Genomic DNA, 126452 nt, shown 5'->3' on the forward strand with positions numbered 1-126452 from the left:
GAACTCCTGCGAGTGTGTGCTTGACATGGACATGGACATGGACACACTTTCACAAACTTGGTATGGACTTTACTGAATGGGTTTTTGAAAAGTGTCCACCGCTTGACAGGCACAGCCCACGCATTTACACCTGCTCCAGGGAAGGTGGCTGTTAGGAGTCATGCCAAGGGACTTTTATTGTTGTAGCGTGGTAGGGGAGGGGAGTGTTTGAGTGACTGGGTGAGTGTTTGAAACCGTCCATAGGTGTTGTTGAGCAACAGAGTGAGTGTGAAGATGCTTTCCTGACGAGTGTGAAAGTTGCTAATGATAATGCAGCAAAATGGGAAACGTACAAATATAACATTTCTCGCCTTCACTGCTCATTTCAGTTGCTGCAAAATGTGTGTGTGGAGTTGTATTTCATTCGGAGTGTGTGTGATATAAAGGAGTGTAATCAGCCCCAGCACAGAAATCAACATGATGCTTCATAAATAACTAACACTTGACCTTGTCTTGGAGCTAAATTACACTGCGGTCTGTCTATCCATCCATCCATCCATTATCTGTAACCGCTTATCCAATTTAGGGTCGCGGGGGGTCCAGAGCCTACGTGGAATCATTGGGCGCAAGGCGGGAATACACCCTGGAGGGGACGCCAGTCCTTCACAGGGCAACACAGACACACACACATTCACTCACACCTACGGACACTTTCGAGTCGCCAATCCACCTGCAACGTGTGTTTTTGGACTGTGGGAGGAAACCGGAGCACCCAGAGGAAACCCACGCGGACACGGGGAGAACACACCAACTCCTCACAGACAGTCACCCGGAGCTGGAATTGAACCCACAACCTCCAGGCCCCTGGAGCTGTGTGACTGCGACACTACCTGCTGCGCCACCGTGCCGCCCGCGGTCTGTCTACCCTGTGATTAATCTATTTCCGACAATGATAGAATTCCCACCTTGATTTGGCTGAACACACCAAAACTTTCAGTACACCGCTTTGCAGCTTTGACTTCTACAGAGCATTTTCATATAGAATAGGACACGCTGAAGCAGCTGCACATGAACATAATGGTACTTTTCCACTGCAGCGTACCTTCTCTAATCAACTCTGATTTTTGGACTATGGTCGGCGGTATGGCTACGGCGGTGGTAACGCTAAGCATTATTTACTCATTGTGGATTGGCGTTTTCATGTTGTTGTTGTTTAGGCACAGCTCCATCATCAGTTCAGACAGATCAGTAGAGTTTGTTCCTTCAAAGTTGGAGCGTCCAGTTCTCGCTGGATTCTTTAGTCAGCCACCGATCCAAGGAGCGTTTGAACCTCTTCAAAAGACCACAGCGTAATTTTACGAACTGCCGTTGTGAGTCGAATAAAAACAAATACGGCTGTAGCTGGAGATTTTACAGATGGAGAGTTTGTGCAGGACGTCTGCATTGATTGATGTAGACTGTTGAAAGATTTTGTTCTCTACACTGAGCCCCGCCTCCCGAACCCACACCACTACAGGATTGGCTTTGTTGTTTCTCCCTAACATGTGAGAGGCTGAGGCTGTAATGAGGCAAAGCGCTGTAAACCACAGCTGCGTGAGAGACGTCGTCAACTTCAGGTCTCGTATTGATTAAGGAATAGTGCCCCCAGCTCCAAAGGTGTTTTAGGGCCACTTCAACTCAACTGTTTTGGAAATTCAATGTTTGCGCTTTTCAGTGAGTTTTCCCTGTGCACTCACACCCATGTGCCTTAAAAGTCAATGTAGATGTGCAAGCGGAACAAATTTCTGTCCCGTACTCAAGTGACTTTATATTATCGAATTATTATGACTTTAATCTCAAAATAAATAAAAAAATTCATTGTCTGTAACTGTTCATCCAGTGCAGGGTCGTGGTGGGTCCAGAGCCTACCTAGAAACACTGGGTGCATGGCAGGTACACACTGTAGGGGGCGCCAGTCCTTCACAGGGCAACACACACTCACACATTCACTCACAAACTCACACCTATAGACACTTTTGAGTTGCCAATCCACCTACTAACGTGTGTTTTTGGACCATGGGAGGAAACCGGAGCACCCGGAGGAAACCCACGCAGACCCAGGGAGAACACACCAAACTCCTCACAGACAGTCACCCGGAGGAAACCCACGCAGACACAGGGAGAACACACCAAACTCCTCACAGACAGTCACCCGGAGTGGGACTCCAACCCACAACCTCCAGGTTCCTGGAGCTGTGTGACTGCGACACTACCTGCTGCACCACCCTGCGATACACTTTGTGTATCAGTAATAATTAAAAGTATATTTAAGACGGTAATGGTTTTAAGGTGGTACCTGAAATTTAATTAATATTCACAGCAGAACCAATTTTTTAAACCAAAAATGATCTCCACAGGTTTAAGTCTTGCATTTGTCTGGCTGTGTGTCAAACTTAACTGCACTAATGGTTGCCATCAAATCTTCACAGCAATGTTCCAAACGGAGAACAAAAACCTGAAGTTTGGGTTTAGACTTCTGAGACAGTAGCAGGTCCCTTAAATTCCTTAATCGTCCTGTTTTAGGGTGGTCACTGACTTCTGCACAGCTCTGTGTTTATTTACCTGTTGTACCAGGGTAAGAATTTCTTTCAACGTTTAAAATGCAATAGGTCTTCTTCAATTGCAGACAAAAACAAACAAATAAACAAGACAAGGAAGGCATAATTAATGTAAGACCTCGAAGTTAAGAAATAATAAAGAACGGCTGTTAAATGAATGCAGCAGTTTATTTCCAGAGGAAGGCTTTCTTTCAGACAGGTTATCTTAATTCTGTGTATAATTACTGCTGGATATGCATTGAGTGCTGTCATTATAATGTGCTTTGTCATACTTCTCAAATTTACTGCGGCAGGCAATTATGCGCATTATAATTACAGCACCTGAACAATTTCTAATGTGTGTGAAATGAATAAATGCGAGATTTATTTCTGCTTATGAATACGCTTCAGCAAATGTACTCCTGAGTAGTGGCATTTAGTCAAATAAAGCTAGTCCTTGAGGAGCTGGACAGACCAGAGTCGATGATTGAGGATGTCAATATTAACATGAAATTAATGGAAGTTTTATGACTAAGTCCTGTGAGTTCATTAATTCACATATAGGCCAGATCTCCAGGGGCTGGTTTTCGACTCTATTAAAGCTGTCTAGTTGGGAAAACCTGAACCTAGTTTTTCAAAATTGCTACATTATTTGATCCTGAAGATTTAATTCTGGAATCTGTAATTACCTTTAACCCGGATTAAATGCTACATCTGGGATTTATAAAACGTGAAGCAGAAATCTTGGTTACTTTTGATACCAAACGCTAGCATAGTTTTTAATCCCACATTGAGAGGAGGATTAAAGCTGAATTAACAAATTCTGAGAACACAATTGGGCAGCAGGTAGTGTCACAGTCCCGCTCCGGGTGACTGTCTGTGAGGAGTGTGGTGTGTTCTTCCTGTGTCTGCGTGGGTTTCCTCCGGGTGACTGTCTGTGAGGAGTTTGGTGTGTTCTTCCTGTGTCTGCGTGGGTTTCCTCCGGGTGACTGTCTGTGAGGAGTGTGGTGTGTTCTTCCTGTGTCTGCGTGGGTTTCCTCCGGGTGACTATCTGTGAGGAGTTTGGTGTGTTCTTCCTGTGTCTGCGTGGGTTTCCTCCGGGTGACTGTCTGTGAGGAGTTTGGTGTGTTCTTCCTGTGTCTGCGTGGGTTTCCTCCGGGTGACTGTCTGTGAGGAGTTTGGTGTGTTCTTCCTGTGTCTGCGTGGGTTTCCACCGGGTGACTATCTGTGAGGAGTTTGGTGTGTTCTTCCTGTGTCTGCGTGGGTTTCCTCTGGGTGACTATCTGTGAGGAGTTTGGTGTGTTCTTCCTGTGTCTGCGTGGGTTTCCTCCGGGTGACTATCTGTGAGGAGTTTGGTGTGTTCTTCCTGTGTCTGCGTGGGTTTCCTCCAGGTGCTACGGTTTCCTCCCAAAAACACACGTTGGTAGGTGGATTGGCAACTCAAAAGTGTCCATAGGTGTGAATGTATGAGTGTCTGTGTTGCCCTGTGAAGGACTGGCGCCCCCTCCAGGGTGTATTCCCGCCTTGCACCTAATGATTCCAGGTAGGCTCTGGACCCACCGTGACCCTGAACTGGATAAGGGTTACAGATAATGAATGAATGAGAACACACTTTGTACAGAATTTTTTTTAAACAAACCTGTATTTGGGAAAAATAATTAAAAACAGTCACACAAATAAAATATTTAAATAAAATATTTAAAGTTACATTGTAAAAAACTTGTTTAAAACATATTCTAGGTAATAGCATACTTAATCACAGGAAACCAGAGCACCTGGAGGAAACCCAAGCAGATACAGGGAGAACACACCAAACTCCTCACATACAGTGACCCAGAGCGGGGCTTGCACCCACAACCTCCAGGTCCCTGGAACTGTGTGACTGCAACACTACCTGCTGCACCACCGTGCAACACACTGTGTGTATCGGTAATAATTAATGGTATATTTAAGACGGTAATGGTTTTAAGGTGGTAACTGAATTTTAATTAAAGTTCACACAATTTTTTAAACAAAAAGTGATCTCCGCAGGTTTCAATCTTGCCTTTGACTGGCTCTCTGAGTTAGAGCAGATCTGAAGAGTGCTATCACCTGGGATTTGCAGAGAGGACAATTTGGCCTCTGTACCAGCCCCTGTCTGCTGAAGGACTGTCCATGAAGATGATGGCAACATTAGCGCGAGGCCGACGACTTTAATGCTTGCCTTCTCCTCATTTAAAATCAAATTGGGTGACCCACAGCGTCGACCCTTTCAGCTGTGCGTCAGAAACTCTTGGAGACATGTCAGGAATCCATTTCCTCTTGCCGTTTGTTCTTCTCTCTCTGCATCTCCAGACCAGCTCTGGTCGAGTGCAGCACGGCTGAAGCGATGATAATCAACAAGCATGAGGCGGAATACTGATGCTTTAAAAAGCCTGACCAGCACCAGAGCTGCTGACATTAGCCCTCCCTTCAGGAATAAGGGAGGACGATTGACTTTCTCAGAGTATAACTTTGAAAATGTCTGGGTGAGTGTGAGGGTGAGTATGTGAATCTGTCCACAGGTGCGAGTGTGTGAGTGACTTTGTGAGTGTGTGAAACTGTCCACAGGTGCGAGTGTGTGAGTGACTGGGTGAGTATGTGAATCTGTCCACAGGTGCGAGTGTGTGAGTGACTGGGTGAGTATGTGAATCTGTCCACAGGTGTGAGTGGGAGAGTGACTGGGTGAGAATGTGAATCTGTCCACAGGTGCGAGTGTGTGAGTGACTGGGTGAGTGTGTGAAACTGTCCACAGGTGTGAGTGAATGGGTGAGTGTGTAAAACTCTCCACAGGTGTGTGTGTGTGGGTGACTGGCTGAGTGTGTGAAACTGTCCACAATTGTGAGTGTGTGAGTGACTGGGTGAGTATGTGAATCTGTCCACAGGTGCGAGTGTGTGAGTGACTTTGTGAGTGTGTGAAACTGTCCACAGGTGTGAGTGACAGGGTGAGTGTGTGAAACTGTCCACAGGTGTGAGTGAATGGGTGAGTGTGTGAAACTGTCCACAGGTGTGAGTGTGTGAGTGACTGGGTGAGTGTGTGAAACTGTCCACAGGTGTGTGTGTGAGTGACTGGGTGAGTGTGTGAAACTGTCCACAGGTGTGAGTGTGTGAGTGACTGGGTGAGTGTGTGAAACTGTCCACAGGTGTGTGTGTGAGTGACTGGGTGAGTGTGTGAAACTGTCCACAGGATGAAGTAGCTACAGACGAACGAATGAACTGTAAAACTTTTCAAACACAACTTTTAATCTGACCATATCAACTGCACATTTGCAATTTATTAAGCACCTGAACCTGTTCTCAACCTGGTCCTTGCAAGTTTCTCACCAAAACAAGAGATTTATCAGCAGGAGGTCACAGAGCTCCTTCCTTCCGCTCAGTAAAGCACAATTCCAGGTAAAATCCTGGAGCCAGACGGCCCTGTTCCCATCCAAACCAGAGTTGGATTCCTCTGGGATCTGGAGAAGCACGTCCAGGCACTCAATACATGCCTGGGGACTGGCACCGAGCTTGTTGTTTTCCTGTGGATAATGAAAACCTTCCTTTAAACCCGTAAAACGTCTAGTCCCTGCTCTTGGGTCCAGCTTCCAACTGGCCACTTGTATTACTCATGGGTAGTTGGAGCTGTAGTCAGTGTAATTACTGAGTAATAAGCCCTGGGATTTAATAAGCTGGAGATGAGTGGGTTAAAACTGATTGCTCTCTTCTGTAGTTGAGCAAAATCAGAGGCTCTTAGAAACTTGGCTGGAACCTGGTTCTCTTGCCCATTCATTCAGCAATAATCATCTTTTTCAGTTATACATAGTTTTAATAAACAAAAATTGAAAAGTGCAGCAGGGTGCAGAACACATGGTCCTCTCTGTAGTGTGTGAGTGAGTGGGTGAATGTGTGAAACTGTCCACAGGTGAGAGTGAGTGAATGGGTGAGTGTGTGTAACAGTCCAAAGTTTGTGTGAGTGAAAGAATGACTGTAAAATTGTCCAAAGGTTTGTATGTGTTACTGAGTGAGTGTATAACATTATCCACAGGTGTGTGTGTGTGTGTGTGTGTGTGTGTGTGTGTGTGTGAGTGTGAGTGTGTGTAACAGTCCAAAGTTTGTGTGAGTGAAAGAATGACTGTAAAATTGTCCAAAGGTTTGTATGTGTGACTGAGTGAGTGTATAACATTATCCACAGGTGTGTGTTTGTGTGTGTGTGTGAGTGACTGGGTGAGTGTGTGGTGCCCTCTGGACTGGTGCTCTGTTCAGGGTGTGTTCCTAGTGTCCAAAGATTCCAGGGAGACTTTGGAACCAATGCATGGATGAAGCTTCTACAGCATGTGATTGAATGAATGAATTAATGAACAAACTAACGAACGAACGAACGAACGAACGAACGAACGAATGAATGAAAAACCAGGCAAAATTCCTAAAGAGCTGATATCTGTTTTTTAATTGCCATTTTCTAACCCAGTTCTCTCACAGGTCCACCCCCATTACTGCTTCCAAAACATCACTGCAGCTCTACACACTTGGAGGAGAACACTACCTGCTCAATTCTGTCATGCTGCTTTCTTTTGAGTGTCCCATTTTTGCTGCAGTTGAGCATCTAATCTCTTTAGGAGTTTGAAAATGTGTGAAGGAGAATGTTTAGCAAGAGCTCTAGAAAATAACTTTTCCAGCATTCCATAACAATGCACAGTCATGGGTCCCTCATCTTAATCCCAGGATGTGTCCTTCCGGATGAACAGCTGTTAAAACCCTGCTGAGAAATATCAAGTTGTCTAAAAATGAGAGGAACGGTAAGTACACTAAGTACAATCCAGTCCTTGAGTAAACACTGCGTCAGAGAGAGGCGGCAGGGCTTCACCTTTTGTTGATTTATACTGTGTTTGGAGTGGAACGCTGTTCCGAGATTAGTCATTAAGTTCAGCCTCAGAGTTTGAAAAGAGGGAGTGCAGGAAAAACAAAATGATGGACTCAAAAGAGGTCAAGCAACAGGAGAGTAGTCTGATCACCTGCTGGGCTGCATGTCCCTGCTGTAGAAGGTGTGTTCAGTCAGCGTCAGAGTACATGAGGGCTGGTTCTCCAGAACAAGAACACCAAGAACGGACTTGAGTTCCACTGAGGAACGTTCTTATGGAGTCAATTGGCAAGAAACGTTTTTCTGACACTACAATAAAAGGTGGGATTTTGAGCTCAGTCTAAATTTGTCAAATCATGATCCAATGTGTTAAGTTCAAAACCTGGCACTGGACCGTTAGGGTCTAATGCAAATATGTTGAGCTTTGGGTGGCACTGGCAGAAGCTGTATTTTTCATTGTAATTATGTGTGGAACTGACATTGGGGAGGAAACTGGGCTAAAATCATCATCACCATCAACAACAACAACAACTTTCTCTCTTGCTCTCGTGGGAGGCAGTCACATTTTCTTCCTCTCCGCTCCTTATCTTTCCTGCTTGGCTTCTCTGGTCTTGTCTTGTCTTCCCTCAGAGACTCTCTAGCACCGCTCTTCAAATTAGAGTTCGAATTAGAAATGGAATTGATCAACTGGTCTCTCAATGCTATTGACACCATCTTCTCGGGGGAGCCCACCTGCCCTGATGGAATGATGCCAGGTGGATATGCCATGGATGGATGGGAGAGATGGCGCGTGGTATGTCTGGCGCCTCTTTCCATCGAGGACATTGAAGATGTATACTTATTCGGACCTACAATCGTGGGCTTTCTGCTGATTGGATTAGGCGTCGCGCTGGAATATTGTGAAATTAAAAGAGGTGGGTCAGTTGTAAACAGTCCAAGGAAACTGCCCAAAATGATTGATGAGATGGGCAGAGCCATTGGTGCACAGACTGGGACTGTGAGTAGAAGCTTGGATTCCATCATGGAGCAACTAACGGCTTTGAACTCTAATTTCGAGTGTTTGGAAGACCAGAGCAAAAATCAAACTTTGAATCAGAGGGACTATAGGTCTCTGATCTCAACAAACTGAATTTATCTGTTTTGGCTGCCCCAGCTATCAGCGGCCTCGAGCTGCTGATAGTCAATCTCCCCCACAGGAATGGTTGCTATGCACTCCCCCCACACCGCCATGAACACGCCTCCTAACTGCTTTTGTCCACGTTACTGAACTATCTGTGTGTGTATTGCTTGTGTGCTACAGGTGTTGTTTTTTCAAGATCACACACCGTGCTTCCTTTAAGGCACAGCCTGGAACCTTTTTTGTTACCAACACTTTTCCTGATGTAATCCAGCTCTTTCTTCTAACTGTAAGATGGCGCGGGGAACCTGCTGCCGTCGTGTCTGTTGCACATACCTAACCCCTGTTAATGTGAGTGGACAGATGGAAGGTATTTCGCTGCAATGTTGTACTTGTATAACTTTGTATGTGACAATATAAAAGCTATTCTATTGTATTCTAACAACAACAGCAAAAACAGATAAAGAGATGTGGTGAAGATCTCACTGAACCTTAAAGATGCTGAGTGTCCGGGTCTCCTGACCCCTTGGTCTCAGCTGATAAACACAGAAGTGATTAGTGGGGATGCCGTAATGAGGACGAATAGCTTTAGAGCTGGATTCAACAAATTTGCTACATTCCAGTCTGGTTTCAACTACAGATGGCCCCTACAGACGAACAAAGGGACTGAAAGAGCTGTAATAGATGCGCTCTTCCTGCTGCTTTGGGAAGTAGAGGCTGTAGATTCTGCAGCAGTGTCCACCCTGCTCGTGCAACCTTTCTGCAGCTATCCCCTGGGGGAGACGTTCAGGCAATCCCCTAATGTCTCCCCCAGGTGCCGGGATGGCTGACCAGGGCTCTGTGTGACTGTGTGTTCATTGGGTTAAATTCAGAGTCTCAATTTCCTCAGAGTTAACTATGTATTCTTCTCTTCCTTCATCTACTTCTTTGTGCTTTACTTTTCTTCTTCTTTATCTTCTTCTACATCTTCTACTACAGCTTCTTGTTTTTGTTCTTTGTTCATATATTGTCAGATGAAACCTCCCCAGTCTGGAAGCTGCACACTGTTTTTAATGCTTAGGGTCTTAAAGCACAGGCTCTTCCTGCGGTTGTTTTTGTTGTTTTTGCACAGCTCCCGCTGTGAGTGGTGCCGTGTATAGGTTTTGCTTACAGTGCAGATACAGACGTCATAAAACAATGGGGCGTTTTGCGTTGGGAAGCAGGTTTATCTTGAAATATTGTTTCCTCGTACTTTTTATATTTAGCCAATTTATCTTATGCACCAGGGTGACATCATAACTATGGAAGCAGTGTATCTGGGGGGTGGGGGGTGGGGGGTGGTGGGGGATTAAGAACCCTCTGTGAGCACTGGAAAACTGAAATACTCCATATACACTGTTCACCTAAGAATGTGTCAAAACCCTGAAGTGAAAAGGTACATTCAGAATATAATGATCTGCGAAATCTGCTGAATGCCTCTTTTTCCTCTGTTTAGAATTTAAAATGGTTCAGTCATTGAGGTCAGTAAGAACCACACACTGCCAGGTCTACAGCGTTTTATATCTCTCCACAAACAGCAGTGAACTGCACAATTCTTCTGAGATTTTATAGGGAATGATGATGATATAATAAAGGGATATATCTCTCTACAATGAACATGGTTTGATAAATAACTTTGAGGCTAAATTTTATTAAAGAATGTGTCCGTAACATATTTGTGGTGCATTCATTTGTCTTACCAATATATTTTTAATAAGTATATAGCATGTGTAGTAAACATAAAATAATAATTTGTGAAATACCAATAGTCAATATGTAAACTAATAAAGTAATAGTTCAATTGCAAGTGAAGCAACTGTGTAACTATATTTCGTATTAAATATGCTTTACTCTGTAGTTATTGTGTAATAATAAATTAATAATTTGTTATAATCGTTGTATGGTAACCAAATAATTAAGGGATTAATTGTGAAAAAAAGTATTTATTGTGATATTATTCTATTCAAAAAGATAGGCAAAATGTCCTCCAGGAATGTGTGTGTGTGTGTCTGTCTGTCTAGCCGTCTATGTTCTGTACACAATTGAAGTTCACAGGGGTCAGCAGAGCTATTAAACTAAATTCATTCTTTTATATTCTAGGAAATCTTTTAGTTCTTCTCTAATACACTCTAACACACACTAAACATTAATTTCATTGTTGCAGAAGACCCCATTTAAAGAAAGAGTCTCTGAAATCACAGGCTTGATTGGAGCTCTTCTCTAATGGACATGATTTTCTTAGAAATTAAAAACCACTCATTTTCAGAGAATGAGAGCGGTCATCTTTTCAGAAACCCTGAAATGAATGGACGCCAAGAGACAGCTTGCTCTTCAAAATAAACAATATACACAGCGAGGATACAGTCACTGGGCAATTGGGACTTAAATTAGGAAAATGACCCACAAAAAAAAAGACTAATCCCAGAGTTTTTTTTTCATATAAAAATGAAATATAGTATCTATAAGTAATAATAATATAACACATAGTGCTTAGAGTGTTTAAACTCCTCAGTGTCACTGCTGGACTATGAATAGTCCACAATCAAAGATATGCAGCTAAAATTGTCCTGTGTCCACTGATGAAGGACTAGAGGGCGACCAGCACCAACTGTGCAGTGACAGATGAGCTACTGTCTCTGATTTTACATTTACAAGGTGGACCAACAAGGTAGGAGTGTCTAACAGAGTGGATAGTGAGTGGACACAGTGTTTTTTAAAACTCCAGCAGCAACTGCTGTGTCTGATCCACTCACACCAGCACAGCGCACACTAACACACCACCACCACATCAGTGTTGCTGCAGCTCTGAGACTGACCTACCACAGGAGTCCAGAGCATTTAATAATGGGGTTAAAGGGAGCTACATCTGGACTACATCCCATGCTCAGTGTGTAAGTGTAGAATGACAAATAAAGAAAAGACAAGAGTTTGGACTTCTTTAAACAGTTTAAGTACTGTTTGGGAGCACATTGTTTCACATGGCTGTTACCACTCCCACTTTTTTCCTAGTTTTAGAAAACTCTCGCAATATATTCCTGGAGCCTGAAGTTTTCCGTTTTAAAGAGAAATGAAGAGAATGTGGATTCTGGCTTTTCCAAAGCTGTGAATGGTAGTTTGCTGCCACCTCTGCCCTGTCCACTGCACACATTGTGTAAAGCAAAGAGAAACAAAGGAAAACCCAGTGAAATGTGGATGTAACAGACTGAGAGGTTCCTAGGACTGAAAGGTTTACTAGGGCTCCTTTCTGTGACTCATCCCAGCTCTCATTAATGCCGGGATGAATTGCCTTCCAAGAAACAAGCTCCACATTTTCTGTAATACAAGCCATTTAGTTGATTAGGCCCATCTTGTGGCACACAAACAAGTGTGAGATGAAACACATTCACCCTGCCTTGTACCTCACACATTAACACACAAACACACACAAAGGATATGTTTATGGTGGAAACCCCATCAAAAAACCCTACTCCATAGCATTTATCAGTGCTTTTTGTTTTAATGTTTACAGAAAATTGTATTCATCTCCTCTATTTACACCATGCTTCACACAAAAAGTAGTCGAGCACAAACAAATAAAAATGAATCCATGAGCTGAACTAGCCAAACCATTACGCTCTTCAAAACAAAATTACCAAGAAGGGTTCTTTGGAGCAACATCATAAAAGTGCTGAAAGCTAACTGAATCCATTCATGTGAAATAAATCCGTTTAAAATGTTTGAGAATACTGCCACAGAAACATTTTGTGCTGAAGAAAATAGTTTTAAATTGTTTTACAATCTGCTTTGGTCAAACATCTAACATCTATATCTGAACCACTCATGGATTTGTTTAAACTCACTCAGTCATGTTTAGCAGGTTTTACAATTTCCAGAAGAGGGCGACAATAGCAGTGTAATCAATTTATTTTTTTGTTTTTTAAGTGCTTCACAACTTTAAAAAGTGCATTACTAGTGGAGGCACAGTCTACAACAAATCTGTTCCAATCAAGTCTCCTATCTTGTTCCAGCTACAGGTGGACCAACAGATGGACTGATATTTATGAACTGCTTAAAACCTCCTTAAAACATTGTGTAATATTCTAAGACATTGTACAGTCCCATAATACCACTCAAGGGACATTTTTCTTTTTTTCTTTACAGTGTTTTAGCTAACCAACATAGGACCACCTACATTGATCCATTTACCTCCCCTGAATGTCATAATGTTTTTCCAATAGACATACTCTAAATCTCATAATGTAACATTACACAGTAGATGAAACTGGGGCATCAGGGAACATTAAGGGGACATGGCTTTGTGTTTGATTACATACCATTATAATAGTTTGACAAATATTTAATAATACTAATAAAAAACACTGTATATAATAGGTGATTAAAAAAACACTCTTTTTAGCCTTGTGGTATGATCTTCTTGACAAACATATTTTCTTTTTTTAGCCAGTCTCAGCTATACACTGACCAAAACTAATTTAACCGTTCAGATTCAGACCTTCAGATAGATTCAGATAGATTCAGATAGATAATTGATGGTCCATGTTATTTGCACATGAAAGTATGTTACACCGACATGACTCTTTCAGTTTAATTATTACTGGTCATGTTTAGTCTTTGATGGGGGAAATACTCACATTTTAAACAAGAAAACCAAGGTTTTCTTTCTTCTGGGGCCAACATCCATTAAAAGGCATCATTTCAAGAGAACCCTTCTTTAAGACCTTTATTTTGAAGTGCATAATAACCTCTCGACAGTTTCAATAGTAGATGATTGCACCAGTTTAGCTCATATTAGCAGTAGCCCTTGTTTACCTAACTGTCAGATTTTTTGTTTTGTTTTGTTTTTAATGTTTCTGTAAAAACTCTGAAGATTGTCAGAAAGTACTTGAGTAGGAAACTGTACATTTGTTTACAAACCCTGTTTCCAGAAAAGTTGAGACATTAAATAAAATGAAATAAAAACAATTATCTTTAACTGACAAAATCACAAAGACTAGATTAAAATGTTTTCCATTGAACAACTTGATTATATTTTGTAAATATAAACCCATTAGACATCTGCAACACACTCCAAATAAAGTTCAGACAGCAGGCTGTTTACCACTACGTAACATCGTCTTTCCTTTTAATTACTATGTGTAATCATTTGGGAACTGAAGATACTAATTGTAAAGTTTGTAAATCAAATTTTTTCTCATTTTGGCAATGCCCTCATCTGCTCAATAGTTCATGGTAGCCATTGCCTGATTCTCCTCTACATGATGACCACAGGAGACTGATCTGGACTGTACTCTTGCTGAAATAACCATGGACTTTCCAGGAAGATAAGTTGTCTTGATGGCATACATCTCTGATTTAAATAATCCAATGTTCACATTCACATCAACGAAAAAATCTTCATAGAGTGAAGTCACCCATGTTGTGGTCACTAATGTATCCTCCATACCATAAGATATGTTGGCTTTTGCACCTGACAGTTTGGATGGTCACTTTCATCTGAGATGAGCTTGGGCCCAGAGAATGTGTTAGCAGTTTTGCACTGTATCGATGGTAGAGATTCGCATTGCATTTCTTGATGCAGTGGTGGACTCTAAGTGACAACACATTTTTGAAGTCTTTCCAAGTCCATGTGGCTATATCCATCCTAACATTCTAATGCTGTGCCATCTGAGGGCGTAAATGTCATGGTCATTCCACAATGTTATCCAGCATTACCCTGATATTGACTGGTACTTCTCCAAATTTCCAGAAGCATTTCACAATATTAGAAATAGCAGATGATAAAAGACCTAAATGCTTTGCAAACCTCAACTGAAAAAAATTCTGTTTGACAGTCTCATGATATTTGGCATAAAGTGGTCAGCATCAATATATATGTATTAACAGCTGAGCCTTTTGTGAATGATCTTTAACATCTTTTATATTCACCTGCTTAATGCCTCAAAACAGATTTTTCTCACTTTTTTTTGCCCCATCCCATTTTTATGTTTTTGGAGTGCTGTGGCAAGTGCCAAATTAATAACTTCATATTGGTTACTAAAAACCAGCAAACATATATATATATATATATATATATATATATATATATATATATATATATATATATATATATATATATATATATATATTTGTTCTGTAGTCAACAATATTTAGATTCAAGAAAATGATAAATATTACTCAATATTGTTTTAATTGTATTGTAAAAAGTGCCCCAACTTTTCTGGAAATTGTTTGTATAATCCAGGATTTGAATTATTTACAAAATGCAAATATGTGTCTCCAAAACACTAGACACCTCTGGAACTGAGGCTCTGTCCTGTTCAGTTGATATGCAGTTAGTCTGGTATTATGAAGGCATCTGGAACGTTATCACAGAAGATGATGAATTGTTCAAATCTCCACTTCCAGGTAAAATATAGCAGCCCTTTGTAGCGCTACACTTTTGTGCAGAAGAACTGAACATTTAATGTTCTCCTCCAAGCATGTTGAGGCCAACTGTTCAAAAAGGCCCAAGAGGAAATATAAAAAGACAAAACAGAAGAGCTTCTTGAATGTGTCTGGACCAGTTCAGAGTCTAACAAATGTCCACTAATGCGTTCCGGAAAACACTTCTTTTCATTTCCATAGCTTCAAAAACACTTAAGATGGGAATCCACATGCAAAATCTACCATTCAAATTTAATATCAATGGCCTCCTGGGATTAGGACATGATCATGAACACTAACATTATTCTTTGTGACTAATACAAACACAGGACCTTCAAATCATGCAGAATTAACCCTTAAAATTCATAGTTATGGCAGATGATAACAGCAGCATGGTGAAATCCAAAAGGAAATGTTATGTACTCATAACACACCAAACAGAAAAGTTTGAAAAAGAAAAACATGCTAATTTTATGCTTTTCATTTCCACCATACGTGTGTTTGTAGGAGAGATTTTTTTAATTAATTAATTTTAAAGACAATATTTAGATGTTTGCCTGTTTTTGCATTTGCCATTTTCCTGACAATTAAAGAAATGGGATAAAGAAAAAAAAAATCTCTTACGAGGGGACATACTCTATTACTTTTACAAAAGGGAACATGCCTCTTGGTCTTAATGAATCAGCTGTGATCAGCTTTGTTCAAAACCCCACAAGTCCCATAGCAGCATTCTCCCCATCCCTTTTTAATGCTTTCAATGTTTACCTCCACTTAAGTGCACAGCAGTGAGGAGCAAAACTTAATGCAACGTAATTGCAATTTGTAAATTTGTAACTATGTAATTACTATGTAGAGCAAGTAAAAAAAAGTCATAATAATAAATAATAATAAAAATCAAGTACAGACTTAGGGTATAACCAATTTAGAAATTTTGTAATTACTTGTGGTATTACATCATCAAATATCAACATTAATGTAACGTCTTGTCTTATATATACTTCTTAATTCCTGCTACAATTTAGAAATACTTCTGCAACATCTTCATGAACTTAGTTAATTCTTTCCTTTATCAAGTTTCTCAAAAACCTCTTTACTAAAAGAACCCACTGAAGTTTAGCAGAATCACAACAAAAAAACATCACAGATTTTCCTACAAGGGTCCAAGCCCTGGTTCGTCCATCTTGGTCCAGATGCTTCCATCTTTTTCAGGCTCTTCAGGAACTGCCAACAGACACAAGATCAGAAGGGCACCATCATGATCTACAGAGTCTCCTCCTCATCCTCCGGTCCACTGCTCGTCAGTGCAGGCAGGGACTCTTTCAGCAGGATGTCGTCCACCTGCTTGGCACTCTCCTCCGATTCCTCAGGTATCGAAGGCGGCAGACTGTCTGCATCTGAGTTACTGATGACGTAGCCTGGGAGAGATGCGTGAGCATTGATAGAGTGCGCCCCCGAGCTGCGGTAAACCCGGCTGGAGAACAGCGTAGTGGACCGAGTTGAGGGTCCTCCAGCCGCCAGCTGGGATTGGCTGCTGGTGCTGTTGTTGAGGCCGGTCAGTACTGAGCCGTATCGGTAACTTCCACATACCACTGGCCCCTTCCAGTTAAAGGCCAGGTTCCAGCGGGTCCAGGTCTTCTTGACCTCCGTCTGGACCTGAGTTGGAGACACAGGAAATATGAACTTCTGACCTGACAATAATGCAATTTAAGAAAAAGGTTCTACGGCTCAAAGCATTCTGAATGCAAATTGTGTGATATTTTTAAACAACATATAACATACTTTTTGTTGGGTCACTTCATTTGAAAATAGGTAACATTAGACATACCACTACTTCACTGAAGATGACCACAATCAATCAAAACCAGCTCTTAACTTCCCAAGTAGATGCTACCTTCAGATGAAATGAGACTGGAGCTTTGCAATCCAGCTTCTTGCTCTTTAAACTCACCTCACCATTGCAGTAACAGTAGATTATGGACACGAAAAAACCCTGGGAGAAGAGAGAGAGAGAATGAATTTCCAGATTAGATTTGAGCATTAGAGATAGTAACCCAGCCAACACATCCACATGGGCAGGAAAGCTGGGTACTAACAAATTTCGTCCATTGGATGTCCACCAGTTTCAGTGATGAGACAAGTATGGGTTTAATACTGGAACATTAAGACAATCCACTATGAACCCATGTGGACACCATATATGGCACAAGAGAACAGGGACTAAAAAAGAACCAGGTTCTAGGGACCAGGACCAAATTTTCCTGATGTAAAAATATCAAATCAAGTAGAGCTGAGTAGGTACCATGCAGTGGTAAAGCACTATTAGAAAGAGTTACTTTTCCACCCATGCAGGCCCCTCTAAACTGTGTAGATCCACGTCTTCTGAGAAAATATGTTGTAATGAGCTCACAAAACAACTTCACATCTCCTGTCTCCATTTAATCATCGTGGACTATTTTTATTGGTCACCACTCATAATGGAAAGCTGGTACAGTATGTTTTAAGATCCTGTGCTCCACTGCTGGTCATTGAGACCAGGGATTTTTTACAACAGCATATCTTCCACCAGCCTGTAGTTTTCCTTTGACTCCTCAGGCATTGAAGGTGGCAGTGACATGCTCAAGAATCGCAGCTGAAGTACTGGATGAGTACTGGACAAGAGGGGAACTCTGAACACGGAGAGTGGAGGAGATTAAAGGTGGAACCAGACAGGAAACAGCACCATTCAAGATCCAAGGGCTTTTCAGTTTGACTTCTTTCATATGAACAGAGGCCTGGTCTCTCATCTTCATTCCCCTGCTGCAGAGGGAACAGGCAATAGAGAAGGTGTGAGAGTGTGTGTGGATGTTAACAGCATGGGTGCATAGCCTATCACCTGCCAGTGTCTGAGTAATGCAATACAACGTAACACGTTTCACACATTATTTTCCCCATAACAATGAGGACTGGAATCTAAGGCTGGACATTCAAAAGTGCACAACCTTGATTTTTCTGTGGTAAAGAATGGCCCTCCCTCTCCACAATGCCAGCCAGCCTGGGCATCTGCTAGGTGACATACATTACACTGTCAAAAGTATTCAGTCAGCTGCCTTTGCACGCATCCGAACTTGAGCGACATCCCAATGTTAATCCATAGGGTTTAACAGGAAGTCGTCCCAGCCTTTGCAGCTATAACAGAATTAATTATTCTGGGAAGGCTTTCCACAAGTCTGTGTTTATAGGATTTCTTCTAGAAGTGTATTTGTGAGGTCAGATATTGATGTTGGATGAAGCCTGGCTCTAATTCATCCAAAAGGTGTTCTAACAGGTGTTCAGCCAGTCAAGTTCTTCCACACCAACTTTGCTCATCGATGTCTTTATGGACCTTGCTTTGTGCACTGGTGCACAGTCATGTTGGAACAGAAAGGAGGCAAAATTGGGTCCAAAAAAAGTTGGAAGAAAAACTGAACAGAAGACACTATAATTAAAGCAGGGACTCATCAAACAAACTAAAGAACTCTTTCACATTTCATGTAAACAAACAATGCTTAGATCTCAGCTTATTTACATTTGCATTGCTGTAAATCACTGGTGTTAACCACTATTTTGTTGGAGATTAGCAGGAAGCGGTGGCTTCAGTAGAAAGCCAGACCCAGAGGAAAGTAAATAAAGCCCAGAGAATCCAACACTGCAGTTTCCTCACAACTTCAGCCCTTTCATCTGTACCTCCAGCTCTTAGTGTCTGCATTCCTAAGCATGCCACGTTTTTAGTTGGAATATTTTATTAAACACATTTCATTACACGTTCAGGAAGTACTTAACAGTAGCAACAACAAACTAGTGAACGCTCTGAATGCCAATGATACTGAAACTCAAGAGAGTTGCCTCAAAAGACAGCTTTATAGGGATTTTTGAATTATGGAAAACACACAAAAATGTGAGTGAAGATCTAAAAAGTTATACCAGCATCCACAATTATTTAGAATTTAGGTTTATTGTACTATTATCATGCTGTAATAATGTGGACATGCTGAATTGTGTTGAAACAGTCTTATTGTGTTGATGTTGTGTGGTATAGTACTATTACAGTATAATCATTGTGTAATCCAAAGTGTACAATATGTATAACACTAAACCAATTTCAGTACAATAGTAATAATGCAGTCATTTTTGTAATAATAAAATGTATAGTGTTATCATGCTGTAATAAGAAATTTTGTTGAAATATGCTTAGTGTTGTACTGTGTTATAATAATAATGTACATTTATCTGTATATAATGTTAATAATATTGTAACGTTGTCATGCTGTAACAGTGTAATTAAGCTGTAATTAGCAATTATGCTAAATACTTTTATTGTGTTGTATAATGTTATTAAATAATACAACATCCAGAGGTGATGTGCCCCAAACCCCAAATATTACTATAATATTATTATAATATAATAATAATAATATTATTACTAGTATTGTTTTGTGTGTGTATGTGTGTGTTTGTGTGTGTGAGTGAGAGTGTGTGCTTGTGTCCTCTCCCACTAATGAGTTAAATGCAGATTCCAGACTACTGCTGCGCTAATATGTACATTTCATTAAAATGATTTTTTGTTTTTACTGAAGACTTGTTGAAAGTTATTATTATCTGAATGGTGCTGATGATTGACAGCAGATTAGCTCCAAAATTCAATAAATGTACCCACAACATCAGAAGCTGAATAAACAAATCCATGCTTGAATGAAATTACTCTGCTACATTGGTGCTGGAGGGCAAAGGTTAGTTTGTGGCTGTGTTAGAATCTCATTGGCAGAGTAGACTCTTTCCAAAGAGAGTGTGAGTGCACAATTCTCCCTTTTCCCAAGGGATTCTGCTGTGGGAGCCAGGTTTCCCAAGTTGCTTCCCTGAGTTTGTTCAGATGGATACAGTGTGAATTTGGCTCTGAGTTTCAGTCTCGGCTCACGACTGTGATCTGAGGAGATGGAGAAATGACAGAAGGATGTGCCAGAAGTAGTTGGACGTCCCAACTCTTCAGCTTGTAGATTTCCAGGCTGAAGCTGCACCTGTCACTCTGCATTTTTCACAGAGTCTGATCGGCCAAGAGCCAGGTCCACAACTCTATTTCTACAGCATTTCTTTCTCAGTATCAATTCCTGATTTATCCTTCATCTTCGGCCAACATGATTCTTTACTTTCTTATTTATTTTATTTGTTCTTTATTTAGATCTAATTGTGCAAGGAGATATTTCATTAGAGCCAAAGGGAAGCATGAAATACTCTGGCATATCTGCACATAGAATCATACATGCATATACGCAATCACAACAAAAAAACTCAATTACTGAGGTAGTAGAGAGCCATAAACAATCACAGAGAGATGAAATTTGGTGGAAAGTTTCACAAAACAAAGGTAAAAATGGGGAAATAAGACTTTAAGGCATGCTGTTGTTCTAAGCCAAAATATTGCCAAAGATATCTTGAAAAATACTGTTTTGTTACATATACCCATTAAAGAACATTATATATATATATATATATATATATATATATATATATATTTGTGCTTTGCAATAATAGTTGGGTCTCCATTGTTATTGTTTGTAATTCAAAAGCCTCTCAATTTCTTAAGCTTCAAAATAAGCCCAAGGCCACCTTCCTGCATTGAAAATGAAGCTTGCAGTGGCTAAATGTACCACATTGAAGAGTATGAAAACACAACTATCAGCTCTGCCTGCCAAGAAGGCAGCCCTTTGGAGTCCCCAGGAGAACATTTTGTACATTTGTACATTTAAGAAGCTTGGAAAACTGTCAGGCAGATGGTAAATATTTCTGCACAATATTATATTAGTATTCCACTCACTCTGTATACAGTGAGCGGAAAATAAAAGACCACACATTGTAACACTCTCCCAATTATTCACACATAAATATGCTCAGTGCTATTTTTGAATGCAAGCATCATAACAGGAAATGTTTTTCATTTGCCCAGTCGAAGTGGGACCATGAGGATTTGATTGGATTCACACACAAAAATATGAATAAAATGGGTGGCTAGTTAGAATGCGACTCGTCGCTAAGGAACTGAAAGGTGTTTCCTCATTCAACAGAGCAGTTTCTCTTCTCCTCAAATCTGGGAGGCTTTATGTCTTTCTAGCCAATGTTTATCATTGACTTTGGTCAGTGCTTTAGATCCTTAGGTTTTACACACTAAACACTCATTTCAGTCATGGAAGCACCAGAAAGGTGATGTTCATTTTTTTATTAAAAAACAAAAGAACCCATAAAATTCAGAGGATATTTCCTCACAATTTGTTACATCACCAGTAAATTTGCACACTGGAAATACCTGCGATATAGTTACACGGCTGTTCTTTGCTGCTATAAAACTAAACAGCTCGAGTTACAAGAGTTTCTGTGTTAATTCAAAGTGTGAATACAAACTTACTTGTACTTGCCATGTACAAACATTTTTTAAACACACCATCCCACCTTAATAGATTTGAGCTTCTGACCAAGGAGCAGTTCCCCAGAATCATCAATTCTGCCTTTAAAGCAGCAGAATACATCAAATGCAAATGGTATCTGAACATATTTTAATGTGGTATTGATGATAAAAATATGTTTAATTCTAATGTTGCTACTGCACTGATAACACTGGTACAGAACCAATATCCACAGACGCAGCTCATCTCTGAGTACAATTCACCCAATCAATGACATGTGATTACATTATGCATGCAGCTCCTGATGTGTAATCAACTCCTACCTGAAAGGAGTTGAAAAAGAGCTCGAAGTACATGCGGACCTCCCAGCCGAGACCCTCGAAAGTGTGTGGCATCCCCACAAACACGATATAGTGCACGCCAAACACCAACACCAGCACCAGCGTGGACTTGGCCAACTTCCTGCAAATGAGTTTCAACAATTTCACACTGTTAAAAGGAACACTAGTAAAAGACAGTGTAATATTATAATGCTTTAGTAGGCAAGTCAGTTTTAAGATATATTTATATTATATATATTTAGATATATTTATAAATATTAAGATATATTTATAATAATAATAATAATAATGATAGAAAAATAGAACACAAAAATAAATTGAATTATTATGCATCACCCTTGAATTACAACAAGATCTACAAGAATCTGAACATACAGACAAACACGAACAGCCAATATTTGCACAATTTTAACATCATGATTTGTTGTGATTCCTAGTTATTTTACGATTCTTAAACCAGCTCCTGTTCACTGATGGCATTTCTCTCTAAATCCACACAAACCTTGTTCTGTAGCTGAAGAAGTATGAGTGTGGAGGCATAGGATTATGGTCACGATTTAGACTTGGTAACGTTACACGCTGCCAGAAATGAACATGTGCATTCACAAAGGATAAAATATATATGAACTTACACAGAAAGACATTAAACAATGTGCTGTTTATCAGTTTTTAATATTTCAATCCACAGTTCAAGGCAAGTTCATGCAGATTAAACAGCTTTTGAGACTCTGAACAGAGATCTGTTTCTCAGTGAAGTACACTGTGAGTGAAATCAACAACTTACATTTCCCTCTTCATATGGGAATGTAGCTCTGCGGACAGTGAGTCATACCCAGACCCATATTTTGTTATCATATATATGGCTCAAATTCTCATTGGATCTAAATGAATAATTGCAGAGCTCCACCCACACACTTCCTCAGAGAATGGCTGAGCTATGTTCCACATTCTCAAGCTCAATAACCAGAAACCGGAGGATCCTGTGGGGATGTATTTAAGCAGGAAAGTAATAAATGAAGGTTAAAAGTGGGGATATTAGTGGGTTTTCAGTGGGATTCTATAAATGTGGCTTTCTATTAAGCACAGAAAATAATACATACTGTACGTTTACATTAATGTCCTATAGTTGTATTTAATGGCAAACTACTACAGTATTCTGCAACAATCAGAGACCACTCATTCTCACAGCATTAGAATTTGATTATTATTCTTTTTTTTAATGGACTAAGTTAAGCAGGTCACTCTGACTCAAAAATCAAAAGTAAACCACTACTAATATGTAATTTAAAGCACGTGTTACAGTAGTCATATGTTCTTTTTGTCACTCTTCTAATACAGCTGAAATATATTTCTCTGAGCTGTCGACTGAACTCTAAAACACATTCAAATGAGCGCTTAAGTTATTAATAAAATATAAAATAAAAGTCATTAATATAAACAAACCATGTCAAGATATTCACTAATACAAATTACGCAGTAGAACAAATAAAACCAATATATAGTATATATATATATATATATATATATATATATATATATATATATATATATATATATAATACACATTTACAATTTAGACACAATACAATTTAGTAGTTATAAAATAGTACAGTTTAAGTACACTCTCTTTTTCCACAAGGAAAGGCAAACAATGTAAATCTAGCAGTGAAATGATTTGATGACAACAACTCACTCCCATTAAAAAAAAAAAACAAGAAAACAACTACACAGAGAAAGTAAACATACAAATAATTCAAAAGACAAATTGACTTATACCCAATAACAAACAACTAAGAAGACGACTAACCAATAAAATAAAATAATAATAATAATAATAATAATAATAATAATAATAAGAAGAAGAAGAAGAAGAAGAAGAAGAAGAAGAAGAAGAAGAAGAAGTAGTACAACGTATATAGCGCCTTTCCCTCAAGGATGCTTTACATATTGCTTATATACATTGAAAGAAAAAAAAATTGAGAATTAAGTTACTGGGGAATAGGGTAAATAGGGACATAAGTAAGCAAATAAACCTAGGGCTGCCCACCGCTCTAGGGCATGTGTGCTCACTGCCCCCTAGTGTTCACTAGTGTGTATAAATTTGTGTTTCACTGCACAGATTGGGTTAAATGCAGAGAATTCTAATTCAAAAATGGGAAAACATGTGAACCACACTAACCTACAATCCTCAGCAGGAACAAAAGACAACACTGAGACTGGGGACAGGGCTTTTAAACAAATAAGAAACACCTGGGTGCGTCACATGAGAGGAATGAGGTGTGGCTAGGGAAACATGGTCATGAGCAAAGAAGCACAAAGGGAAAACATGTAATCTCTGAGATAAAAAGATTACAAATAAGATATAAACATGTAAAACAAATCAGAGATCTCAAATTAACATAAAATAGGATATATTCAGAGATAATACTATAATAAAACTAAGGAGAATGTCCAGGGAACTGGGCATCTCTGTCTGTATGTGTTCCTGGTATGTTCCTGGTTTGAACTTTCCTGGAGAGTGTAGTAGGGTGAGTTTGCACTGTTTTAATTTGCCAGTGTTTTCTGTATAGTGTAATGTCTCTTGTATGCAGCAGACTAGGGTTCAGTTCCCTGCTCAGGTAACCACACTCTGTGACATGGGCAAAGCTTGTGACTCTAATGTTGCTTCTGGAACACTATCAGGTTCTGAATGCCGTAAAATATATGTTTATTTTACGCTTCACTTTCTTTCCAGGATTAGATGTTTGTACATATTTTGAAAACAGAACAGATCTGGATTTAGTCGGCGGCTCTGTTTACGTCGCTAACGCTAAGCCACTGATCCGATGTGACTCATCGAGACTGACGTGTTTCCACACACCTCTGTGAACTGCTTCCTATTCTGACTGAGGGCTGTCAGCTGAACAGAGTGACACCTGGAGACCATCCACTGATTACTGTTATTACACCCACAAAATGACACGCCTTCAGTGCTGCACAAGCTCCCGAACCCTCACTGTCCTAGCAGAGACCCTCAGCCTTTTATCCTCCCTGAAGCGCAAGCCTGTAATTATCAGCGCTTTCTGTTGTGTGATCTGTGCTTCGTTATTTTTGTGTTTGCTCTCCTTTCTATCTGGATCAAACAGGTGGTTAAACCAGGCTAACGCGGCTCTATTTTCAGTGTTGACTGCTGTGGCTAACATGTAATGTAGGTGGACATTCATAAGGCTACAGAAGTAACAGCTTATTCCTTTGGGTATTCCTGACCACAACTGGCTTTACGACAACTGACAACTGGAATAAATTTTAATTGATGCCTGTGTTATAGAAGTCAGTGGCGGTGAAAGTCTTTCTTGCAGACATCATGCTTACCTGAGCAGGGAAATGAACCCCAGTCTTAGGTATAAGACTATAGTGGTGTCCACTACTCTGTACTAACAACATCCAACCCACCACAACTATCAACTATACACAACTATAATAGATGGGTCTCCTGAGTGGCCCAGTGGTCTATGCATTGGCCCTATCATCGGGAGATCACTGGCTTGATACCCAGCCAAGAGCATCTGTCAGTTGGTGTGACCTGGGCAGTTGGTGCTCTCCTCCAAGACATCGGACTGTTCATTGCCATTGCATTAGCTGAGGTTTGAAAAGAGACAGATGTTCACATCTGGTGGCATCATGTGTGATGAGGTTAGCTAACAGCTTATGGACATTCAGTCAGTAAACACTCAGGGGTGGTTTCACTGGGCTGTCCATTGCCATTGCATTAGGTGCAGTTTGAAAAGAGACAGTGGTTCACGTCATGTCTCAAAGGAAGCATGTGCTTGTCCTTAGCAAATGTCTATTAAATCCTACGTGGATCTCTCTGCTTTCTCCTGCTTTTTTAAATACAGCCAGTTTTGCCCAAGGCTAACACTCTTGGGTCTTCTTTCTCATTTCATGACACTGAAAGCCAATTCTACCTCAGTGTTATGCCTCATTGAGGACAAGTCATTGAGAGCAACATTCCATGTATACGGTGCTAAAGCCATTAGCTACAAGGCCACATGAACATGAATCAAGCAGTTTTAAACAACAATACTTTATTAAAGTCAGAGTTGTGTAGTCCTGTGTCATGTCCATGTTAGGAATTTTGGGTCTAAGCTGCATTTCTGAAAGACCAAATGAGTAAGATTTTCAGAAATTGCTGCCTGCCGTAAATAACTCCAAACCAGATATGATTTGTCCTATGCACAATTTTCCTGAAACACTATCATCTCACAGAGGTTAGAAGTTACCTAATCTGTCCCTTTTGTGTTTCCCTCTGTGCTGAAAGAAACTATAAATAACTAGTAATGGCTAGCTCAGTATAATTTTTACCATCAGCTACTCAGTACAGTGGACATGAAGTGTGATTATTCAGACACTGAACATGGCACATTGTATTCACTTCCTGTTCAATTTCTGCAAACTTTCACCAGTGACAAAAACTCACCCACCAATCAACTGTTGTCTCTGGAATTGGCATAGCAACAGTCAGCTAATAAGCTTATTGTATTTGTGTTCTGACAGAACTGCGCAGAGTGGACTGGTATCAAGGTGAAAAGGTTTACTAAAATTTGACTAAAAGAATATTGCAAGGAATTATCAAATTTTGTATGGAATTTATGTGAATATCTGGCAACCCAGCCTGAATAACAGCCCTAAAAATGTATTTACCCTAAATCTATCCCAAAACGTAAACAAAGACATGACAATAAAATGTGAAATGTAAGAAATGCAGGATTTGTTCTATTGCTAACAGAAAGCTACGCTAATTTATAACTCTTCTTTAGGACAATTACAGAGACTCTGAGTGTGTTTAGTGATACAGTACCACCAGGGGATGGAGGCTTCGTTAGTGAACGTACAACAACTAAATAATTAAGAACTCAATATATAAATAACTATGTTTTGGGAGGTAGTGTCTTTTCTGTGAACGGTTTATGTTTTGCACAGTTTGGTAGAAAAACACTCACCGGGGCAGGACTGAACACACCGGCCTAACAAGCTCTACAGAGGGTCAGCTCTCACTATGCTTCTTTCGTTTTTCTTTTTTTGAATGTACTCAATATCAGTGTCAGTGGAAAAAACTTTCACCAGAGAAAGAAAATCCTCATCATGTACTGCTATCACAAGTATTAGCATGGTTAGAACAACATTCAGCCAATCAGATTCCGTGGTTTAACTGTTGTATAATGTGTAATGTATGTGCACAAACCTGTACTGTTTTCTCGTGTCGTATCTGCCGGCATTTGTCTCGCGGATTTTGGTCGCCAGCACTCGCACGATATTCACGAACAAGATGAAGTTCAGCTGTGGAGGAGGAAATGGAGGAATAAAGAAATCAGTGGGCTGGGAAATTGCTTACAGCAGCTGGGTGTGATATCTAATCTGCAAAGGAGACGCAGCGTCTTATCTGGTTTCTTCTCACAGTGCTCCATTCCTTTATCTCTGCACTAGACGCCTTGTATCTCTGTCAGTGTGGAACAGATTACATGGTGATGGTTGGTATTATTATTGAATGGGAAGCTGAAAGGATATCAATAGTTCCCTCACATCTGAGAGTCTTTTTACAGTTGTAGCAATTAAGCGATCTGCTGACCAGTGGATTACTACACAATGGGTATTTAGTGCTTCAGATAATAGACACTTTTGGTCTGTCCCAAAACCTAGTGAGCTGCCTAGGTAGGCACTGACTACATTGAGCGCTGTTTAAGGAGACAGTATTCTAACGATCGTCTGTCCTCATGGGTCAGATTACTGGGACTCAACCGGTGTTTTTTATATTTACCTCAGCAGCTAGCTTCGCCTCTGCGTTTCAGCGCGGTGGATTCTAATCTTCCAATTATTATCTCAATCTTTGCTCTGGGAGAAGAACGAAATGGATGGGAGTTTTTGTGTTGCATCCAGAGATTGCCTTCGCAGCTGAGGATGGGTTCGATGCTGCCTTAAAATTCAGCCAAATTAAGATATCTTTGGAGAATTATGTTTTATCGCAACTGTCTGCTTAATCTGAATTGGCTTAAAGTTGAATAAAGTATTTTAGTAAGTAGTTCTCCCAGGCTGAAAATGAGTATGATTCACGAGAGGTTGAATCCTCTGTGTCTCTCTACACCCTTCGTAGGGCAACATCTAGGCAAAAAATGTATGTTTTTCTGTACTCATGTACATTCCCTGTTTCTAATTACTAGGTGCAATATTTTTAGATCTATTATCTGGGATGTACACTATGTAGGGAGTATGGTTCTACTTTGAGACGTTTTAGGATGTTTACAAATGTGATAGGTCAGCGATTCATACTTAGATTGAGGACTAAAACTGATGAAGGAATCAATAAAACTATTAAAACACAGTTTCTATTTGTGTCTGAGTAGTGAGTAGTTCCCCAACATGGCCGCTGCTCTACACAGTGACAATTTTATTTCTAACCTTGAGAGGGTGCTATTGCTCATAATTAGCTTCAAGTTATTTACCATCTGCTTTATCTAGAAAAGAATAAGAGCTTAGTCTCACATTTACTGCAGTTACATAGATATATACACACCCCAAGCCATAAGCTGTGGTATCCAAATGGCATCTGAACAGGAATTGCAGTTGGTAATGATCAAGGTAATTGCAAATACAATGGGTCTACAGAGTTTAAGACCATTCAAAGGGCTTTGAGAGTTCAGCCTCTAATCTGTTCAGTTAATTAGGGTCAAATCCCATTCATTCACTCCTTCCTCATTCATTCATTCTAGTCTAATGATAAAAGCTTCTATGCCTGGGTTCATGCCAAATGTAAGTGTTTGCTTCAACAGTTCAGAATGGCATGAATGACTTTAGTCACACAGGAGAAGTGATTAGACAATTTGCCCAATGCATAAATGCAGTTCTGGCGTTCCTGAGAAAAACAAGTTTTAATGGCTTTGAAACATACCATTGAGTTTCATTCTTTCACGCACAAAGGAGCTATGATAAAAAACAAAATGGACTGAATAATAGGGTGAGCATTCATTGGGGGTGACACAGAGATTCTGGACGTTTTGCTGAAAATTAAAGAGTCCGAATGTTCTTTTAGATTTAAATAGAATTTAATAAATATATATTATTTAATTGTTGTAAAATGCTAATTTGTCCCTGTAATATGTCCTTGGCAAATGTGGACAACTCATTTTCAGGGTGTGCTTGCACCAATTTGACTAAAAGTCCATTCCCAACATTCATATAATGTATACTAACTGTATACTAAATGTATTTCACCTCTCATGGATGTACACACATTTCTGAAGGCTACTCAGTGTAGCCAGTAAAGGCAATGGTAGATATTTTAATACACTTTTAATAAAATTCAGAGCATGTTTCCTCACCTTTTGCACACTGCTCTCGAGTGTGTTTGTGCTGGAAAAAAAGTTTTGTGATTGTACCCAGCCCTGGCTTGGTAAATGGGAAAGAAACTAAGCATCTCAATCTAAAATGCCTCTGGCTTTTCTTTGCATTGCTGGGTGAGCCACAGCCAAGAAACGGGGGCCTTAGAATGGTGAAGAGACCTCTGCATGTTGAAAAACATGAGAAGACATGAGGATATTGCTCTATTCTAACTCTATAGGTGGGTAACACTACTTATTTTGTTTGTGGTTTTATATGTAATAATTAGTTTAAGGTGGAACTTACTCAAACCGCTAACGTTCCATGAAAGTAAACACAGAGGAAAAGTGCTACAAAACTAAACAGCTTGAGTTACAAATGAGTATCTGTGATAATTCAAACAGTGAACTTCAACCATCATCAGGCTGCAGTCACTTCTTACTCAAACACACAGTTCCACCTTAAAAGATGTGCAGTTCTTGAACAAAAACAAACATGAAGGGCAGTTTGTTTGAGAACAGCAGTTGTCCAATAAACCTATAAGGTCCAGAGGGAGCAGGGTCTTTTCCTAACCTCCTCCAAAAGTTACATAGTGCTGAGCCCAGAGCGGCAAAGAAAATGGCTCAATTCTCCCTATTAAAGCTCATTGGAGCATCACAATGTTTTTGAAACTGTAATTTTAAGGTCAAAATTCTACCCGGAGTTCCTTTAATCTCAAATCCACTGAGTGACTGAGGTTTGGGCTCTGGGGTGGCCAGTCCATGAGACTCAGACTCAGCTTTATTGTCATTCAAACCATGTGATACAGTTACCCATGCTTAGTGTATAATTTACAAAGATAAATATAAAATAAAATACATTTTTATAACTGAAAAAAAACATTAATATAAAAATGGTTAAAAAATAAAATATCGCACATCTGTCTGATTTACACATGATTTAAATATTCCAGATGTTTATGTAAGCTCTGGATTTGTTGTAATAATCAGATCAGGCTGTTTTTACATTTAATATTTGCCCTGAAGCTTTTACTAAATTTCATGTGAATAATTAGCCCATAAAAGCAGAAGGTCAGTGGGGTCAAAACTACAGGACGGAGCTCTAATTTAACACAGCATCACAGCAACAGAACACAAATGTCTACTGACACTTTACACCTGACATCAAAACGACATCCACACTGAAACCAGAGGAAGTCAACAAACAGCAGGGAGTGGACAACACATGAATGGTAATGGTATAAAGGGCTGCAGCTGGCCATTTTGATGGATTCAGTTAACTGAATGCGGCCTCAATATACATTTGACAGAACAAACACAGCAACTGTACCCACCTTTAATAACTCCTCACTTCTATGGCATTTCATTCCTCTCATAACTTCATAACATTCATTTCAAATCCATCATCACGTGTACTGTACGGGAGCCCCTGAGATGAATTTAGCCACCATTTGTGTTGGGGTATCATGTGTGGTCTCCTACCCTCCTCCAAAATGTGCCTAGTGCAGTTTCTGCCATGCTGAGCACTGAGTAGCAATGACAGAGACCAGAGACACTACTCTTCTTATTACAACTCAGTGGAACATCACAGTGATTTGAAGCTGTAACTTAGAGGTAAAAACATAACTACGTAATGTTACTTTAAGATATAATTAAGACATTTTCCAACAATCACTTCAGAAAACAAGCACAAAAATTATGATTCACCCCTGTTTTGTGGCTGATTTTTCCATTTTCCCAGTGCATCTTCTCAACCTGCCACTAACTGATATTAATCCTCATGTGACGGAGAACATCAGCTCACTTTCGCTCACATCAAGACGCACTTTGAAAAATCTTGTAAGCTCTAGACCTAGCCCTGCATTAATGTATGCATGAACTGTTATGAAACACGAGGGACATTAGGGACAGGACATGGGTCTAAAATTACTGATGTCAAGATAAAAAGAGCAGCTCATAAACAGCCTCCTCTTCATCTTCCTCAGAACAGACAGAGCTGGGTCGGTATCCTGCTCAGTGTCAAGGGTTTTGCATTTAAATGACCCTCCACATCAGACAGCCCTCTCCACTCTGGAGCACCCATCTCGGACCGGTGGGAGCAGAATGTAGACAGCAGGGGCTAAAGGCCTCGTGGGCATGGTCTGTGTCCATTTACACAGCTCTCTGAAAAAAACGTTAATTACCTTAATAGGTAAACATGCACAGTACGTCCAGCTTCATCTCCATAATCAAGTATGTGTCTCAATGAAACACTTTGGAGCAGCTGCATATGAGCCTAAGGGTGTTATAAACCACCCAGGATTGGAATGGAAGGTAATGGAAGCCCATACTGTGATCCAGAGGTAATCATCCAACATCAGTACCTGACCCCAGCTGAGTTGTGATGGCTGATTGCCATCAAATATACACTGAAATGTTCTAGTATCCACTGCAAAGAATTTCTAGAGAAGCAGAAGTGCTAAATGTTCCCATACAGCCTTCCAAACTCGTTGAAATATAGCTGTAAATATAAGCGTTTCATCCACATCGCACACTCTAGAGCATCCGAGGCTGTTTCATGATGAAATGTTCATAATCAGTTTGGGATGTTCTTGAGAAAAAAGCCATTGCTAGCTGTGTCTCAAATGAAGATAGCATCCCACCTTTATCCCAGCTCTTAATTTCACTCCTGAATGGTTTGGAAAGAGGAATAGCATCTCTGTGTGACGCCACTGTGAGCGATTCACTGTAAGGGTCTTATTCGTGTTGGGGGTGGTGGGGTGGGATAAATCCATCTGCTCTAAAGCTTGCATGCCTCGCGGCTACAGATGTAGCCCAATTAGTCACATGATTAGTCACACAGCCCTATCTGTACCTCCGCAATTAAACACCATCACCATATTAATACTCTACCCGCAGACTAAGGGGGTTTGGGGGGGTGTATATGGTTTACACTCCACATCCCAACTGAGCTGTGTCTGAATACTGTTACTCCAATTAATATAATTTAACTACGAACATCAACATTCAACTGAACATCAAACGTATTTCTTGTTCTGCTATATATATTTTGGCTGCTGCCACTAGGGGTCGCAACAGGGGATTATTACAGTGCAGTGCAAATATCAGCAACCGCCATTCATTCATTTGATTTCCGCTAGAATAACAAACAGAGTGTGGTCTCCTCTCTTCCCCTGCACTCACCGCCAGGGTTTGCGCTTTTAGGTAGCTTTGTTCTGATCTCTGCCTCTGTTTTGAAATTCACACCGGCTGTGTTTACTCGTCCTAAACACTCCTAATGAAGTGTGGAGGACAAAAGGAGTATGGGTTCCCCCACTGTGTGGGCTGAGTGTTTACACGATCGCGACAAATCCCGGCCATCCAGAGTGTAAACATTAGAGGGGGAAGGTGGAGTGGGGGGTCTAACAAAATGAAACACTTTCCCTGAATGCACAGCAATTAGAGAGGGACTGGAGAGTGAGATTGGAGTCTCACACAAAACAGAGAACTGCAGAGTGTTGACTAGTAAACAGGAAAACATAAACAAACACAGACATCTAAATAAAAAATGTGTTTCCTGAAGAAACAGCAGAGATTATGAAGATAACTACAAATCCCAGGTTGTTGCTATAATGCTGCTAGGCTTTAGATGATTGCTATACTATTCCAGGTAGTTTGCTAAGAGATTGCTTTAGTAATTCCGGTGGCTGAAAGGGTTTCTGTAGTGAGCAACTATGGGATTTTGAGAGTTTATAAGGGGCTTGTTAGTATGTTAGTATTATTTTTTTTGTGGTTGCTAGGAGTAGCTCTATGTGTTGAGCAGAGGCAATTGCTCTAAGACTGCAAGGGAAGCTCAGCTTCCCCCCAAAAATGTAAAAAAATAAGTGATCAAATATATACTGTTGTGTGTACATGTCATTGAATAAATATTCACTACAACACACTCAACTTTTGTTCAGAATCAGCTTCTTATCACTGGTAAAGACGCGGCTTTCCTGCATTTTCACGGTGCTTTAAACAGTGAGAACGCTGAGCATCCACAGAGTTTAATAGCGAAGCAGCGAAATGAGACAAGCCATTAGATAAATGCTGGGCTTTGTCCCGCCCATCGGACGCTCAGCGTCTCTGGGGGTCTATGGGGCAGTGGGCTGCATGATGATTGGATGATCTGTCTGAGGCTGAATCCCTTTTTGATTGACAGCGAAATGAGCGAATCAGCGATCCTTTGGTGTAGAGATCCGTGGGAGCATTAAATTTTCATTCTGTTCTGAGTTGAACTGGAGACTGTCTTAATCCTCTTAGCAGCATTTTCTTTGTTAAAAACGCTCCTTGAAAGACCAGCATCCGCCACTGGTGTTGAGGTATCCCAGGTTGTTGTTAGGTGTTGCTGGAGTCCGTGTATCATGATTAGATCAGTGTTCAAAATTTTTAAGTAGCTCTCAAAACTCAGCTATTCATTGCAAGCAGGAAGAAAGCACACGCTGCAGCAGGAACTGTGTAGATATCTCAAAAAAGTTAGCTGTAATTTGGCTTTTAGTAAAAAGGCAACAGCAATTTATTTGGCTCAATTTGGGCACATTGTTTTTCCTTACGTTTCACTATATTCAGACTCTGTAATGTGCTTTCACTCGTTCGGTTTCCTAAGCTCTTCGCTCGGCCTTTTACGAGCTTGACACAGTATATGTGATGTATATTTATTTATATATTTAAAACACCCACTTACCCCGATGGCTGTCAGAATAGGGACCTGGTAAATCCATTTGATGTTTCCTGCACTCAGCTCCCAGCATCTGAACGACAGAACAAACAAAAGAGAGAGAGAGAGAGAGAGAGAGAGAGAGAGAGAGAGAGAGAGAGAGAGAAGGCAAACAGAGAGACAGAAATAAGCAAGGAATACTTATATATATTATTGAAAAGTATGAATATCTTTCCCTCCCTCTCAGAAATCATTCACTCACCCAGTCTCACATTTATGCACCTATAGGTGCATTCTACACTAGGGGTGTTTTTCAGATGCTGTGCATCTCAGTGTTGTTGTTTTTTTTATTAGAGATTTCTTGTCTCTCCTTGTCCCCCCTCCCTCAGCGTCAGAGCTGTTTTCAATATTCTCCAGCTCCCATTTGTGTTCATTTTCCCCTCACTTTGTTCCAGCGTCAGTAATCCTGTTAGTGTTGTTTACTGTCACTCTCTGGAGCTCTGAGGATAAGTGTCCAGTCACAGATGATCACGCCGCTCATTAGTGAGATATTTCTGAGGAGCTTTTAATAGACAGTCAGACAAAGACGTCTCATTGGACACTCAAATGTGCTGATTAGGATAGAAGAGCCAGGTCTAATCCCTCAGTGTGCCCACCTTTTGCCCACCCTTCGTTACAGCTTGTACTATTTCCAGGAGATGTGCTTTGAGTTGGTTGCATTTTCTGCTCTTTGCCACACAGGTTTTGGAGCTCTGGACACTGAAGTGGTCAGTGCATTGTTCTGTGAACACAAGCTGCCTTTTTTTTCATGTTTTCAATAGATATTTTTTAAGAGTCCATCTCTTGTGTTATGTGTACAAATTTGTAAAGTGTTTCAGGCTGGTAAAAGTGTTTTGGTTGTTTGTAAAAGTGTTTCAGGCTGGTAAGAGTGTTTTGGTTGTTTGTAAATTTGTTTCAGGCCCGTAAAAGTGTTTTGGTTGTTTGTAAAAGTGTTTCAGGCCGGTAAAAGTGTTTTGGCAGTTTGTAAAATTGTTTCAGGCTGGTAAGAGTGTTTTGGTTGATTGTAAATTTGTTTCAGGCCGGTAAGAGTGTTTTGGTTGTTTGTAAAAGTGTTTCAGGCCGGTAAAAGTGTTTTGGCCGTTTGTAAAAGTGTTTCAGGCCGGTAAAAGTGTTTTGGTTGTTTGTAAAAGTGTTTCAGGCCGGTAAAAGTGTTTTGGTTGTTTGTAAAAGTGTTTCAGGCCAGTAAAAGTATTTTGGTTGTTTGTAAAAGTGTTTCAGGCCGGTAAAAGTGTTTTAGTTGTTTGTAAAAGTGTTTCAGGCCGGTAAAAGTGTTTTGGTTGTTTGTAAAAGTGTTTCAGGCCGGTAAGAGTGTTTTGGTTGTTTGTAAAAGTGTTTCAGGCCGGTAAAAGTGTTTTGGCAGTTTGTAAAATTGTTTCAGGCCAGTAAGAGTGTTTTGGTTGTTTGTAAAAGTGTTTCAGGCCGGTAAAAGTGTTTTGGCCGTTTGTAAAATTGTTTCAGGCCAGTAAGAGTGTTTTGGTTGTTTGTAAAAGTGTTTCAGGCCGGTAAAAGTGTTTTGGCCGTTTGTAAAAGTGTTTCAGGCCGGTAAAAGTGTTTTGGCCGTTTGTAAAAGTGTTTCAGGCCGGTAAAAGTGTTTTGGTTGTTTGTAAAAGTGTTTCAGGCCAGTAAAAGTATTTTGGTTGTTTGTAAAAGTGTTTCAGGCCGGTAAAAGTGTTTTGGCAGTTTGTAAAATTGTTTCAGGCTGGTAAAAGTGTTTTGGCCGTTTGTAAAAGTGTTTCAGGCCGGTAAAAGTATTTTGGTTGTTTGTAAAAGTGTTTCAGGCCGGTAAGAGTGTTTTGGTTGTTTGTAAAATTGTTTCAGGCCGGTAAGAGTGTTTTGGTTGTTTGTAAAAGTGTTTCAGGCCGGTAAGAGTGTTTTGGTTGTTTGTAAAAGTGTTTCAGGCTGGTAAAAGTATTTTGGTTGTTTGTAAAAGTGTTTCAGGCCGGTAAGAGTGTTTTGGTTGTTTGTAAAAGTGTTTCAGGCCGGTAAGAGTGTTTTGGTTGTTTGTAAAATTGTTTCAGGCCGGTAAAAGTGTTTTGGTTGTTTGTAAAAGTGTTTCAGGCCGGTAAGAGTGTTTTGGTTGTTTGTAAAAGTGTTTCAGGTCGGTAAGAGTGTTTTGGTTGTTTGTAAAAGTGTTTCAGGAAGGTAAGAGTGTTTTGGTTGTTTGTAAAATTGTTTCAGGCCGGTAAGAGTGTTTTGGTTGTTTGTAAAAGTGTTTCAGGCTGGTAAAAGTGTTTTGGTCATTTGTAAAAGTGTTTCAGGCCGGTAAGAGTGTTTTGGTTGTTTGTAAAAGTGTTTCAGGCTGGTAAAAGTGTTTTGGTCATTTGTAAAAGTGTTTCAGGCCGGTAAGAGTGTTTTGGTTGTTTGTAAAAGTGTTTCAGGCTGGTAAAAGTGTTTTGGTCATTTGTAAAAGTGTTTCAGGCCGGTAAGAGTGTTTTGGTTGTTTGTAAAATTGTTTCAGGCCGGTAAGAGTGTTTTGGTTGTTTGTAAAAGTGTTTCAGGCTGGTAAAAGTGGTTTGGTCATTTGTAAAAGTGTTTCAGGCCGGTAAGAGTGTTTTGGTTGTTTGTAAAAGTGTTTCAGGCCGGTAAAAGTGTTTTGGTTGTTTGTAAAAGTGTTTCAGGCCGGTAAGAGTGTTTTGGTTGTTTGTAAAAGTGTTTCAGGCCGGTAAGAGTGTTTTGGTTGTTTGTAAAATTGTTTCAGGCCGGTAAAAGTATTTTGGTTGTTTGTAAAAGTGTTTCAGGCCGGTAAGAGTGTTTTGGTTGTTTGTAAAAGTGTTTCAGGCCGGTAAGAGTGTTTTGGTTGTTTGTAAAAGTGTTTCAGGCCGGTAAGAGTGTTTTGGTTGTTTGTAAAAGTGTTTCAGGCCGGTAAGAGTGTTTTGGTTGTTTGTAAAAGTGTTTCAGGCCGGTAAAAGTGTTTTGGTCATTTGTAAAAGTGTTTCAGGCCGGTAAGAGTGTTTTGGTTGTTTGTAAAAGTGTTTCAGGCCGGTAAAAGTGTTTTGGTTGTTTGTAAAAGTGTTTCAGGCCGGTAAGAGTGTTTTGGTTGTTTGTAAAAGTGTTTCAGGCTGATAAAAGTGTTTTGGTTGTTTGTAAAAGTGTTTCAGGCCGGTAAGAGTGTTTTGGTTGTTTGTAAAAGTGTTTCAGGCTGATAAAAGTGTTTTGGTTGTTTGTAAAAGTGTTTCAGGCTGATAAAAGTGTTTTGGTTGTTTGTAAAAGTGTTTCAGGCCGGTAAAAGTGTTTTAGTTGTTTGTAAATGTGTTTCAGCCTGGTAAGAGTGTTTTGGTTGTTTATAAAAGTGTTTCAGGCCGGTAAGAGTGTTTTGGTTGTTTGTAAAAGTGTTTCAGGCCGGTAAAAGTGTTTTGGCCATTTGTATTCACAAGCTCCATTATTGTATCCAAAAGTAAGTGTGAGTGTTGGTTTAGACGATTTAAAGATGGATCAATGTTTGCCATTGTGAAACTATCGTATTAATTCTTAATTTTTAGGTTATTTCTTGTTGAATAAAACAACAATTGTCATTTTTTTAAAATTATGCAACAGTTGCCATAAAAAAAGACAAAAGTGCAGATGAGATTTAAATTTTGAATTACAATTATGCACTACACAAATGTGCTTTGTAGCCTTAATGCATGAAGCATTTGAAAGTAATGTACAATTAGAAGGGTCATTTAATCAAGGAAAGGCGGTCTCTGACTTTTGCACTGTTCGGGACACTATGAAAGCATCACCTTCATTGCAATGCAATGGGCAAGTTTCGAGCTGCTGGTTGTTAACAACAATATCCCATTAGATCTGCCATCACTGACAGCGACAAAGCTGTAATAGGTTACACTGACACCTGACACACACACACACACGTGACAGAGCGTGAACCAGACTAATATGACACTCAGGTGGTAAATAAGCTTAACAAGAGGCTTGAGAACAAGAGCATGATTACAGAGAATCTTTTTAAAGGCAGGGGAGCTTCACAAACGACCAGCGGCCGATGCAGCTGCAGGTGCTAATGGACACAGTGTGACCAGGCTTGGACACGTTTGGGGTACGAGGGATTAAAAATAAAAAATAAGCATGCTGAAAGAACAGATGAAGCCATAAAAATTAGCCACAACATTAAAACTCTCTCAGCTCCACTGACTACACAGGAGCACTTTGTTCTTCTACAATCACAGACAGTAGTCCACCTGTTGCTCAGCATACTTTTGTTTTACCTGCTTTCACCCTGCTCTTAATTGGTCAGAACCCCCATTGGACGCCCACAGAGCAGGTATGATTTGGGGGTTGTGTCATGGAACACAACTTGTGTGGGTCGTCCTCTAGTCCTTCATCAGTGGATAGAGGAAGCTGGATATCTTTGGTTGGTGGACTACTTTTAGTCCAGTGGTTTAAAAGTTCCAGCAGCACTGCTGTGTCTGATCCATTTGTACCAGTACAGCACACACAATAACGCAGCTCCACCACCACCTCAGTGTCACTGCAGCACTACGAAAGGTCAACCACCCACACCCTGCCTGCTCTGTGGGGGTCCTGAGTGTTAAAGAACCGGATGAAATTTATGCAGGCAAACAAAGTATGCAGAGCAACAGATGGCAACAAAGTGCACCTGGGTTCCATCAGATAACCAGTCCAAACAGCACTTTTACTTCAGATCTGAAGCAACCACAGCTGATATTCCACTGGAGTTTATTTACTTTGTATTAACATAATTAGTAATGATCATATTTATTTTCATGTCCGTTTACACTTCATCAGTCACCAGTGGTCAGCAAATATAATGCTGCAAGAATGAATACCAACAGATCTCTCTCTCTCTCTCTCTCTCTCTCTCTCTCTCTCTCTCTCAAGGCTGTGATTCAATTAACAGAGTACCCTTTGATGTGCGGCTCTTATTGTGTCAAATATGCAAATGAGGGGCGGTCTCCGGCTCATTACAAAGGAACAAATCTGTAATCTAATGGCCGCCTTTCTGCTCCAATCCTCTTGGAAAGTGACAGACACTGAGAGCATGTGTTTTTCCGAGCTGGTAGAGTGTTGGGAAATTGTTTGAGGCGAGAAGTGTGGATAACAAGCTGTGATGCAATATGTTTATTAATATGAATGTTTGGGAATGCTTTTTATATCATTGCAGCCGTATCTGTAGGGAATTTATAATCATGGGATAATTCAGCGTAACGTACTGGTATAAGGCTTAATTTGTTTGACAAATTCTGGACATTTATATTTAATTCTGTCCAATAAATTGTGACACAGTGTAAACACCGATTCACTCTATAACCACTTCATTTTGATCAGGGCCCAGGGTCACAGTGGGTCCAGAAAACACTGGGCGCAGAGACATGCCATGGACTGCATTCCACTGCAATATTAAACACCACACACTCACACCTGTGACACAAGTGAAGAAACCCATGCAGACACTGGGAGAACACCCCACTCTCCTCACAGAGTTGTCTCCGGCTGGTGTCATATGTTACCCATTATATTTTCACATGTAAAGATACACATAGAGAGCGTAGGAACAGTGCTGTCACCTCCCTCAACATCCACAAGTGAGGCACCCTTGTGCAAACAGCTATAGGTGCAAACATGAGACACAAGCCGGAGCATCTGTGAGTCCTTGTTCTCCAAGGAACCCAAGACTCCCATGTGTGGAGCTGAGCTGGAGCAGGAAAACAAAACAGAAACCATGTGGAAACAGAAACATGAGACTGAGGTGCGTGAGGACAAGGACAACAACAACAAACAGAGACGGAACAGTTGGAGTTTAGGTGCCTTGCTCAAGGGCACTTCAGTTGTAAATGTTCAGGGAGGAAAAAACACTGTCCCCTATCCCTCATTGACACACATAACACTCCACTACACCACCATTCTTAAAATTAAATGTTCTTTGAGTGATGCCATAGAAGAACCACCGTTGGTTCCATAAAGATACGTTTAAATGGGTAAAAAACCTTAACATCCTTTTAAAGGTTCTTAAAGAAAATCCTTCACTCACACTTCATGGTTCTTTATGGAACCAGAAGTAGTCCTTCAATGGTATTTCCCAATGGACCCTTGTTAGCACCTTTATTTTTAAGAGTGCACACTCAAAAACTAGTAAATATTAGTGTTGAACCTATAGGCTACTAGTTAATGTCATTCTTTGGTCCAAGACTTATCCTAAAATGGGCCCAAGTTATATTTCTCTATGATATAAATGAGAGGAATTTTTGAAAGTCACCACTATGGTGCCCTGTGGTGTACAACGGAAAATCCCAGCTGTTTCTGTAAATGAGAAATTCAGCTTACAACTGGAATTCCTACTAAGGGCATGATGTTGATTCCTGACTAACATCCGTACATATCCATGCAGAAAGAGTTCACAATGACTGGGGTGCTGACATGAAGCTCACCTGGAGTCTGCGAGCGTTGCCCTGACGATGGCCCAGGCGGAGACAAAGAGCGCAGGAACACCTGAAATCAGAGGCATTTGTAAGATGTTAAGCACAGCGTTTGTGCTCTTTTCCATCACTAATGGCTCTTTTTGTGCATTTTGCTTTGTCCCAAATAAACCTCCTGTGCTAATTGATCACTGGATACATTTTTTAAACTATGGAGAGGCATCAGGTGTAACAAGCTGGAGCCGGAGGAGGTGGGGGCTAATTGCGAGTTCTTTTATTTCAATGTTTTGATGTAATCAAGGTCAGCGCACATGCAAACGAGGGCAACAGAGAGAAAGGCGTAATGGCCATTCAGAGAGAGGACCACTTGTTCAAACCTGCTGGAACAGTGTAAAGACAAAGAGCTGGGAGCAGGGATCATGAGAAATATGGGACCATGACTTATGCAGCGTATGGTGCTAAGGTCTCTAATGCCTTTTGTGTAAACGAATCATGAATAAAGGAGTGGAATACTTCTATACAAGTTAGAATAGCCAATTTTTTGAGAAATGTTAGAATAGCCACATTACAAGTGCTTCAAAATAGCACATATGCAGTAGTTACACTGTTGTAACATAGGCTGTTCATATGTTACTACATGGTTAATTACAGACATTTAATATAAGTAGAAGCAGGGACACTGGAAAAGCCATGCATGAGTCTAAACTGTCAGAAAAAATATACAGTATTGGTACATTATTGTCACTAAATGTACAGCAGTGGAGTTAAAGTCCAGTTGTGTTCCCTAAAGGTTCCAGCAGAAGATGGGGCATCTGTTATCATTCTTTATAGAACAGTGTCAAGTAAAATAACCTAATAAAAGTCCTGAAGATTAAACGGGGCGTATGAAATCGACACAATTTTAAACTCTACAATTATAACAGAACAAGGTACACTGTAAAAATGAATTTTACAGTGGAAAACTGTAAAACCATGACAGTAAATGACTGTAAATGACGGTAAATGACTCTTTACTGTAAAAAATACATTATTTCACTGTTAAATGCACAAACCATTATGGCCGTTACAAGTTTTCAAGGACTGGGAGGAGTTGAGACTCATTAGGGAGCTCCCAGCATGCCATGCTGCTGAATGAGTTTCTTTGTGTTTTTCTGTCTTTGAGACTTTTTGATTTTGGGTTGCATTGGGGTGATTATTTTGTGTATTTGTGTGTGTGTGTGTTGAGGTGTGTTGGTCAGGAAAGTTCACCATCAGTCTGTGTTCAGAGTGCTGGAGTGTGGGGCCCAGATACCGCACATTTCTTTGGTCCTTTCAGTAGTACTTCCTTTTAAGGGCTAAATATAGGATGTGAGTCGACTATATCTAAATATGGCTATATCTCAGTCTCCATTCTCTCATTTGTCACACAATTTACATGTTAATTTTAGGTTTTTATCATAAATCAAATTTATGATTGCCAAAAAACCTGACCATATATTTACGGTGAAATTCTGGTAACCACAGCTGCCAGTTTCTTACTAATTTTACTTACTAATAAGTGTACAGTTATGTTCCCTAATTAATGTTACAAAATATGTGCCCTTGAGGGTACCACCACAGTGAGAGTTATTCCAACAATGTAGACGGCATAAAGTGTGGAGCAGCAGAATGGTGTTCTCTGAAGTGAAGTTTCCTCATTCTTTGCAGACTGAGGAAAGCGCTGGGAAATCAAATGTGAGTCAGAGAGAAATCAACAGAAATAACAGCTTCTCCACACACAAATATCTCTTTATGATCTTGGGGTTTCACTGCACCAGAAGTATAGAGATGTTCCAAGCACACAGTGGCCCTGTGGTCTACAGTGTAAGCACAAAGACGGCTCATTTTTAATTGCTGTTCCTAAGAAGCTTGTTTTGAGAGATAAATGAAGGTTATCTTCACATGTTGTTTGAGCCCAAATTGAGCCCAAGAACACACACAGGCAAATTATTGGATTACAAAGAGAAATATATTTATTTTTGGAAAAAGCAGGAGATTAACACAGATCTGGGAATGTGCAAGAATTAACTGCAATTCAGCAGGGAGAGCAGATTGGTCTCAAGGTGAATCTGTACATATCAGACTCGTACAAATTAAACTAACCATAATCATAATTAATAATAATCTTAAATAACCTCCTACAATTCTTTACAGCACTGTTTCTCTGATTTCTCTTCGGGTTCCTGACAGAGGGTAACCAGCAGATGGGAGCTCACTTTGTGAATGTAAAATAGCCACAAATCCTAACACATCCTGACCGTTTTTCTCATACAGGTGTTACTGATATCTGCAGTGCTCCATTTTATTGCATGTGCACTACTTTTCGGAGAGCTTATTGTACAGTTATTCAACATTTCCCCGAAAACCAGGCTTGAAACCAAATTACTGATGTTGAACACTCAGAAAAGACTCGCACAGCGCTTATCATCTAAAGACCCAAACCACAGGTGCGGGACACACTTTATCTCCAAAGTAGTCTCCCCCATCCCACTCTAAAGGCCGATTTCTACTTCTGTGTTGAGTCTAAGCGGAGCATATGGCGTAGTGAGATATGCAGTAGTGTAATACACCTATTTTATACATTTTTGTAGTGCGCCATTTATGGACTAGGTCCTTGTTTGGGACAGAGCAGAGTTTACATGAGGTGCCAGGAAAGGAACAAATACAAAGCAGCACATTTTTCCCGCGTGGAATTGCTTCTTGTGGAGTTTTTTTTTTTTTTTTTTTTTTTTACCTCAAAGACCTTCCTATTTTTCTTTAGTTTAACATTCTTATTCATCCCTGAAGCCCACATCATGTCTAAGGAAAACTCTTGCTATGAACCTGCCACTGTCTGCTTTTCTGTGCATGGAGGAGAAGAGTTAATGTTTTGTACTTCTTTGGTTCAACATAAACAATGTCTGTCCGATTACTGACCATTCACAGTTGCTGCAGTCTGTGTTGAAGCAATCCGTAGTTACATTTCTGTAGAGGTGTGCCTCAGGCTGCGTAGGGTTGCCTATGATGTTGGGTCGATGTAGAGGGCTTCACTTGTTGCCTGTTGTGCTAAATGCTGGGTTTAGCTTTTCTGAGTCTTTGTAAAGGTTGTAAGGATTGACCTGTTCCTTCACTCACCTACGGACACTTTTGAAGTCATCAATCCACCTACCAACTTGTGTTGTTGGACCACAATATGATGATTAGATCTGGATCCCAAACACCACCCCAACTCATCCCAAAGATATTTAATGAAGTTCCACCGCTCCACTGCCCAATGCTGGCAGGCTTCATACCCTGTTATCCCCCAATGAATTTCATCCCATGCTTTTCTAAGTAGGACACAGAAGCTGGGTATATACACAAGGGTGCCTGTGCCCACACTGGAAGCACTTAAAGTAACATAAAGAGACTACATCTTCAGAAACATATATAATCAAAGAAAAACAGAGAGAATGGTTTCATGAAACAAAGCAGTTGTTCTCTCCTGAATGGTCAGTTTAGCTTTAAAAAAAATGTCCTCCTACTGACCACAATTAGACTCATTCTTTCACAGGTGTTTACTTGAAGTTTTGGCTTTGTAAGGCATTCAGTCACGAAGCTCTATTATCTCAGTGAAAAGACAAATGTGTTTTCGGTGTGTGCGAGTTACGTAACGGTCTGCTGTGGCGGCGGACCTCATTAAAAGCATTGTGTGGAGTCAGTGTACAGTAACGAGAGCTGCATCGTTATAGCTACGCTCTTACTTTGACTTGCAAATGTCTTATCGCTTCTTCTCTGTGATTATGCAACTGGCACGAGTGACATTGTGGTCTTTTTTTACAGCGTGTTCCTTACGTTGCACTACCCAGGGGCACTGATCAAGCCCACACACCTACAGCTAACACGCAGGGCTAAACTTTTCCAATAGGCCCATCTGCATATCAAAGCTGTCTGCATATGTGCTTTACCTGGAGTGGCCCATCAAACCTGAGTGACACGTAAATAAAGCGCTCTTCACCACGTTGACACTTCAAAGCAGTTCGAAATACCAAAACACACAGAAGTGCTCTACGGTGGCGCGTTCTCCAGAGTGGAGTGGGAAGAGTTCGTGCTTATAGTGGAAGTGAGGCTTAGGCCAGAACATGAAGTGCTATGAAAGATCTGAAATCTGATGTTTTTTTTTTATGCTGCACTTATTACAATGTAAATAAAATGTTATTAAATAAAATAACTTTAATAACTTCAAGATTGATGATGTGATAATAATAATAAAGTGATCAAATTGATACCTTGGTGCTATTGCATGTTGGAAATTCACTACTTGTTTTCAAAAGGGTCTTGTGAGGTCAGAGTTGGTGTTGCTGTGTTGTTGTGATACTGTGTTAAGCTACAAGAGAGCAACAGGGAACGAGAGGAGAGTGTTCAGAAACCCCATGCTGAGGTGAAAACTCTCTTAAAAAAAACCCTAAAAACTAAAACTAAACTAAATTAGGGGGTTATTCATCCCTGAAGCCCACATCATGTCTGAGGAAATCTCTCGCTATGAACCTGCCACTGTCTGCGTCTCTGTGTGTGGAGGAGAGGAGTTAATGTTTTGTACTTCTTTGGTTCAACATAAACAATGTCTGTCCGATTACTGACCATTCACAGTTGCTGCGGTCTGTGTTGAAGCAATCCATAGTTACATTTCTGGAGAGGTGCGCCTCAGGCTGCGTAGGGTTGCCTATGATGTTGGGTTGATGTAGAGGTATAAATTGGGCTTCACTTGTTGGCTGTTGTGCTAAATGCTGGGTTTAGCTTTTCGAAGTAATTTTGGAGCATTTCTATCGGTCTATTCATTTGACAGTGATATGTTACTGTACCAACATATCAGTGTTTTGTTTTTGTGCCACTAAATGCAACCCTGTGCCTAAATCCTAACCCCACATTAAACACTAATCCTAGCCTTACACCTGGACCTCACAATTAATTCAACATTAGGGGGTTATTCCACAAAGAAGGATTTCTCAGCTAGCCAGCTAACTTAAGCCCGAATTCAGGCCTGTCCAATAGGAACGGAGCTGAGGTTGAAAACTATTGGACTGTCCACAACTTTGGGCTTAAGTTAGCTGGCTAACTGAGAAATCCTGCTTTATGAAATATTCCCCCAAGCATCAAACTTACTCTAACCCCAACCTCAGGTGTCACACAAACCCTAACCTTAACCCTAAAACAGGTAGTGTTTAAAGCAGCATGAACATTTCCCACTTTATTTGAGCAGAAACGTGACACTGACACAGGTCCAATTTGGAAATGGCTATGGCTAAACAAGTGAAATCACCATAACGCACACCCTTGAGTGGTTTATTTCTATATCTGTTATGACCTCTATTAAGCTTTATACAGAAATGAGATCATGGACAAATAAGATAAATTGACAGTCTAGAACAGTTATTAAATATGGGACTAACTTATATTTCCTGATTATTCTCGCGACGTATTTGCCAAGACACTAATAAGTACAAATAAGTGTTGCTTTTCTCTTCAAATGACTCTGATCTCCAGATGCTCACATTTCTCACCAGGATCTGTGCATAACACGTGTCTGAGTGTCTCTTTTTTGTTTTATTCTGGTGTACAAGTACAGATTTACACAGAGCTCTTCAGAGACACGTGAAGAAGTAAATGTACCAACTGTGCTCCTCCAGCCTCGCTATGCTACTGCTTTAATTGCTTTCCATATAGAAATGATTGTAAGGCAGTGGTTCTTAGCCAGGTTGTGTTTTCCATACTTTCATGCAGGAGAAGTTTAATTATTAAATGAAGTGTGATACCACTGGGAGACCAGCTGTGTGAAAGACAAGCTAATATAACACTGGTTGGGGTTTGAAATGAAGTCTCAATTCAATGTAAGAACTTAACTGGCAAGGCGACAGCAACAAGTGCCTTCACAGCCTCATATTTAGAGAATTACTCAAGCTGCTTCACTAAACTTTTAACTTCTACTTTTTAATTAAAAGGACTCAAACATCTTCCATGTCACCTTTTGGTCATCGCCCCTTAAACTTTTAAAATCTGTCCTCCAAATCTGTTACTCAAACAACTTTGAGTAAATGAATGAATGTAAATAACAAAAGCAGCACAAAACAGAAGTATTATTTCCTTTGTAAAAATGCAGGGGACCGCTTCCTCTACCCTTTTTGTTCCAAACAAGAAAACAAGGGATATATCTTCATGCACCATGCAGTATAATACAAAATAAAAAATGCAAATTTTTCTAAAATTGAAAAATTCTATTAATTCCATATTAATTACAATTTTTAAATTGGGAAACAGATTCATTTAAAAAGAACTATATAAAAATTTGGAGATGAGACAGAAATGTTTGTCAGATTTGAAATGTATGTTAGAAACTTCTTAAAAAGAGTTTCATAAATAAACAATTATAAAAGACACTAACTCAGTAGATAGCTACAGTAATAAATGTGTAATTAGGGTATAGGTATAACCTGTAAAAAGAAAGTAGAGAACCTATCTTTCAAAAGGTAATGTTGTTGCTGTCTTTATGTCAGCAAAATATTGCAGGAATCACCTTCATATATTTAATATTTCCTGCAGTCTTTCTTAATGTGAGCAGCTGAAGGAGACCTGGCCTTGTTAATTGTAGCTGCTCAAGAAGGATTTTTACCTGTCACTCCATGGTAATAATTAGCTTTGCAAATTCCTTCACCACATTAATATCTCAGACACACAGGCCTTGGTGCAGGACTGTGTTAAGGTGATGGATATTTGGTGATCTCCATGTTAACAAGGAACCAACTGTCTGCTTTGAATAATGAGTGTAAATTAATGATGATATATATATATAAGTAAGGTTTAATTAGTTTTCTTAAGTAAACAAAATGAAATCAAGCTCTTTTGTTTTGGTCGTTGATTGATGTTGGCTTTGCAAACAGTTGGAAACTAAAGGACTATCTAAAATTAAATTACAAATGACAATGTTATGGGTCCAAACACCTTGCATTTAAGCAAACATTTTACTCCTTATATTGTGCCTTGAATAATTTAGTAGTTAAGCATTAACAACACATCTAAAAACTATGTATCTACTGGTGAGGTTTTCTCTGTTAGGTGGATTACTTTGGCATGGTTCATGTAAATACACAAGTCTAAATTTTTATTTAATTTTACTTAAATATGCTTAGTCTTTTCTTTCTGTAATAACATGTGTAATCATGTAATTATGTACATATGAGCTAATCCAACAAGTCTTTTCCAATTGTAACAAGAGATATTGGTACCACTTTATATAAAGTGCCTCTAATAACTGTGTTATTACACATAAACAACATATGAAACAACAATGTAACTACTAATAAATTAGTAATTGTTACAGATGGATCACAGTAGTAAAGCTTATGTAATTACATTATGTATCAAAAGCTTATGTATCAACTTTAGTTTTGCCTTTTGAGAGAATATGCTGTTCCAACTATTAAGATCCACTTGTGTAATTACAAAAGGCAAAACTGAAGGTGATACACATATGTAATTGCATAAGCTTTACTACCGTGATCCATCTGTAACAAGTACTAATACATCAGTAGTTACATTGTTGTTGCATATGTTGTCCATGTATAATTACACAGATATTAGTGACACTTAATACAAAGTGGGACAGAGATATATATTTATCTCATCATAAAATTTATTTCACTTCAAACACACAGAAAAGACCTACTACAAACACTTGTGTTATTACATGTTCATGAGCTCAAGCTGCTACTGTAATCCACCTGCAATTGTGAACAAACCACCAGTTTTTACATTATTATTGATGCATGTTTTATTATTACATTATTACACAGTTCAACTGCCCTAAAATGTGGTTGGATAATTAGCCATATGGTTAGATACTTCAACATGTCTACATGAGCTATATTAACAATGCCCTCCATAATTATTGGCACCCCTAGTTAAAATGCAGTTTATTGCAGAATCATAATCTCATTCTGAATTTTTTTTTTAAAAAAAGCAACCTTCAACTGAAGTAAAAAAAAATAAAATAAAGAAAAAATCCTGACCGAGAAATAATCATTTCCCATAAAATTACCTGTTGCACAATTATTGGCACCCTTAACAATTTCTTGGAAATAAATGTATTTGAACCATTTATGTCATTTCTATTGTAGTGTATAAAGTGTATCAAAGTATCTAGGAACCTGTAATTAATAATTCATCATTTCCAAAAGCCACTCACCTGTAGATGCCCTTATCTACAGTCAGAGCAATCATCAAAAAGTTCAAAACATCTGGAACTGTGACAAACAAGCCCGGAAGAGGACACAAGTGTATCTTGCCCCCAAGCACAATGAGAAGGATGGTAAGAGAAGTAAAAAGTACTCCAAAGCTCACTGTAAGGAACTGAATCAAATTGTAGCATCTTGGGGTTACGAAGACTTCCAAACAACCATCAGGCGCTATCTACATGCCAGCAAGCTGTTTGGGGGCATGCACGGAGAAAGCTATTTCTGAGTCATACTCATAAGCATAAACGAGTGGAGTTTACCAAGCGGTACTGGGATTTTAACTGGGACCGTGTGCTTTGGTCAGATGTGACCACAATAGAGCTTTTTGGCAACAAACACTCTAAGTGGGTCTGGCGTGACACCAAGGATGAGTACGCAGAAAAACACCTCATGCCCACTGTTAAATATGGGGGAGGATCGGTGATGCTGTGGGCCTGTTTCTCCTCCAAAGGACCTGGGAACCTTGTAAGGACATGGGATCATGAACTCTGTGAAATATCAGGACATTTTGAATCAGAATCTGGTGGCCTCTTCCCGAAAGCTGAAGATGGGTCATCACTGGGCCTTTCAGCAAGATAATGACCCTAAACATGTGGCTAAATCTACTAAAAAATTGTTCACAAGGCACACAATCAAGCTCCTCTCATGGCCATCTCAGTCCCCAGACCTCAAGCCAACAGAAACCCTGTGGGGTGAGCTGAAGAGGAGAGTGCATAGGAAAAGTCCCAGAACTCTGGAAGATTTAGAGAGGTTGTGCAAAGAGGAACGGTCAAAGGTCCCTCTTTCTTTATTCTCCCATCTTGTGAAGAGTTATAGGAGACCATTAAGTGCTGTCTTGTTGGCAAAAGGAGGTTGTACAAAGTACTAACACCAGGGGTGCCAATAATTACATGATTTCATTCATAAGATTTATTTCTTAATGTGTGATATTTTTCCCACCAAATAAAGGCACTTGAATTAAAGCTTAGATTTTTCTCTTTTTTTGCATTGTTGTCCTATATTATTAAAAAAAAGAATTTATTAGAAGACAAAGAACATTTCTTAACCAGGGGTGCCAATAATTATGGAGGGCGCTGTAAAACAATTTTTATAACAATGTAACCCTCCACGAGGGCTCTTTGAAATGAAAGCCTACTTCAGCCAGTGGCCCCATTATGACCCCAATGATAAAACCTATCACCATCGAGGTCCAATGTAGAGGAAGAAGTTTCTTCTAGGAAACAGCAACTGTGATTGAATTTCGATCCAATGTGGCACAGTAATGGAAAGCATATTAGAAGTCTCAGTTCGAGAGCTTGGTAAGAAAGAAAGAAAGAAAGAAAGAAAGAAAGAAAGAAAGAAAGAAAGAAAGAAAGAAAGAAAGAAATTAAGAAAGAAAGAAAGAAAGAAAGAAAGAAAGAAAGAAAGAAAGAAAGAAAGAAAATATGCTTGAAACTATCTGATTTTAGCAGTGTATGAAGTCCATACCTACTTGCAGAACAACAACCAGGTCAATGTGAATAAAAAATCACTGCCTCATACTCACCCCATCCAATCAGAGTGAAACCCCACAGGTATTTTGTGTCTGACAGGAAGGCCATGAAGATGAGGCTGTGTAGGTACAACCCCTCCACCAATATCCAATAATAGTTAGTGGCCAGAAAATAGATGAACAGCAGGACAGTCACCTTACAGCCCATCTGGAAATGAGAGAGGAGCATCAATAGCACTATTGGAACACAATGGAACAGAGGCTGATCTTTTGTGTAATGGTGATAAAGCACTTGTCCTCACATGTGGACTATACCTCTAGAATGTCCCCTAAAAATAAAACAAAAACCAGCAAAAATAATATAATTACTTAATTATTACATGGTAATAAATATATTTGAACATATACTAAACATGGAAATGTGCTATGTTACAGGTTTGAGTTTGAACTTTAAATAAAATATAAACCTCTCCATGAATCTTCCTGATGATGTTATATTGACACCAAGTTGTCTGGATGTATCAAATGTTCTATAGTAAACCTATTGTAAACATGGCTGCTTCATCAGAGGGACCCACTCTATGGAGCATAACCTGGTTCAGGTTAATAAGCTTCATTTCAAAAGTTGCACTTGCAGAATTGTTACATGCTGGATGCTACTGTACAATATGCAACATGTCAGCGTACCATAGCCAAGCACAGACTGTAACTTTAGATTTTAAAGTTTAGTAATTTGTGGTGGGAAAACAGATGTCTAGCAGAATGGCCACCCTGTAGCCTGCTGCTCATCTGGAAATGAGAGCTGAACAGCAACAACACAGTTTAAATCAAGTGGTAAAATAGTGCTGGGAACTGTACGTCCCAACATGCTCAGCATTCACAAAGTGAACCAGGCGCATTTGTCATTTCTTTCTCCTCAGTGGGAGACTAAGCAAACACCTGGGTTTCAGGAAGGAACAGTGTCCTTGTGTTTCTGGACCAGTGGAGTCTCGTCTCAGTTGCGCAGGCACAGAACAAATCGATGAAAAAACTTAAAAAAACAAGAAGCAAGAGCTGCAGATGTCCTCCCTATATGTTCTCAAATGGTGAAGCTGGCGAACAATGCTCCAGAGTTGATGAGAAAAACAAAGTTAATCTCACACTCGGGTGGGTGAGGTTTTTGAAATTTTGAAGTGTGGTATCTCTCTCCCTCTGGAGAAAAGTTGTGCCTTCCCAAAGGGAGCAGGGACGAAAATTGAGGTTGTCCACTCAAAAATCAATCCAGCTTTCACTGAAGCTCAGCTCTGTTTTGTCTATTTATTTATTTATTTATTTATTATTTTTGCAATGTGATTTAAATAAACATTTTCAAGTGGAATGAAGTCAGACACTTCATCAGTTTTGATACTACATTTTAAAACAGACTATGCATTGTAAACAAACTCTCCAGACTTTTTACAATTACTAGGTGAGCTCCCGTCCACTAGAGGCACTGTTTCTCTAAAGCCACCCCCTGCCTGTTATGTCCCTGAAGAAAAATCACAGAAACAGTGCTGTAAACAGCTGGGAAAATGTTACACACTCTACAACAAGTTTTTACACCAAGCCTGGTTTGTCAGATTTAATACAAAATATTTCAATTGAATTTCATGTGAAAAGAATGAAAGAATGAAAACAATACTTTGAAACCATACACACACATTAAACCAAAGTGAAGAGTAAAACCTGAACCTGATGAATACTAAGATTCCCATGTGACTGAGTGCCTCACTTAACTCATTTCATCAAGAGCCGTTGGAACTAAGTAACTGAACTAAGATGACAGCCCCTCGTTAAATTTAGTTTAAAAGAGGCTATCAGCCATGTATGCGCTTTAATGAAGCAATTAGCAGCAGCTATGACAGCTCCACACATGCGCATGGTCTGTGGAGCTCATCTGAGGCAATGACCCAGTCCAAAACGAACAGTCCATGCCACAGGTTTTCACGAAATAATGTCCCTTTCAATAACCAAATTACAGCTAATTAAGAAATAAAAGGCTCTCTACAGGATTTCATCATCTTTAGGTCCTCCCTTTCTTATACTGAAACTTGATTGACCAGTTCCATGGCCAATTATAGGTTTGTTACATTATATTTAAGTCTATTTTAAAAGGCTCTTCAATTAACAGTGTAATAAGTGCATTAATATTAACATATTAAGGACACATAAAACAACAGTGTACGTGCATATGATGTGTTCACTGCTACAGATGGATCATAAACAATTTTTCATTTTTATTATTTTTTTAATTCCACACTTACTTTTTATAAAACGTGTATTATAAGGACAGTAAGGAGTTGAGAGTTGAATTATAATAACTTTCTTTTGCTCAATATTCTACTGACATTTCCAAAGTAGACATCACTGAAGATGTCAGCCTTCAAAACAACCAGAGGGAGATAATAAATAAATAAATAAATAAATAAATAAATACCAGAAGTCCCCTGTAAACAAATTATTGTTAATAATTGTTTCCTCTCCAGCTCATGAACCTATGGAATATTAAACCCTTCATGATAACTCAGACCCTCTGCACACCTAGTGTCAATGATTAGACTGAGCACAGTCACCCTCTTGGACTTTAATCTGGACTGACCCCTTCTAACACAAACCTACATGGCCTTTCTTTAAATGTACAGACACTTATCAATGCCGATGTCTGAAGATGTCTGAAAGGTTGTGTATTGTGTTCTGTCTGATCCTTCAGATAGCGACAGTGCAGGTCTAATATTGCTTGTGTAATGCAAGCTGCCATTACTCTCGAAATAGCATGTTTATCAGAGTGTTGGAATTTAAGCAGAAAAAAATGTGGCTCTGCAAAATGCCAGTGACATTTTCTCTCGCCGCTGTGCTTGTGGAATTGCGTTCACCCAGTTTGTCTGTCATTACTCAAAGCTTGCGAGTTGTTCCTTCATCAGGGCAATAAGTGCTGAAGAAGTGTCAGGATGTGCCCCCTCCTCAGCCCGACGCTTCCTGTTCTACTTTTAGTTCCGAAAGGTTGCCCGAATTAGCTTTCTCAAGAAGAACAATCCCGCTGGCAATGTTTCACTGTGAAATTATGAGCGCACACTTCTACAGAACCCAGAAAAAAACACACAAATCAGGCCAAAAGATTTCTGCCTGCTGAAGTATTACAGATCTGGAATTACAAACAGAAATGTCAACAGGACAAAGTTCGAGAACCATTCGTCAGATACAAGGAACAACAAGATAAAATCTTCTGATAAAATGGTCCTCTAAGTTGTACGTGTCATTTTCTCATTATTTCATACATCCTTTCCATTTACTTTGCTCTCCATCTCAATTTGTCTGGAACTCGCTGCTTTAGAAGTGTCCACAATGTGGCAGATCATCGTTAATGATGTCTCACACCTATGCCCCCACTGTAGGTCAGTGAAGTCAACACTTTATTCTTTAATATTGAAGCTGAATCCGGTCTCAGGCCTGTGCAAGAATGCAACACTAACGACAGCTGGTGAAAAAATATTCCACATGGCACTGTTTTGGTCACTTTGTCAGTTTTAACAACTGAGGAACCTCTCACTGAGAATTTGCTCTGTCTGAGTAGAAGAGGCCATATTGTGTGTACAGACTATGGCATAGTGTACTGTATAGAGTTCTTGTATTGGAGGGACCCATGCATTGCTTATGGAATAGATTTGATGCAGAAGCATATATTTACCTTTACTTTGAGGGCAATACCACTTTAAAATGAGACAACAATTATAAAAATTTATAAACGGTTTATAAATCTGTTTAATACATGGTTATTAATTAAACCACCTAAACACCTTAAATGTCATTCATATTCCTTTGTAACACAGAGATAAAAGGGGAAACAGTCACCTCTTTTTCATCTAATAGTGAAAATGTCAGGTAAAGAATGGGCTAAAATTTAAGAAAGTGAATTTAGTCATTTCACATGTTCAGGTCCACATCATTATCATCAGTGTCTACAAAGACATTCTATCAGAGATTATTTGACTAAACTTGGCGGTTAAATGGTTAAACTTTTTATTAAATATTTGCTGAAGATGACAAGTCGAAAGATACATTTTGGCAAACAGCAGGTCACTGTTGCACTTTCTATGTGGTATCAATGTGTTACTAATGACTTTTAAAGCATTTACAACCTAATCAATAACCATTAATTAAGGGATTGTAAACCATAAATAAACCTTTATAAGTGCAGTCTTATTCTAAGGTGTTGCTGTGATGCGTAGTGCTGAGGTTAGGGTTAGGTTTAGCGTTAAGCGTAGGTTTGGGATTTAGCTTCTGGATGTTAATTAGTGCTACTGTAGCAGCATGTGCACTCATGCTTTAGTAGGAAAAAAAACATGACACTGACATTCTGATGCGCTAATGTGTTAATTACACACACTGCTGTGATTCTGAGACTGACAAATTAAAACCTAATGTTAGGATAATATTAGTCAACCTCTATTTGAATCATTCATATTTAACAAGTAATTAACTACACTAACTTTCATCTGAGAGTCACAGAACTGTCATAAAACTTTTGTCTTTGTCAAAATCATTGTCTGTAGTCAAATGATTGTCAAAACCATACCATTCAATTACTGTTCCCCCTTTGTGCAGTTCCTATTTTTGTGGCTTTCTGATTGTTCCCTGAAATTCCCAGTATCTTTGTCCAATTTGATATCACCCACCTCTTCTTTTACTATGAATCCTCCCTGTCCTGGTGTGTTATTATTTATTGGCCATTCCACAAGCAAACCCAATGCCTCGTGTTAACTCTGCTGCAGAGCTTAATCCTACTTGCTGTAGACATTTAAAATATGTAATATTTGCATCACTAAATCCTCCAGAGTAGCACAATCAGAGCGGAATAATGCAATTGAACACCTATTATATGTTGATTCAATGCAAAACAACCACAGGCTGAAAATTATCTGTAGAAAGCTACGGCTTCCTGACTTGAAAAATTACTGCTTAGTGTCAGAATATATTACTGGGAGTCTGGATACCTGCCTAAGGAACGATGACATCCCTCACTATTAGACAAGAGTTACAGAACTGTAGGATGTGAGAGAATGCATTGGGCTTCAGCATGAATGCTTTGTATTTATATTCTGTCATATGCACTGTCATTGTGTAAAATGTGCGTGCTCTATCACTCTATACTTCAGTACTGTCCTTGAGCATTATATTAAACATGCACTGACATACTCTGTTCTAATATAGTCCTAAAACCCACCTTTAGAAGCCCTTAAAGGGTTCCAGTTTTGCTGATCATAATAAAGGACATGATGCAATTACATAATATACATTCATTCATTCATTCATTGTCAGTAACCCTTGTCCAGTTCAGGGTCACGGTGGGTCCAGAGCCTACCTGGAATCATTGGGCGCAAGGCAGGAATACACCCTGGAGGGGGCACCAGTCCTTCACAGGGCAACACACACACTCACACATTCACTCACACACTCACACCTACGGACACTTTTGAGTTACCAATCCACCTACCAACGTGTGTTTTTGGACTGTGGGAGGAAAAAGGAACACGGAGGAAACCCACACAGACACAGGGAGAACACACCCCACTCCTCACAGACAGTCACCCGGAGGAAACCCACGCAGACCCAGGGAGAACACACCCCACTCCTCACAGACAGTCACCTGGAGGAAACCCACGCAGACCCAGGGAGAACACACCTCACTCCTCACAGACAGTCACCCGGAGGAAACCCACGCAGTCCCAGGGAGAACACACCACACTCATCACAGACAGTCACCCAGAGTGGGAATCAAACTCACAACCTCCAGGTCCCTGGAGCTGTGTGACAGCAACACTACATGCTGAGATAAGTAAATTAAACTTAAAGGGTTCATTTTAGTTCCTAAGTATTATTAACAGCACTACATCCAACTAAGTGTTTCTCTAATGATTTTTATGCATTCAAACAATGATCATTTATCATTTGTCATTTATCATTTGTCATTTATAATTAAGGAATTAAACATTACTAAACATGTTATAACACAATAATTACTAAGATGTATTCACATTTACAGGATCCTACAGGGAATCCATGAGGAAAAATCTGGAACATTCCCTGGACAGTGTGCAAGACCATCTCAGTGACTACACATATTATATTAGATATTCCATATGAATGAATACAGCAGCAGTAGTTACACTGTTAATTCACATATTATTAATCTGTAACTACATATTAATACTGAACTTTTATACAAAACAGGTCTAAAATAATGTCAAGGATCAATACCAAGCAGGACAGATAAAAGGCTGTAATTTTAGGCAATCATAGCTTCAAAACAAGCCCATCCCTGAGAAAAAAAAAAAAAAAAAACACCTGTAGGCATTTTCCCTCTGGATATAGTGATGGAAGCTCCAGGAAATGTCAGCTTGAGAGCAGGGCACTCAATTAAAATGCAATTATTTAGTGAAGTCATTATTTAAGCTTTAATTGAACCTGCGTGACACCTAGAAATGAAGGTGATAAACAGAATAACAATGTTTCCTTATGAAAGAGAAAGGAGGATAGGCAATATGGAGAGTTGTGAATAATGATGCATTCCTGTGGAGCCTACACTAACATTACACCCTGATGAGAAAAACACCTGATTAGAACCAGATAGTCCTGCAAAACAACAGTGTCCAGTATCAGTGAAGCAGAACCAATCCCAATACGTTTCTCAAGAGCAAGTGCAAGGTATAAACCCAATATTTCTGATGTAAAATGTATGGAAAGGACGCTTGTCAACCTTTGCAACAGTTAACAGCTTCTACTCTTCTGGGAAGGCTTTACTACAGCTGTTGGACCGTCTGTGTGGATCTGACAGCAGCCACAAGATCATCAATGAGGTCAGGTCCTGATGTTGATTGATTAGCTCTGGATCACAAACACATCTCCACTTCATTCCTAGGGTGTTCCATGATGCTCCATGTCTCCATTCTATAGTTTTTCTAAAATTCTGTGAGGGACACCAAAGACACTAAAGAAATAGATTCTGTGACTGTAAACACTTCCCTATGACTCCACCACTGATGGTCCCTGTAAGAGTCTCTGCTGACAGATGATCAAAGAAGCTTTGTACTGTCTCTGCCTAAAGGTTCCTACTTTCAAATGGTTTCCTCGCTCTTCGTTTCTCGTTTTGTCTTTGCAGAAGGCAGAGACTACCTCTCATGGTGCTTTTCATGGAAACTAAGAAGATTTAAGTGATGTTTAAAAGGATTTTCCACTCCCATGCATCGTCTTCACAGAGAATTTCAGATGTGGTCATGCAACAAACACAGCTGATGTTAAAATCACACAAATAAAGTGTAAAGACTTCTCCAGAAACACAATATCTCTTTCAGGTGCAGGTTGTCACTAAAGGTACAACAGTGGTGTTAAAGTCCAGCTGTGTTCCCTAAAGGTTCATTACATTCACTTCTCCAGAAAGAGAGGGAAATATTTGTAAGGATTCATTATAGAGCTGGGTACAATAAAATAATACAACAAAGTCCTGGAGATAAAATGGGGCATAAGAATTTACTACAATGTTAAAGTCAAAAATATACAATGGAAATAGAATATGGTACCATTTGTTCCCTAATTAAAGATACAGAACAGATCAATTTGAGAATACACTCTCAGGAAAAAAAAGTTACATTGCAAGTACAGTACTGTCACTAAAGGTACAAATAGTTTAATATACCTTTAAATGTGCAACAGTGGTGTTAAAGTCCAGTTGTGTTCCCTAAAGTTTCATTACATTCTCTTCTCCAAAAGCAGAGGGATATATTTGTAAGATTTCATTATAGAACTGTGTAAATATAACCTTTGGAGATGAAATAGGGAATCAACACTACTTTAAAATCTACAAATATAATAAAATATCATCACTGTTCAATTAAAACCATGTATCTTCCAAAATAGTATTGTTACAGTATAAGGGAAAAAGGTCTTAAATTTAAATGGAATTTAATGGAAAAAGATTTTATTCCAAGTTATTTTGTAGCATTTTAAATGGCCCATTCATTATGGAATTCGTGTAATAAAAAATAAAAAATGGACATACATGTTTTAAATTGGACAGTGATGATATGGTGCATCTTTTGGATGGTGCAGGTTGGAGGCTGAGGTTATTATCTGATATCCCAAAGAAGGTAAAGTGTTTGGGGTCTAGAAAAAGCACTGCAGGGGATTGTACACCTCTATTACCTATTTTAACTGATGTATATCAATCCCATGTGGTATTACACTAACATACACTGGTTATAGGATGACACTATTCAGTTTGCCTTTGGTGTACGTTTGAGTATGATTCACTTAAAGACAAATTCTGTTCTATTTTTGACATTTTGAACAGCCAAGTCTTTGAGATGAGATTTTCTTTGAGGGAAATGAGATCAGGGCCCTACAGAAAGACTGGGGTTAAGTGACTCAAGGCAAGGCTTGGTGGAAAGTAAGAGTGATCACCGTAGAACCTGCTGTTCTTAAAGTTAAGTCAATTTTCTCTAGTGGCTACTCAATCTGGCAACCCTTCATTCATGAAGTAATGGCCCACATCATACATCCACCACCTGCCCTCAAAGAGGAGGTTAATGGAACACTGCTGGAACCTGATATCAAGGCAATCAACACCCTTTCTGTTCCATGTCAAGATTCAAAGGCCAAAATATCTCTCTCTCTCTCTCTTTCTCTATCTATCTATCTGTATATATATCTATCTATCTGTATATATATATATATATTTATATATATATATATATATATATATATATATATATATATATATATGTCATAGTTTCACTCTCAATGTGGTGGCACTTTTGTACACAGCAATTTCTCTAGTGTTAATTCAACACTATTAGTGTTAACACTGAGAGTGTTAAATTATTACACTAACAGTGTTGATTTAACACTGGTGAACTTGCTGTGTACCTGGTACCTGTGTAGTCGGACCCCATGTCTCAGTACATTTAATTCAGAAATATAATTGGACCATATTAAATTTTAGAATTTGAAGCTGAGTTGATCTGGAGAAGACAATGTAGCGTACCGTCAAAGTACACAGCTGTATGTAAAGACCGCTGCTGTATGTTTGACGTGACTTTAAGATGTCTGTATCTTTACCGAACAGCAAGTTTTTTCTGACTGTGTAGAAGGTGTTTTGACTTCAAGTCCCTGTAGGAATAAAGCTTTTGGGTCAAGCGATGTTGGTTTATATCATTTTATATGTACAGTAGGTGTCATGTAGTCTTAATCATTATAATGTACATAAAAGCAAACAATATTTTGCAGTAGGTCATTCATAAAAACACATGATGACAATTCAGGGTAAATCCCATGTCATCCTTTACCCCATCACTCAGCCCTACACCTCTGTTTTGCCTAGTTTCGGTCTCAGTTCTTGTTGGGATAGAGGGCTAAGGCAAAATGATCCTTCAAACTGACATATTCCAGAGACACACTCAAAACAGAGGGTTATGATGCCTTATGAATCAACAGCGAGATGCTGCGCTGCACCCAAAGTTTAAAAACCTTGATCACCACTGTATTACCGTACTTTAATGTAGTTTCAATGTATTATGTTCCTTTACATCATAACAAATAGAAAACATAACTAGTTGTACACTGATGTCTCAGTAGTTAACTGTTAGTTTCCCGTTCCACTTTAAATGGCCAATGCGCATGAGACTACTGCAACATTTAAGGTGGAACGGGAAGGTCTGATAAAAAAAGCTTCTGAATAAGAGCTGAATTTAGCCTGTAATACACCCTGTCTACACCCTGTAATTCAGTAACACTCATAAATAATGAGTAGGGGTATAATTAAGAAATAAAATTTACTGTTATACAGTAAAATGCTGTAAATTTAAAAAATACTATTCAGCTACTGTAAATGTACAGTACTGTATTGGTGTTTGCTGTCAGTAAATAACAAACATTTAAAGTAGTTGAGGAAATATAGTAATATAGTAATTTTACTGTAATAAATTAAAACAGTAAATTTATAGTTTTTCTACTGTTAATTTATAGCTGTGTACTGGTGTCTGTGCTGCCTGTAATTTACTGTAAAATTAACTGTAAAAAGTCACCGTGGAACTTGATATGATATGTAGCCTTATAAAGTATAACAGCAAAGTGTTATCAAAAAATACATAAAATGCATAGTCATGCTTATGTATGTGAAGCCAGTCTTCAGCTCCAGTTGAGCCAAAATGATGCAACACCCTTCTACCAACCCTTGTCCACATGCAGGAGCTCAGTCACAACTCAAGTCTTACTAATAATAGACACAACACAGTCGATATTTGCCAGACCTCGAGGTGCTGTCAGGCCAAATTCACACTCAGAGTCAAATCTAGTGGCCATGACAGTTAATGATGAGCAGTGGCATTTTAATGACAAGTTCATGCAAATGCTATCAAATATGATGAAACTATGGCATGAGCGCTGGTGATAATCCATCTTGGAGTTTGTCCACAATCTAAGAAAAACATCTGTAATCTCAGGTCATGAAACTGTGAAAACTGTCCCTTATATCTTGTCCTATCACAGTGTTCAGATTCAGAGGCTAAATGGAAGAGGCGGACCCTAGTAGTCTTGTAGGCTGATTGCATTGAGCATAAACCTCCAGCTAAAGTCAGCAGCATAAAGCGAGTGGTCTCCAAGCAGCCTATCACAATTTGGCAATGCCTCTGAGCCATTCCTGTGGCTGACAAAGTGTGTGGTGGTGGTGGTGTTGGGGGGGGGCTCAGGCATACACACTGTGCTCTTCTCTGATTGGATGCAGTGGACATGGTTCCAGTTTGAAGTCTCAGTGTGGGCAGCAATAGAGCATCAGGAATAATCACATCCAAATGGCACCAGGGACAAAAGAGGGGTTTATATCTTAGAGAGCAGCACCAGCCGGAGTTGTAGGTGGTTAGTGTTTTTTAGAAAAAAAAAAAAAGCACAGAATGGAAAGAAAACAGCTCTTTGAGCCTGGGGATGTCTTCAGCTGAGGAGCTGACCTATGTATCAAGTGGGCTTGAACTTAGAGAGAACCAGCCTTTACGGCTCAGTGTAATCAAGTGCTCTGTCTTTGAGCTGTGGTATCCAACATTCTCTCGGGCCAATTCAGAACTCTGTTCCTTTCAAACTGTTCCCACAGACCATAACCTTGAATAAAACGCTGGAATATTTAACGTAACTGCTGCCACAATAAATGCCCAAGCCAATGTCCCCCTTTATTTAAAGACTGACCCAACTTTTAACCCAAGCTGTTTGTGTGCTGTTGTATCCCAATCCTGCTCCAAGGTCTTTCCGAGGCTAATGCTACCACAAGCGAGTGTGTCAGATAAGAATACCAGAGGAAAACACAGCAAAAACAAACAGCGTGCACCCGAGAGGCAAGAGTGAACACTTTGATCCAAGAGACTTTTCAAATGTGTCCAAAAGTTACATTTTTTCTAAACTTTAAAGTAGAACAGAGGCATTGACGCAGACAAAATGCATTTGTATGTATTCAAACATGCCTTAAAATATGCGAGTTTAGAATTCAAACATGAATCATGTTCATTCTGAGGTTCTAATTCTGATTTGGGTCATTTTACATTTGGCAAGTTCATTCATTCATTCATTATCTGTAACCGCTTATCCAGTTCAGGGTCACGGTGGGTCCAGAGCCTACCTGGGCGCAAGGCGGGAATACACCCTGGAGGGGCCGCCAGTCCTTCACAGGGCAACACAGACACACACACACATTCACTCACTCACTCACACCTACGGACACTTTTGAGTCGCCAATCCATGTGGCGGCACGGTGGCTTGGTGGTTAGCACGTTCGCCTCCCAGCGCTGGGATGTTGGGTTCAAGTCCCATCTGGGTGGAGTTTCCATGTTCTCCCCGTGTCTGCGGTTTCCTCCCACAGTCCAAAAACATGGAGGGTAGGTGAATTGGCTTCTGTAATAACTGTCCTGGTTTGTGAGTTAATGATTGTGTATGTGTGAGTGAATGTGTGTGTGCCCAGATATGGATTGGCGCTCTGTCCTGGGTGAAATCCTAGTGCCCGATGCAGTCCTCCAGGTGGACGGTCGTTTCTGGTTGAGAGTACCCTGTGCGCGTTTGGCTGCCGCTTCTCGCCTGTGTGTGTGACTTGAGCGTTCTGAGCAGTGTAGATTGTAAAGCGTCCTTGGGTGTCTAGAAAGGCGCTATATAAGTGTAACGATAATAATAATCCACCTACCAACATGTGTTTTTGGACTGTGGGAGGAAACCGGAGCACCCGGAGGAAACCCACGCGGACACAGGGAGAACACACCAACTCCTCACAGACAGTCACCCGGAGCGGGAATCGAACCCACAATCTCCAGGCCCCTGGAGCTGTGTGACTGCGACACTACCTGCTGCGCCACCGTGCCACCCCATTTGGCAAGTTGTGTGTTTTGTTTTTTTTACATGTACAGGTGCTGGTCACAAAATTAGAATGTCATGAAAAGGTTGATTTATTTCAGTAATTCCATTCAAAATGTGAAACTTGTATATTATACTTATTCATTACACACAGACTGATATATTTCAAGTGTTTATTTATTTTAATTTGATGATTGCAAAGGCCTTTAAATGGTCTCTCAGTCTAGTTTTGCTACACAATCATGGGGAAGACTGCTGACTTGACAGTTGTCCAAAAGACGACCATTGACACCTTACACAAGCAGGAGAAGACACAAAAGGTCATTGCTTAGAGCTCTGTGTCCAAGGACATTAATAGAGAGGTGAAAGGAAGGAAAATGTGGTAGAAAAATGAGTATAAGCAATAAGAATAACCACACCCTGGAGAGGATTTTGAAACAAAACCCATTCTAAAATGTGGGGGAGATTCACAAAAACTGAACAGATGCTGGAGTCAGTGCTTCAAGAACCACCACGCACAGACGTATATAAGACATGGTTTCAGCTGTCGCATTCCTTGTGTCAAGCCACTCTTGAACAAGAGAGAAGCGAGTGTCAGAAGCGACTTGTCTGGGCTAAAGACAAAAAGGACTGAACTGCTGCTGAGTGGTCCAAAGTTATGTTCTCTGATGAATGTAAATTTTGCATTTCCTTTGGAAATCAAGGTCCCAGAATTTGGAAGAAAAGTGGAAAGGCACAGAATCCATGTTGCTTGAGGTCCAGTGTAAAGTTCCACAGTCAGTGATGGTTTGGGGTGCCATGTCATCTGCTGGTGTTGGTCCACTGGTGTTTTCTGGAGTCCAAGATCAACCCAGGAACATTTAGAGCACTTCATGCTTCCTGCTGCTGACCAACTTTATGGAGATGCAGATTTCATTTTCCAACAGGACATGGCACCTGCACACAGTGCCAAAGCTACCAGTACCTGGTTTAAGGACCATGGTATCCCTGTTCTTAATTGGCCAGCAAACTCGCCTGACCTTAACCCCATCTATAGGGTATTGTGAAGAGGAAGATGCAATACGCCAGACCCAACAATGCAGAAGAGCTGAAGGCCACTATCAAAGCAACCTGGGCTCTCATAACACCTGAGCAGTGCCACAAACTGATTGACTCCATGCCACGCCACATTGCTGCAGTAATTCAGGCAAAAAGAGCCCCAACTAAGTACTGAGTGCTGTACAAGCTCATACATTTCATGTTCATATTTTTCAGTTGGCCAGTATTTCTATAATTAAATTTTTTTTGTATTGGTCTTAAGTTATATTCTAATTTTCTGAGAAACTGAATTTAGGGTTTTCATTAGTTGTCAGTTATAATCATTAAATTATAAGAAATAAACGCTTGTTTCACTTTTCGAATGTAGTTACTGAAATAAATAAACGTTTTTTGTGATATTCTAATTTTACGACCAGTACCTGTATATTAATTTGTGTTTTTTAGTTTACTACATCATTTGCACACAGCAGCTGTCCTTTACACTGTGTAAAAGTTTCATGATGAATGGACCAATAGGAATGCTCCAAAATTTCCTGAAATTAAATCTATTTACATTGACTTCAATTGAAAGCTGAGTTATTTTTTCCCTTCTGCTGTAAAGTTACTATATTTGAGATACAAGTTATTTTTTTCTTTGAACAGTTATGATATCTAAAAATGCATTAATTCATTCATTCACTCAGCTTAATCCTGATCAAGGTCAAGCTGTGTGTCTGGAGTCTGCTTGACATAAGTGCAGGGTACACACACACACATATACTCACACACTCATATGTGGACACAGTCAATTGACTCACAAAATCAAGCATGCTATGATTCATTATTATTCATACTTTGTAAAACTAAATGATGACACACCACTTCAAGTTTACTGCATTTAGGCCTAATCTTAAGTAGATATTAAAAAAGCAGCTCCAGAGATTTCCACAGCCAGGTTTTCTACATTCTATAGTGGATGAATACATATTTAGTGACTCACAGTCCTGAGCTCAAAGACTTTGATAAAGAATGAGGCAAGGTTATTTAGATCCACTCTAAAGGTTCTGCAGATGCCCTGGACAACAGTTGAGGAATTACCATTTTTACACTCTGTTATATATGTAGCTATAACCTTTTTTTTATTATTCCACTCTGCTTCTCTTAGCACAACATTATCAGTAAAAGTAATAACTGCATTTTTGTGCAGCATATTCTAATCAAACCTCAACATTAGTTTCAGATTTGTCCATTTCTCCCATCTAAGTTAATCTCACTAAGGGGAGCAATGTGGTTAAAAGCCCTGCAGTGATTTAGCCAGCATGGATAGGCAAGTGGATAAGGTCATTCTAGATTAATCTGTAAAAATATATTATGAAGAATCAGCAACAGAATGCCCTGCAGCAGCTGTGAAAGAGTACAAGGTCACCATTCCCAATGTGGGGTATAAAGTGATTGCACGGTGGTCTCCGAAGTGATGGAACTCCACACAATTAGTCTGGGATATGCTGGAGTGGAATTTGTGGTCCAGAAATTATCATCCAACATCAGGACCTTATGTCACTAACTCTGTCATGGCCTAGTGCAGTTGAACTCTCATATAAATGTTACATTTTCCAGTCTGCAACCTTATTAAGAGAGGGACAAGCTCCCTGTGGATGCTCTTGAAATCAGAAAGCACAGTTTTGGATAAATATTGAATCTGATTTAAAAATTGAATTACGAAAATCTCACTTACATACTGAGAGGTGTCCACTGGAGCCACGTCCACTGCGTTGGTGAAGTTATTCATGAGGACAGAGTCAAACTCCTGGAGGCCAGCACTGGTGTGGACCACTCGGTCCTTCACAAAGATGCTAACAGCTCGTAGCATAAAGGACACAAACAGGTGCATGTGGATGTAGTTCCGCGTGCAGTGGAGACGCCTAGAAATAAGCAACAAACAAAAGTACAAAGAAAATGTACTATTTACTAATGAACCTAGAATACTGAAGGTCAGAAATTAATTTAGAAACCTTATTATTATGTGTATAATACACAAGATTTAAAATATCCTATGCCAATCCATTAGAGCTTCACATAAGGCCCACCACACTCTTTTCCTACCTTTTAATTCCTGTTGAATCCTGCACCTCAACACTAAGGTTTCTGTGGCCGTTTATGATCCGATCAGCAACCAGCTCCTTAACAACTACAGTTACTCATTGAGCCCATCACACGAGTATGCAAACCAGCCACTGCTGTTAGTTCTTCACAGGGGTCATCAGCTAGCCCCACTGGCACCGTTAATGCATGCTCAGTGCCACCAGTTTCTTTACGTGCTACATAACCAACAATCAAAATTTATTCTCAAACATTCTCCAATTCATTTGCCATTTTATAGTAACTGTGGTGTCATATAATCTTAAATAAAGTAGTGTGAAAACAGTGAGTGAAAAATTGATTGGTCGCTGCATTTGTTGTGTGTATTAATATTACTTTAAGTTATTTTTTCATTGTATAAAATTATAACCATCACACTTACTACCTGGCAACAGTTACCTGGCAATTTTCAATGACAATTATACCTTAAACAAATAGATTCCAAACAAATCTTCCTTGTCCTCTTTGCATGTGTCTCCCATGTTTTTCTGCCCATGTTCTTTGGATTCTGTCTTGCACTTTTCTTGTGTTGTCCCTGACAGTTGTCAGTAGATATTATCATTCATTGGTCACAGTTGTTCTTTGTTCCATGCCTTTTGTACTGGCCATGCTTGCTTTGGTCTTATGTTGTATTTCTAATGATGCCTCTTATTGATATAGTGTCTAACCGTGGAGCTCAGTCTGGGTTTTTGTGATTTGCTCCGTAACTTTCTGATTTATTAATTGTGTGTCTGTCGTTTTCGTCATGGATTCAAACAACTCACACCTGAATCCTTCCTACTGGATGTTAGAAATGGGAATAAGTATATAAAAGGAACAGCCTCTTATTCTTTAAAATTCTGGGTTATACTTGGTTATGATTGGTTGCTATTGTACACTCTGTATATGTACTCAAATCCACTGGTGGCACTGCTTGACCAAATCCTGTCCACTCTTTGTTATGTACAGGAAGAAGAATCATAACCTTCCAGACCTTACCACCATTTCTTTTCCAACTCACCCTACTGATCTTGAGCTCATTACAAACAACCTACAAACTTTACTGTGTACAAAACTAGATAGTGTTGCACCAGTCAAGGCGAAACAATTTAGAAAGAAAAAAGGTTTGCCTCACCAACTACAAACATGCCTTATCTAAAGCCAAATCACAGTACATCTCTTCTCTTATAGAAAACAACAAAGACAACCGTAGATTCCTTTTAGCACAGTATCAAATCTAATTGGCAACAAAAAGGAAATCAACTCCATTGTCCCCTCTGATTTCTGTAGTAATGACTTAATGAGGTTTTTAATGATAAAATTGATTGCATTTGCCTCAAAATCCAAAATCAGTCCAAAGTCACATCGGCTCTTGTAGATGAACCCCCCGCCAGCAGGTGCACTTAGACTACTTCAATTATGTCAATGAAAATGACTTGCTTAGTTTAATTAGCTCATCTAAATTATCTTCATGCTTACTGGATCCTATACCAACAGTTTGTTATTTAAACAAATCTTACCTAAAGTCATTAGACCATTGCTCACAATAATAAACTCATCCCTCAAAATTGGATATGTATCTAAACATCTGAAATTAGCGGTAATCAAACCAATTATTAAAAAAAAAACAATCTTGACCCTCTTGTGCTCACAAACTACAGGCCAATATCAAACCTCCCTTTTATTGCTAAGATTCTAGAAAAAGTCGTGTCACAGCAGTTGTGCTCTTACCTACAAAACAATGACATTCATAACATTTTTCAGTGTGGATTTAGACCAAATCACAGCACAGAAAGAGCTCTAACAAGAGTAACTAATGACTTACTCCTTTCACTTGATAAGGGCTATATCTCTATTCTGGTGCTGCTTGACCTAAGTGCAGCATTTGATACCATAGATCATGTGATGCTTCTTGATAGGCTGAAAAATCTGGTAGAAATAAGAGGATCTGCCCTCGCTTGGTTCAGATCCTATTTATCTGACCGTTATCAATTTGTTTATCTGAATAATAAATCCTCTAATCATACTTTAGTTAAATATGGTGATCCACAAGGGTCAGTGCTTGGCCCTGTATTATTCACATTCTACATGCTGCCACTGGGTAGACTAATCCTTAAGCATGGTATTCAATTCCACTGTTAAGCTGATGATACACAACTGTATATATCAGCCAAACCTAATGATGTTGCTTGTCTACATAAAATAACAGAATGTCTAACTGAAATTAAAGACTGGATGATGCAAAATTTTCTCATGTTAAATTCTGATAAAACTGTCTTGTTACTAGGTACAGATACTCAGATACATTCACTCAGAAATGCTGCTATTAATCTTGATAATTTAACCTAGCCTTTAATTCGACTCTCACATTTGATACCCACATATCCAATACAGTCAAAACCGCCTTCTTCCACCTACGCAATATTGCCAAACTTCGGCCTATTTTATCCTTAAAAGATGCAGAGAAACTAGTGCATGCTTTTATAACTTTACGCCTAGACTACTGCAAGACCCCTGGCAGGGAGCTCGTGCAAAGCGTTACACAGCTTCAAGAGTAGGTCGCCCATCTACTCTTTGCAGGAGGAAGAGCCTTTTCTCAGAAAGTTCCTCAACTCTAGAATAGCCTTCTGGTTACTGTTCGGGGCTCAGACACACTCTCAATCTTTAAATCTAGATTAAAAACCTACGTTTTCAAACAAGCTTTTGGTTAATCACTCACTTTCAGGTTACTCCTTCTCTATTAGTGTTCGAGCTGGTTTTCATATTATCACTGTTCTGTATTAACCCTGTCATACTACCATAGTTACAGCTTTTTTAGTTAGCTTTCTAGTAACTGCCAACACGCTGTTTGTCGCTAGGTTCTCTTGCCTGACCCGTGGAAGCTTTTTTCGCAGGACAATTTTGCCAGTTCTTTACCATGACCCTACTAACCTCTGTATTTTCATTTGTTCCCTTTGTCTGGTTTTCTTTCTCCTGTCTCTCTCATGCTTTGAGATGTCCTGCTGCTCTCCAGGTGTTGCCCCTGACCCTGTGTGTCCTGTACAAGATCCTGGCCTTGTCTCATCTACACTATCATGCTGGTGTTTTATCTCAAATTAACTCTGCAACCTACTTTAACTTACAAAAAATCACTGATCACCTCCTCCTTCCTCAGACTCATACATCACTAATATTCTACATTCACATTACTATAACCCATTCATCTGTCATCAGTTCACTTTTACTTCTGTTCTCTATTGTGTCTCCGGTGTTGTCCCTAGGAGGATGGGTTCCACGTATTCCACGAGTCTTGGTTTCTTCCAAGGTTTCTTCCTCATGTGCTGAGGGAGTTTTTCTTTACCACTGTTGCCCCTGGCTTGCTCATAGAAGGCTTGGACCCGGATCTTAGTAAAGCTGCTTTGTGATGACTTTTTGTTGTGAGAAGCGCTATATAAATAAAATTTGATTGATTTATTGATAGAAACAGAACTGTAAACTGTTGCGGCAGAAAGTTACACTGGAGACAACCCTGCAGATCCTACATTTTGGGAGGTTAGGTTTACATTTATAATTAGAGCTAAGGTTAGACTTAGGGTTAGAGTTAGGAGCTAGAGCTATGGGTAAGGAGGTTTGGGAAAAAAAGGCAATTTTTTCATGGTATAGGTGTATACATCTAGTAAGGGTGAATATTATTCTATACACATTGTCCAATCCTGGGATGAGAGTTTATGTGAAATATGTACAAACCTGCATTCAGAGCACATTGCTCACTGGTGTGAATCCCACTCTTATATCTGGAAATTGACAAACTACTGCTTCACCTGTTTTGGCACAAGGTTGCCCTTGAAATCTACAGCAGGACTCTCATGAAGTATCTGACCTCCTCTGGTAAGATCCTATGGTGCAATTGAAATGTTTAGCCCAGTTCTCGGGTTTCTAACTGAGTCTGAGATGAGGTGAAAGCGAACACTGTTCTGATCTTGAAGAAAATATCAGCATTCTCAAAAACTCCCACTGCTGCTTTCTGATTAAAACGACTGGCTCCATTTATTTTTTTTTTAAATGGGCATCCTTCTTTGTAGCAATACTTCAGTTGCAGTTGATGCCAAGGCTGTTCGTTCAGAACCAGCAACACTTAGAGCCACTCTGTACATTTATCTCCTTCTGCACTCCAATGCCCCAAAGCTCATTAATTTTAATCAAACATGCTCCAAAAACCTTAAAATCCTGAGTCATGTCCTGTATTATCATCTCCTTTAAAGAGAGTGGTGTGATTGTGAGTGAAGTATCACGCCCTCCTTCTGAGGACCATTTTATTCCACATCTTTATGCCTATTTACAAAATAGCATCTTTACACAAAAAGTCTTCTTTCTTTCATGGCCCAGCAGTGAAGGAGAGATGAAGGAAGGCCTGTGAAGAGAGAAATTGCTTATAGTTTCACTTTGATTTCAGTGAAAACAGAAGGGTAGCTTCCTCACACCTGAGGCCTTGAAGGACCATCTGGAGAAGATCACGGCCCGTGCTTTGATTGAAAACAGACTCGAATGCGGAAGCTTTAAGAATTCGTATTTAACCATAAGTTTAACTTTTCCAGCTCTCTGTTTAAAGTGTTCTGTACCCTGTGTGTGAGATGTATTACATTTGCCCTCGTATTCTGGCCTCCAAATATTGCCTTACAAAACACCAGCTGTTCAAGGTTAGTTTCACTAACTCTACACTCACGTTATGGATCTGAATTGTCACATATATAAACAGTGAGGGGAAGTTTTCAACCTTCTATTGTTTTCTTGTTTAATATACTTCAAGTGCATATAGATTCAAGGTCATTATGCCAACTGAACTGCAAAGTATGGTGGTGGAAGTATCATCAGACCTGGCTAATTCAGTGCAAACATCATCAATGGAGCAATGTGCCAAGGCAAACCAGAGAGGAATTTAATATCATCAAAACCTACACCAAACATCTCGCTGAATAAGTTTAGACACCACTCCAACTCATTCTATTGAGTCCATTACACTGCTCTATATCCCTGGCATTACAGAGGCATTGTAGTTTAACTGATGCCTGACATTGGCCATAGTGAGCTTTTTCGCTCGAGAGTCCCTGTTCCTTTCCATTCTTTACCAACCCCCACATGACATGAGACAAATGCTGCAACATCTACAGTGTCAGCAGGTAGGCTGCTTCCATTCTCGAACCTCTCGTGCATACTCAGGATTTTTAGAAACCATAATCATCAGCTTTATGACACAAAGAACATCTGCTGCCATTCAGAACCCAGGGGATTTGAAAAGCTGGACCAATTACTGGAGGCCAAATGAAATTCCTCCCTCTGACATGAAGAGTGGATGGCAACCACTTTACAGGTATCTCTAATACTTGATTATTTGCTTTATAATATACACCCAGTTTATATCTCCATAGAAAGCTCTGTAAATGGGAAAAAGCTCAGATAAATGGGACACTCTGGAGTAGCGGGACCAGTATTCTCAATGCCAATCAGGCTGAGAGGTGTAAGGCTCTACAGAATTGGACTGTTCAGCTGTGGAGATACAGCCCCATCTTATACCTCTGGGTGTGAGCCAACATTTAGCATACAATCAGCATTTGGCTTCCATCATCTCCTCACAGCAATGTTCCAACATTTAGTTCAAAGTAGCTCAGCTACACCTATCCCACCTGAAATATCCAATGATGAGAATGGCCACCAGCAATGACGCAAAGGACACGGCGTAGCCCACTGTGTACATGATGTGGAGCCTCTCGAAAAACATGTGCTGTGGACAGAGATGGAGTTCAGTCAGAGAATATTTTCCAAACATTTGAACAACAGATAAGAATACAGCTTGTACCGGAGCTTACTCTGTCTCTGTTCGGTCCAGAGGACTTTATACACTCTGTGTAATTGGCCCATGTTTTATTTAAACCCTCTCCAAGCACCCAGGAGCTGTTGGAATCACACCTCCTGTAGGCATGGCCTGGAAATAAGGACAGAATTTATCAGTGCACTTTACAGTCTTAAAAGTAAAGACACACTCTGGGCAGTTTATAATGGTATCTAAAGAAAAAGTATTTTAAAAATGTATGTGTGAAAAATGAAGAGTGTATAGACTAATTTAACATTACTTATCTACACTTTGGCAACCCTCATCCTAATATTTTAGACAAAAACCTCATGATAAGTGGGTTACCAGTATTGTATCAGTTTCAGTATTTCAATGTGTGAGAGAAAAAGAAAAAAGTTATATCCTGGAAAGAAATAAAAATGAGTACATAAACAACATTCATTTTTCAAAATATTCTCTTATAGTCTATATATGTATAGTTGTGGCGTTCAGGAGCAGCACCGGCTTCATTGGGACAGTTCCACAGGTTATGTTTGTTGGTAAATTTAATCATTTATATGGCTCCTCTCCCACACATAGTTTCAGAGCTGAACTGGGATTGTACTGTGACCAGGAACATAAACCATGCAGGTTTATATTTGCGTATACAGCTTTTTTGTGAAGGTCTACTTTAGCACAGTCAGCTGTTTTGTGTAGGTCTATGTTAAGGCAGACAATTGTATTGAGTAGGTCTATGTTAGGCCAGACAATTGCATTGAGTAGGTTATATTAGCACAGACAGCTGTTTAGTGTAGGTCTATGTTAGGGCAGACAGCTGTTTTGTGTAGGTATATGTTAGCGCAGACAGCTGTTTTGTGTAGGTCTACATTAGCACAGACAGCTGCTTTGTGTAGGTCTACGTTAGGGCAGACAGCTGTTTTGTGTTGGTCTACTTTAGGACAGACAGCTGCTTTGTGTAGGTCTACATTAGGGAAGACAGCTGCTTTGTGTAGGTCTACTTTAGGACAGACAGCTGCTTTGTGTAGGCCTACGTTAGGGTAGACAGCTGCTTTGTGTAGGTCTAAGTTAGGGAAGACAGCTGCTTTGTGTAGGTCTACGTTAGGGCAGACAGCTGTTTTGTGTAGGTCTACGTTAGGACAGACAGCTGTTTTGTGTAGGTCTATGTTAGGGAAGACAGCTGCTTTGTGTAGGTCTACGTTAGGGAAGACAGCTGCTTTGTGTAGGTCTACGTTAGGGAAGACAGCTGCTTTGTGTAGGTCTACGTTAGGGCAGACAGCTGTTTTGTGTAGGTCTACGTTAGGGAAGACAGCTGCTTTGTGTAGGTCTACATTAGGGCAGACAGCTGTTTTGTGTAGGTCTACGTTAGGGCAGACAGCTGCTTTGTGTAGGTCTACTTTAGGACAGACAGCTGCTTTGTGTAGGTCTACGTTAGAACAGACAGCTGTTTTGTGTAGGTCTACGTTAGGGCAGACAGCTGTTTTGTGTAGGTCTACGTTAGGGCAGACAGCTGTTTTGTGTAGGTCTACGTTAGGGCAGACAGCTGTTTTGTGTAGGTCTACATTAGGGCAGACTGCTGTTTTGTGTAGGTCTACGTTAGGGCAGACAGCTGTTTTGTGTAGGTCTACATTAGGGCAGACTGCTGTTTTGTGTAGGTCTACGTTAGGGCAGACAGCTGTTTTGTGTAGGTCTACGTTAGGGCAGACAGCTGTTTTGTGTAGGTCTACATTAGGGCAGACTGCTGTTTTGTGTAGGTCTACGTTAGGGCAGAAGCTGTTTTGTGTAGGTCTACATTAGGGCAGACTGCTGTTTTGTGTAGGTCTACGTTAGGGCAGAAGCTGTTTTGTGTAGGTCTACATTAGGGCAGACTGCTGTTTTGTGTAGGTCCACGTTAGGGCAGACAGCTGTTTTGTGTAGGTCTACATTAGGGCAGACTGCTGTTTTGTGTAGGTCTACGTTAGGGCAGACAGCTGTTTTGTGTAGGTCTACATTAGGGCAGACTGCTGTTTTGTGTAGGTCTACGTTAGGGCAGAGTCAAGGAAAGTTTCTTCTTCAATCAGAACATTCATTTAGAACTAGCAGTTGTATTTAAACTTCAGTCCTATTTTAAACTTTTTTTTTTTTTTGAGATGACATGTATGACCCCACCCATTTACACTGAAGTTATTAGAAGTGTTTCACCTTGAACTGTATTAATTTAGACACAATAAATGGACCCAGTCAGACAAGAGGGAGAAGTGAATATAACAGCAGTGCTCATACCTGCGTGGTTGAAGTCGTAGATGTATCTCGGGCAGGGCACTTTGGTCAGAGTCCCTGGTAAACCCTGTGGCCAGCAGATCAGACCGTCCCACTCTGGAGGACACTTGTCCACTTTTAACAAACAAGAAGAAGGTGGAAAGAGGAGGAAAGTAGTGATTAAGGATGAATTACTCACTCAATCTGAATGTGCTATTCAGTTACTATGAACGAAAGGGCTGTATCACGGTCACTATTTCTCTGAGATTCTTTGAAAGGATTCATGTTTTTCCACCACATTTAGTACATAAATCCTAGTGGCAAATTCTAAAAACAAAACTGGGATGTAGATCTAGTGTTTCAGCAGCTATTTGTCTTTTGTAGCTGCAGTGAAAGTACTTTTGAGCGTCTCTGTGGTTTTGTTCCTCTCTGCATGGTGTTTTCCACCGTGCTGTTGCTTTTGAAGTCTGTGGGAGCTCTACAACAATAGGTAAATAAAAATGATATCATTGTACTGTGTATTCAAGCCATTCTGTGACAATGGAGAGGCAAAGAGGTGTTTTATGAACGTGTTTGTATTCAGAGATTCATTGAAGAGATAAACATAAGGTAAAAAACTAGCTTGGGGTTTGATATCTCACACTATGCAACTTCTTCAAGCCTCCAGTCTACAGACTACTCCACTCCATGAATATAGGGTTACACTATAGTTTATGGATCAACATTAAATCAGTAATAAATTGGCAATATTATGATAATTATAATTAATATAAATAACACAGACTCAGTCTTAGTCAATAAGTGATTTATTCTGATGCAGAATGTGTCTTCTACTCTGAAGACTAGGGTTTGATTCAAGCTCAGATCAGTAAAAACTGAGTTCCTGTTTGGGTAAATCACAGATTGGTATGATATTATGAGTAGGGTTCAAATCCCTGCTCGGTTAAAGCTCATATCTGTATAAACTAACCATCCGGGTTCGAGTTACTGCATGGTTAAAGCTCAGATCAGATAAAACTAATGAATGCGGTTTGATTCTCTGCTTGGGTAGAGGTCAAACCAGTTAAAACTGATGACTAGGGTTCTATCCCTTGCTCAGTTAATGCTCAGATCAGATCTGAGACAAGGCTGAGATCAGTAGGAACTAAAGACTGGGGTTCAGTTCCCTGCTTAAGACTGAACCGATAAGAACTGATGACTAGGGCTCATTCTGATTGGAGGACCAAAACCTGGATTTGGATTTGATTAAAAATCCCTGTCCAACTAGAGTGGTGCTGAATGGAAATAATGTCTCCATATATTTGATGCCCCTAGAACATTGCTGAGAGGATTTGATGGCAGCCATAAAATAACTAATGTTGCATTGTTTTCATGGGGCTCATAATTCCAGAGAAGACAGTTCCACTGTTCCACAGACCAATGCTGGGGGACATAATTCCCTTCTAGCCTTCCCTTCCCTTCTATGAAAAAGGGTGCTGTGGCTTCAGACTTTTGTGCAGCTGCTCTGGAGTGAAGCATTCTACAGGCAATGGTCTTTTCTATGGCAATTTTACACACTGTTAATGTTCAACTGAACTGAGTTTTAACAATGACTAGATCTACCAATTAGATCTGATGTGTTTGGAAACATGCTGTGTTTGATTCTCTTCCTTTCATTCCTCCTGATCACACATGTTCCCAGGAGCTTATTTTCCTGCCATGCCACGCTCTTGCCTGCCTTTCTTCTCTTTGTCGCTCTTGATGAGAGTTTATGCATACGCAACTTCTGTTAGCTCATGCACCAGGACTTCAAAGGCAAACAGTGGAGGCAGATGCAGATGATGTCGGTGGGTCGTTTTTCCAAAATGATAAATTAGATTTGCTCATAAATTAATCCATTTAACATAAATGTGTTGTAACACTAAGACAAGATACTGTCATTGTACAAAGTCAATATTGAGATATGATATAAGTCACTGTCAGAAAACATAATATCTCCAAAAAGGCAAATTTAGAAGAAAAGAGGATAAATCCCTCTTTGTTTAAATAAATGCATTATTTATTCAGAGTCTTTTTTGACATTCCATATGGGTTCAATCATTAATCTATAACTTCATGTAAGAGTCAACTAGGATTTGTTTTTTAATACTCACATCACAATGGCAAAAAGAGAGATAGCAGGTTCTGTTTTGCGAGCGATGATATAGTAAAGCATGATACATTAAAAAATGACATTAAAGCCTACTGTACTGCCACTTTAACATTTCACATTTCACACTTTCACATTTGTAAGTTCTGTGTAATGTGCACTTGGAAAACAGTAGCCCTGAGAATGCATTAACAGTGCCAGTGGGACTGGATAAGGCCTTAAAGTGTAATAAATGAGAGTATGTGGAATTGCTGATACTGAGGAAGCCATAATGTTAGCAGTGGGAATAGGTATGACCTTAGCTGCAAAGGGAGCCAATACGTATTTTGCAAGTTAGGGAGTGATTTTAGAGTTGCACAGTAGGTAAATACAAGGGATGTGCTGTTGCTGTATTTGTTTAAATCCATGTTAATCTGAGGGTACTGAGCAGATATTAATGGTGCCAGTGGGGCTGGATATGCCATTGGTCACCAGGGAGGACAGTGTGAACTGCGATTAAGATGGTAGTTATTGTGTAGCCCCAGTGATCAGGTCCAGAGAATTGTGCTGTTCTTGGTCTTCCTCTCAATGTTCTGACAGCATTTGTTCTGAACAGGTCTCTATTAATAAATAATTGCCTAAAATATCTCCTTTTTCAGCTAGTTACACATCAGAATAGACAGAATAGATGGAGGTTGTAAGGTATTAGATCTGTCCAACTGACAGTGTTTTGACGCTTTCTTAAGTCTGAGTCCACGAGATCAGTGATATTCATATCTTATATGTCACCGTGTGTCGTCTAGGGGAGAAAGAAGAAAGGAGAGTGAGGAAATGAGGACACAGAGTTCAGTCGGTGCTAAATGTCAATCCCACTCCTTGTGAAATACAAAGGGGCTGTTAATACTGCATTATTCTGCTCTCCATGACCTGGATTTTATATAATGGGGTTCACATCTGCAATATTTTCATGTACAATATGGATTTGATGTGCAATTAGATGCAAATATTCTTCAGAAATGTTTTATATTTATATTAATTTTTGACATTTATATTGTTAATAATTAGGGCGGCATGGTGGCAGAGCAGGTAGTGTCGCAGTCACACAGCTCCAGGGACCTGGAGGTTCTGGCTTCAAGTCCTGCTCTGGGTGAGGGGGGGAGGGGCTTCCTTATGTGTGTTTTCACTGCCAATATGGAAAATGAATTTCGTTTTACTGTTGTGTAGTGGTAATAAAATCACTCTTGGTTATCTCATTGGTCACAGGCACGCATTTGTTGCACACATATTTTTGTGTTATTAACAAACCTTTTACTGCTAATGCAGAGCTCTGGAAAACAAAGAAGACCATAACCAGCGAAGGAGGTGTTTGGTTATTTATGAGGTGCATTATTTGCAGAAGATGAAAGTGTCATTAACATACATTGAATGTAACATTTGGTCACTTTTATCCCCATTTTGGCTGTTTTTCATTACTGTTCCTCCAAGCTGTGTGATCCAATTAGCACATCTATTCAAAATGCTGCCAAAACAATGCCAGTGGAAAGCTCAACACACTTGGAGGAGAATGCTCCCTCATTATAAAATAGTGTAGTACGCATTATAATAAATACCTTTGGGGCAGTGGGAAGTGAAGGAACAGCACATTGTTCTCCCTCAACATCCACTGCAAAGTACCCCTGAGCAAGGACCTAACCCCCAACTGTTCCCTGGGTGCTACGACTGGCCGCCTATTGCTTTAGGTGTGAGTTCCTAGTGTGTATGTGTATTCAGAGAATCATTTCCCCCAAGGGGGTTAATAAAGTACCACTCCTTTTATTCCTGCTTCAGTTTCTCTCTGGAAATAAACAATATCCGCAGACGTTGTCATTTTGCAGCTGCTCTGTGATTTGTTACACAGTCCCAGATGAGGTGGAGGAATTGGTTTCCACCCTAATTACACCGCCTGCACCATCATTGCTACATCCCTGAGCTTTCCCTGTCGGGAATTTTGTGTAAGAATGGCTACATTTTCCCAATGGATTCCTAAAACCACCCTCAGACTCTGATTTGAAACACAAATGTTGAGTAGATGACAGTAGTGCTGGAACAATTCAAATGTGGACTTTATTATTGAAAACCTGTCGACTACTCAATGAGCGACTCTAGACAGAACTCTCCACACGTTCCTTCAGAGCTACAATTTGAATAAACTGTCGAGAACTGCTAGTTCTGTCTTGTGTAAATACCCTGCTCTTGATAATTGACCCTGTCAGTCCTCTCCACTGAAAGCATGCTGTGTCTTGACCCACAATTGCAGGTGTCATGTTATAAACTATCCCACCAGCAAACAAATGCATTCTGTTCATGTATTAAAAGAGTCATTTTTACCACCAAACACACAAACAAAATTCATGAAACTTGTAACCTATGCTTTCAAGACCTCACCAGAGCAATCCACAAGAATCTATGGGAGTTGGGGAATCAGCAGTATTTAGGGGAAGTGAGAAATATTTGTCTAGTTCTGAAGATAATCCATTAGTAATTAATAGCCACAAGTATAATAAAGTAATGATGCAAATACACTAGCAACACTCTACCAACAACATGCATTCTTAAAAATAATGGTGCTACAAAGGGTTCTTTGAGCAATGCCAGAGATGGACGACTAATGGTCCATAAAAACACGTTTTGCTTATAACTTTTAAATTGGTAAAAGAAAAAAAACCTTTAGATCAAACAAATGTTCTTTAAACTGTTAAAAGTTTCTTTACACTCAAAAATGTCTTTATGAAACCAAACAAGTTTCCATGTATAGAATCCCTCAAAGGACAACTTTGTACCACCTTTATTTTTTAAGCATGTGGGGCAATCATCATCGTCCAGGGACCCAAGGGACCAAAGCAAGGTCCTAGTAACACCAATAGCAACTACCTGGGACATCTCAGCCATGACTTGAAATACTTAAGCAACAGCTATAGCAACCACCTGGAACACAAGAGCAGTCACCTAAAATGGCAGAGCACACACATAGCAATATTTTAGCAACCACAAGGAAAATCTTAACAAACTTCTGAAATAGCATAGACACTACCATAGTAACCACCTGGGACACTATAGCTGTTACCCAGGAACACCTAAGAACTCATATAGCAGTATCTTAGAACCACCTGAAAAACCATAGCAACTACCAACAACCACCTGGAAAACTATCTTAGCGTCCACATAGCAATATTTTAGCCACCAAATAGGAAATCTTAGCAACCACATGAAATATCATAGCAACCATTTCTTCTGCCAAGCAACTGCCTGATATGCCTTAATTGCACCCAAGGACCTCTTCCACTGGACAACTATTCTGCAGGAAGGGAATCTTTATCGTTTTCTTTTTTTCTTTTTACACACATAACATGTGACCTTATTGCCCTGACCTTTCTTACATCCTCATGTTAATAGACCATAGAAAGCATGTCAAGAGTCTATTTTAAGCTCTCTAATGACGTAACAACACACAACTGACCAAGAAACTAAAGGGCAGTCAAAAGCCCATTCATTTTCTCCCTTGAAATGGACTGTGCAAAAGCACTGTTAACTGTACACCGCTTACCTGCTGTTTTTTTTTTCAGTTTAGAATCATAGTTCCTCATTCATGTCAAGTCCAAGGAAATAGGGCTTAGCTAACCAATAAAATGGACATAGGAGACTACGTGAGCGACATGTGGTAATAGCATGTGGTAAGAGCTGATGCTCTACTCACAGATGTGGTCATATTGTATCATTTCCAAATCCAAGGAACACACAAAAACGCCAAACAAGTGTCACATATGGTGTCCACTGAACAAGGCAGGAAATTGCACTTGTTCTATTATTATACGCCATCCATAAAACATTCATGATACAATATATGGTCACTCACAAAGTTAATAAGCAGAAACGTAGTCACCATTCATCAGACGGTGAGCTGTGATAAATTATTTAAGGTCAAACTTCCAGAAGAACTTTTCGAACACAAAAGCGCATGTCATGAGTCATATAAATGTCTCTGCTATAGTTGTTCTTGTTATTCTGGACACGAGTAGATGTCCATTCGAGCTTCAGCAGGGTTCTGACCCGAGAGTGCTGCTGCATTTGGAACATTTAAATTGGGATGAGTGCTACTTCCCACCTAAAAAACATGCTGTTTGTGAGACCTGGTTTGACCTTGGATTGACCCACTCTCTTTGTCTTTGTCTTTATAAAGGCATATTACACACTGTAAATGCATCATATTTAAGTGACCTTCAACTCTGTGGAACTCTGTTTTTATGAGACCTCTATGAGATTTATGTTTTAATACCTTCACTCACTGGAGTCTCAGGTCTTTGTGTGCAATACCAAGCCTTGTGTAGAAGTCCAAAAAGCCCCCAGTGTTATGGGGTAGGGGGGCAACACACCAAGAAAAACAGCTCCACTGCTCCACAGCCAACGCTGGGGAATGTGGTTATTCCTAGTGGTCATTTGGCATTGAGGAAGGTGACCTTAGACTCACTTGCAGCTATGGTGCACAATACTGGCATTCACAAAGTAGCTGGCGTCACTAATTAAAAGAGGGGTCTAACATATGCCTTTGTTTCCAGTTTTCTATTTCTGTAAAACTGATGTTTGTATTTCAGACATCTCTAATGCTTCAGGATGTAGATACAAAGACACAGAAACCAGAACGAAATTAAAGCATTTTAGATGACAATATTACGGACCTGCTAATGATTTAATTTCATGCCACTAGTTTCTTTTCTGCAATCGATAAAAACAGATAGCAGTTTAAACCTGCAATCTGAGCACAGATGTGTCAAAATAATGAAGAAAAAATCTGGTTGAGTGTTAAAGTGGGACATGGACAGAGGAGGCTACATTCATTTTGTGGCTTTTATGTCAATCCATTACTGAATGATGTCACTGTGTTCAGTTCATTGTGAATCAGCCAAAATTTTTTTTTTTTTTTTTGCGGGGAGCGAGGGGGGGCTGTATTTTTTCTTATTTTTTCCAAGGTCTGTCTGACGCATGTACCACAAAATCTAAGGTAGGGTGAAAGAATCAGTATTTGTCCAAAGCGAGGGGCGCCAGAAATGATTTCTTAGAGAAGAATACACTTTCAATTGAAGAACCATTTGCTGAAAAGTTTGTGAGGAGGCACATGTGGTTCTTCTATGGCACTATGCCACAAACACCTTTTTGGTATCTTAGATTTCGGCCTAAGTTTTCACGCCTAAATTTTGCTTTATGGCAAAAAAACTTAGCTTCTAACATTATACATTCCCATATTGAAGAACTATGAGATGTGCTCTAAATCTTTACTCCACCAGAGGTCAGTTCTGTTTTACAGAATCAGCATTTTGTTAATACCATCTCAAATGATAAGTGTTATCCTGGCTCTAACATTTTTTGTGCTTTTTGCCGTTGGGATACCAATCATGTTTTTGTTTTTAATTTATTTTAATAACCACTGGAAAAGAAGCATGTCATGTATAAACATCAAGCTCCAGTTCATCTAAGTGGATTCATGATGGCCACAGGCTCCTGTGCTAGATGAAAAATGAGGCTCTATTTATCTACTCCCATTCTCAAACAGGCATGAAAAGTCATTGCATGTTCCTTATATAGACATGCATTATAAATTTATTTTCTTTCCCTAAAACACAAGGTTTAATTTGATCGCCCAATACCAGTGTTTCAAAAAACAAAAGAATAATTTTCCTGTGCCATAAGAGTACAAGGATCCACAGCACATATTTTTTGTTCTGTTGACTTTCTGGGCATAGATGCCCCTCCTGTCCCATCATAATGTAAAGGCATCTTCCAGTGGACGCTATATGAAGGTTAATAGTTTTAACTATTTTTTAAATCCATTTGCCGGTTCCTTTAGACTTACTTCATGCCACACCTTAAGTGTTTGAGTATCTGCTGTGTGCCTCTTTTATGTTTCCTTATTAGAACTGGAGCATGTATAATTTAGTAGAATTTCGTGTTGATTATTATTATTATTTGTTTCATTATTTTTACTCTTTATATATTTATGTACTTCCCCCTCACAGTTTCTGTTTCTGTAAAGCGCTTTGAAATGCCATTGTGTATGAAAGGTGCTCTATAAATAAATGTGCCTTGCTTTGTCTTGCCTCTTGGCTTGGTACATGAGTTATTAGTGGGACACATGTGGAATTCTTATTTAAGAAAAATGGGCAGCACAGTAGGTCTCTCTGTATGGGTCTACGTGGACTCATAGTGGGTTGTGTTAAAGTTGTGTTAGACAATGCATTTTCAGGTGGGTTGGACATACACTATTAGGCCCTATGTGTGTCTCATCCTAGTCTCATTACTGACCATTGAGGGCATCCATATGTGGGGCCAAAAGTTAACCCATGGACTGTCCCACATGGATGTGTTGGGTGGACAAAAGTAAATATTTCAGTATCTCATTAAGGGAATTAATTGTTTGTTATCAGCTAAGTACCACTTCCCGGCTCCCTGCTTAAACGCTCTAATTTTCTATAATGATATGCATGAAGATGTAACTACATAAAAAATTATATTATTAATGTATTAATTATATTAAAGGACATTCATGGGGAATGGTTAGCTATACCCTTCTTATCTGAACGAGTTTTCATCTTTAGCACTACTCTAGAACGACTTTACCTCTGAGAGTGCAGGGTGCAGAAGGTCAGTGAAGGCGGAAAGAAAAGCTGTTTGAGAAGATTGTGGGTGTAATTTTACCTGTGAGGTCAGGGCTGCTGACCGTCTGGAGGCACTGCAGTCTGGCATCAAGCAGCAGCTGCACCTGCTCTTCCGCTGTGATCTCTCCATCTGAATCTACCTGCAAAAAAATAAAAAATAAAAATAAACAACAACAGATTTATACACTCATTCTCAAAACACTAGCCCATATCATTGTCATGATTGCAGCCACTGAATGCAAGGTGTTTATCAAGAGTTTGTCTCCTCTTTGCTGCCGTATCAGCCTCTACGTTTCTTGGAAGGCTGTATGCACCTTCATCACCTCCCAATGACAAATAGAACTTCATTCTAGATTTCCATGACTCCACAGCACAATGTGTGGTGTGGAGAGGTTAGACCCCTCTAGCTGGGGTACTGTCACCCAGTATGATGACCTTGAACTACTCTTATGAGAACTTAACATCATTGTAAATTAAGAGCCGGGTCTCATGGTGAAATCCTAATTATTTAACTAAAAGACCATTCCCAGGTTTGTAAATTGTTTACAAATTAAAAGTGAATGTATGGGAACCCAGAAAGAAAAACACAGCCTTAAAACCTGAAATTAACCCTAAACCTAATCCTGTCCCCTAAACCTATCCTAAATCCCCCTAACTCTAACCATAAACCTAAACATTCCAAACAGTTTTGAAAGGCTGTGTTGTATTTGTGTAACACTCTTGCTAACAGAAAACTAGCTCTTCTTTTTAATCTCTTCTTTGGGTACATTACAGCCTGTTTCAGAGAATGTTGTACAATGGCGCCATCAGTGGATGTTGAATGGCGCCTTAGTCAATGTTAAACACCTATAAACTCTGATGAAGCAAACTGTATAAATGACAGTGTTGTAGTCTGGAACTGTTTATCTTTAGACTTGATTTAAATTTGCAGCTAAAACAATTATCTAGACTTCATAGGATTTACATCCCTTGCTTAACTATCTGATACCTAGAACGTAAGGGTCTGTAAAGTAAGTCAGTACCAATCTGACTGGGACCAGAGATGGAAATGGAACTGCAGGAATCATTTTTTCTGGCAAAGTGGTGAGCTCTGAAAGTAGATGAAGGTGATGCAGGGCTAGTTAACTTTGCTTATCCAACCATGAACTGTAAAATCAAAGTTGTGTGTTGCCGTGGCTACCGGAGGAGAGGTAATGATGGTTCCTCCTGCAAAGGGAACCTGATCTGTCAGATTTAAAAAGCAAGAGAGAGAGAGAGGGAGAGAGAGGGAGAGTAAGAGTGAGAGGGTGCACTGTCTCTCCAACCTCAAAACTCCCTGTACATTCAGTAACCTGAAGAATATAATTACAGCTTATTCTTTCAAAAAGTCTTTCTAAAGAAGTTCCCCAGGTCCCAGTGCTGGGTTTCTTTACCAGGACCTCGCAGGGTCATGGCAGTGTTCAGTCATCTATGCAGCTCTACTGAGGCTCTTTTATACTGAAAGTTAAAACCCATCATTGAGAGATCAGTCCATATATGTTTTTTATGGGGATACAAAAAAAAACATATATGTTTTCCATATGTGGGAGTCAGTAAGGTGGAGAGAAAAATGCAACCATGGGGACGTGATGGAGACACATTAAAAGTTGCAAAAAACAATTGTACTGTTCTTTACAACAACCTTAGCTGTGTTACAAAGCACTATTCCCAGTCTCACCATGGAGTCATACATATCTGAATAAAAGGCATCTCTCAGGATTTGTACAATGTATAAAATATACCTTGGGTAGAAGTACATGTACATTACTGATCCTGGTTCAGTCTTAAAAATACCTGACTATAAACCTAACCCTGGCCTTTACCCAAAAGCATAACTGTAAGCATAAGCATGACTCTAACTCTAACTAACTCTAAAACTAACTCAGAAGCTGAAGGGTTGTCACCTAATATTCTTCAATAACAGTTTACAGCACTGTTTCTGTGATTCTGATTTATTTAAATAGCGCCACCAGTGGAAGGGAGCAAGGAATGTGGGAGTTACAAAATAATAACAAATCAGAGCATTACTTCACTGTCATATATGGTAAAAAAACTGTGAAACATATCTAATCATTATGTAGAAATATTATAAATATCTGAGCTGCTCCTTTTGCATTTAAGTTGTTTAACTTAAAATATACTCCAGCTTTAAACCACATTATACCAAACCTAATTTCATGTCCATTTACTACTTGGCACCAAATGGCATTTTTTCACTGAATGTACCTACTCTAATGGACTCTATCTTAGTTTGGTCCCTGGTTTCTGGTTTATTTTTCAGTACCATGTATCTAGTGTCTTTACAAACCCCTGTCTCTAAGGGGAACAGTGGGCTTTGGAAACCACACTCACGAAGACGGTTACATTAAACGTTGTTTAATTGTCATGTTTTAGTGTGTTTTTACTGTTGTGGTTTGGGACTGAACACAGATCGGTCATCAGTTCAGACAGATCAGTAGAGTTTATTCCTTCCTTGTTGCAGAGGCCAGCTCTCGGTGCTTTCTTTCGTTGGTTTGAACCTCTTCAAAAGACAGCAATGTAATTTTATGAGCTGCTGTTGTGAGTCGGATAAAAACAAATGTGATCTCTGCTGTAGCTGGAGATTTAGTGAATAGAGAGTTAGTGCTGGACGTCTGCATTGTGTGGCGTAGAGTGATGTCTCTCTCTGGACAATCAGAGCTCTGCAAGGTCCACCAATCACAGTTTAGTCCCTACTCATCTCACTCAAAACCACAAGAGAACAGGGACTAAATAAAGAACCCAGTTCCAGGACCAGCACCAAATTTACCTGATGGAGAAAGAAAAAGGCAGAGTAGAACCCAGTAGAGTTGAATTGAAGGACCAGTGGAAAAGCGCCATTAGGCAAAGTTTAACCTTAACCACATCCCCCACTGTTGCTCTATACACACTATTCAAAATTCTGTATTGCTGCACATACTCCCAAGTATAATATGCAACACTGGGGAAATTCGAATGCAGATAGTTTGTTGAAATATTACAGAAAGTTTGTTTTTTTAAAGTTGTAAAGCATTTCCCTAAGAAACTCTGCCATCGTTCTTGCAAGAACAGTATGTGACTTGGTAACTCACACATTCGCTTACTCATGTTTAGCAGCCTGAATTTTCTCCGTAGATCAGAGGAACAATACACAATGGTTTGGGTCTGTCTTCTTCACCACAGGGTGCTAAAGCAGCAGTTTTGTAAAATCCCTTTCTTTTCCATGATAATGAAATCCAGCTTAGATGTGGAATTCCTAATGCGGATATGCTGCAGGACTATGTCCTCTGCTGCCATGCCACTTTAGTTTACTATTTCTACAAGTACACTCTTTTCATTTCCTCGGAGGGCAAACTATTTCCATTGACAAGTAATTCCAGCGAACATGTTTCACTCCGTGCCGAAGCTCTGCATCATCGCTTCCCTCTGATTTGACGGAGCAGTTCTGTGTAGTGAAGAGTAAATGTCAGCATCCTATCTCACCCCTATTATTTCTACTAAAGTTTGACCCCTCAGAGCACATTTACATCCTTTCCTATGCAGTGAGTGCAGAGATAACCATTTGTGAAATGCTGGAACAGGCAACCTTTAAGACTCAGGAATTCCGTACTTCTCCACATGGAGAAAACACGAACCAGGGTCACGAGAGGAGCCTATTATAAAAACCCTATGGTGTTTCTCACAAAGGCCTTACTCTCAGCGCTAATGGAGATGAAAAAAAAAAAACAGCCACTTCAGTTACGCTACAAGCTTCTGGATCTTCACGTGTTTCCCACTCGTGAGAATACACATCACATTCACACAGGGTGAATTCATTCGTTTAAACATTTAATCCAAACTGCCAGGGAGTAAACAATAATAATAAAAATCACCAGTAGTTTCTTCTTAAAATGACAGTTTCTAAACCAGTGTGAGCTGTAATAAGGAGAACAGAGCCTCTGTTGTTGCCACTCAGCACTGCAGCACTGTGTAACTTTGAAGAAGGTTAGGATACCACCCCCCAACACTTATCCTTCCCCCTTGATTTCAGGACAGTGCTGGAAAAGTGAATCTCACTCTGCGAATGTATCTGGAGAGCCTTACCAAATGTTCCTCGAACAGATGTGCTCCAAACTCCCCAGTGTATTATTACAGATTGTCACAGCTGTGAGGTATTGAGGTAAGGCTTCCTTTATTTAGAGAGACCTCCAGAGAGCTGACACTGCTTGAAACTGAAGTCTGAAGGCTTTCACAACTCACTAGAACCTCAGTCATAACAGTGGATCAACTTTTTTTCATTGGATTGTACAATGTGGTGGTGACAGGAACCAGACGTCTAAACCCACGGAAAGCTCCTCACAGAAAAGTGTTCCTTAAAATGGTCCCCGACGTGGCGTCTGATGCTTGAGACATTGTTTTACAGAAGTTCAGCAATAAGGCTTTAAAGACATGATATGGTAGAGAGGGATGAAGGGCTAATTCTTTTAATATTTATTCTTTTGCATATTTATTTTGTATTGGAGGGCGGCACGGTGGTGCAGCAGGTAGTGTCGCAGTCACACAGCTCCAGGGTCCTGGAGGTTGTGGGTTCGATTCCCGCTCCGGGTGACTGTCTGTGAGGAGTTGGTGTGTTCTCCCCGTGTCTGCGAGGGTTTCCTCCGGGTGCTCCAGTTTCCTCCCACAGTCCAAAAACACACGTTGGTAGGTGGAGTGGCGACTCAAAAGTGTCCGTAGGTGTGAGTGAGTGTGTCTGTGTCGCCCTGTGAAGGACTGGCGCCCCCTCCAGGGTGTATTCCTGCCTTGCGCCCAATGATTCCAGGTAGACTCTGGACCCACCGCGACACTGAACTGGATAAGGGTTACAGATAATGAATGAATGAATGAATGAATGAATTATTTATTAGAGCGGCATGGTGGTGCAGCAGGTAGTGTTACTGTTACCCATCTTGTGCCCAGTGATTTCGGGTAGGCTCCGGACTCACCGCGACCCTGAACTTGATAAGCGCTTACAGACAATGAAAGAATGAAAATTGTTTTATTTCTAACCATATTTCATATAATGTTCAGAAGGAAAGTGGAGTTCCTTTGGTGCTTGTGAAGAGTAAACAAAATGACGCTTGTTTCCTTTAAACCCAGAGATGTTTGGTTCCATTTCTCAACAATTTAACTGCTCTAAATGGCTTTGTTTACATCTCATCTACTGTTATGTGCTGAGTTAAAGCATTATTACCACTTTACCCTGGAGTGATACGAATCTAACTGAAGCTCAATGAAACACCAGTGTTATTCTCTCTTGTTTTGATCAGATTTCTTACTTTAAAATGGCCCAAGGAAAGACCACACACTCACAATCTGACTGAAGAGTCATGTTTGAAAGAGCTAGTACTCACCTGCTTCAGTCTGTATCACACTTTCCCTCTCTTTCTCTTTTTCAAACTCATCATAAAGCATACTCTCACGCTGTCCTTTTTTCCTTTGTTGAGTGATTGATCTGTACGTTCTTTAAAACAAAACAACAAGAAGTAGAGCACTCAAATGAAACCAGGACACGTTAACAAAGATGTGCACAGATCTGTGAGCATAAAGAACAGCCCGTTCATTATTTTACTTTCATGTTATTGAGACTGTTGGGAGATAATACAATATAATGGAGATAACTCATAGAGCTAATTTATGCTGGGGGGCACTGGGGATGTGTACACTAACAATATTTTACATAACAGATTGTTTCAGAGTTTAGACTCTCTATGGAATGCTAGTTCTGCTAAATACACAGCTTGCCTCACCTACTTTACACTTGTCATTTTACTTTTTGGCAGCTCTGAACATATGGAACAGACAATAAGCTCTGGTACTTCAGCTGCCTTCAGTGTGGCTCACTGTAGAGGAACAACTGGGTATGAAGGTGGGTATTACCCTGGAGCTAGCTCTCTAGCCCAGGAAATAGAAGTATAGCAAACTTATTTCACCTTAATTGCCCCAAGCAATCACCAGCAACTTGTATATTATAGCAACTTGTATAAATATGCAATTGCTAAACCCTAGCAACTACCTGGAATACCATCACTCTGTAGCAACTGTCTAATGATCCTGCTGCACAAGCTAGACAAACACTCTACATTTCTTCAGCCACTAGTTATCTTCAAAGTGGTCAATGGTTAATAAAAAAAACCCTGTTCTGCTCATGAGGACAACCATTGGCTCAGAAGCTGTTGAACGATTTTATTCATTTGACTCACCATGGCTCTGTCTGTAGGAATTAGAATTTGTTTTATATACACACTGTGAATACACTGTGTATGGAGCTTTCAAATGCTTGGCTTGAGCCATTACTTCTTGAAACAAAACACAATAAAATGAACAACCTGGATTCAAGGTCAGTTCAATTCATTTGTCACAGATTTTTTTCCCCTCAGGATTTGTACGATGTGTACTAAATATAATTGGCATTCATAGAATCTTATTTATATTAGTGGGTGTTCAAATGAATCTCTGGCAACCCAGCATGACAAATCAGCCTTAAAACAATCCTTAAACAAAGACATTAAATGTGTAAATGTTATGAATATATGATTTTCTAATAAAATATGTTCGACACAATATTAAATGTCAAATATTTTTTGGTGTATCACCATGTGTGTTGTGTTCTGATTCAGGTCCAGAAGTCTGAATGAGCGCATGTAATGCTTGACTGAGAAAACAAGCATCATGCTGTCAGAGAGGCTATTATAACCATTATATTTCAGCCTGTGGAAATCTGTTCTGCTACAGTTAAGCATTTTTGCATAAATAGATTTTTCCCTCATTTTGCAGCTGAATTATTCATTCACAAATGACAGTGATATGTTTCTAATTAATGCCATGAAGCCTCTCATCAGAGTCCCTGAGTCTAGAGACGTGACACTGTGTGGGATGAGACCTTACGCTGTCAATACAAACATGTCCACGGTTCTAGACTTCAGCTCTTAAAGCAGGGGTTTTAGAAGTGCTGGGAAAATTAGAATAAGGGTCCAAGGGCCCTGTAAATGCAGGGGTCCATAACAACAACAGCTTGTTGTTCCTCATTTGCTGCAGTTCTTTGTACTTTTCTGGGAAGGCTTTACAATAGACGTTGGAACATTCATTCATTCATTCATTATCTGTAACTGCTTATCCAGTTCAGGGTCACAGTGGGTCCAGAGCCTACCTGGAATCATAGGGCGCAAGGCGGGAATACACCCTGGAGGGGGCGCCAGTCCTTCACAGGGCAACACAGACACACACACACATTCACTCACACACTCACACCTACGGACACTTTTGAGTCGCCAATCCACCTACCAACGTGTGTTTTTTGGACTGTGGGAGGAAACCGGAGCACCCGGAGGAAACCCACGCAGACACAGGGAGAACACACCAACTCCTCACAGACAGTCACCCGGAGAGGGAATCAAACCCACAACCTCCAGGCCCCTGGAGCTGTGTGACTGCGACACTACCTGCTGCGCCACCGTGCCGCCATACGTTGGAACATTTCAGTGAGACTTTGATGGTATTCAGCCAGAGCAACCTATTAGTTTGGGATCACATACACCAACCCAACATATCCCAAATGTGTTGAATGGAGCTCTGGCACTCTCCACTGCTCTACAACCCAGTGTGGGGAACCAGCTTTATACCCTTCGGTGATTGGCATTGAGCATGACGGCCATTTGGAGTTTGAATGTAGAGTCCAGGAGCTGAAGTAAAAAAAGGCACAGCCAAAGCGTCCACACACTCCTCTACTCAGCAGAGCTGATGTAACCTTATGCAAAACCAACAAGGTGTTGGTGCATAGTTGTTTGTTTTGGGATATAATTCATATGCATGGGGATATGTGTAGGCAAACTAAATCTGCTTATGCACCAAAGGACACTGACTTCACAGATATCTCCACATGCTTAAACACAGTTCGAAACAGTACAACGAAGGACTGCAAACCACTGATTATTCACTAGCACACTTCAGCCCGGACCACTTTCCTCACAGATAAACCCCCACTGTGCAGTAGGTTACTGACCTCTTCTGTCTCCGTTTACACCAGGCTAGTTTTCTTTATGTATTTCTCTAAAAGACACAGGATTCCCAGGATTTGTACAATGTGTACTAAATATAATTAGCACATTGGAAACAGCCTCATCCTGTTCAGTGTCGCTGTGGGTACATAGACTATCAGGAATCATTAGGAACAAAGCTGGAACACACCATAGATCACAGGACATCACACACTCAACCAGTCACTCATACATTCACTCACACCTGTGGACAATTTCACACACTCACCCAGTTTTGTGCTTGTGTATGACTTACAGCTTACAGCACAGTTTCTGCAGCTCTTCCTCAGATGCATTAATATACTGTTTGAATGTAGTTTGTGAAATAGCCTCAACAGTGGATGTACAGTGTACTTATTCAATGTATAATACCTGCAAATATTGAATAATGAATCTAAAAAGGCAATGGTAAGAATAGACAAATTACTGTTGTTAGTAATATAAACACTCCTTTGTGGAAGTCTTTATATTTTCACTAAAAGCACACAGCACCTAGTCAATGGATGCAGCTCTGTTAAAATGCACCCACTGAGGACAGTGGAGTACCGATGTGTTCACACTTTACAATCTCAGTTCAAAGCACTGACCAGCAGAATGTGCTCTCAATCCACACATTGTAACCCTGGGGTCACCATGTCCAATACTTAGCACTGGTTAGAAAGCTTAACCCCCCTGGGGGGAGTGGAACTGTGTTCCCTGGATTGATGCAGCTCCATCCAATACCTCTGGGAAAAGTAGAGTTCCAGGACTAAGCATTAAAACCAAGGAGGTGAACTCACTGATTCACTTGTGGCTGAAAAACATCAAATCCTCACAGCAGTTTTCCAATCTCTGAACTCAGCCACTGCCTAGCAACAGCTTGGCAACCAGCACCTACACCATAGCAGCATGTTAGCAACCTACTAGCAACACCTTAGCAGCCAACAACTAAACCATAGCAACATATTAGCAACCACCTAGCAACACCTGAGTAACCAACACAGACACTGTATCAAAATCTTAGCAATCAAACCCTATGCAACACCTTAGCAACCACTTATCAACATGTTCACAGCCAACTAACAACACCTTAGCAGCCAAAAACTAAAGCAATAGCAACCACTTACCAACACCTGAGTAACCAACAAGTACACTGTATTAAAATCTTAGCAACCAACCCCTGTGCAACACCTTAGCAGCCAACAACTAAACCATAGCAACCACCTAGAAATGCCTGAGTAACGAACCTTAGCAAGCAACACCTTTCCCATAGCAACACCTTAGCAACCACTTAACAAACAAATAACAACACCTTAGCAGCCAACAATTAAAGCATAGCAACTGACTAGCAATACCCGAGGAACCAACATGTACACTGCATCAAAACCTTAGCAAACAATGCTTATATCATAGCAACATATTAGTAAACACCTAGCAACACCTTAGCAACCAACACTCTCAGTTTCTGCAAGAACTGCAGTCTCTAGTTAAGTTATGCACTACCAAATGTTTTGGATGCAACTCTGTCCCTCCAGAGACCACAGTCTGACTCCTCCACAGCCTGATGCTGGCTGGCGGGTCCAGTTCACACCCGTGGTCACCAACGTGGGCACATTGACTTGTGCAGGCCCATGTGCAGTTGCTCCCACTTCATTTCATCCTTCTCTATGAACAGTATACAGTGGAATGCCCCTGCCCACCGTGTTATCCCCCGCTAATCAAGGGTTGTCTACACAGAGACAGCAGATATGTATACACTTTAAAAGGATGCGTGGTTAATGATAGCTTATATAAGAAGGAGTGCAGTGGTCAATAATTATGTGAAGATGCAGTAGCCCACGCTGAGAGGAGCGGTCATTCAGCTGCAGGATGGTTAAAAAAAATCTGATAAATACATCCACAACTCCGCAACACTATAAGCGTCAGCCGCTGGGAAACACTGGTATACTGTATACACCAATCAGCCACAAGATTACAACCACTAGCAGGTGATGAGAATATCATGATCTGTTTACAGTGTTCCATGTCTAAAGGGGTGGGATATACAAGCAGCAAGTGAATAGTCAGTCCTTGAAGTGGATGTTGGAAGCATCAGTAATGGACAATGTAAGGGTCTGAGCCACTGCGACCAGAACTACACTGTGGTGGTCATGTTTTGGACAAGACATTTCCAAAACTCAGGTCTTATGGTGTGTGTCCAGGGTGCAGTGGTCAGTACTGGCTAAGAGTTGTGGAAGGAAGGATGACCAGTGACAGGGTCAAGGGTGCCCAAGGTTCAGTGATATTCAAGGAGACAAAAGAGTTAATGCTCCTCTGAAAGAAAGGGATCAGAAAACACAGGCCAGCACAGCTTCCTGGGGCTGAATGACCACACTGACCCCTTTAGTCTCCTCATATGTTGCTGGCTGTGGTCCACTTGTAAGGTACTAAAGTGCTGACCACCACATACACTTCATAAGACCTGGATTTTGGTGATGCTCTGACTGGAATGTTATGACCATCCCATAATGTCCCTTGCCAGTTGATGTTTCTGACATCCACTTCAAGAACTGACCATTCCCCTGCTGTCTGCTATAACCTCCACCCCTCAACAGGGGGTAAAGTAACCAGAGTGTTATTTAATTCGACCTGCCAGTGTTTTTAATCTTGTGGCTGATGGGTGTATATTGACCATATGCGTGTTATTCATCCTCAAAGCATTTGTGTCCAGTAACTATCACAAACTAATGACTGGGATGACCGTGAATTGTGGAGCCATAACAACTCTAAGTCCAGTTCACGTACAGTGCGTAACTGCATCAAAGCAGTCGCTTACGCCGCCGCACGCGCCCAACGCACCGGCTCCACGAGAGCCTCCAAGAAGTGGCCGGACTCACCTGCGCGTGCACCAGCCTCCAGAGCAGAAAGACCGTGGCGAACTTCCACCACGGACAGCTCCTCATGTTGCTCGCGAGGCGTTAGCAGCTATCTCCCGGTCTCCGCGAGACGCGGCTCGTGCGTAAACACAACGACATGGTTCCCGTTGAACGTGACCGAGCGCGCGTGAAAAGGCAGTCCTGGGGGAGCGAGGGGAACGGAGTCATCACTCGCCACGCACTTGGTTCCGCGAGAAGTTCCCACAGTGCGCGTGCTGCCTTCAGTTTCCCGCTGTAGTAACCAGAGGCGTGGCCAAATGTCCAATGGCACGAGCGACAACAACGAACCGCCCCACCTCCCCCCAACGCGCTCCATCCATTAAACCCCCCTGTACTGAGCTGTGGAGCGGAGGAACTCTGTTCTCAATCAAGTCCTTTTTTCACTGGGCGTTTTGGAGGAGCTGGTCTCCATACTCCACACACACACACACACACACACACACACACACACACACACACACACACACCTGGCCACTCATCAAAGCAGAGCAGCTTAGAGTTGTGCAGTCGACTGCTCAGTGCCGAAGCTGTAGAACAGTTGAAAATGCTTAAATTAGGGAGCTCTCCGTGGTGCTGAAACACTATGTACCACCACAAACTCAAACTCAGTCACTTACAGGAGGAGAGCATGCATTTAAATATTCATCAGGACGATCTCATTATAATCTGAATGTATATAATTTCATTTTAATGAGATCAAAGTGTGAAAACTCAAATATTGTAGATGCCAATTCATTATTATGATATCTGAAGTGATTTGTGTGAAATCTGAAATCATTATCAGGAGATTCAGTCTTTCTAATGTGATCATGAGTCGTGACACTCTGTCATACGAGGACTCAGATGTGTGAATACACATCATGTTAATGAAGCACAAAGGTTAACAAACCAATGAAAATGAAGCAACACAAGGAAACATATGCAATGAGCCACAGAAAAAGCAAAATAGGCCTTAAATAGAGAAACATAATTAGGATCACCTGTAAGCTTGGCCTCATGACCAACACCAGCTCACAGGTGCGGAGGCATGACTAAAGACGGCACAAGGAAGTCAGACAAGGACACAAGGCCAAAACAACACAGTGTCAGTACAGAACAGGGTGATAAAAAAGGTGAAAGATCTGAAGAAAAAGGCAATGAAGAGAAGTAGAAGAACACAATGAGGGAATTAGAAAAAAAAGTAGTAGAAGAGGAAAAATAAGAAAAAGGAGAAAGGAAAAGTAGAGAACACACTTTCAGAAAACCTGTCACTGTGGTGGTGACCTCAACAGAACATTTTCAGTACCTTTACTTAAGGAAACAATTGTCCCTTATTCTGTTATAATTGTATATTTTTTTAAATTGTGTTGATTTCATACGCCTCTCTCCAGGACTTTTATTATGTTCTTTTATTTTACACAGTTCTAAAACTAAAGATTACAGATATCCCACTCTCTTTCTGGAGAAGGGAATGTAATGAATCTTTATGGAAAACAACTGGATTTTATTGCCACGGTTATATTGTCAAAGCTACATTTATGCTGTTTGTACCTTTAGTCACAATAATGTCTTATTTTTCTGAGAGTGTAAAATGAAAAAGAACTAGCAACAGATGAAGAAAAACAGTAGAAGATATAGGATTAGAAAGAGAAGTATAAGAAAAACAAAATGAAGGTAGAAAAAGGTAGAAAAGTAGAAATAAAGAAAAGTAGAACTTTTCAAGAAATTCATTCATTCGTTCATTCATTCATTGTCTGTAAGCGCTTATCAAGTTCAGGGTCATGGTGAGTCCAGAGCCTGCCCAGAATCACTGGGTGCAAGGTGGGAACACACCCTGGAGGGGGCGCCAGTCCTTCACAGGGCGAGAAGGACACTTTCAAGTTGCCAATTCACCTACCAATGTGTGTTTTTGGACCATGGGAGAAACCCGGAGGAAACCCACGCAGACACGGAGCAGGACTCGAACCGACAACCTCCAGGACCCTGGAGCTGTGTGACTGAGACACCACTTGCTGTGCCACTGTGTTGACCAATTTTCAAGAAATTAAGAAGAAAAAAAAGACAAAGAGAAAAAGAAAGAAAAAGTAGAAGAACACATTGAAAACAAAATTGAAAAAGAAGGACAAGTAGTAGAAAAAAAGAGTATAAAAAGAAGTAGAAGATAAACAAGAAGAATGTGTAAAAAGAAGAGAAGGAACAATCTGATGGAGAAGAAGAAGTAGTAGAAGGAGGAGAAGATGAAGACGTCTGAATGGGTATTGAGGCATTATTGATAAAGACTAATTAGTCACAGCTCGAGCTCCCTGTGTCTGTAATTAATAACTGCTCTGTGACCTGTGCTCATGTCCAGGAGCGCGCAGGGAGATTAATCACACTGGAGGAAGCGCATACATTCTGATAGGTCTCGCAGACACGGTGTTTACAGCCTGCGCTGCATGACTGCGTCCCTGCGTTACAGAGCACTCTCTAATGGTGGTCCACGTCAAGAACATTTTACAGTGTGGATAGTTTGAAGTGACTCACTTGTTCACCACCATGGGACGTTGGGAACATTCAGCATTAGAACCCAGAGGCAGTTCCTGCCAAATCTCTTGCGGGGGTGGGAATTGTTGTGATAACTGCTGTTCACTGGACAAATTAGGAGCTATACAATTGGCACATTGCACTGTACAAATTAATCAGGAATCAAAATTGACAGTGTCATCTAACGTTGAAGAGTTTTATTTCTGTGGTCACCTCATGTAGAAATACCACCAGTAACCACTAGATTCATAAAGCTTTCTCTTTATCTACATACAGTGCAGTATTTGTGAGAGCTTTTTGTGAAGTTTACGGAAGTTGTATGGGACCAAATCGCTAGCTGCTCTCTTTCTGGCTGCTCTGGGTATCCGTACAGGGTTGTGCCCCAAATTAATCAGTGCCCTATTCAGTATAATTCACTACATAGTGAGCAATATAGGGGGCCAATTGGAACATGGCTCACCTTGTATATGATGAATGTATGTTAGGGCAAGCCCTCCTGGAACCCACTGAAAATTTACTGAAGGCTCTGCTGCTCGAAAAAATAAGCCTTAACATGAGAAATTATGAAGGGAGTCTGGGGCAATTTTCCACCATCTTGAAATTGCCCAAAAAAGAGGCAGGACTGTACAGAACAAAACCTAACACTGATTAGACTGTGATACTTAAAGGCTGGACAACCCCTCTGTCAGAGCTTTGTTAATACAGAGCCATGGGTTTTTACTGTAGTATAATGAAAGGAAACAAATCCTCCCTTTCCCTTTTGGGGGTGTGTTGCCCCATCGCCCTAATGAATGAACTGCCCCTGATAGAACCTGATGTTGTGGTTTAGTGCCATCAAATTCTCACAGCAATATTTCCACGTGTAACGTGAAGCATTATTTAGAGTGTTGAATAGAGTGGGGGTGGCAGGGGGCAATCTGTCTATTAATAACCTTCATTTCAAAAGAAATGTTGAATGACCAGACTATTGGACACATACTGGGTGTCCAATATGTGTTTGTCCACTCATCATGGCTCTCTTCATGAACATTTATTTATTTATTAATTTTCAAAAGCAGACACACATCAAATGGCTTCAAAATCAAGCCAAAATGACAGAAACGCTTCCCAACAGCCCTCAGTGTGCTACGTCCAGTAGGAGAGTGGATGCAATAGCCCAGACCACTCTGCTCATCTCATAGGTGCAAATTGAAGCTCATGAACTGATGGTACTCTACTTTCATCTGATGCTTGGTTGGAAGAGTGCAGTCTGTTGTTAAGTGGATCCACACTCAGGTCAGAACCAGGGGGCAAATTAACTTAGAAATACAATATAATTCCAGTAGTGAACTTTTAATCATCCAACATTTCCTCTAAAATGTAGCATGAATTTGTTGCTCATCCTGCACTAGCAGCATCAACACTCCTTGAAAGGCTTGACACTATGTTGGAACAGGGTTGTGAGGATTTGATGGCATTCAAACACATCATCACAAGGTCAGGTCAGGCATGGTTGTTGAACGTCTAGTTCTGGACCACAAACACCACACCGGATTGGAATTCAGGTTTTATTAAGAACTGAAAAGTTTAATGCAATAAACTCATGCAATAAACTAGCAACATATTGCTTTTTTTACAGTTTTAAATTATTACTGATATCAGTTCATAATGCACTGCATGAAATGTTAAAATTTCAGAAATTAAATAATCAAAAACGACATGTTTTTAGGTTTTAAATGCATAACAGTACTCCATAAATTTGTTTATTGTATCAAGACTTTTTGACTTTGTCAGGAACTTCTATTTCAACAAAACAATATATATATGTATATATTTCTTTTTACTAAATTATAAAATGCTCTTGTTAAAATTCTGGCTTTTCTCTTGTTAGGATCAATGTTGACCCAGGTATATATCAGAAAACCAAACAAGTGCCAAATCTGGAATCATAAACACACTGTACACCAACAGCCTACAGCCAGCTCTTCTTACAACCACTGGAGCTTCAGTTAGAGGCTTTTATCTTTGTCTGTTTCACAAAACAAGGAAAGACAGACATGTCCAGACATGTAAGGCCCAGTCAGTTTAGAGCTTGTGTTTTGTATCGTGTACATCTCCAGTTTACAGTCTGCAACAATGAACAATTAAAACCAATCCTTTCACGGATAAGGAAAACTAACAAGGTCAACAAGAGGTAAGAAACTAATTGGTTGATAATTAATTGTTTTTTGGGTGTGTTATGTCTGATTTAAGACATGGGTCAAAACCAACCAATTAACATAAGAGATGGTAACAGAAAGCTAACACAGGAGGAAGGTTAAAGATTCAACAAAACTGCAGCAGTTTATTTGGGGATAAACAAATAAAAAGAAAATCTTATAACATTCAAGAAATACAATCTTTTTTTGTTATTCTATGTGTCAGGATTTAAAAGACTAAGAAATTACAACCAAAAGCTGTTTGGATCCCGGTTCTATGGAAAACCATTTAGTGAAAGATTCTTCCACAGCTTTGCTCCACAGACTTCTTCTGGTTTAAGGTGGTCTATATGTTTTCTGTACGTATCTCTCTTTCTGCTTGCCTCTATGTTGTCCCAGTTATTAACAGTGTATTGTTGTCATGCTATGTTTATTTGATTTCTCTCCTTCTGTGAGGCTACATCTTCCACAAGAGCATTTCATTTGACCCTGTCTGTTGTTATTTAGGGCCCACCTTAATTTAAAGGTGATAGCAGACTCAAAGTGGGAGGATTTTTCATGCATTTATTTGTAATTTGAGAGTATGCAGTATGTCTCCATGTTCCATTAGAACAGACAGGATGGGTAGATGGACTGAGGATCTTCACCCTTGTCCCATTGTCTTCCTCTCTATCAGCTTGTTTCACTGCAATGTTTCCCACCTCAGTGGAGCTTAGATACGTCAGAAGTGCCCTTAAAAATAAAAACTGAATTTGTCTTCATCCTCATGGTTCAGGATTTTCCTCCTGGATACACTTTAGAGGCAACACTTGATTTGGCCTTTATAACTTGCTCTAGTTTCAGAGGTCAGATTATTAAAGCTGAGCAGTTTTTGGGCCATCATTCTTCTATCGGTTCAAAGCCATCTATTCATTCCACAGAAGACTGCTGGCTCGGATCCGGTCTGGCGATGATCTTAAATCACAGACATGGAGCTGGTGGAACTGGCTTGAGACTCACTCCCTCACCTACGTACTCAAATATTCACTCATTCATTTAGATACTCACTCATTAATACACTCACACACTCACTCAACAAACATAAACCAAGCGAAAGCCTTTTTATGAGTGGGAGCCATTTTATTAACCATCAGACCACAATATTACGATATTATATTACGATAACTACAAAAGTAACCATTAAAAAAGATACTATTTAGTGGATGTCTGTTTAAGCTCAAAATGTGCAATGTTTATTGGTTTCCCACATGCCATTTGTAACCCCAGCAGCACCAGGAGTCTGAAGCATTCAAACCCAAAACCTCAGCTTCTTTCTGAACCAATGAGATTTATCTGAGATCTTGGGCGGTGTAAAGAATGTCAGATTGGAGGAATTCTTCAAGGCTCTGTCTACGTTATTCTGGCTGATCTTCCTCTTGCCACTCACACATCTCTGCATCTTCTCCATTTTCAGCAAGTGCTCTCATCTTCTCTTCCCCCTCCTTCACTTCTCAAATTGGTCACACTTTGGCCAATTAATCTAAAGCCCTACCCACTCTTTGAGCCTTAGTGTTATCAACCAGTGCTAGAGCATAATGTTATGAGATGTAAACAAAGTCGTTCAGAGTGGTTTGATGTGGAAAAAATGGCTGTTTAATGTAATTGACTCTGATTTCTTCACATTGGTGGTGAATGGAACCAGGGGTCACATGGCAAGACTGCAGTAGTCAACATTCTATTTATTCTCCACAGCAAACAATAAATAAAAAAGTGATATATCCTTTGCATCAGGCTTTAAGAGACCTTATAACTAGAAGCATAAAGGTTAGGAAAAGTGACACTCAGAAGCACCCATACTAAGGTGACCCTGCTAAATGCCAAGAGTAAAATCCCTTAAGAGTATAGACAAAGGAAACATTAGATGATGCTGAAATATCTTCTTCAAGATAGTTCTGTCCTTCATGTGTTATGAAGGCAAGGTCAAGTCAGAGACCTGTAGAGTACAAATATAATTTAATTGCTTTTAAAGGCACTAGCATGGTGACCTAACACAGCAACTTTGTCACTTCTCCTGGGGGTCACTTTCCACCAATTTTCCACCACTCTTTAATGAACTGTAGGAATTACTTCTTTTGCACATAGCCGAACAACTTCACTTCTGTTCGCTCTGGTGCTGGAGCACTGGGGTGTGGAGATTACTGGGGTGTGGAGATGCAACCTCTGCTTATGATTCATCATTTGTTCATTATTTGCCGTGTATGCTACGGCCACAATGGAAGTGTAATTGTGCTCCCCAAAACTGCAACTTCCTCCCAATACCTCATTTACACATTCGTCCTAAGCACACTTTATGTGAGGCTTTTCTTGGCAAATAATTGGCCTTTTTTCTGTCATAAAGAACACATCCAAAGGAGTTTGAGGACCTACAGATGATTTTTCTTGGGAACTTTAAAATAGCCCATTTTACCCAACAAAGAATTATTTCTTCCTCCTACAAAACTAACTCTACTCTGTAGTTCTCTTATCATGTTTAGAGTCTTTTAATTTTTTCACCCTATTCTCACCCAAAAATATTCAAAATGTATTTCATTAAGTATATTACACTTCTTGGTTGTTTTGGCTTTGTTTGTAATTTAACATTGAACCATTTATTTACCAAGAATGCATCTGTTCTTATCGAACCACTGGAAATATGTAGTGCCTAGTTCCATCAATATCAAGCTTTAGTTGTTCCAATTTTGACTGCTCCTACAAGTGATTACCATAGCTGATATTCTGCCAAATTGTCTACACACAAGTTTTAGGTTGGATTCTGTTCAATTTTCCGCCTCACAACTGTGCTGCAGCATAGATTGAATCCCATCATAAAGTTTGCAGATGACACCACTGAGGTGGGTCTCATCAAACGGAAGATCAAGTCGGTGCAAGGCAGCAGCAATTGTAAAGCAGCAGACTTTAAAATAAAGTGTTGCCCCAACTAACAACCTGTCTCCAAATGTGAACATGACTAAAGAGATGGCTGTTGACTTCAGGAGAGTACTATGTGATTACTTTCCACTGCTGAGGTCTTTAAACAACTACGTTCCTTGTTGTTTACATTACAACCTCACCTGGAACTTCAGCACCTGATTCAAAGCCAAAAACATCCCAGCACACCCCTTCACATTCTCAACATGTTCTACTCCAAAGGACAGTTTTATTAATATACCTAGTTTGGGAATTGCAACAACTTTGACTGCAAAACACTATGATGGATAGTGATGACATCTGAGATTGTCAAACACTCTTTTCTTTCTATCATAAACATATACCCCATCAGCTTCATCGGCAAAGCCCTTAGCATCATGGATGATCCCTCATACTCCTTTCTCAGTTGATCTCTGGCAGAAGGTACTGCAGCATCCAGGCCATCACTACCAGTTTGGAATAGCTTCTTGCCCCAGGCCATCAGACTCCTTAGCAGTCCCCACACACTCACACATGCCTCATTTATCACACTCCAACACTACATTGCATTTTCTTGCACATCTTCCAGCAATATTTTCTGCTGTGTACTGTATTTAAAGAAACACCATATTCTGATTTTTCTATAACTCATGGGTTCAGTGAAGTGTACTGGTGCTAATTTGTTGCATTTTTTTTTATTATGCCTGTCTTTTTGTGTTTTCATATATTGAATTATATTTTTAATTGCATTATATATTTGCACTGTTGCACTTTATTTCATCTTGGGCAGTGTAGTTTTGTCCCGCTGTATGTTGCACCAAGGTCCTGTAAAATTACTCCTGTTTCCTCACTGTGTAGAGTTGCATATGGTTGAATTACAATTAATCCATTAAGGCACTGTAATATAACCACTTAATCCTGGACAAAGACAGAGTGAACCCAAAGCTAAAACAAGGCATGAACACACCCTGGACAGAGTGCTAGTCTATCACAGTGCTGCATTATTTATAATTTATATTCCATTTATAAAACTCTGAGATTTCTCAGCATGTTTATTAAGCCAACACAAATATAAAAGTCAGAATATTCTGGTGAGTCAGAAACCAGGTGAGCAGTTGAATGGGGCAAATGAAATAAGCACATTGAACAAAATATGTAAAGTAGATTCAGAGAAAGATGTCAGAAAAAAAAATTCCCAGAAATGAAACACTCAGAATTGTTGATCATGATCACACAAGACTTCCTGAACAAAACAACGAGCTTAAATCACCTCATAAACAATCAGATAACAAGGAACAAGTGAAGGAACCAAACTAGTATTCAGGGAAGAGTGACTTCTGTTGGTGTGGAGGGGAACCACACCAACAACAGGGGCAGGTGTAACAAAAGCATTATGTATGCAGGATTTACTTTGTCTTATTTTGGTTAATGCTACTGTCCAGAAATTAACATTTCAGGTGAAAATAGGTTTGTTTTTTCACTGCTCTTACTCTTGCCTCAGGATATTTCAGGTTAAACACATTATTTGGACAGAACCTTTTTCTTGCCTTTGGGACAATAATAATAAACGGTTCCTGTGAGGTATGTACAGTTCAGGCATCAGCTGTCAAAAATGCCCCACAGCTTCTGAAGCATCCAAATGAAGGTACTGACTTTCAAGTAGGAGGCTCAGTACCCTCTCTCAGCTTGAAGTCCACAAGGATCTGAAGGATTTCACCTCTAAAACCTACTTTACCTCTCCTCACTCAGAGAAGATGAAGAGCACATGACGCAGAATATGGAGAATCATGGTGGATTTGGAGGCCAGAGCTAAGTGGTCGAGGGGGTATTTTACTATATTCTTATTGCCTTGGACGTCAATACTCTCCCTCTTTTGAGAACTCCTTGCTTTGATGCCAAAATCAAAACTAATGAAAGCTCAGAATACAGGGAACATTTTGTCATTGCCAGAACAGAACCTTGAATCTCTGTGTTTTATATTTGAACATGATGTGAAATCATTAGGTGAGGTTTATTTTCTGTCAAAATGTCTTGGAAAATACTCTGATATTACAGAGTAAAAAAAATCATAACATTGAAAATTAGCAATTATTATTATTATTATGTGTACCACTCTGGAGATAGGTGCTTTGAACATGTTCACTAACATATCAGTGTGCTGGAGATAGTCTACTACCCAAATAACACAGGGACAACAGTGGTCCTGTGGTCAGTGTCTGATGGCAAACTGAGGAGCTCAAATACTTAGTAGTGGAAGTATATGTACTTGTATATGTATGTGTATATATGTATATGTACAGAAAGCCTGACAGAACAAGGACCCCTAGGCTAATTCACATTACCAGGCTTAAGGGACTTTTTTTATTTTTTCAGAACAGTGTGGAAACAAATCCACATATATTTTGTCAAATCAGATCTGGGCCACTTTCGTATGTGGCTCTAGATATGATATATATATATGTGAACACTCAGATAAAATTTCATGTTTCTCTATTGCCTGTATGCATGCACTTAATCCTGTGATCCTCAGCTACAATATAGTAAGAGGCAAAAAATTGCATTCCAAACAGCTCCCTTCAACTTGAACACCCTTCAATTTATTTAGACATATTACAAACTACAGGAGTGCAGAAACTGTAGACATTTGGCAGCTGATCTCTCAGTGCAGCAGTTAAAGCCACCTGTCTTTTTTTTCTACACCTACTACCACATCTGGATTTCCAGTTTTAATACAAGGATCCATCTGAAAATTATTTTTATTTATTGATTTTTTTGATGGTGGTGAAGGAGTCTACATGTTTAAATGTGTCAATGTCTGCATTTGTGTCATTTCAAGGACAAATTCATTCACATTACAGACAGATGCAAATTTCAGGCAGATTAAGGCACTTAAATTTCTTAATGTGTACTCTCAAAATAGCTAAATTCCATCTGAGCAATATATATATATATATATATATATATATATATATATATATATAAACTGGAATTGGTGAATAATGTGAAAATATTTGTGTCTTAGATTAAAAAAAAAACCACTGAATAGCTCCCCCTTGTGGAGCAGTTCATTAACATGTGTGAGTAAGTGGTTGAGCAGGAATGTGTGAGTGACTCAACCAGTAAATGAGTATGTATGTAAGTGAGTGAGCCAGTTTTATGAGGTTATTTGCATGTAAAGTCATCTCTAGTACCAGGTCTATAAATCAGTGAGTGAGAGAGTGAATGACGCACTAGCCACATTGAATCTCAATATAAAGATGACAAAATATATATCTGGCACCAAATGTAAAGAATCAGCCCACGCTGCTGGCTGCCAGCAGGGGGTGTGGGCTGCTCTCTAGGAAAATCACAGACAGTAGCCATGGATACTCTATTTCCGAGACTTATCCAGGGTTAATTAGGGCTAGCTAGGTTAATCCTCTAAGTGTTGTATTGAAGACAGATAGGCAAGTAAAATAAGTAAATAAATAAATAACACTTGCATTGTTTTACATCCAGGTTTTGTGCTTGTTTATGGGACTGTGGCATTCCTTTTGTCATTTTCCGCATTTGTGATGATTAGCGGCTCTCGTTCACTCCTCTTGAAGCACCACACTGAAGTGTTCCTTGGCAATCTCCTGTTTAACAACAATTAATTAGACACAAATATGCCACTGAAGGTTGAAGCTCCTGTCAAATGTCAGCATGGCTTTGCTCTTTCCAAATGGCTTTGTTTATTCTATCATGCCAGGCATATCTCGGCAAACATTAATTTCCTCCCATGAGCCTTTGCGGTGATGAGTAACTGGAGTTGACGTCTCTGTTAATCTGTGTTCACACATGAACATGATGGAGGCTTCAGCTTGCGTTTAAGGCTGCTGGTGAATTGCCATTAGTCACAAGGTGAACTGTGAACATATCTGTGTTGAATAAGTAAAATAACAGTGGAAGTTTATAGATTATTTTAAATACACTGCATAATTTAATGTAAAGCAGATGAACTCATACGTAACAGGCATGGGTATCGTGATTGGGTTCAAATGGAGATTTCGTGGCTCCCTCTGCACAAGCAGTGATGGGTCATGGCTCACCACTGTGTGCCAAACTCTGTGTGAAAAACAGTTCAAAACAACATCTGAAATATTTCCATATATTTCACCATTTACTGTACATTACATTGTAAAAAAAAATAGTTTGAGGTAATCTGGAGAGATCTCTGTCTGTGTGGGGCAAAACTGTTGAAGTGCATCACCTTTGTGAAATTAATCACTGTTGTTTTAGAGAGACATATGTTACCGTCAAGACAACATCATATCCTGGGGAGTCCATGGTTATTTCAGCAAGACAGTGCCAGGCCTTATTCTTCATGTGCAACAACAGCACACCTGCAATCTAGGTCTGTCTCCTATAGTGCATCATGGGTAGGAGAATCAGTCTGGAGACATGGAACAGTGTGTATTGGCTTTATTCATATTCAGTAGAGTTATGGAAATATTTTTCAAACTGAGGTTCTGCATATATTTGTAAATAAACCTCAGTAAGTGCAGCACTGAATAATTAGTTTGCTCCGATGCTGTTTCTTGACCCTGGCTTTAATCTGTTTGTTATTCCACTCTGATTCTCTTTTCTTTTCATGCATTTTCGCATATTAACACTCTGACAGGCATCTGACATGCCACTGTCTGGCTTTAGCACTGTCTTGATCTCAGAATATATTGTTCCTGAGATGTTTTAATTGACCAGTCCAGTTTAATTATGGGGTCAGCCATAGCCTGAAGGCTAGGGAAGCAGAATGAGACCGAAAGGTCATTGGTTTATTCCCCTGGACCAGCAGGAGAAATGAAGGTGGTGAAGGGAGCTGCACTTTCCACTTAATCACTCAACATTCACGGCTGAAATGCTCTTGGGTAAGGCACCTGACCCCCAACTGACTATTCAGATAATGAGTCCAGTCCACGGTGTTGTGGTGAGTTAAATCCAGGACCATCACAATAATGCTTATTTACCATAACCTCTCAGGATACCAGCTCAAGGAACACTTCTGTTCTATTAGAAGAGGTGTATGATGATTATACAATGGTTTTCTAGGGAAAAAAGGAGGCATCCAAAGGAAATATACACAGGAAATGTTTCAGTGTGTGTGTTCTAAAGCAGTGCTCTGGACACCTGATGACACTGATGTCTATTAACAGTATCATAAGCACAAAACAATGAAGGCAAGCTATTTCCATTGGGTAGATGTAGCTATGAAACAACTTTTAGTGAAATGCAGTTGAGTGAATGTTGAGGAAGGATACAAGATGGAGTTTCCCCTCAGCAGGGCTTCGTATAATACAAGTTTCTGAGTTCCAGAACCTCCTCTGAGGCCAGGGTGCTGGGTCTGTGGTAGTATGTATATAGACTGACTTAAAATAGCAGCGGGTCATGCTTATGCATCATTTCAAACATTACTCTTTAACATGATCATCTATAATAAGGATCCTTTTATAGAAGTACATCATGATCACTTCTGTCCAGAGAGTTCTGAAGGAAAACAACATGCATTTACGAACAGTAGGAGGTAATTATGGTTTAAGAAAGAGTACATATGTAAAGCATATGAGTGCACTCCAATACATACAGCCTGTAATCACATGTTCTAGACGGAAGACGCTGGTGAAGGGTAAACACATGGCGATTTCTCCCAGGCTGAGTCACAGACACAGTTCTGTACAGCCTGTCAGTTTGATGCTGTAGAGTGTCTGACCCTGCATGCACACACACTCACAACTCATGTTGGTTTTCGTATACTTGTGAGGACCCATAGAAATAATGATTACTGCAGCTAATTAACGCTACATCTACACTAAATTCTAACCTTAACTTTCACCTCAATAACCAAAAGTAAAGAGCTGTACTCTCTTAGTTTTTCACCTTCCAGTTTAGAAAAAAAATATTAAAAATCATTAGTAGGGAGGACCACCAATACACCCTCACAATACAACAACAATATGTGACTACGAGGACATCTGGTCCTCACAAGTTTGTAAAAACGAACACTTTGATTCAATAGGTGGTGACTTAACCGAACCTTATCCTTTACTTCTAGTAGATGAACCCTAACCTTGTCCCTAAATATAACCCCAACTCTTACCTTAAAAGGTCTTATCCTTAATATCTAATGCTTTATTCTATTGATCTATTGTGACATGTTTTTGGCCCCATTCTGTGATTTTGTAAACAGCTTTTTGTCCCCACAATGTAATATATATGTGAAGCAAACAAACAAACACACACACGCAGACACGCACACACACTCTCATCCTCTAGGGAGGTGATACACTCGGCCATGTGAACGGTTCATGGGATAATTGCAGTCCCTTTACTTTGATCAGTTTACACCTCGCCCCCTCACACTCTCTCTCTCTCTCTCTCTCTCTCTCTCTCTCTCTCTCTCTCTCTCTCTCTGTCATTCTGTGTCTCTTCCTCACTGTTCCTTTCTCCTCTCTCCCTCTCTCTCCCTCTCTCTCTCTCTGTCATTCTGTGTCTCTTCCTCACTGTTCCTTTCTCCTTCTCTCCTTCTCTCGCTGTGTCTGTCGTCCCCCCAGTGTGTGTGTGTGTGTGCAGGAGCAGCGTGTTCTCTCAGAGCAGTGAGGAAGGTATCTGTCAGTCACAGAAGTAAAATGCAAAGTCCTGATGAAATAAGTCTTCCCTTCATCCTGGTGATTTCTGTTGTTCAAAGACTTGATCTTCGATCTCTCTGCACCTTGACGAAATGGAACTTACTGGAGGTGTGCGCTCTAGAGCTGGGAAGGGAAGAGTGGAGTGGAGAGCAGGAGAGAGGGAAGAGTGTTTATCTTCTGCTGACAGACACCCAGTCACCCACACACACACACCTATGGGCACACACTCTCTCTCTCTCTCTCTCTCTCTCTCTCTCTCTCTCTCTCTCTCTCTCTCTCTCTCTCTCTCTCTCTCTCTCTCTCACACACACACACACACACACACCTGTGGACAATTCCACACACCTATACCACCAACCAATGTGTGTTTGGACTGTGGCAGGAAAACAGTGAATGAATGAATGAATGAATGAATGAACTCACCTCATAATAACAGTATATGATTTTCATTGCTCCATTTCTGCAAACAACACACAATGCAGTCTATTCACAGTGCTGTATTAACAATTTACACAGTTATGAACCATAAGATGAATATCGTATGCAAACACAGACTGAGAGAATAATAACAATGATATGAAAGCGACCATAACTTGAAATGCTCTGCGTGTCATAAGCAGTCTATTACTACAGATATGACACTGAAATATGCGTCTTGCATTTTGTAAACATGTCCTTCAGCAGCCAATGGCACCCACACAGATATAATGAGCAGAGACAGCGTCCACAAAGGCTTCTGAGCATTTGCAATGGGATCTGTCAGGGGTAATTTCCAGCAGCCGTATGTTCTTGTTTGGAGCATTGTATGTTCTTTTATTGAGTTTATTCACAGATAAATTACTCGAAATTTATGTGTGTATGTGTGTGTGTGTGTGTGTTTGTGTGTATCCATATTTCATGAAAAGAAACCACAATGAACCAAACCCATGCTGGTTGTTTTTCCAACAATACTTGCAAAGAATTCTGAATTCATTTGTTAGTATTTGGAGCAAGGTGAGTATAAGCTGATCCTCTTGGCTTCATGACACTATACTGGAACATTGCTGTGAGGATCTGTTGGCATTTAATTAACAGTCAAACATTCCTGAGGTCAGATACGGATATCAGATGATGAAATCAGGCTGAAAACACCACTCCTGCTCATTTTAAATGTATTCATTAGCACTCCATCATTCCAGCCTCTGATATGACTGACTATTTACCTTTTATTTCAGAAAGCAGCGAGCTGAAACCCTCCTGGTAACGTGTAGCCCTCTAGGCAAGGTTTGGCATTGGGCATGGTGACTTTAGGCTAGGGCTCACTAATTGGCGGATTGTGCTCTTGGTCCAGACCCAGACCTGGACCTTTAACTGATTTAACTGAGTGTTTATTTTAATTGGTGTATATTTTCTAGTCATTAGGGTATGGATTGAGCGCCTCTGCGTTATGATGCCTGCAGCCACTCAACTGAATGACACACACAGGGCAGGCCTTTAGACGCCGCTGTCCTGGGGCCAATACAAATAGATAAAAGCTCTACTGGGGCACTTTCGGGACAATGGTATTGTGTGCCGTAAAAACAGACAAGTTATAAATAAGTAGACTGGTCACCTGTTGAAATATGAAGTTTTCATAACGCTGTGTACAGATAAAGCCCCGCCCTTCAGCAAAGAAAGCCAATCAGTTAGCTGGTTATGTGTAAAGTCCCATTATAAATCTTCCAGGCCTTGGCTTGAGGACCTAATTAAATAGCCCTTCCATAGGCTCATGTGCAGGTGCTCCTATGGAGATGAAACAAGCTTAACCCCTTAGATGAAGGCCTTGCTTGACTGAGGTGTCGTGGATGGTTTGCACATGCAGAGAGTCGTTAGCAAAAGCCTCCACAGCTGCCTGGTTCCCCCTGAGGGATAAAGCCATTCAGATTAGAAAATCAACTGGGAGGAAGATTTAATATCAGTGTGGGATGTTCTCTGATCTGCCGTAGATTTCTCAGCCTGCTGCGGTGCGTGTTTGTCTTCCATCTGAATAATTTTCCATTTCCAATTTGAGGCTGACAGGTTTATTCTTTTCCCCATAATTGCATCCGGTAAAAAACAGCTTCAGAAATCATTAAACTTTACCCAAACTGGGATGCAGACAAAGGCTGAACTTCTAAACGTATTTCGCCTGGACACAGATGATGCACCAACACACTGCAGCTCTTTTTTTTTTTTTTTTGGATCAGACACAGCAGTGACTCTGGAGATTTTCACTTCTGTTTCCACTCACTGTTCACTCTGTTAGACACAGTCCCTCATTGGTTCACCTTGTAGATGTAAAGTCCGAGACAGTAGCTCATCTGCTGCACAGTTTGTGTTGGTTGTCCTCTAGTCCTTCATTGTTTTTTATGATCTTTTAACAGTACATTATTTTACAATCTGGGAAAATAAAAAAGGTAAACAATTTTGAGGAAAATAAATACTGAACACTCTGCATGTACTTTATTATGTCTTTCTGAGTAGAGCTTCTAAACCTATTCTGTGTCATCTGCTGTTTTTTGCGTGCCGTTTGTGGCAAACAAAAAACTCACCAAATATTCCCCTACAGTTTTTATGCCTAGATACAGAATGAATATGGAAGTCCAGATGTAAAAAGCATAAAAGTATTCCTATCGGTACCAGTGATGAGGTATTTTCTGTGAAAGATGACCAAGCTCTTTTGAAAGTCACTCTGGAGTAGAGTTCTGATCAAGAACAAAACCCCAAAAAGGCAAGAAAACATCATAGACTGAGACCAAAGAAAACCAGACTGAGCTAAAGTACTGAATACAGTCGCTATGGTAACACACAAGTCTCACATGATGAAAAGGGTAAGTGAACCTCCATTAAAAGTAGTGATAGTACTTTATGCTCAGTACGAGTACTCTATTGATCTATACTCCCTGAACAGAGGAATATTAAATAATCAGTTATTGTTATGGTTGCCATATGTTCCTCTAATTCTTCTAGGAAAAGAACAACAGTCCGACATTAAACATCAGACCAAATTCTCTTGAGAAAATGAAAGTACAGAGATGACATTTGTGAATCATATTCACGTGAACCTGAAAAGGCCATATCTGATTTGATTTAGTTTGAATGATGGAGATGAAATAGAGCACCCTTCTCGGTGCAGGTACTCACCGTTCTCATCCAAATATCTAAACGCAAACATATCATCTTCGTATTTCTGTTACTTCCACTTTCTAGACTTAGTTTGTGCAGTGTGAAGTACCAAGGCAAGGCAAGGCAAGTTTATTTACAGAGCACCTTTCTTACAAAAGCAATTCAAAGCAATTTACAGAGAAAACAGTTAAATTAAAAGCAAGAATAAAAATCACAAATGTCCAATATACAATTAAAATATTTTAGTAAAAGGAAATACATAATTGATTAAATTATTAAAAACGATTAAATCAATTTAAAATGATACAATAAAAGAAAATAACTAAAGTGCTGTTACTGAATAAAAGTGCAGAGTTTTTTAAACTGAGCTGTGAGCTGCTCAAACACTAATGTTAAAAATTTTGATTTAAAAGTGTCTAAAGTCAGGGCTCTTCTAATATTCTCAGTCAGCTGGTTCCTTTTATGAGCGACATAGTAGCTAAACACTGCTTCTCCATGTTTGGTTTTCAAGGTTTTCTGAGGCAGGACTAACTGATACCAGGGACCAAAATAAGTGTAGAGTCCAGTAGAGTCCTTTAGAGTCTGTTGGAGTCCAGTAGAGTAGGTACCATGCAGTGGAAAAGTGCCATTAATAGCACTTTTATATGTGATAAAAATTTTGCTGCGATTCTGGGCTGGGATTACACACTGACAGCAAGCACAGACCTGAGAATGTGACATTTCACATGTTAATGTACACAACATCATCATCAGCGTATAAAAAAGATATTGTATCAGTGGTTAATTTATTAATCTCAGTCATTAAAGGGTTAAAATTATTAACAAATCTGCTGGTTCATGTCGACTGATGGAGAAGACAAATAAGGTCAATATCCTGAGATCTGAGGTTTAACTGTAGATGGATGAGGGTTCACAATTTGGCAAATAGCAGGTCACTGTTGCATGAGTTATAACTAATAATTAATGTATTTACAACCTAATTAATAACCATTAAGAAACAGATTGTAAGCCATTTATAAACCTTTATAAGTGTAATCTTATTCTAAAGTGGTGCCCAAAATTTAAATAATGAAAACACAAAATCCACTCTTTTATCAGGAAGTGAGAATGTAGTGTACCTTTAAAAGACCACTGTTGTAAAAGTAAGTGTACATTTACACTGTTTGTACTTAGTGAACAAAACTGTACCTGTAAATTAACTCGATCTGTACTGATAAAAGGGAATACGTCCATAAACCTTGTGGAAAATCACTTCTGAATAGGCATCAGATTGGCCCCGAGTCTGTAAATAGCATCTCCTGCTATTTGTTTATGTACAAAATGTTCTGCCACTCTTAAAGCTCTCCTGGCTAATGCTTCTACGGTGCTGAAGCTTAATTTCTTTAACTGTTCTTGGCACAAATGACCTTTTGTTTGATGCTTACAGCAGCTGCCAGATCCATTCTTAAAGTCCAGGTGACATCAAAGAACAGATTTCACCATGATGGCTTTTATCTTTTTAAAGCTTTTTTGCTACAGGTGGTGTCAATGCTCAGAGCTGCAGGGTCTCGGAGTCCTGGGTTTGATGCCCACATCGGTGCACTGTCTGTGCGGAGGGTGGTGTGGTCTGCCACATTTTAAACACACATGCTGATAGATGAATTGGCTCTGTGACATTCTCCACAGGTGTTTGTGTGTGAGTGACTGGGTGATTGTAATTGTCCACAGATTCATTCATTCACATACCTGTTGTTTTAATTGTGCCAAGTTTATTTTGAATGCAGCAATATGAATGCTTCAAAACCCCTATAACAAAAAACCTTGTCATAATTATTCATTCATTCATTCATTCATTATCTGTAACCCTTATCGAGTTCAGGGTCGCGGTGGGTCCAGAGCCTACCTGGAATCATTGGGCGCAAGGCAGGAATACACCCTGGAGAGGGCGCCAGTCCTTCACAGGGTAACACAGACATATTCACACTCACACCTACAGACACTTTTGAGTCGCCAATCCACCTACCAACGTGTGTTTTTGGACTGTGGGAGGAAACCGGAGCACCCGGAGAAAACCCACACAGACACAGGGAGAACACACCAACTCCTCACAGATGGTCACCCGGAGGAAACCCACACAGACACAGGGAGAACACACCAACTCCTCACAGAGAGTCACCTGGAGGAAACCCATGCAGACACAGGGAGAAGACACCAACTCCTCACAGACAGTCACCTGGAGGAAACCCACGCAGACACATGGAGAACACACCAACTCCTCACAGAGAGTCACCTGGAGTAAACCCATGCAGACACAGGGAGAACACACCAACTCCTCACAGACAGTCACCCGGAGGAAACCCACGCAGACACAGGGAGAACACACCAACTCCTCACAGACAGTCACCTGTAGCGGGAATCGAACCCACAGGTCCCTGGAGCTGTGTGACTGCGACACTACCTGCTGCGCCACCTTGTCATAATTAATGTCATGGAAATTTAAGGACATTTTATACATTTAGGGAGATACAAGGTTTTATATATTGCATTTACACATGTACAACACTTTGTCATGCCAATGTTGTTGCCGCTCTAAAAGTTCAGTTTTGGAATCTTTTTGACACAAATAATCTTTTATCTGAGGCTCAGTTCTGTTCTTAAAGGATTATGTTCACAAGTTGAAGCCCTAGGAGTCATTAAAGAGCTGTTTCTCTGTGTCTATCTGTGACACAAAGCCGTCACGCTACACAACGGAAAGAGCTGTAGGAGGCCAGCTGTGCTTTAACAACATGTAGAGGCAACCTCTTAACAAGAGTTATATCCTATCGTCAAGAAAAGGCTGGAAATACTCCATTTGTTCCTGCTTATTTTCCCCATCAATTACTCCTGCTGTTATCAGGTAGAGTGATTAGCATGTAGGACTGGCTCATGCCAAACACTCCATTTTCATGAAGGTACAGAGAGTGAGAGAGAGAGTGAGTGACTATTTTCCGGTTATTATGATGGTCCCTAGCTCAGTGAGTCATTGTCGTTGTCAAATGTTCACGAAGCGTTTTGTGACAGACCATGCCGAGGCAAGCAAAGGAAAAAGTCACAAAGTAAACAAGTGGTCAGAGAGTGGTCACACCTGAATGAACTTCTACGGTTTCTTTAGTCTATGACTCACTGGCCACTTTATCAGAAACACCCCCCAGTATACACAGTAGATTTATGTTAGACAGCAGTGTGTTTGAAGTGGGTTGTGTCCAAATTCCCTGATCTCTGCTGCAAACTTAAAAGACTCTGTCCTGACTGCCCTGAACTGTCCCGCCAAAACAGGTGAAACACTCCTTATGACTCCAGTGTCAGTGGGCGGGGCCATAGGCCTAGAGATGTTTTGTTTTGGAAAACAATGAGCAAGTGTAGGGTTTCCTACCGTTTTATTTATGCAAACAAAGATAGGTTAGAGTGAGCACTATTAGCATAGGTTTAAAACGATGCATGTAGATGAATGCAGTGTAGGGAGCTGTTTACTGGTATAGTATGGTGTGATTACACAGGACGGGAATCAAACCCCTGTCATGGCAAAGAAGGCAATTATCCACTTTGATCTACCAACCATGTTGTATGCATCTACAGACCTTGAAAATTTAACAACTATACTATCAAATAGAGATTAGCTATTTTACAATCACTAAGTGAGCTCCCATCCATTGGTGGCGCTGTTTCAGTGAATCCACACAAACACTCTTATGTGAAGAAATATCACAGGAACGGTGCTGTAAAGTCTTGTGGGAGAATATTAGACAGGAGATTACGCTGCAGCCTTTTGGAAGGAGAGATAAGCTTAGGGTTAGGGTTAGCTTTAAGGTCAGATTTAGCATTAATCTTAAGGATAAAGTAACGAAACAGGTAGGTTTTCAGACTGACAACCATCAGAAATTCACAGACAAATCTATATTTCTTACACTTTGTACAAACTCAGGGGCAAATATGTATTTCACTTTTTTAAATGCTTTATAAATTCTTAGTTTTGATGCCACCCTTCAAGTTCAGAATCATACATTCTTACAACAACATGCTAGAAATGTACTTTTTTTTTGGGAAAGTTCATGTTCCTCTGCGTCTAACTCAGCACTGCTCCAGACGCTGCTTTAATTGCCGAGGTCATATTTGTCTCTTTAACTTTAAAGGGTAATTGCAACTCTGTGTTAGTTGCTGTTACCATAGCAACATGCCATTAATTGGATGTGTGAAGATCTATGGGGCCACACACCCGCATCTGAACTGTGTTGGCTTGTTAGTGTGCATGTGAGGAGGTCGTAATTATTTAGATGTCTGATGATGACAAAACACCATTTCTTCTGGACCAAAATAATTACTGCTGATTGTTACATAGAAACAACTTCTTCTGGAAAGGCTCTACTCTAGATGTTGTAATATTCCTGTTAGAATTTGATGGCGTTCAGCCATGAGAGCATGTATAAGGTCAGGTGCTGAAGTAGGATCACTCCAGGTCAGCTTCAAAAAAACTCCAAAAACACAGCTTAGAGGCATCAAGCATGTTGATCTTAGGCTGATGTGCACCTAGTCTTTAATCTGGTATCTTCACTTGTGGAAAATGTAAAACACACACACACACACACACACACACACAGACACACACACAAACACACACACATATATACCTCTGTACAGTCTTATACACTCACCAGTCACTCACACACTCCCACCCCTGGAGGAAACCCCAACAGACACATGGAGAATGTACCACACTCCTCAAAGACAGTGACTTGAAATGAGGTTCAAACCCAAGAACCTGAGACTGTTGCTATGTGACAGTGACACTTCCTGTAGCACCACTGTGTCATTATTGAAACAGCTCAGTAGCCATAAATTAAAAGATGGTTATTGCCCTGAATTTGATTCATGAGTTTCACTTTAGACGCTCTTGTGAATTTTAAAGAAGTGTAACGACTCCTTACAAAAGTAAAACTGTCATTAAACCTAATTAATAACAAAGTAAAGCTCAGTTTTGAAGTCCGCTCCAAACTTTCCTGTCTGAGTCTCTGTAATGGGTGGATTTGAAAGTTCACTCTCAATCAGAAAGGCTTTGAAATCAATCCCTAAAGGAGCAGAGATGAGAAACGTGCACTCGGGATGTCTCTGAGTAACCCCAACAGGGAAATAACTCTGATTAAAACGGCTCTACACATATGCAGTGTCAGGGCACTGTTTCACACTGAGTCATTTCTCACCAGCAACTTTTATAATGCAGCAGTCAAGGCATTGGCTGTTGGCCAGTATCAGCTGTTCATTATATAAGTCTGGCTAATCAAAGTTATTGTTGTGTAATTAATTACATTTCCACACTGAATTAAAGGCAAGTCAGGCCACCAGTGTCAATGACAGAGTACAGTAAGAAATATTGGGCCATAAAAAATAATATATATATCACAACAAAATATTAGGTCACACTTCCTATTAAGTGTCTTTGATAACTGTGTAATTACTCATTTACAATGTTTGTAACCACTGTGGAACTATATATCCACTCAAACCATATAACAAGTCCTATAAATGACCTAACTTTATGTTCATTCATTCATTCAATCATTCATTATCTGTAACCGCTTATCCAATTCAGGGTCGTGGTGGGTCCAGAGCCTACCTGGAATCATTGGGCGCAAGGCAGGAATACACCCTGGAGGGGGCGCCAGTCCTTCACAGGGCAACAACAGACACACACACACACATTCACTCACACCTACGGACAGTTTTGAGTCACCAATCCACCTACTAACGTGTGTTTTTTGGACTGTGGGAGGAAACCGGAGCACCCGGAGGAAACCCACGCGGACACAGGGAGAACACACCAACTCCTCACAAACAGTCACCCGGAGCGTGAATTGACCCACAACCTCCAGGTCCCTGGAGCTGTGTGACTGCGACACTACCTGCTGCGCCATCGTGCCGCCCCTAACTTTATGTTTTGCTAGTTTAATTAAATGTAATTACCTCATAATAGACAAGGTATACAAGGCATACAAGAACTTTAATACAAAGCATAATACGTTAGTAATAGCTTTGTAGTTATATGTTGCAATTACATAAAATAACAATGTAATTACTGACAACGATGGATTGCAGTAATGCAAGTTGTGTACTGTAGGAATGAATAGATCACCAACAATAACACTGTTTTCATATATGTTTTTAACATATAACTAGCTTTATAGTTATTAGAGAAACATGATGCAGGACATTGGTGCTCCAGGGCTGTGAGGGATGACCTCTGCTGTAATAAATGTCTATAACTCTTGCAATACAATATTCTGAGTAAAATATTGACTGAGAGGGATTAGCAGCTTTGGAGCTCTGAGATTTCCACTCATAGGGCACCAAAACCTTCAATAAGCCCCTGTTCTCCTCCAGTATGCATTGGAAACGAAGCTCTCGGGTCAGGAACTAGGATTCAAAACAAGTCCCACAGGATCACATTGGAGGGACTTGTCCAGATAATTTGGCCTGAGAGTAGCTCGGCACTAAACTGCTGACGTGTCCTCTCCGGTGTTGGCTCACAGCAGCAGCTCCGGCTAATGATGTGTCCCACAATGCGGAGCTGATTCCAGCAGATACACTGCCCTCATACACATTTCAGAATCAATGAGTGCTGGACGGAGAGGGCTACGCGCCTCCATTGCTCTGATTGCTCCTGTAGGATGAGTCCAGCTTTGTTTCCTTCCTTATTTCCTTCCTCAAGACCCCTTCTAAACATTGTGAGGGTTTATATCGTGTATATAAAAAACAGTGGTCATTTTTTGACCTTTGTTCAGCCATTACATTTTAAGCTGAATATTTCTTAGCAAGGCACAATGACATATGTACATCATATCTCTTCTGATTGGCTGATGTTAAGAACTGTCATAAGACAATGGCTGTTTCTCATTAGCAAGAACGCACTGGTGTTTTAAGAAAGGATGTTCTTGGGGAGTCATCTTTCATTCATTCATTCATTATCTGTAACCCTAATCCAGTTCAGGGTCACAGTGGGTCCAGAGCCTACACAGAATCACTGGGCGCAAGGCGGGAACACACCCTGGAGGAGACACCAGTTCTTCACAGGGCGACACACACTCACTCACACCTACAGACACTTTTGAGTTGTCAATCCATCTACCAACGTGTGTTTTTTGGACTGTGGGAAGACACCGGAGCACCCAGAGGAAACCCATGCGGACACAGGGAGAACACACCACACTCCTCACAGACAGCCACTCGAAGCGGGACTTGAACCCACAACCTCCAGGACCCTGGAGCTGTGTGACTGTGACACTAACCTGCTGCACCACCGTGCAACCCGGGAGTCATCCAAAGGGTTTAAAAACCACATCCAGGTATTTTAACCATGCTTGGCATGTGATCATGAGTATAAGCACATAACTAGATCAATGGAACACTACTTCTAACAGGACCATAATGAGCTTTGAACACATACTGAGAAACAGCCCGTGTTTTTAGGCATCAAGCAGTGTCTTAAGAACCTTGCATTTATAACCATCTGTGAGCAGCATTTTTAGAGACACTAAACCCTTCAGATCCTTCACAATCTGTGATCATCTCTGACCTGAAAACATCAGAATATTCTCTAAGTACACAAAATATCTGCATTTTTCTGATGGTGGAGGTCAACACTTCTATATTCCTGACAGCATGCTGCCCTGGGAATAATCCATCTGCAGTTAAAGAAAAGCTAATTTACTGGGGGATAGTCTCATGAAGCATGTTTTTAAATATCATGATGTGCCCTGACAGAACACCCTATGTAGTTTCAAGTTGTAATACTTCAATTTCAGCAGTATATTAGTGAGGGGCTCCTAAGTGGCGAATAGCTCTCAATGAATTCAATCCCTGGTGATGCCTCAGGCAACTGAGGCCAGCAGTTCTACAGAGCCTCCTTCTCTCCCCATCACTATACGGCGTGCTAGCTCACGTGGGCATCTGTCAGCTCATCATGTGACAGATCTGGGTAGTTTGCATTCTCCAGCGCATGAAAGCAGTTCAGTGGTGTTGGAGCTTAGCAGCAGCTCAAACACATTTTCAGATCCCCGCTCTCTGAGGCTGGGGATTTGTGAGTGATCGAGGGGCCTTGGCTCACTGCAGGAATAGGAGATAACTAATCATTAGAGAGAGAAGGCAGCAGAAAATGGGGAATTAAAGAATATAAGTGAGTAGAGGAATAGGTGACTCTCCTCACTTCTGTCTGAATCCATCTTCCATTAAAAGTAAAAGCATTTTCCCAGAAAGCTGCTTCAATGCAGGTACAAACAGCGAGTACGTTTTTTAAAGTGAACAGGTACGTCTCTGAACATCAGCCCAGGAGTTGAGATGTGAATCACTTGATCTGCATTATTGTAGTCTAAAATTACAAGCTGAAGCTTCAGTCAGTGGTGAGACTCCATCATGAAACACCATGGAAACAACACACCATCTCATTACACACAGAAACAACACAACACAAGAACTCTACACACAGCAATAATAATACTTTACACTTGTAAAGCAAAATTGTGTATGTGAACAGTGCTATATAAGTGTGTGTGTGTGTGGGGGGGGGGGGGTAAATAAGTAAATAAAACATCACTAGAATAATGGCTGAGTTTACACACAACTATTTAATGACAACTTAGGCCTCAGACTGTTCTCTTGTGAATGGAAGTTCTTTAGTGAAGTTCAGCGGTCATTAAACTACAGTGTACATGCAGCTAGCTGTGGATTTCAGATTCACACATATGAATACATATAAATGATGCTGTATTAGGAATATATAATGCATTGTTAAGAGCTAGATTGTGTAGTGCACTCTATAGAGAGTATGGAGCGATGTGGGATTATAACCTGTTTTTCTCTAATGTATCGTGGTGTTTTGACACCTCTCTTTAAGGTATACTTTGACCCAATACTGGACTGGCATGATAATGCAGCCATTTTTGTATTCGTCTGGACGGGGATATTTTCAAAATCTGAAAGGAAAACCTCTGTTTTTAAAAATAAACTAAAAAATAAACCTGTGGACAGGGCCTCAGTATCAGGATGAAATCTTTTAATATGCGCTCTGGCCAGATTTGATCACTTTTTACTGAGCACTAAAGCTGCACACACTGCTACTAAAACTACCGCATGATGTAGGGATACAAAAATGTGCATTTAATACATGTCCTGCAATAAGCACACACTCACACACACATACACACACACTAGGGGCAGGGAACACACCCCCAGAGCAGAGAGTGCCCAGTGACTAGTTGGGGGGTTGGGTGCCTTTCTTCTCAAGCTTCGTATTTTAAAGATGTTTAATAGGATGTTGCTGCTATGAAACATACTTTATAATAGTGTCATAAAGGAAACAAAAGCCTGTTTGGTTTAAAATTACTATGCACCTCTACACAGGTTTTCTGCAGTTTGTTAAAATGCTAGAGCTATGTTTATCACGTATACACTAAAGCAGAATTCTTAAATAAATAGTTCCTAGGCTACACTGTAAGTTCCACTGTCAAAAGTGTCCTCTAACATACTGTCACACTTAAAGAAAGAGAAAGGGGATTTTAATTTCCAAATAGAAGAGTATTTAAAGGGGAAAAGCAATAATAATAGTCTTGTGCATGATTGCGTGCACAATTCCAAAAAGAAAAATGTCCCTTTCCTGCCATCTAGTGTTCTGATTACCACCAGGCTATTATTTATAAGACTTTGATATATTTGAAACCCCTTCTATTTGAAAACTACCCTTTTAGGAACATTGTAACACATGCATAACTACTTTATAACATATTGCTAAACTGTAAGTACAATAGATCTCATGTCTGCCATTGCATTATGACAAGATCTAATCTAACATCATGATCAATTCCTGTGCTTTAAAATAAAGTCCATTTGTTCCATTTATAACACTGTTATAAAGCATACTTCATAGAAGTTACATCATACAAAGCATCTGTAATATTACTGTACTTTAAACTTGAGTAGAAATAAGCAGAACTGCATCTAAATAACAGAGTTATATAGAAATTCTGTTGTTTAGATGTAGGTCTTCTGTTGGAAATCTCAGATCTCGTGTGGTTCAGGAAATAGTTTGTGACATTGGTGTTGATCTCTTTCCCACTAGGTGGCAGCAGAGGACTGTAAAAGGAAGTTTGTTTACATTTGTAATGGCTTTGTAGTCCCCAAATAAATCAGAATGTATTTGTCTTAATTAACCCTTCTAAAGAATCCACAGACTAAACAATTTATACAAAATACTCAGTTCCTATCAACTCCTTCATATGACATTTTCTTCATCCTGTATTTATGTTGTTATCTGAACATCTGCTGATCTTCATAGTTTGTGTTAGCCTCCTTTCCCCTCTTTCATCTGTGAGATATTCTGACCATCGCTCTGAGCCAGAGCTTTGGGTTTTGGGATTTCAGATCCACACTGGATTCTGTTCGGCTTCAAACCCCAGTAGAGCTTCAGGCCTGGATTCAAAGCATCAACTGGACACACTCAAAACATGAGTGTCTGGCACCTACAGCCAACCCACTGTTTAAAGCCACTTAGATCTTTAACACTGGGGAAAAGAAGAGCTTCTACAGTTTGAGAAACCACATCATGAAGCTAATGAAAAGAATAGTGTAGACTCTTGATCAGTAGTGCAGTGTGAACTGCACATAACACACACATTCAGTATTCCAGGGAGGGAGAAACAGTAAGGGGGAGGGTGGCGAATGTGTTTACGCCATAAAAGTTACTTACAGTAAATGTGTAAAAAAGTTCTTGAAGGAAATGGGACTGGAGATGTTTAAGGAGGAAACAGGTTAAAGATTAACTAATGGCTCAGTCTGAACCTGCCTGGAGATTTCCCACACCACTCTGACTGTGTAGGTATGAGCAACTGGAAATAAGTTGGGACCTGTGCTGGACAGAGGGCCATCACTACAGCTGAGGTTTTCTACTGAAAACTGAAGTTGTCTAAAGTATTTACCCTCAACATGACAACACAAGGAGTAGCAGTAGCAGGTAAGAAACAAAAACAATGCATTTTAATGACAATAACAACACAGGGAGATCTTAAATCAAGCAATGTCTCCTTAATGTTCACTGAGGTCCTGTTTTGTTTCACAACATAATGCTTAGAGGTTAAGAGGACAACTGTTGGAGAGCCAACATTCAGCGGACATGAACTATGAACATACAGCATCCTGTGTTGGTTAACTATAACAGCCTAAAAGGCATCCATTGAGTGGTTTCTGGGACCTTACAAAAAGACAAAAAAGACAAAAAAGATTTTAGCTGGTATTCTGAGAACTGAAAAATGAGAACTGAAGAAAAGAAACAGATAAGAGGCTAAACGGGTAATAAGAGAAGTAAATTAACTCTGGAAATTGTATATAAAACTTTTTATCTGTAAACTGATTGTGAGAAAATGGTCATGGAACTTCAGAAACATGCTGAAAAACTGCTAACTGCTAAACTTTTGCCTGTGTCTTGTTCTCTTTGTCTCCCTCATCCTTCTTTGTTTTTACACATGTTTTTCTGTTTTATTGGTCTTTATCTCCACCCCTTTATTCCTTGTCCTGCTACATGTATCCTCTGCCTTTGTCCTGTCCTGCACCTGTGATTTATTGGTTGTCCAGTGGTCAGTGATAACAGGCAGCACTGCTCTGCTGTTGGTGTCCCTCAGGTGTCGGTCTTTGGTGCTGAATTCCGCTTTGGTGCTTTGTATGTTTTAATGTACTTCTACCTCTGGACATCATCAGGATGGGGGAGGTGGATGTCACACGCAAGGCTGGCAAATCCATACTCAAATAACAAGACACTAAACAAGGGTCAACAGCACAAGATAAAAGGCTCTCAATAACAAGGCTTGGTACCCCACAGGATTTTACATAAGGATGAAGCTTAACTAAAAAGGGTTTAAAAAATAATAATTATAATAATTAACAGAAAAAAAAATAATAATAGAAGTCAGGGGTGTATTGAGTAGCTGCAGGTGTGAGTCATTGCCAAGGGGTGGAGACTGGGAAGAGCCTGATCAGGAATGATCTATTTCCAGGTAAAATGATGCAGTCTAGGCAACAGCCATAAAAGTGACAGATTGATAGAACTTACTTTAAAAAAAAATCTATAGTGATTTCACTATGTAACTGGCTCATGTGTCTTAAAACTGCTGAGTTCATATAAAATCACCAGGGAAACCATTTTGAAATTAATTCTGAAACTGCATTTCCATCCTCAGGTCTCAAAGAAACAATGGAAGTCAATGCCAGTGATTCCAAGGACTGCTTCCCCATTGATTTTCACATAAAGCAACACTACCTCCCAATCACATATGGGATCATCTGCTTGGTGGGATTTGCTGGGAACCTCATGGCAATCACGGTGTATCTGGTGAAGCTGAGACCTTGGAAAAGTAGTAGCATCATCATGGTCAACCTGGCTGTGGCTGACCTGCTGTACGCTTTGAGTCTACCTCTCCTGGTCAAGTTCTACGCCACAATGAACTGGACCTTTGGCGAGTTCATGTGCCGCTTCCTGCGCTTTTGTTTCCACTTTAACTTGTACGGGAGCATTCTGTTTCTCACATGCCTTAGTGTCTTCCGATATATTGTGGTGGTCCACCCTCTAAGAGCCTCTCAGGTCCAGAGGAAACGTTGGGGCATCTCAGCTTGCTTGGGAGTCTGGGCAATTTCACTTGTTGAGATTTCTCCAATATTGAGCATGACCACAACCCAGAAAATGAACAAATCCACAGTTTGCCTGGACTTTGCGAGCAATGACCCAGAAATTGTTTGGGGGTATGGATGGTTGCTAAGTGTCTTGGGCTACGTCCTGCCACTGATAGTGGTGACTTGGTGCTATAGCAACATCTCAAATGCTTTGCGCCATAGCCTTTCTGCAAGAAGACCCAGCAGGCTGCGAAGTCACAAGCTCACAGTGATGATCCTGGTGGTCTTAATTGTTTGTTTCTTCCCCTACCACGTCCTGAGGGTCTTGAGAGTGGCCAGTCGGAGGACGAGCTTGATGTCATGCTTTCAGAAGAGAGTTATCAATGCAGCTTACACTTTGTCTCGGCCTTTGGCAGGTCTCAACACTTTCTTCAATTTGGCACTCTACACGCTGGCGGGGGACAAGTTCCAGCAAGCTTTCAGCAGCTTGGTGTCCAAGAGGAAGACCACGAGGAAGAGCAATATGTCCGTGATCCAGTTGCCCAGCAGCATTTCCAAGACTGAGCTAATGAGGACCTGAAAAAAGAACCTTGGGAATCTAAAGTTCATTTAGTTTATTAACGTTGAACCTTGGTGTAACTTTCTGTGAAAGAGTAGAGAATTTCTCAAACGTGCTGATGAAGAAGGAACTGTTCAACTTTATCTATTAAAGGCATACATTGCAGCTGCACCTGAAATAGTGACTTTCTATGATGGTGAATGTACAACTGATGAACCTTTGACAGCAGAACTTATAGAAATATTTGAACTTATTTGTTTTACTTTTGAAGTAAATCCCATGAATCAAAGAGGTCGAGTGTTAAAGTGAAAATCATGGCAGTGAGGATCTAAAGTTCTCAACTTCATCTTTTGCTTGGAACTGAATCCCCACCAAGATTTTATTCACAGTACATGATCTTGAGTAAATAAGCTCTGGATGTGTTAGTGTCTGCCCTGGTCCTAAAAAAAATAGAGGCCTCCCGTTTAACAGCCCAGGGACCTACAAGTCTTGCAACATCAGGTTCAGAGCACCATCTCCTAAAGTTGATTTAAACATTTGTGCAAACACTGAATCTAATCACGATGAAGAGTGTGATCAGAGTGGAAGCTAATCATTACATGTGTGCACCACACTGCCAGCTCTGTTTTATGACCTACAACTAAGGAAATGTTTTGAAGTGGTGCTTGGAAGGGTCCATTCAGTAGAAGTTCCTCGTCGTGACGGGTTGAGATTAGACATTAACAAGGACACTATAAGGCAGCAGTGCTTGCTCTGTGTCACATTTGAGTGCCTGTGTGATCTGGAAGACTGTTGTGTTTGTCATTACAAGCTGGTCAGTCATTAGAAGTCTCAGTCCCAAGAGAAATCAAACACTAGTCTAGTTCTGGTGGCTGGAGACGACAAAAACAACAGTGAGCTAGCTATTCTGGGAACTCCCAGTTTGGTTTGTTACCTCCTTTGTTACTGACTGATAAACATCTGTGTACCCTGTCTCCCCTCACAGCTGTCCAAGTAAGAGCAAGAGGTTTTTACAAGATATCTTGTCTTACTTTTTTTATTCTTATGTGTTTCAAGTTATGAGTACTCAAAAAGGAAAGGGCTAAGTGTGGCACAAATGTGCTGCCATTCTCAAAACAAATGAACCAGAAATGTATTAAAATGTGAATTGTGTAACAACAATTGCAGATCTCCTAAAACAAAGGGATGCAAAGAATGGTCATATATTACACTGTCAGGAAAACTGTCATTGATGTGGTAGCCTCAAATGTACATCTTCAGTAGCATTACCTTCGGAACAAATGTCGCAAATGTTGTTGTATTAATTGTGGATTGATTTTTTCTTCATCAATTTCATAAATCAAATGTGGCAGCTCAACCAGGGGTGGATTTGAACCCCAAACCCAATGTAAAATGAGTGAGACAAAAGAACTGTCTAAATGTCAAAGAGGGAAGCCAGAGAAACACTGAGAGGGAAGCTTAAAGGAAAAGGTCTGGCAAAAGAATAGAAACTGAAGAGTGGGGAGACCCAGGAGAAAACTCAAGGGGCTTTGCTAAGTTACTGACCAGGCTTGTGTGGCACTCTGAAAAGAGAAACCCAAGACTGAGACCTGAAATGAGGGTTGGTTTCCCTTAAATAAGAGTGGCCCAGGTGGAGCTGATTGCCTCAAGTTAAGAAGTAGTGATTCTATGTCTCCCTCTGATGGCTGGGGGTGGCTTAGCAGGCAGCCAGGTCTCTTACAAAATCTCATCCCAGTTATTTCATTCATTCATTCATTATCTGTAACCCTTATCCAGTTCAGGGTCGCGGTGGGTCCAGAGCCTACCTGGAATCATTAGACGCAAGGTGGGGATACACCCTGGAGGGGGCTCCAGTTATTTCAATTATGTTTTTTTTTTTTTTATTATTTGAAACAAACTATTCCTTTATGAAAAGTTACTTCTGGGGAATAGATTGTGGTGTACTTTTAGCAAACACAACTGGACTTTAACACCACTGCTGAACTTGGAGTTGTCTGTACCTTTAATGACCATTTTTCCTGACAATACACAGACTGATCTATATGTAGATTTTGAGACTTAAATATGTTTTTAGAGAGAGCCCCATTCCAGGTAACTATCTGTTAGGAGTTTGATGTGTTCTCCCTGTGTCTGTGTGGGTGTCCTTCTTCTTGGTTCGGAGTGTGTCCCATTCTGGGTGTCTGTTTCCAGTTGTGTGGTTCCAGGTGTCTGTTTTCGTGTGTGCGGGTCCAAGTTTCCTGTTCTGGACAGTTTCCGGGTGTTTCCGGGTGCCTGGTTCTTTGAAATTATATTTTTTATTGAAGGAATTGTTCATAATTTTTTAAACCAGTTTCTAAGCTAATTCTCAGCCATAACATTACAATAATCTTCATGTATCAACACTCATTCTACACTGTGTATTAATCAGCTCCCCTGATGCAATTTGTAATTCTACAACAACAGACAGTAGTTATTCTGCTGTCCTGCTGTTCTTTTAGCCCCATGTCACCCTGCTATTCAGTGCTCAGGACCCCCACAGGATCATTCTCAGCGCTGCAGTGACACTGATGTGGTAGTAGGGTGTTAGTGTGTGTCATCTTCTAGTCCTTCATTAGTGGACACAGGACGCTG

The 126452-nt window shown here is 40.1% G+C and overlaps 2 protein-coding genes across 2 annotated transcripts; one reads left to right on the forward strand and one right to left on the reverse strand.

Moving 5' to 3' along the window:
• Positions 1 to 16228: 16228 nt before the first annotated feature.
• Positions 16229 to 93282, reverse strand: pth2ra (parathyroid hormone 2 receptor a). Its single transcript, XM_066686910.1, has 13 exons — positions 93217 to 93282; positions 82336 to 82435; positions 73527 to 73637; positions 71284 to 71399; positions 71101 to 71198; positions 65058 to 65244; positions 49967 to 50120; positions 40190 to 40250; positions 33771 to 33837; positions 26941 to 27035; positions 21702 to 21840; positions 16917 to 16958; positions 16229 to 16621 (listed from the first exon to the last, which is right to left on the reverse strand). Exons 1-13 carry the CDS (start codon positions 93280 to 93282, stop codon positions 16229 to 16231), a joined length of 1629 nt encoding a protein of 542 aa, XP_066543007.1.
• A 29585-nt stretch (positions 93283 to 122867) lies between these two features.
• On the forward strand, positions 122868 to 123863 carry LOC136710374 (2-oxoglutarate receptor 1). Its single transcript, XM_066685854.1, has one exon. It carries the CDS (start codon positions 122868 to 122870, stop codon positions 123861 to 123863), a length of 996 nt encoding a protein of 331 aa, XP_066541951.1.
• Positions 123864 to 126452: the final 2589 nt, after the last annotated feature.

The sequence above is a fragment of the Hoplias malabaricus genome, chromosome 12 (genome assembly GCF_029633855.1).
Source record: "Hoplias malabaricus isolate fHopMal1 chromosome 12, fHopMal1.hap1, whole genome shotgun sequence".
Lineage (NCBI taxonomy): Eukaryota > Metazoa > Chordata > Actinopteri > Characiformes > Erythrinidae > Hoplias > Hoplias malabaricus.

Excerpts from the sequence above, each read along its gene's own strand:
- pth2ra (XM_066686910.1), bottom strand. The coding sequence starts at position 93,282 with ATGAGGAGCTGTCCGTGGTGGAAGTTCGCCACGGTCTTTCTGCTCTGG. Across the intron at positions 50,121-65,057 it reads CAGTGGACACCTCTCAGTAT|ATGGGCTGTAAGGTGACTGT; the intron begins GTAAGTGAGATT and ends TCTCATTTCCAG. Across the intron at positions 16,959-21,701 it reads TCTTTTTCAACTCCTTTCAG|GGTTTTTTCGTGTCCATAAT; the intron begins GTAGGAGTTGAT and ends CTCTTCTCCCAG.
- LOC136710374 (XM_066685854.1), top strand. The coding sequence starts at position 122,868 with ATGGAAGTCAATGCCAGTGATTCCAAGGACTGCTTCCCCATTGATTTT.